Source organism: Photinus pyralis, unplaced genomic scaffold (genome assembly GCF_008802855.1).
Source record: "Photinus pyralis isolate 1611_PpyrPB1 unplaced genomic scaffold, Ppyr1.3 Ppyr1.4_LG7, whole genome shotgun sequence".
Lineage (NCBI taxonomy): Eukaryota > Metazoa > Arthropoda > Insecta > Coleoptera > Lampyridae > Photinus > Photinus pyralis.
This window is the reverse complement of record NW_022170738.1, coordinates 36,065,703-36,185,161: the sequence shown is the minus strand read 5'-3', so window position 1 is coordinate 36,185,161 and position 119,459 is coordinate 36,065,703. Positions and strand designations below refer to the sequence as shown.

Below are 119,459 nucleotides of genomic sequence, written 5' to 3'. Positions count from 1 at the left end.
CACAAATACAACCTCAAGGACAAAGAAACACCATAAATACAAGTAAGGCAACATGTACCACAAAGACAGGTCCACCCAATAAAGTTACACGTCCTAGCACAGTAAAAAAACACAAAACTCCATCCTCACCGAAGAACACCACGTTATCACAACCCACTCGTATTCAACCCAAACGCAAAGCCAAAGAAACACTTACACAATAAACTCCATTTAATAAAATTACAGGAATTATTATAATGATTTTTTTGTTTGTTTTGTTTTCCTCTTTCCTGATAGTGTTGGCTATTGTGCCCATCAATAGGTATGTTGGTAAGTATGAATTACATACTACCCCTAGATTTAAATGTACGTGTGTGATTTTTTTTTTTTTTTTTAGGACCCTACATAACCCCACCAGACAGACACAGACACTAATCGTTACTTGATTTTAATCCGTGCGATTAGTTAACCAGGCTAGACCTGAGCTCTCACAAGAAACACCGACCATAATAATAACTTTTTTTTAACGCATTCAATTTAAAAATTGTTTGGTTACGTCACATTCACAATAGGTACTAACATAAAAAAATCATGTCTGTGCATGTAGGGGCAGCCATGTACTCATCAATACTGTAAAAACAGTTCTTTAATAAAAATGTTTTGATTTGTATTTTAAACAAATTTAGTGGCAGAGATTTTAATTTGTTATTGACTTTGTTGTAAAGTGCAACATTCAATGAGTTTTTTGTTGATACGCATAGTCTACGTTTTACGGGTAAAAGTAACTTGCAGTGACGAGTGGCATAACCGTGATTGCTCGTGTCTGACACATTCTTGTTTGAATTTACTAATTTATGAATATGGATTAACGTTTGGTAAATATATATGCATGGTAGTGGCATAATTTTAAGTTTTTTAAATATATCCCTGCAAGGATCCCTAAAACCCCGGAAAGCGATGATCCTAATAGCTTTCTTTTGCATTCTGAAGACGCGCAAGGAATGAGGGGATCTGCCCCAGATAGTTATACCATAGCTAATTCTAGAATGTACAAACGCGAAGTAGCTTGATCGTAGGACATCATGATTTAAGGATTGTCTCAGTCTAATTAGCAAATACGTATTCGATGCTAGAACTGTGCAGAGTTGATCTACATGGGCCTCCCAAGATAATTCATTATCAAGTGTTATTCCCAGTAATTTTGCAGACGTTCTCCTAGCAATGGACTTGGTTGTGGTAAAATGTATATTTAGGGTTTTATCTGAATTATGTTTAAGTTTATTACATTCCAACCATTGCTGTAGTTGGGTGTTCACGTTGGCAATATAATCGGTTAGAGTATTTATGACAGGGGAACTGCACAAGATCGTTGTATCGTCTGCGAATTGAATGCATTTACCAATGCTGATTGCGTTAGGTAGATCATTCACGTATATCAAAAATAAGGTGGGCCCCAAGACCGATCCTTGCGGAACGCTAAGTGTTATTTCCTTTAGACTTGAAGATTTGTTATTAAAGCTAACACATTGAGAACGGCCTCTTAAGTACGAATCCAATAATTTCAATGGTATTCCCCGTATACCATAATGATTCAGTTTTTCTAGGAGTATTGAAGGTGTAACGCAGTCGAAGGCTTTCGTTAAGTCATATATAAGAGGGCACACGAATAATGACGATTTTCAAAAGCCTCGACTACGCCATCAACAACACTACTCACAGCTTGTGTGGTTGATAAACCTGCCCTGAAGCCAAACTGAGTTTCATTCAACACACGGTTTTTACTTAAGAACGTAACTAAACGATTTTTGATTAAAATTTCGATAACCTTCCCAAAAATTGGAACAATGGATATTCGGTATTGCTTCAGATTCTTCAGATTCTTCAGATTCTTCAGATTCTTCAGATTCTTCAGATTCTTCAGATTCTTCAGATTCTTCAGATTCTTCAGGTTCTTCAGATTCTTCAGATTCATCAGATTCTTCAGATTCTTTAGATTCATCAGATTCTCCGGATTCTTCGGATTCTTTGGATCCTTTGGGTTTTTAGGATCCTTCCGTGGGATTTTTCAAAGTTGATAGGTGGGATTCTTCAGATTTGTCAGATTTTTTAGATTCTTCAGATTCTTCAGATTCTTGAGATTCTTCAGATTCTTCAGATTCTTGAGATTCTTCAGATTCTTCAGATTCTTCAGATTCTTCAGATTCTTCAGATTCTTCAGATTCTTCAGATTCTTCAGATTCTTCACATTCTTCAGATTCTTCAGATTCTTCACATTCTTCAGATTCTTCAGATTCTTCAGATTCTTCAGATTCTTCAGATTCTTCAGAGATTCTTCAGATTCTTCAGATTCTTCGATTCTTCGGATTCTTCGGATTCTTCGAATTTCTTCGGATTCTTCGGACTCTTCGGATTCTCCGGATTCTTCAGATTCTTCAGGCTGTACCTTTCGTACCTATTTGTGGTTGTCACTCATCTGATTGTACTCACAGGAATACCTCTCAAGGCTGGTGCAAACCGTTTTCCTGGTGGTTGGGGTTGTGACTTGTTCTTTTTAAATGTCAAGCGTCTTTCATATTGAAGTACATTCCTCTTTATCATTAAGCCTTTTGGGGTTGTTGTTTGTGAAATCAGAGACAAGTACGGTGAATATGGTTTGTTTTAGGTTACGAATATTAATAATTAATGTTACTTAATAAATATTGTACTAAGAATATACAAACTACATTTAAAACACATCAAAGCCAAAGCTAAAGAGAAATACAAAGCGGTTTCCTACATAAAGTTATCTATTCCTGATCGTTCCTTCAAAGTCGAAATTACTTTTGCATTATCTCATTCAGTACGATATCTATCGTGGGATATTTAATATATCTTTGTAGTTTCATATTAAAGTCCCCTTTTGATCTCGTATTTACATACAATTTCTTTTAATACTTCTGCGTATTTTGTTCTTTCATTTTAAGCCTAAACAAGTTTGTGGCAAACTGGTGATAATATGAAAACTGTTTGATGTGGGAAATTGGGTGGAGTTGCAATATTAATGTTACTAGGAGAGGGGTGCGGTAATGTAACATTTAACATTATACGTACATAAATGTTTATTCCTCACACTAAAACCGACTAAAACTAATAAGCCATATGCGTGAGGGGCAGCATTTTAATCACTGTTTTACAAAAAGTAACACAGTTCCTACAAATCGTGGCTTTGAGTGTAAATTATATTTACTTAATTATGCCTATGTTTGTTCGGATGTTGTTTAATTGGAACAAGGTAACAGTACGTTTAAATTCAGAGCCCAACATTATGTGGCATGCGTGAACTCGTAAAGATGGAAGTAAAAATGTTGAAAAATCATATATTTTAATTAGAACGTTGCCCGTCTAAAATTACATTTTAAATTACAGGCGCGTCATATTCACATTTTGATTTTTGATGGAAATTAGAGAGCCACGTTTACACGCCTCAAGCTCCATTTAAAATCTCGTGCTGTAATTAATGAAAATTTCTGCAAAGGAAAATTAATTACCTTTAGGGAATCGCTAATTTAAAAGGAACTAAAGGACTCGTCTACAAAATTTCGAAAATACTTCAATATTGCTTTAGTTTTCATTAGAAAGCTTAAGCTTAATCTGTAACTAGAAAATGTCTTGTTTTGAGACAGCGTCGGTGGAAAGGAAGAGATGTTTGGTCAAAACTCTCGCGTAGCTAGGTCTCAAATTTGGTCCTTTTGTACTACGTCCCTTACTAGAGTCGTCAGACGTCACTTAAGCCATCCCACACGTGAGATGAAACTAAGGATGCTGGAAGGGGAGGCGACTCTAATGTTAGGAATACAGTAGGAAGTTTGCCTAGCGGTTCGGTGATATGGAAGTTCAGTTCTTTTGAGCAAATAACAGTACCTGTTGCTTCCATAATGTTTTGGATCCATCCGTGAAGCTGAATATGTCTCGTTAGGATATCACATCCTCATAAAGAAAGATGTGATCATTTACTTCAAGTATTTCGAGTGAAATGTACACTTACTTCGACTAGTGGAATATCTGTGCAGAACTAGCTTCCTTATTTATGGAGCGATTTTATAAATGATAAAATGTAGGCTCTTCTAACAAAATCGATTAAACACATTTCCGAAAGGTAGGATCGGACTTCAAATGCAACTATCTCAGAAACGGAATGTCGGAAGTGAGTACTCACAAAAAGAAAAGTGAAGGTCTAGACAAAACAAAAAAAAACATAACGCGGGACTGAGACTCGTCCAACCAACGGAATATTCGCTTTCGTTCTCATGTTATCGCACAGAAGGACGGACATACGTACACAACGAAACCAATAGTACGCTCAGCGCCCGGCTAAGCGCTATTGCTCATACTAATAAAGGTAGTTTTTTTCTTAAAAGGTGAAATAATACTTTGGAATAAATGGCAAATTCATTAACCTTTTTCGTAATTATCGTCGTCGTTCGATGTACGTGGGGATTTAAGTATAATTTGATTGATTCTGGTTAAATTTAAAAAAGGATTAGTCGTGAAACAATAAAAGTACTAAAAATAAAGGTGTGTTTTGATGTGGTTCGAACAAGGTTGTTCAAAACGAACAAACAAACAATAAATTGAGGAAGAGCAGTTGAAATTCGCTGAGCAAAGGAAAAAAAGTAACGCTCACGTACTCTCATTTAACCTGGTTTGGACTCTCTCCCTTTCGACCTATACATTGCGCGAATATTAGATTAGAATCATAAAAAAACCTATAGTAATTGAACGTAAATTTCGACACTACACTTTAACTTAGTTTGGGTCATTACGATTTCGCTCTGAGTAGAGAACCGAGAGCGGAGAATAGGATGAATAGTCAAGGGTTTCCGTTCCACCATTACCGCTAATTCCGTTGTTCCTTTTTAATCCAAAACCGTATTGCTTTCGGTACGGCTTTCACATTCAATATAATGCGAAATTAAATCAATTTTGCTTTGTAGCTTCATTTACGAAATCCCAGCCATCCAGATTAGTGGAGATAAGGAGTCAAGATGTAAATTATAATTAATTTGGAAGGAAATGTTCGTAGATAGTGCGTTAACCACAATTTTCACTTTAAATTGCTGGCGATTAAATTATGAGATACTTATAATTTCACTTTCAGAAACCGTTGGCAGACAATGTCGAAAGCTCGCTTAAAGCCATATTAAAGTTAGGTACCGGTTTACGATCTGTTTACGTGGAATGTGTTGCCATAAAATTGTGGGGTTAAATTCCTAGATAATCTGCAAATATGTATTGCAATTAATGTTAATGGAAAATGTAAACGAACATTTTTGAGTGCAAAAAATATGCTTAATGTTAATAACAATGTTTGCACTTTGATAGTAACAAGGGAGATATTGTGCATTGTAATGAGTCGAGCAAATATTGATCTGAACAGGGCGCAATAAAATTCTCTGTACGTATTAAAACAGTTTTTGAAAGAAAGTATATGCGAATCTTTAGACTTTCGGTTGAGTTCATGTTTATTATTTACTTGTTTAATTTATTTATTTATTTATTTATTATCCCTCTCTTGTTTTGGACTCGCAACAGACTTTCGCCCAATTACAGAGTGACCCACATAATGCTTTTTAGAGTTGCCTCGACTACTTGTCGAAGAACCCCCGTTACATTTGAAAAGATTTGATGGATGACTATTAATGGAATTTGAACACGCATTTTCCGCGCAGAAACGACAGCGCATTTTCTTTGCCTGGATTTTTGGGTATCCATCTTCATTTCCTTTTCTTCGTAATCCGCATCGAAGAACACGTGAAGTAAAGATAACGTTCAAAATTTTCGCCTTCCTTCCTCATATCCCTCAAAGTGTACTTCGATTCCCAAAGTCGTCGATCCAGCGACAGAGATACGTAAATGACCATTTCTTAGGAGGTCAATGACCGCTACCCCATCACCTTACGATTCGCCAGAGCCGAGTACAGTACTATCAAGAATGTAAATACTTCTCCTAGGCACCCTGTAAAACAACGTTGTTTCCGAAAATTAGGGTACGTGACGTGAGAAACTCACTTTCATCGTCAATGGTGCTGTTTGAAGGAGAGTAGTATGTATGGCGGCCCTTGGGCCTGAGAAGATGCTGGGAACCGTGAGAAAATATTTCGGCAATTGGGCCAGGGCAAATTTTGGCCGCTTGTTCGAGGTAGGTATTTCCGCCTGAGGAGCTAGTTAGGTGGCTCGGGTAAAATGTTGGCAGTTGGCCCGGGGTGGTCGGTGATATTTCGGCAGTTGGCTCGGGGTGCGCGAATTTGGAGTTGGTCCGGGGACGAGATCATATTTCGGCAGTTGGCTCGGGGTGTTTTTGTAGTTATTCCGAGGTGTTAAGTATAACACCGCTATTGAGCACTCTAATTTATTTATTTATTTATTATCTCTAGCTGTTGTTGTCTAATGTGAATCTTTGTACTGGGATACACAGATCTGTTATAAACAGTGGAAATAAAACCAGCTTCAAGATCTCGTTCTATTTTGACAACTTTACTATACAGGGTGTTACATATAAGTATGTAAAAAAATTGGGTGGCAGAGGGGATAAAAACAACAATTTTTTCCAAATAAATCGAGGGTCCAACGTGTTACGTTTGGGAGCCACCCCCACAAAAGTGGTGAAATTTGCATTTCTTTAATTTTTTCTCAGTTACCATAAGAGTTAGAAAGACTGGGGGCACGTCTTTGAGTAGGTCTTTTGGTATATGCCCTTTCTGATTTTGGAAATTTTTTTTCGCTACCTACGCACCCCTAAATGAGGGTGCGAAAAAAACTCTGATTTCGAGATTTCGACGAAATTTGGTATCTGGGGCGAATATGGGGGTTTTTGAACATGAAAATCACGAATATTAAATTAGTTTTTGAAAAAAAAATTCCACTGCAATTCTTGGAAACGTAGAGAATTCCACGAAATTCATTGCGTACATACTTGATCAGTTAAGGAACAAAATTGTCGAACAGTTTTTTAAAATCACGTTTCAAACACAAGTTATACTCATTTGAAGATTGGGCCTTCGGCTCACAAAGTGTCCCCGCCTACTAGTGAGTGATCTAATTTCACATGAAAATGTCGCAAATAAAAAAATAAGGATTTAAGTCGAAAATCGGAAAGGGCATACCCGAAAACTTATTCAAAGACGTGCCACCATTTTTCTATGCCTTATGGTATGATAAAGCGCATTTTTTTTAAACGAAATAACTTTTGTTTTGACATCACCATTGGATATATTTCTAGCAGACGTCTCAATCGCCCTTTGTGAGTACCCTCTTCCGACAATCCGTTCTTGAGGTATAACGGAATATACCCGATCACGATAAGAGGTCGAGGAGGAGGGCTATGGTTGGTAGAAATTAATTCCTTTCGTTAAGACCTTTCATTAGAGTACCATGAAGAATATAACTAGCACCCCGGGCCAACTGCCTAAATAAGACCCGTGCCAACTGCCCAAATTTCACTCGGGCCAACTGCTGAAACATTTTCTCAGACCTAAGTGACGCTATACCTACTAAGTGTGCTTACCAAAACAACGTCATTTTGAAATGGGTTAAAATATCGTGAAGTTGCACCCTCTCCTCCTCTTCCACCGCCACTCGCCTCCAAAAAAAACTTGATCTTGTTCTACCTTCGTTTCCAAAGGTCCGTCAAGAATCGAAATGTTTCTGAATGTGCGATAAAATGTTCTTCTGTTTCACTTCAGCTGCCGCAGGTTAATACTAATGGGTATTCGTAGTCTTGTATCTGATTTATTTAAAACAAATTTTTAGTTTTCCTATTAGTTCAACATATCTCCTTGTGTTATGTACCTCTACAGACGAAATACGTTGACGCAATAGCGACGAATTTGCGAACTGACTAACCCTAATGAGTCTTTAAAGCCTCTTTGTCATCTTGTATTAAACTAGTCCTCTTTGATTGAAATACATTACAAGAGAGCCGTCATTACTCGTCTTACTTCAGCTCGTTACCGTAACAAAGGCCCTTTAACGGAAATAACTCGAGACGAACACTTCGCATGTGGAATACAGGTTCCTTTGAACAGGAGAAAACTGATTTTCTGGATAATCTATTTTTATACAGACGAATGAGACCGTAACAAATACTTATTCAGCTGATGTGATTTTGCCAAACGCCAGACACAATAATACTTTATTTGATTTACATGGAATTAAAAAATTCCCAAAATATGTGCCCTAATCCCTCTTGTCAAGACAACGAAAATGTGACAGTTTTTAAAAACATTTAGAACAGATAGAATTATTGCTACCACTACAAAGCTTAATGTCAAATTTGCAACAAAAAGTCCACAGTGCTTTACTATGAAATTAGGAAAAACAATTTAATAAAACACTCACGAAGTTTTATAAACTGGGCAAAATTAGTTTATTTCAGGTTTGAAAAGATAATAAAATTGTCACATTTCAAGTGTGACTTTCTAAACTTAATAAATGTAATTTAACGCTAACTAAAGCTACGAGCTACCACAATTAGAACTCCATTATAGCAAACTAAACCATTTTGTGAACGTGATTATTTAAATTAATTTAATACTTTGTATGACAGAATTTGTAGAACAAAATAAAATTGTTGGGCACAACAAGATACATAAATTAAAATGTACAATCTGATTATTTTTTAAGAGAGTGGTTCTGCATGAAAAATAATAGTATGCTAAATAAAATTAGTTGCCGTTACAAAACGACAAGGTGTTTAACTTTAAGGAGAAAAAAAATTATAGTCATTATTTTTCCATCTCTATATTCTCCAATGATTGATGATTCAATTCTGACCTCAATTATTTTCTTCACTCTCAGCAAAATCCTCAAATTCCAAGCTAACCTTAACTAAATTTTAATCAACAATTAAAATTAACTTTGGAGAAGAATCCAAAAGGAATCAATTATCGTATGGTTGTTTATGTCTTGTTTCCAGAACAAACAACAAATACAATAGGTTAGTTTGGAGAACATTCAATAGATGGCGCACAGTTTGCGTGCGTGTTACAGTCACGATACACAAAATAAAGTTTTGTATTATATACGACGATGAAGGGAAACTACCCATCTAGTGGAAGATTCACTCAATGGTTAAAATATCACTTTATCGTCTTACATTATAAATAACTATTATTTTATAGTAATCATTGCAAACTTCTGACCATTCTGATTTTCAGCATTGTCATATGTTCTGAACGTCATTTTATATTGTGCTCCGCATCCTATTTGAAGTAAGAATCAGAGATGTCATTTGAATTCATCATCATCTGTTTCATTTTATCTACCCTTGCGGTTAAACTGATCACGGTTAGGAGGGACTTATCCTACTCATTCAAGCCCATTAAAAGGTCAATTTAATATATGATATAAAATGTATACTTTTATACCTTATGTGAAGTTTTTTTATAAATGTAGGAAACCTTTATTTGAAAGTGCAAAGAGGGTAAACAACAAAACGCAGGCAATTTAGTTTGTCTTTTGAACGTGTGTCCCGTATGCAGTTTCCGTCGATCTAAGAATTGTAAACTGATAAAGTAAATAAAATACATCTGTAGCTCATAACTTGAAGTCTAGGACATTTTGTATATGTAAATCTCAATAATCTAGATTTGAATAAACCCTTCAGCGTACTTCCATATACATTACTGATATTGTATTGTTGGCTATTGAATATTCTTCATTTATATACTGAGGTATAGCAGCACGTAGGGAAATCAATCATAGAAAATATTGTTTTTGTTCAATATTTTACTATTTTTCCAGGTATTTTTCCTTTATGGTCTCTAGTAACCATTGATACTCATACTTTCCCGTTTGACGGCAATGAAGTGCTTTGTATTACATAATTCTTTTACGAGGGAAATCTTTCCACCTAAAAATGAAAATAAAAAATCTGATAAACCGCCTTCGTGTTAGAACCTCTGCCTATTTTTTCCATTTTCAGATTCCTTACAGCGCAGCGGTTGTTCGTGCATAAAAGAAAAATGATAACTAATTTGTATTAATTGAATAGAAAATATGTTAATATGCGTGACCCAATTCCTTATCTAATCCCAAGAATGAAGATTGCAAGTGGGTTTGCTGTAACAAGTAAGTCCGAAGAGACCCAAATTCAATAAATAACGCCAGTAATCAAAATGGCAGTCTACTCATACGTGCGAAATTGCGTTTAATTTCTAAAAATACCCTCCCTAACGGAGATACGTATACCTGGAATACACAAACCTTCGAAGTGACACAAAACTAATGAATCGCCAGAAATAGTCAAGCTTTTACCTTAAACCGTTGAAATTCACCTCATAGAAACCTTTTTCAACACCCACGTAGTTACTTTATCTCAGCGTGCCGGAAGAGGAAGTAAAAATTAATTTACTTGGCTTACGCGTGCGCTTTCGGTACGCCATAGAAGCTCAAACCATTAAAGCAGTGACGTAAAATAAAAATAACCAATAAGCGAATGAGAAAATAAACTCTTACAACTAGCTATCCTAGACAACAATCCCTTAAACCCGATTGACCAAAAATTGTTGACCACCTAAACCGGTCCCAGTCACAAATTTTGCATGTGTTTTCGTCATTTTTCAAATGTGATTTCATTGTCTCTTGAACCGGTACTGCTTTGGTGATAACCCATTTGTAAAAAGCCAAATGAGGATCCTTGGGGTAAATGTAAAGGGTACATCATTTATTTCATATGCTATCGATTAAAGAAAGCCGGTTAAAAAGGGAGCTAGTCGAATTTTTCTGCAACTGTCAATACGACGTTAGAGGAATATATTGCCTAACCTGGACATAATTTGAATTACATTGGTTTCCTGCAAAATAATATTTGGTGATTGGTTTATACACCCAGCGAGGCGGGAACTGAGGAAATGCGAGTATTATTAAAAATGTTAATTACACAGTTGAATAATTTCGTAAAAAAATATTTTCATTTACAATGTAACCCCAATGCTATAAAAATATTGAATTCGTCGAGATATTTCTTAATTGTCGTCCTCCACTCATTTGTCACGATTCCAGCGTGGAATGATATAATAAATGAGGATTCCAGAAATGCTTCGTTCCATTTCTAGCGGAAGCTATTATTCTATTTTAAACACTTCGATCGAATATGCCTCATTGAAGTCAGTCGAACATCTTTGTAGGATGACACAATACAATAATCTATGATCTGCTGCAATTCAATTATAACTAGCCATGAATTTCCCACTCATGGTATTATTGCGAGTTTCATAGGTATTTATCTTGGAAGAACTCGGAAAAGTAGTTTCGCTGCAGTAAAGTGCACTCCCCCATAACTGAAGTAGGTGAATAATAGACGATCGAGACCTCCTTGTACTAAAGTGCTTCAATATCTAATTACAAATTTTTAAATTTACCGTTGATTACTTGAGAAATTCTCTCTTAGGACAAAGACAAATTGCTGCAATCTCTTAAGGAGAGAAAAACTTATTTAAAGTCGACATCAGTAATCTGCGAGATACAAGAACTTCCTGGGATTACTATTTACTCAAAGAATTACATTTCTAACAAGCACCCAGGCTGTATATTTCGAGATAGACAGTTTCTGTAAAATAAATTACACCCATCCCCTGTCAAAGAGGAACGCTAGACTTATTTATGTAATCAATTACTAATGCATTGTTGTTAAGCAAATTCCGCAACATACCTAATTCTACGCTATAATTGAAGGTTCAAATTGTTGTTTTGCCAATTTCAGTTTTCCTTTATACGCGTTTCGGTAATAATGGTTGTTACCTGCAAACTTTTGTACAGGTACCTCTATAATAAAGTTAAATATTGTTCTGTGGAACTTTCAAGACTACGTAAGGAGAATTGAGCACGTCAGAATGATTACAATAATAGAAATTTAAGGTTAACCCCCTTAATTACGCCTGTTAAGCTACTAACAACTTAGATTAGTTTTTAGACGGTAATTACGGTTGTTTACCGAAATATGAGGGAGTTGAACTAACTTCGCGCTATGCTAAAATTTACTCTTAATTGATTTACTTGAAACGGAAGTAAAGGAAATGGAACGGTTTGTATTAAATTCGACCTACACATGAAATGTTAGCGGAGAATGAGTGGGCGTTTTTTCCAGCGTATTTTGAATAATGTGACGTAAAGAGCAGGTTTGTATTTTCCATAATCATACATGCTTAAATGCTCGTCCAAAATTTCCATGTCTCTTATGATCCTCCTAGGACTTCCACTTTTCCGTCACTCTGTTTTCGAGATACTTTGGAAATATTGACCACCAGATAGGTACGCTTCATCCGGAAGTCCCATGTTTCGATTTTGAGTGCTCATTCGATGCTAGAGACTTGAGGTACCTAAATGAGGAGCAACAAACAATCTCATTACATATAGAGAATCCTTACTGTTGCGTAAAGGGGGGGGGGGGGTTACTAGATTTTAAGAGAGAGAAAATTTAATGAATGCGTCCAGAGCTGTCGTGGAGCTCAGTGCCAGTTTTTTAAGAGAGCGGAAAGTGAAGAAACAAAGATCGGGACTCCTGTCGAAGCGTTGGCGAAGATCATGGCAAGTAACTCGTATTGGGAATTCCCAGGGATGTTCCATTTGCGAGTGTGGAATAAAAGTTCAAGAATTGCAATCAATCATTTTGCGCACATCGTAGAAAACAACACAGTAAAGGAGGAGAAAAGTATGTACGATATTGGTACAAAGACCAATCTGAAAGTAAATCGTGCGTAATTTGACAGGATTTCCATGAGTGCGTTTTTAAATAACGATACAAAAGGTGCACTTTCTACTCTTTTAACTTTTAACTCAATTTCTACAGTAAAAGGCGCAAGGACTAATGCATGTAAGCAAGAAAAAAATTACCTCGCTCATTGAACAACGCACCGCCGTGCATTCTGTAGGAGGTTGTAACAGAGAGGAAGTGTCCTCGGAGGTGCTGCACCGATATGAGCTAGGGTTTAACCTCAACCAACGAATTACCATTTCCACGAATCCTAGATAGAGGATGATCCAATTGTCCAAGATAGAATTGCTCAAAGGGGGTGGTTTAAACTTTGTATAAATAAGGTAAAATGTATTTATTGCTATTCGTATTCAGTACGGACCGTTTTTATCTTTCAGGATTTTAACCGATTGAAATTTTGGCAGAACGCAGCCGTATTTGAGCGTATTTGTTTGAAAAACAATCAGTTTTACTCAAGGTTTTACCAGTTATTACGTTTTAGAAGAAAGTTCGTTGAATGCCACGAGTATTAAGAATTGGAAGTCGTCGTATTTAAAAAAATGAACGTTTAAGTCGGTTTAAGCGGAAGCGTATTTTCCAGTTTACGAAAAATTTAATCGGAGTGCTGTGGTGATCGAGCTTTTGTCGCTTAAGAGAAGTTATCCGTTAAAGGGAGTTTGCCCACCATCAAAGGGAGATTACTATAATTGTACTTACCACGTCGTTTAAATCGAAGTTTTAGTGCAATTGCAAAGAATTATCATCTCGGGTCTGTTTGTGCGTCTGTTTGTTTGAAAATAGCAGTTACGACGGATATTTTGGACTTCACTTCAAGGTAATTAAAATTTGTCTTAATTAATGGTCTATCGATCGTTTGTTTGCGTGGCAGGTGTTATTCTTACCCTGGGTGCCTGTTTTTGTTTCATCCTGATTGTTTTATGTGAAATAAATTTCATCTGTAAAAGGTTAAATTTGTCTGTACCCGGAATTACATTAGGATTCATTTTTGTTATCAATTTTGTTTTGTTAAACTATTTATATGACAGTTCAGATTTAATTTATTGGGCACTTCGTTTATTTTTATAAAAGGTTGATGTAATTATCTAGAGATAAGGATGAATTTTAATCGAAAAAAAATTGTTTGAATAATTTTTCGCGTTGCCACGCTCAGGTGATTAGATGAGAAATATCGATTTGTTTAAGGAGGACAGACGCGTTAAATACTGGCGTTGAAAGAGGGCGTTTTTCCAATTTCGAGGTCGAGTTGCTATCCTTTGAAGTTTAGAAGACGTGCGTTTCAAAGTTTAGCCTTTCGCCGTATTGTTGTTTGTCCAATTTAAGCTGTAATCAGAGTTCAGCCAAATTCGAAGTTTCGAAGAAAGCGCACGAAACAGTTTAGGGTAGCAGATTTCATTGAACTTGTCGTCATGTGTAAACGGAATTCAAATTTGAATAAAATCAACGTTTCTGCAACCTGTTTGGAAGAGAATTTTAAAAAGAGCAATCTTGTGCGTACGTTTTGGTTTAAGGGAGTTGTTTTCTTTCGCAATTCGTATTCTGTGTGCCTGGATTTTTTAAATTGGGAGTTGTAACCAAAAACTGTAATAAGATCACTAGTGGTAGTGTCTCAATTTATTAAAATTTCTCCAATGTTAGTTGTTGTTTGGAGGTTGAATAGTACTCCAGTGTCAATGAAAGAAAAATAGTACGTCCTGTAGTTATATCAATAGTAAGTTAGATAGAGCAGATTTATCTGAAAAGTATAGTACGAATGTAGAGAGTATAGACAATATCTATTGTAAAGTATACAGTGCGTTTCTCTTCCATTGGAACATAGGGAAATATGCAAAATCGTATGTTCAAGTTTAAGATAAACGCACTGTATGTGTGGATATGTAAAAATGTCCCAGCACAGATACTTTACGCACTATTTTCCCCAACACTTATAACCTTCAGGTTAGGTTAGATAAATAAGGAAATTTTTGTAGAAAAGGACATCCGATTTGAAACCAAAAATTAATTCAGCAACGATCTATAGAAAAAAGACGCATTGCTAGCAAAATTTAAGGGACAAAATAGAACGCAAAAAAACAAAAATACTTTATTTTCAATTTCCTAGCCTGCTAATTCCATCCGTTTGTTAGTCCTTTCGTCTGTTCTTCGTGTAATTTTGAGAACGGTAACAAACGGTATTAAGATATTACTACACGGAAGACCATTCAGTTTCCATTACCTAACATAAAAAACTTGTAAACTTCAGATAAGAAAATTGTTTTATATTTGGCAGGAATAACTTTGGCAAGGAAAAGCTTTTTAAATTTCTTTTTAGTAGAGATTGGTCTTTACATAGGGTCTCGCCAATTTCCTTTTCAAAATTACATTAAGCTTAAAGCCGCTCCCTTGGCTTCGTTGATACACAGCTCAAACGCTTAATAGATCTTATCATAAACTTATCACAGTAGTCGCAAGGGAAGGTTGCAATATAGCTTCCAATGACTGTCACATTTTATCCGAAACTCTCAATAAAAGACACGCTTTCAACAAAAATGTTGTAATGTCGGAAACCGTTACTATAAGACTTATAGGATATCGCCTTAGGATGGTACGAGACATAACCGTTTGCATAATACTGAAGGTCTTTTTATAACAAAAACAAATTGAAACGATACATTACTTCTTAATGAGAAATCAAAGCTTTTGCACGAATAAAATTAATGTTTCTTTCTCTTTTTTTGCTTGCTGTGCGGATGTAAACGCCAGAACCGAGGAACCGAATTACTTTTTACTCTGCGGCAATTTGTGCTTTCTTATTAGTATCCGTGCTTATAAGAGATGTCAACATAAATACAATTTTTTATTGCCCCTTAATTTTAAATGAAAATTTTTGATATAAATTGTGTCGCGAGGAAAGTTTGACAAGTTATATTTAAAAAACTTTATTTTGACCTAATTTTTTGTATTATTTTTCCCCAGCACCCTCAGTCTGGGATTATACGCAGACACAATTCTCTCTAATGCGCCAATAAATTCCAACCCAGAACGGATCGCTAGGTAAAATAATATTTTTCTTTTGTATGGTGATTAGTGGCACGTAATACGTAATTCTGGAGCACTTGACTTGTTATAGGCACTATACCTACGTTCGTCTGTTCAGTCCAAACCCCAACAATTATTGTTTGGTGTTTTCTACACAAAAATTAACTCGGTCATTTTGTTGCAGGTATGGTCCTCCTGAAGTTATCCGCAATTTGAATTTCAAATCGACGTTCGATGTAAGATAAACGGCTATATAAGGTACCTTAACAAATCAATACGTTGTGTCGTGGGAACGAACACAAATCCCTGAAAATGTAAAATTCATAAAGTGATCGCAAAACTAAACAACTTCCGAAAAAAAGCGCCCTTATAGTAGTTGCAGTGAAAAAACAGCGGATAAGATAAATTTCCACTTTTCAGTTTTGCTAGTAAAATCTCATATTCAAATTAGTGCTTAAGCTTCCGAACTGTAATAGGATTTTCAGTTAGCTGCTTAAAAGTTCTTAAATTTAAACTTTTTCAAATTTGTTTCGTGCTCGATTTTTCCTTAAGTTTCTTTCGAATTTTACAAATGAAGGCGGCATTACGACACTGCGTATTGTGTTCAATCCGAAATCGGATGATTGATTCTGCATGCGTACTTGTTTTCGCCGACTTATGAAAATTTAATTTGACGTGACGCTTCGTCAACCATTTTACTTATTCAAATCAATTACAAAGGGGATTCTATCGAATTTTAGATTAAAATCAGCACTTTATCTAATGCACCAATTTTTTTGCGAACATCCTATAAAGTATTCCATGTGTTCGTTCGTCCATTTCCAAAAGCATATACTAAACTGGATAGAAAATTTGTTACCTGATTTTTTAACTTTTCACGAGAAGATCCGTTCAGTCAAAGTAATCAAAAATTCATACTCATACAACGAGGGCAGCGTAAAGGTCAATTTTCTATAAGCTGTGAAAAAGAAGGGGAAGTCAGAGGTCTTTGCATAAATTTTCTTTTACATGAACGTGATCAATAGCTCCTTCTGTAGCGGAGAAAAGTACGCTGGTGCGCTCAATTAGTTTGTCCTTTACTCGATACGGTAATAATTTTTTTTCGCGACGGTAAATCAAAAGAATTAGCACAAAGTGAGAATTAGCACAAAAGAAGTACAAAATTTTGAAAATAGCAATGTTGGCCTACAAGTTGGACTCTGAAATAAATTATAATTATAAATGAATGTTATTAGCACAAAATGGGAAAAATTATGGGAAAATAAACTTTTGAAAATATCAATATCCAATTAGAAGCAAGTGCCACAAAATGCTGAGATGATCAAGGCTATGCTACAACATCACGTACTCTGTGTATTGGCTATTTCAGATAATCTAAAGGATTTTCTTGGCTCTTTTGTTTAAATTGTTTTTCGGTATATTCCGTTTTTATAAACATATACATGGTACTCTAACCGAATAGAAAAACAAAAGGAAACTTCATGCGGGGTTTTGAAGGCGCCAAAACTAAATACGAATTCAAGAAGGAAAAGGAATGTAACAGGTTGCTTGCTTTTTTTAATACAATAAAAAAATTTACAGTACCTTAAACACACATCACTACGGAATTGATTAGCGGATATCTATCGCATGCAGTGCACCTCTACAGTGGAAATATTCGTTTCCTGTCCACACATAGGAACTTTAACACACACTCAATTAAACAGAATGAAAAAATCTCTAATTGTGTTAAATCTTTAACTCATAATATAGGACGCTTGCTTATTGTGTCACATACTTACAAAATCATGATCTTATGCTGTTCCTAGCACCTACGTCGTAGGTACTTGTTTGCAGAATGTTTTGCCAATGCTTTTAATTCTTTGTACCTTACCATTTGTCAGTGATCAAACGTTTGAGCTGGACCCTGTCAAAGGACAACGTAGGCTTTTCGCTTTCAGGCACGAATGACATGAAAGAGAAGTGACAAAGTAAGCTGGTTTTTTTTACGAATTATTGTCACCAGCAGTGTGAAATACAAATGCGCACATGACGCGTATGTTGAAATACTGAGAAATTGAAAAGTTGGAAACTCCAAATTCCGTATAATAGAGACTTTGAAAGCACAGTTCTAAATTTGCGATTTATACTGTAATAAAACGAAAATCTTGGGGTAATTTTCCGGAATATACTTTGAAATTTGTTAGACCGGATCGAGCGTTCCATTTTATTGTTCCCCGAACTATCATTTGTAAAAAACTATCAATTAAATAGAGCAATTCCGCTTAATCGCACTGCGAATGATCGTATTTCCGTTACAATTCTAAAATTTTCATTCCCGCCTCGATTCCTTATACAAAATTGCAGCTTTCCAAGCTCCTTAATTTTGAATCAGCAATAATGAAGTAAGGTCTCCAGTTACACAGGAATACGTGTCGGGAATTTTCAGCGGGGCGGAATATCATTTTCAAGTTTAATTACGTCTAAGAACCGAACCTTACATTTAAATTAACTTTTCTTTACGATCGATAGGAAAAGTTATTATTACTGACATCTTACCAATGGATAAGGGTGAAAGGAAAAAATCCTTCCAACATTTCCGGAGCATGTGAGACAGAACTTAATTCCCTCCTCGCTCCTCTAATCCCTTCGACTATAGCTGACATGCTCCAATTCCGATATTGAGAAGATATTACTTGTGATTTATTTTTTTCTGCCAGTTCAGAAGTTGCCCAAAATAAAATAGTGGCGAGATGGGAAACAAGATTTTATTCTTCCGATTATAGCATTGCGCAAAGCTACAAGTATATTTAGTTGGGTTCATTTTAGTCGATAATTTTTTTAAGTTTCCAGATTGAAGTTTCAGATTTTTAATTAAATTTTTAATTACGCTTAAAGCGTTTTGAGACGTGCGCTTGATTTTTAGATTGTCGCTGATGCAGATTAAAAACAAAACCGAGTGTTTTAGAAATTTTGTTAATTATGGCCGTCACCTAAGGTCAATTTACCAGCAGGATTTAGTGGTCCTGTTAAGTCAACGTTTAGAGTAACTGGCAACCGTTGCTAACTATGGATACGTTATTGGCAATCTGTGTAGTTTAGGGTATTCTATACAATACCTGGGAAATGTATGCAATTCCGAGTCTGTTTAGGATATTCATAATGGTTGTTCATTTTTATAAAGTTGGGGGGGGGGGGGGGGGGGGGTACACAGTTTTTTCTTCTTTTAATTTTACACATTTCCTAGGAATCGTATATACTTAGTGCTATTTATTAAAAAGTAGACATACGGATTTACGTACTATTGACAATATGAACGTTTTCCCCCGTTGAATACATCATACACGAATGAGAACAAAATGCGGAAGCCAAAACGACAATATTCAAATTAATTAATATGATAATCAGATCCTTATTTGTTTTAAAAAGTTATTTTGGATGCATAAAATTAGGTGCCCTTCAAAAGGATGTTGTTAAGATGTTGAACTCTAAGGTTTTAAATCTAAATCCATCCAGTGAAAATTGCCGAAATTATATACAGAGTGACAATTTGAAAACTTACCAACCCCCATATCTTAGTAAATAAACGAGATATTTAAAAAAATCAAAATCCGTTTCGGTAATTCGGAGGGGGAATCACAATAACATAGTTGGCGACGCACCCCCCTCCAACCCCCTGCGCCCCAGCCACCCCAACTTTTAAATCTTAAATAGTGACCCCCCATGTGTGATACGTCGTTGGAAAGCTCTGAAAAAATGCTTTCCAACCATACCAAATAGCATTACATTTAGGTTAGTAATTATCGTGCAAATCAAAAAATAAACATGGAAAATCGTATTTAACTTGAACTTCCAAAGCCGACTCGACAGCAACTCATTTTTGATCGCCAGTTATAATCTATTCTCAAACTCTTGTCGAACCTTTTCAAATGTTGGTTTTGCAATATTTCGACATTCTTGAATTATTCTCTGTCTTAGTTCGTCTATGTTCGCCGGTTGCGTTTTAAATACGACAGATTTCAAATGTATCATATTAGTTTATTTTTTGATTTGCACGATAATTACTAACCTAAATGTAATGCTATTTGGTATGGTTGGAAAGCATTTTTTCAGAGCTTTCCAACGACGTATCACACATGGGGGGTCACTATTTAAGATTTAAAAGTTGGGGTGGCTGGGGCGCAGGGGGTTCGCCAACTATGTCATTGTGATTCCCCCTCCGAATTACCGAAACGGATTTTGATTTTTTTAAATATCTCGTTTATTTACTAAGATATGAGGGGTGGTAAGTTTTCAAATTGTCACCCTGTATGTAAATGTCGTGAATGGGAAATTGTTGATATCTTTTCGAGGGGTTTTCAAGATAAGGTTATGTTCATAGAATACCGTATTTGGCTGGTTTCTTTTTTTTTCTTTCGTTTATGTTTAGATTATACCATATGTTTTTATTTAATTACCTTTCTTTCGTTGACCTTTATCGCATACCGAAACCCATTTACCAATGGAATGCGTAAGTGTGAATTAATTGGATTTTAGTGTGATATTGGTATTGTAGTTTTTGGACGTAGAATAACGATTTTTGTCGATGTTATGATACTTGGAATAATGCTTAATAATTGATTGTAATGGAACTCTACTTAAATAGCATTTCCCCACCACCCGCAGTCACGCACAATCTACATCTTTTTGGACTCGAATTTGCGACATTTTCAATGAACTATATACGAAATCAGATCACTCACTAGTAGGCGGGGGACACTTTGTAACCCGAAGGCCCAATATTCAAATGAGTCTGCTTCTGCTTCTGCTTGAAAACTGATTTAAAAAATCTGTTCGACAATGTTGTTCCTTAACTCATCAAGTATGTACACAACGAATTTCGTGGAATTTGTTTCATTTTCGTTGTCCGGCCAAAATTGCAGTGGACTTTTTTTTCGAATGTTCAAAAATTAATTTCATATTCATTTTCAAAAGCCCTCAGATACCAAATTTCGTCGAAATCTTTTTTTTCGCATCCCCATTTAGGGATGCGCTCTTTCGTGGTAGAAATTTTTTGCAAAATCGGAAAGGGCATAACCGAAAACCTATTCAAAGACGTGCCACCAGTCTTTTGTGGGGGTCCCTCTCAAACGAAACATGTTGGACCCATGGTTTACTTGGAAAAATTGCTTGTTTTGATCCCCCCTTCACCCAAATTTTTTTTACACCCTGTATAAGATCCTACCAAAGAAATTCAAACATGACAATGTCAACAATTAAATCAAAGATAAAGCTGCTTATTGAGCACGGTTTTTACTGTCAATGATTTTGTTACTGCTTTTTAATGTTTCTTTGACTTTTGATGTTCTCTGCTCTATTTGAAGTCTGTTCTCTTTGACATGTACCTGTAAAATTGTTATTGGAACGCAATTACAGTTACAGTTACAAGTTACAAATACAATTACAGTTACAGTTACAAGTATAGTTACGGTTACCGTTACAGTTACAATTACAATTATTCTGGGCGGTTTTTCGAACGGTTAATCTATGTGTTTATAGGAAGCACACAAGCAAGATTGTTATTATCCGGACATTTTGTGATTAACAGGGTTTTTTGTTTTTTGAACTGCGAGTGTTTAAACCATTTTTTGAACATTACCAGTCTAACGGCACAGATCAATACCTATTGATAATCATTGGCAGCGTAAAATACTATACCGGCGCGTTTAATTGATTTGTCATCGACCACGTACGATGATATATCTATTATGACACGGAAATGCGGCTACTCATCGATTACGTTTTTAGCGTTTCTCTTTATGTGCATATCTGTACTTTTCTTTAGCGTAGATAAAAAAATTTATACGGTAGAATGAATTTACTCCTGGGGCTCATTATTTCCGTTTAAACAAAAATACCCGCCATCACAATTTGATTTTCTGATGCTCGAAGGACTGCAACTTTTACCCTTGGCAAAAACCGCACGAGATTTTGTGCATTGCTCAAAACGCAAGGCAAAAACTGTTAATCTGACCCAAACAAGGAATGCACGAGTGAACCAGAACCGAATTTGTTAGGCTGATAGGCACAAAAGCTTCCTCGGGGCCAAGTTCAATACGTTTGGGTATCATAGCCACCATGCCGCACCCGACCAGTAAATTGTAGTTTAAATAATTTAAACATTTCTTTAGGTTATGGGAAAACTACATTTTACGTCCTCTACTTTCATTTCTTCTGCGAATATTCGACTGGAACTTCGTTTTGGATTTTCGTAAACCTAAAATATTGAAGTCTGAAACAGCAAGAAAGAAAAGTTATTCCATAGGATTTCTATTATTAGTCCCGGCAAAGGATTAATTCATCACAGTGTACATTGCAATAATCCCCGAGGAAAACGTATCTGTGTTAATATTACTACACACACATGCAGAGCAGTATTTTCTAATTAGTTTTAGACACTTTCGGTAGATACTGCAAGTATCTTCCCAGTGGAAAGCTGCATTATACTTACTTCGACCCGTGGGAATGTAAGTACGTATACGCTACCACTTTACTGTCTAAATCCTAAACGGTTACAGCGATTACATCAAAGCAATCGTCACAGGTTGGTCATTCCTCCCAAGGAATCGTGTGCGCCTATAGGTATCTATTTAGCAACTGCAATAATTATACAACCCATTTTCCTTCTGAAAAGATGTTAACCGGAGAGCGTGCCCTCATTACTAAATGTTACGGAATTTTCATTTTGTTATGTCGCGTTATTCAGACAAACTTTCGTAAATAACGACCTTACATTAAAATTAGTATTGTTAGGAAAACAGCCATTAATATTAAGTCAGTGCATAGTTTTTACCCACTGTTTTTGGCCATTAGAAAGTAAATTATTCGTGCTGCTCTTTTCAAAGTTTTAAATTTAATCAGGTTCCGCGGATTAATCATTTGTGTTTTGTTGTCAACTTTTTTCGAAAACGGAAAAATCCCCCGAAACAATTCGTTGCTATCGCACATAAATCTTCATTGATGCGTCGTCAAGATATAATCATTCGCCATTTTATTAAAAGCCTCCATTCGCGATACAATGGATATATCGGTGAGTTACAATAATGGACATCATGCTGATAGTATATTAACGAATGCAGGCATTTGAAAATGCGTTCTGGTACAACGCTAGTGTTCTGTTCCGCTACTAATTGCGGTAATTATTTGAACACCAGCTGAGCAATTCATTAGTCGAACAAGTTTCTGCGGTTCCTGTCAAAATGTTATAATGGAGAATATCCGAAGTACAATTGCATATACTGCAAGCTGTTCCTCCAATGGAATTTCATATCTGTATATCTCTCTCTCACCTTCACATTGTTAATCTGAGGTATATCTTCATACTGCCTACAGTTTTATTATTCACAACGCTGCATTTACTCGCACATTAACTGCCTCCCAAATTCAAAAAGATATAAGGAAAACGGTATAATAAATATAAAATATAGTGATAGAGACAAACTATACGTATAAAGGTAACCACTAACCACTTAAATTGTGTTTGACATTTCAGTGTGTACTGTCACTTTTTGTCCGGCGTCTCGTTCTGAAGAAAAAGCGACACTTTAGTCCCTTACATGGAAGACAAAATACATTGATTTAGTCCACGGAGTACAAAAAAGCAATACTCGTTGTGTTTCAGCAATAAATGTTAAAATTTAAACCAATTCAAGTGTATTTATGATCACAATTGAGCAGCATAATCATCTCTTCCTAATTATTTTCTATTGACTTTAAACACACCAAACTACCAATGTCATATATAGAACCGAATATTCACAATATACATTTTACCTTAAGCAGCACCTTCATTCACAAAATTTCCCAAGAGCACAAATAAAAGTGTAAACTCTTATACCAAAGCATAGCATTCCAGCCCCAATATAGCGACCGGGATGAACGACAAATCAAAAACGAGATACCCGGCTGTCGCCACTGTTCTAAATTGAGTCACTATAGTTTAAACTGCTCAGAATGTATGCCTACAAGTAATCTCAGGTTCTTTAACCCATACGAGCTCAAGGGTAGTGATGTTTTCTACTTGATCTGGTGCATGGTCACATTCGTAATAATAAGCGACAACTCGTAATACTATAAAAGATGTGCAAAAAATTTTGATTGGAATTAACAAAACAATTGTGCACTATTAAGTAGGTTCCGTATCGACACTCGACAATATCCGTGACTTTTTTGTCATTTTTTGTTATTTGCGACATTTCCAATTAACTTCATGTGAAATTAGATCACTATTACTAGTAGGGACACTTTGTGACCCGAGAGCCCAATTTTCAAATGCGTATAATTTTGTTTAAAAAGTGATTTTAAAAAATTGTTCGACAATTTTGTTCTTTAACTCATCATAGGGCTACGATTTTGATGATTTTTCATCTTTTTTTCTGAAAGTCTGAGACATTGCTCTGTTATATATAAACGTGTTTCAGGATAAATTGAATCAAATGACAGCAACTTGTTGGTGCATTTTTTTGCCATTTTTGAGGAATGGGGCATTTTTTGCTAATTTTTACGATATTTTTAGGATTTTTCGATTTTTTGTGTATTTTACTTTGAATTTTTGCATTTTTCAGGAATAGCGCTAATTTTTTTTGATATTTTACGGTACCTATTTCTATCGGTGAGCTTATATTACTTGTTAATGTTTTCTTGGAACCTGCTTAAGTAATGCCCACTAAGCAATTAAATTTGTTTGGGATACGGTAACTGAGTCAGTAACTTACATACCTGCTTTCTACGACTGGCCAGCAGAGGGTGGAAATGAACCAATAATAACATTCCTGTGTTATCTTACCTAATTGCTTCTTAAAATAATTTTGCGGTCTTATTCAGTTTCATCAATAAATCTATTTGTTATTTTTTTAAATTTTTATGTCATTTTTGCGAGATTTTTAAGTCATATTTGCATTTTTTATTTTACATTTTCGCTGATTTTTAACGTCATTAAAATCCTAGCCCTACATCAAGTATGTGAGTTTCGTGGAATTCTCTCCATTTTCGTTGTTTGTTTCAAAAACTAATAATAATAATTTTATTTCATTCAAAGTACTCGTAAATTTCGAAAACTAATTTTAGATTGGTGATTTTCATGTTCAAAAACCCCCAGATACCAACTTTCGTTGAAAGCAGAATTGTTTTCGCATCCCTATTTAGGGGTGCGCCCTTTTGTGGTAGGAATTATGAAACAATTTTTACAAAATCGGAAAGGGCATACCTGAAAAAGTTTTCAAAGACGTGCCACCAGTCTTTCTAACTGTTATGGTTGCTGAGAAAAAATTAAAGAAGAAATGCAACTTTTCTTAGGGTGGCTCCCAAACGAAACACGTTTGATGCTCGGTTTATTTTAGCGTAGACGGTACAAACTTTTTCGCTGCATTTTGTGACAAAAGCATGAAACTCGGTACACGTGTTCATTAGTGCGACGAACTTCCCCCTTTGCTCGTGCACCAACGGTAGCTTAAATAATGAAAGCACAATTATTTCAAGTTCCTTTAATTGTCGAACAATAATATAATTGTACAATTCAATTTTTTCACACCGTAGACGGTCGGTCGGTCACTCGGGCGCCACCAAGACTTAATCTGCACCCCCTAAGTCTTGGGAAAGGGGCGGTCTTGTCGGACGGGGTGGAAAGCCTCCGGGTATCCTCTAGTGGAGAACGGAATACACCAGGGATCGGTAAGAGTTCACCACAAAATGGCGGCGGTCACTTCCGGCTTATCTAAAACAAAATATGGCCGACGGCCCGGACGGTAAATTTCCTAAAGGGAATAAAGCAATAAAGCACAATCAATTAGCGGTGTCCAGGGGAAAGAAAAGCGGAAAAGCAAGGAGAACAGAATATAATGAAGCTTAGCGGAACGGTGGAAAAAGGTTACGGTAGTGCAAAAAGGTAAACTCAAAACGGTAGTTAAACGGAAAGGACAACGGATTGACTTACGGTCGCTCAAACGGTCAAACGGTAAAGCAAAAGGGGTTCGGTGGATTCGGAATGATACGGTTTCGCAAATTAAAGAAATCAAAAGGCGTACTTACAACTCGAAAGTATGAAGCAGAAAAGATCCCTCCCAAATTGAGCGTTTTCCTTTTAAAGGAAACCAATTTTGGTAGAAGTGGAACAGGGAATTTCCAAAGCCGGGCGGTGCTCGTACCGAGCGCGGTAGAAAATAATTCGGTTTTTAATTAATTGCGGCTCCTGTGGTTACCTTAAAAATCTGGGACAACTTGTAAACAAATAGAAAAATTACAGCGCCTCTGTGGACACCTCTCTCGACGGTTTCTGACAAGGTTTACTACTGCCCATTAACATGGCAATAATTAACAGCGCTTACCTAATTAAGCGTAATCAAACCTAAGTACTCATCAATCCAATCTGCAACTAGCTCCCTTGGACTTTTTCTTCCCAAACGGCGCTATCGCTTTAACACTCTTATCACAACATGCAGGCATACGGACGGGACTGCAAAACTTGTAAACAACTAGATCTGAACTCGTTCCATCCTTGATTTTACTTATTATGGGAATCTAAAACATCTTATAAATAATTAACGGCGCTGAAACCAAAGAAAGTTAATTGTCCCTCATCTTCGCCAGGACAACATCCTTCGGTGGTTACAAAAATATCGCGGTCTCCTTGCGTAACGAAGCCCAAACCAATCGTTACTATACAGGGTGGTCTTTGTAAACGGCAAACTAAATGGAGAAATTCCGGGTGCTTCGTTACATTAGGTCCAAATAAAACTTTTGACCCGCAGCACCCACCGAAATTTTCGTGTGGGTTCAAAATTTGAACACTTTTGTTCAAAAGGGTGTTCAAGGTTTTAAACCTGTAAAAATTGACGAATTTCGGCATTCTAGGGGTCGTTTTTGAATGATTTAGGGTCGCTGGTGCCAATGGCGGCATTAAAAAAGTTGCATATCTGACCCTTAGGCCTCAAATTTGGATTATTTTCAAAATAATGGTTAAATTTGTATTTGATAGTTTTAACCCTGCGTGATGTTTCGGATGTCGATTCCAGCTAATTTGGACGTGCACTACACACTAGAAATGTTATATTGAAGTTAAAACATTTTCTCGTGTGTAAATAGGCCGTTAATCGTTCAATAATTTGTTTAAAATTTGGAAATTCCATACTTTAAGGATTTTGCCGTTCTTGGTGTCGTTTCCATATAATTTGTGGTTGCTGATGCTGATTTTGTATTCAGAAAACAGATGCGACTCATAGTTAGGCCCTTTTCAAACTATTTTACCTATTAAGAGGGAATGTCCGGCGCAGTCATACCCTTGTTGCCCCGGATTGCAACAACTATTGAATGACAAAGAAAGACGAAAGAGACGGGCATTTCATTAAAATTTGGAAGTGGGCATATTCTTTGACGGGGTATGCCGCTTATACTTCCATTATTTCCCTCCCGTCATCCTTGTTGGGAAATGTGTACTTCCAATCAGTCTTGAGCTCACTCCACGACAAGTAACATCTCGCAGCGAGCTAGTTTCGTCCGGCTCGTACCCCTTGAAACAAGAGTGTCGCCAGCTGATGGTCCAGAGAGGGGCAAGTTGACATATGAAGGATAAAAAAATTATTAATTGTAGGTATAGTGCAGAGCACATAAATTTTTACTTTTGTACTGTCTTACCTCTACAACCACAATAATTTTAATAAGGAATTATCGGTCAAAAAAACCAGGGCACTTTGGTTTTTGGACTGGTTGCTTTGCATTTTGCTACTTTTTTTAATCTCTAGACGGAGGCAACTGCCCTCCTCTGCCTCCTCTCTGGCGACGCCATTGGCTTGAAGTGAGGATATCGCAATGATACCGTGAAACGCGATCGATCGCGACGCAGGGCCTGGGGGTGCCCCGAAGTCGCCGAGGCAGCCCCCAAAGTACATCAGACGGCAGGCGGTACGATTAGGCCGCGAGTCATAAGCGTTTTAGGCCCTGCGCGTCGCTGTAGGAACTCTACGCGCATATTGAGAGACCGTTACCACCATGACCAGTCAGAAGCTGGTTCTGGCCGCCAGCCTTCGAGACCCTCTTCAGGTACATCAAAAGCACTGGTAGAAGACTGAACTTTTAGTAAAAGTTGATCAAATTTAGCCCCTTGGAACTTCGATGCACAGGCTTTGTGCCACTTTGCTTTGTTCTAAATAAAAGGAGCTTTAATCCCCTTCCCTTCGTTGAGTTGTTGCACCAGATAACCGGCGTCTAGCGTGTATGCATAACTGCTCCAAGTTCGTACCAAGAGATATATAGCTCGTGTTACGCTTCGCAAGCACTGCATTACTGGCAGAGCACACAAGTTTTTTGTTGAATTGCTCTGGCATAAACAACACACTTGCCAGTTCACCGTCAGTGCACCGCTCACCAGTGAGATTGGCGCCGCCAGAACCAGCTTCTGGCTGGTCAGGTCATGGTGGTAACGGTCTCTCAATATGCGCGCAGGGCCTAAAACACCTGTGACTAATCGTACCGCCCGCCGTCTGAGATACTTTGGGGGCTGCTTCGGCGACTTTTTTTAATGCCGCCATTGGTACGCGAGACCCTAAATAATTCAGAACAAAAGTGTTCAAATTTTGAACCCACACGAAAATTTCGGTGGGTGCTGCGGGCCAAAAGTTTTATTTGGACCTAATAAACATGTGTTCCGAGTTTCTTGCTTTTGTCACAAAGTGCAGCGTTTACCTCGATATTCAGTTGTACCGCCTACGCTATTTGGAAAAAGTGCTTGTTCTGACACCCTCCACCACCCAAATTTTTTTTATATACTTATATGTAACACCCTGTATACACAAACTACCCCAAAGAGTTGTCTACTTTTCCATTCAGAAGCAATAAGAGATATTTATTGATTTCCAAGGAACAGGGTAACTAGCCCTTAACAAATAATGTGGAAAATACAGAAAAGTGTAGTGATGTATAATGACAGTGTGGTCATAATGATTGATGTCGGCCATGTTTTTTTCAATTTATCATTGGTTTCACCGATTTTGTAGATTTTGCTATGGTTACAATAATATTTTCGGAAGTATTTTCAGCAAAGTGCCTGCGTCACCTTGGTTTCCAGGTTGATTTCTGCGAATCCGGTGCATTTGGAAGAAACATGCGCAGTCAATGAAATACATGATCTCTCTATGGCCACACTGTTAACATAAGGTCACTCTACAGAAAAGTACGTTCAGATGACCTCTAGCGGCAAAAGAAAGAACTTAGGTAAATGCAACTTATAACACTAACTATACCTAAACTAAACAGATTAACAAATGAAATGTATAGATGGCATAAAGGTTATTACTTAAATGGAATAAATTTAAGTGTTGACGCAGAATTTTTAAAAAAATGTTACACAGATGTATGAGGGAAATATTTTTCTATGTTGCAATGTTGCTGATGGACCCAGAGCCAGTAACCAGAGTTTGTCATTTCAAAAGTCATGAAATTTCATACAGTAGATCCCCTAGACCTACTGAATATCAAAAGTCACTTTCGGTTTGGCGCTCTCCTTTAATTAAAATCATCTTTTTTGTCAAATTTATGGCAGCTGCTATTTGTACAACTCATCAATGACGCAAATGGTCTTTAAAATCCTGTAAATATGTCAAGCATTAAAATTGGGACAGCTGCAACACGTGACGCAAATGATTAGAGATAATTTTTTTACAATCTGTAAACAAATTAAACGAGTGCCCAAATAATTCCACTTTCAAAAGCCTCCCTTTAAAGATGGCATGTGTTTACTCAATACTATAACTCAGATGTAAGACAAATTTCCGAATAAATTTGTTGGTCCTAAGACGTCCGATTACAACTTCTGTAAAGATTATCAATGAAGCAGTCCCCCAAATAAACGTTAGCACGGTGAATTATTCATCGAGTTGCTTTAGATTAAACCATTATAATGGAATAAACGTTAATAATATTTATATTTTCAAAAACCAATGCATTACAATTTCAAATATTTAGTCTGACAAATTTTACATTATGTACGATTTTGTATAAGTAGGCAACAAAAAATCGTTTAGCTTTTTCCCCTGCATTAACCGTTGCGTCTCAAATTAATAATTAATCATCCTATACTGTGATGATCTGCTGGCACGACAAGTTGCAGTTTCAGTAGGGGGTAAATTGAGTCTAATAAATATCCACTTTACCAGACCGCCCTGCAGTTAGTGTCTTCGTCGTTTTTGTCAATGACAATTTCGTACTTTTAACATTTGCAATCTCTGTCAAGGGATATCTACGTCGACGTTGGCAAATATGCCTAGTGTTATGCAATTTTAGAATAAAGTGAACATAAGGGTTGTTAAGATGTTAAATATGATGCGATCCCGTACTCGATTGATTAAAGGGAAAGGGTTTACGCATTCAAGACAACCTGCTGAGGTTCTTAGATATTAAATTTGTCCTAAAACATTACACCTTATCTAAGGAGCCTAAAACTACATTGAAGCTGCGCCCATTCCGTACCGCGTCCTAAGATTTATATTGTTGTCGTCACCGTCGTTATGGTGTCCTCGTCATTTGCTTCGTTGGAGCTAGTAGCTAGGATTATTAACAAATAAATGTGGACATTTAGAAACTTACTTATTACGTACGATATTTATCAATTTGATTATATTTATTTCGTCTGGAGGTTATCCAACTTGAAGTTACCATTTCCAAATATTTTCATATACATGGTGCCCCGATTTTAGTTAGATTTTAATGTAAGAATGCTAGAACGAATTTATTTCATATGTAATAATTTTAACGCCTTTGAAAAGGAGGGTGATATAGATATACTTTTGAACTCGTTGCTGAATTGGAAAATCTTATCTAAACTATCTAAAAGATTTTTGTGATCTATGTAGAATTTTTTTCGACATTTGAAAGGTGCAAAAAATTATTCAATGAAAAAATTACGTTATTAAAATTTACCATTAGTTTCACAACACCCTGAGACGACCAAATTTCAATCATTCTCATCCTTAGACAGCTGGGTAGTGTAAACCCAATTCCACGTTAAATAGGTCACAGTGATTAGTGTAGGTATATCACGCGTTTGGTTTTACTGAAGTCTGCCGGTAAGGTAGAAACATCTATACGTCCGTTTGCCACTGCAATCTCCAAAAATGGCGGGTCCAAGAAAATAAGAAATGTCATTGACGTTCTGCGTAGGTAATAGGGTAAACCCAGTAGCATAAAAATGAAAAGCTAACTCAAAACAAAGAACGATGGCAAAAGAAAGCTTATTTTGAGGGAAGCTAAACTATTAAGAAAAATTTGAGGCAAAGTAAAGTTCAAAAATCATACGCATTAAGAAAGGAATGCTCCGAATAACCCTAACCTACGCGTATTGTTGTATATAATAATTTAAATAAAAACACAAATCAAAAGTTATTAAAATGCAAATTCTTCAGAATATCAATCAGTAAGAAAATGGCGTTAGGGGGGCCTCTGGCGTTGGTTCCCGGCGATCATACCCCCCCTCCTGACAACCCTGTGACTTGTGAGTAACGTATCAGCAGAAACTCAAGATGCCTAGTTTTCTTATCAAGTACCAAATACGAATCAGCAGTCCTCTACTTATTTCGCATTTATTTTTATTTTAACTGGCCCCAGTCCGGCGACTGAGTTTTATCATTGAATAAAAACATAGTGTTTTTATTCAATGGTTTTATCAAGCCATTAAAACGTCCCATGACTTTTCCTGGATTCACCTTACAGAAATAAAGCGCGCTTAATTCACTTGAGAAACTTAATGAGAATAATGAATACTGAGAAAAAATGCAAAATTATACGTAATCACATAATGTCACATTTTGTTGATTTTGGTTTCCAGCGTCATCTTTCTCTTTTCGTCTCGCCGAAAGAAAGCTGGCGTCTGGATAATGAAATAAAATTAAGCATGGCTAATACGAGTAGGTATACCTGCTAAATTGGGACGTATTTACTTAACCTAATTAAAGTAATCCAAAGATTTTTCTCCATCAAAATCCTTTTTATTCTGAGCTTATTTATGCTTTTCCGTAAGCAATTACAATAATTAACCCTAACGTTTGTGCAGTTATTCCTACGTTATGCAGGATTCCTGGTGCAGATTTTTCATTGGTGAAGCAATGTTCAATTATTTTTATTAACGCTTTTACATCCCGCTCATACAAAACATAAACTAATTAAAGATACACAAAGAGAACTAAGATGTGGGTGACTATACCTACCAAAGGATGACACAAAGTACCTATTTACATAACTTTCTTATCCCAAATCAGCGTTACGTAATACGTATATATGTATTATTTAAACTCTTCAGACACTCTGTTGTCGAGGTATTGGCATTTCACGATTTGATCCTATTGACGGATACGTCGCGTCTTTTCCTCCACTTTCCCTTTATAAGTACGCTTTTCTGATACTTAATTTTCCAGATATATGTACGTATTTTAGGATTGAACTTCACCGACTGATCATCGCACTTGTACAATTTTCTCTTATTATTGCTTCTTCAATTGCTTGGGGTTGACCCTGTTTCATTTCTTCGCCGCCTCTAAAATTTTCCTCTTGACTTTCCAAGTTAGTAAACATGTCTTCGCTTTCTTTAGAATGCCTTTTTGAACCTGACTATGCATATTCAATCTACAAAACCCTACCTTGGTATCCTTTTAAATTCAAAAAATTCTTAGGAATATCAATTCTATCCTCCAGTAATTTTTGAAAAATTCTCAAACCCCACCTTTAAAACATTTACTCCGCCACTGGTAGCGATAACTTCAATCCTAAGTTCTGTGATCACTCGGTGGTGTATTTAAAATCTACTCAATCAACTCTCATACGCGAACCGCTTTGTACTTTTACTTTTGGAACACGACATCCTTACAGGTAGTTCATCTGAGCCCCAACGGGCTTCGTTACATTTGCAAGGGGTTGAAGAGCTCATTCGTATAAAATAAAATCGAACCTCTACCGCACTGGCAAAAATTGTAATATGACAATCAATTTGTATGGTTCTTACGGCTAGCTCAGTAATAAAATTACCCGCCACGCCATTTCTCCACTAGAAAATGTTACCACGCCAACCCTACGATTACGTCATATTCATATTGACATTATTGGACCCAGGATTGGACCACTCCCTCCCGCTGGAAAGTGTCGTTACTGTCTTTACCGACAACCTTCGACAAATTCGTTGAGATTCTTCAAAAGCCTGGCTCTCGCCATACTAAGACGTACGGTTCGTGGCGCTTTAGAACCTCCATACACTGGTCCTCATCTCGTGCATATCTGCTCAGAAAAAACGTTGCGGAGTGCGGATTCATGGAAAAGTAGTGACGTATAAATCGACCATATCTGCGCTTTCATCTAAAAGAATAGGTTTACTCACCCTCAAGGGGGGTGATCTGACGAACATGAAACGTAAAATAGCAACCGGACTGAGAAAGTACTATGGCATCAAAAACCAGACAGAAGTTTTAAGAATCATTTTGATGGATTAGCGGGTTTTATGTTATTGAAAACATGTTGTTTGGTTATTTTTAATACGTTTACCTATAATTTTGTCAAACAAATTTATCTCGCTCTCGACTTGCTTAAACTACACAAAATCTAAATTTACTGGGTTCGTAAACACACGAGACAAGAATTTAAAAAAAATTTCAATTTAATTGAGGCAAATGGATACAGGGGTAACTGATGAGCTTTCATTTCTATCTAATTCAAGTAAACGCATAGACGAACCATCCATAGCATAATCAGTTTTCTGGTGAACATAAAATATAAACGCAAACTAAAATTATACGAGGTAAACATGCTTTCAATTTTTAATTAAATCTTTGAAACACAGCGTACACAAAGAAAGAATATTATCTCAAAGAAGATCAAAACGGTGAAATGAGAAAAGAGCTAATTCTAAAATACACATACAAGATTGAAAGATGCGTGAGGTTCGGCCATAAAATACGATATAATGATCGGTATCAAGGAGATTGAAAAGTTGCTTGAAAACCAAATAAACTCTACTGTCTGCCGGAGCGTCACCGAACTTTGGAAGTTTATTGTGTATATAAATTATCTGGGCGAATTTAAAATGTTAATTATAGCACGGTAATTTGTTTGTTTGAATAAATAAAAAATTAATTCATTGAAACGAATTTGTATTCTACAACTTAAATACTTAGTTCTTTAGTTCAGGTAATAAATGACTAAACGTGGAAATGTTTTTAACAACATCGCGGCTAGTTGATTGAACTTGCTACTTTTGTGTCACACGCTTTTCCATTGTGTTTTTTTTGCGTAATTATTAGTGAGAAGAAATTTACAGTCGAAAGTGCTAGAAGTATTCACCCTCGCAAGAAACAAAGGTCCCGCCAAAAGGTACAAAGTGACTGTGGGTTCTATGAGGTGAGTTGAATACCAAATTTGACATTTCGATCTTTCCTGAAATGAGTTTCGATCATATTATTTGAAAAAATGTCAAGGCCACCATTAGGGCAATATTGATTTGAAATTTAAACGCCAGGCGCATGATGAATTTAAATGGCCCATTTAAGTAGTAATTACTGTAAATCCGAGTGTAAAACGTTTGATATGAGGACATTGTAACAAAAATTGGTTTGTACCCGCTACCCTTTATACCCATGAATCAAGCTGGATTGGGGAAACACTTTTATGCTCTCTAAAACCGATGTTCTTCATTTTTATGCTGCGCCCTAATCGGCAATGTAGCGGATCACTATATTTCTAATGCCCCATATATTTTTTATATCATCATAAAATAATAGAGAAATTGTACCGTCACATTCATAGTGGCAAAACTCCCTTTTGCGCCACCAAACTTGGTTATCCTTGAAGAAAATTTCAAAGTAAATTTTATCTTAATCAAAAGATTTTCCTTATAACAGTTTTGCAGAATCTTGATTTAAAAATAATGTTTACAGTGTTCGGCTTTAATTAAAAATTTTAGATGTGGACGAAGAGGAGATCAAGTAAAATATGATTACCGCCTCCTGCTTAATTTATAAATTTGTTTCGAAACGTTTAACGCCCTCCCTCGCGAATGACTAATATTAGTTAATATTAATCACGAAATCGGTCCTCTGTGAATCACAAGGCGCCGAATGGGGAGAGTAAAGTTGCGATTTACGCAGACGTAATTACAGAGTTTTAAAATTAGTTGGTCCTTGAGTTAGTGCTAAGGGAAGTAGACGTAACTGTTTCGTGCAGATACGAAATAACGGAAACAATATTTTTAAGGGCACGTTATTTGGAGTCTTATACCATGCGTAATAAATCAGTTGCCATGGCTGTCTGATCCCTACAGGATTTTAAGGCTCTGAACGGTCTTGAGCGCTGTGGGTTGGCCACGTTATAAAGCATTAGGGAATATAGATAGCTTCTCCGAACTCAGCCAGAAACTTCACATATCCAGATTGTTCTATTCAATTACGGTTTAACGACGTCAATTTATTACATTCTTTTGCATAATCCCAAAGAGCTCGTATTAATTACCTTTCCACCTTGTGAAGGGATTATTAGCGCGCGGGTTTATGCCGATCACACACCTTGATAGAGACTGACTAATCGTTAATTAATAAAAACAGTTTATTAAGAAATGCGATAGAGTTAGCTTCAGCGTTTTTAACTGCACTACATAAATTTCCGCTCCTGACATTTTCATTAATTTCCAAGTTTTGCGTTACTCTGATACCGAAAAGGTGAGTTTTGCTGTGGAGCTTAATCGAATTTTCGCGACTAATTTCATTTCTCCCTCCCTCTCCGTCGATCGAAAGGGAATATCGATGGAACGACGAGGATGGAGTTGAGAATGGCGTTTATTAATCAGAATCACGAACCTTCTTGTGGTAAAAATAAACTAGTACACCTTCTTACATTTCACGGTCATATAACTGAAAAGCGATCGTAAATTAGTTGCACCGTTGAGTGAAATTTAATGGTTGAACTAAGTACTTAGAATGAAGAATTATTTACTAATTTGGGTACTTTCTAATTTCTTTTATTTTTCTTTTCCATGATTTTTTGTTTATGTGCGTTTAGCTAGTCCCCATCAAGATCCTGTTATTGGAATGCGAAATCTAGGAATTTTGCTAGAAAAAGGCACATCATTGATGAATTTTATTTCTTGGTTTACTTTTGCTGTCAATTTTGTTCAATAATTTAGTAGGTTTTACTTGTTTTTGTGATTTAAGACGTAATAGTTAAAAAACGTGTAGGTAAAAAATGTTTACGTCTATATGAAAATTATTTGGCAGATAAGGGGACTCAACACTTAAAAAGGACGGAGCGCGATTCAATTAACTTAACGTACGTAACAGTCCGTTACCTTTAAATTTAAAATACGCATTTTTTTTCCGGTAGTCAGCCGGGGTTTCAAAATTTTAAGTTAGAAAAAGTGAACAGTAATAATTTCCGATTGTTGTCCAAAGTCAGTTTTTACGCAATTGGTTTCAAGACATAGAAGAGGTGGTTGACTGACACTTTCTCTTTCTTTTAATGGTAAGCGTCAGGGTACACTGTAAATCGGTCCATTTTCTTTCAGAATAATCTTCATTTTTGGATTCATTGACTTTATTTTCTTCGCTTTATAAGTCATTATCTTCTACTTCCTCTTCAATCTTTACGGGAATCCTTTCCCCAGTGTCGATCTTTACTGGTAAGCCAAGCGATAGTATTTTCGCTATCTCTGTCTTCCTGATGTTAAATCTCTAGGTTACTTCTTCTTGATCAACGAAACAATCTCCGTCGATTTTCACTTGAACTTGCTGAAACTTTCATTTTTCCAAAGCCTTAATTCAATAACCAAGTCAGTACTATCGAGTTGAGACTTACCAAATTTTTCGTAAACAGTTGTACAAATAATCGTGAAGGGATTGCATGTGTCAATTCCTGGTAAAAATTTAACATTTTCAATTTCTATCGTTTCGTAGATCGCAGTCCTGGTATCCTTTGGCGCTCTTACATTGTTGACTCTTGTTTACTTCTTAGAACAGTCGCCCGAACTCATTGTATGAAAAGCACTTCAGTCCTTTAGCCTTGTTTTCGCACTCTGTTGATCGATGGCCCAATTTATCGCAGTTGAAACATAGAATCGTGTTTGGCGCTCTTTCTTCGCCATTCTTGCTTTGATTTTTTTCAGTCGGTTTTCGTCTTTCGTGGTCTTTTGGATTTTCCCTCATAATTGTTTAATGAATAATTTCCTTGTTATTCTTGGCAATTATATTTCCTCAATTTTAGCGGTCGTTTTCAATCTGGTCTAATTGAACATCTTGTCCGGTCAGCAGGAAATAAGGTCGTTGTGAATCTGTTCTAAAATGAACATCTTGGCCCGCCAGCAGGAAAGGAAGGTATGTTCTAAATCTTGGGCCACCAGCAGTAAAGGAGGTCGTTGTGAATCTCTTCTAAAAAAGAACACAAAAAATGTGGTCAGGTTTTCTAGCAGCCGAAAAGGTATGCAAAATCGGATATTGACATGCCCTCGCATAAAGATGGTAACACGCTATCTCTTACACCCCAATCTAACCACTATAGTAACCCCGAAGAACGTCAAATCCAGTGGCCACTCAGAAGAAGGAAAGCCTACTGCTTTAAGTGAGGTAGCACCAAAAGCCCCAAAGTGAAGAAACCCCCCTCCCTGAAATTATATGACACAAAATCCCAAAGTTTGACCGCCTTGCCGGAAAAGTGAATAAGGGCCCCCACCATATACGAACGCATTGAAATGAAGAAGGTGCTCTGGATAGAATAGTATGAGAGAAAGTAATAAATCACATTTTAAAAAAAAAACCCTCATTCATGCTGATTCCAGGGGCCCAGTGCTCACCCAGCTTGCACGAAGAGGGCGCACCCACTCCTCTCCTCTCGTATGTCATCCTTACATCCGTTCATACAGACAAATATTTCTAGGAACGGAAACGGAAGAGAGAAGAGTAGAAAAAGACAAAAAATAGGAAAATGAAAAGAAAAAGGCAGCCTCTCTCAAACCTCCCCTGGGAAATTAAAAGGAAGATAAGTGGTTGAGGTCTTGAGGTTTGAGATCTTGAAGATGTCACAAGATTTTCTCTTAGAATCTTTTAACTAATAGGTACCCATTTTTACGGTCCTAAATATTTGCGAGCTAACTTCGCAGAATAATCTTTAATCGCATCAGACAATTCCAAATTTGTTACGACCTGATCAAGTAGATTATTTAGTAAATGTAAGTAATGAAGATTTTTATTTATTTAATTGCTTGTCGAACGTTTTCGTGCGTGGTATGTGTGCTCTGAATGTATTTCTTTCTTTCAGAATTGTTTTAGTTTCTTTATATTTTACGGAATAAGTTGTGTGTTTAATCAAACCCCATGTGCGAGCCAGATAGAGTTTTTGTGTCAGATTTTTCTATTCATGCTCAAGAATTGTGCCAGATGTTAATGAAAATTTGTGTAGCTAATTCTTTGCAGTTTTCGGAAGTTGACCAGGGCCACCGAGTCTCAAATTATTAATTTTGATATGACCTTTGATAATAATTATTTACTGTAAAGAATGTTTATGCGCACCATCAAGTGGGTCCAGGTCGATAACTGAAAACATTTTAAAACGTACGCAGAGAAAAAACGGTCATATCTGAAAAAACGTATTAATTATGAAAACGGTCAGTATATGAAAGTGTGTCCGACATCTGAAAAAGAAAACGTAGTTGACAGAATCCCCCTAATTCATCGGTACAATCAAAAATTCAACAACAATACAACCGAAGTTCACCACATACGCAGTCATGTATTACCCCGTAATAATCTAAAGAAAGAAAGGGATAAAATGATAGCTCCCACGTTTCTCATCCCGCCTACGCAAAATACAGAAAATTTGCAAACCACGCGAAAAATGTTTCAACTAAATTACAACTCTACCAGTGGCGACTTCTGTGGAAGATAAATAACAAATTCGCGTTATAAAGTTATATTGGGGGCGAACATTAAATTAAATTGTAAGGTAACTTTTATTTTCTATGGGTTCAGTTCTAATTTTCACTTTTACGTTTAATTTGAGATTCTAAGTATACCACGAAGCATTTGAAAACTTGCTACTTGTACCATCAGTGCAGTGCGACTTCTAAGTCTCTTGGTGGAATTTATGTTTACTTATTTTAATTTTGGGATTACAAATTTACTCTGGCAATATCCTCTTTGCTACCCACCTTTTTACTCGAATGCGGTTCAGCTTAATTATCAGTTCAGTATCAGATTCAAAATCGAAGTTCGGTGTGTTAAAAATTAAAACCCTTCTGTGTCTTCCGCAAATATAAATATTCCAGACATCAGGTCTGGATATATTTTTTTCGAAATTTTAAATTAGATCCCGACGTTCTCAATTCCTCTGTAATCCCATTTCCAGTTTCCTATAACCGCTTAATACTCATATATTCTTTCCCAACATGAAAAATCAATGTTGGGGTTTCCTGAATATTTCATGAAGGCATTTACGTAAACGCTTTACATCACTTTCACTCTTTACGCGAAAGTTTAGTAATAAGAAATGAACAGCGGAATTATTTAACGGTAATAATTTGTTACAGATGATGATGGATGTACCAGCCTCGAGGAATCGGTGAGTAAATAAGATATGAGATCTTACTCCTCGATTTTCTGTTAAAATGTTCGCAATTTTGCCTCTTCGTAATGAACTAAGGAACGTCCCATTTTTGTATTCTAAAAAGACTTATTCGACACGGTACCTACTGCTTTAAAAATATGTGAGAAGTAATAGATTCTTAAGGCTAAAGTGAAGACATGGTTTATTGAATATCGTATGAACTACAAATTTAAGATAATGAAAATGTGATCTCAATCTCAATGTCTTTATTGTAATTACTATCCGAATTTCCATTACATTATTAGTGAAGAGTTTCCTCTAATTATTTAAATCATCACTCTTGCACTTTTCACTTTTCACTTTTTCAGTGAAGGATCGCGAAATGTAAAAATGATTCCAGTTGCGTTAACGGCACATTTCTTATAAATTTGGCAGTGTCACCTAGGAACTGTGACATTGAACAATTTTAAAATTATCCGTGATGTCTAAATCGTTTTATAAATATAATAAATGGCTATTTTCGTACTTAATGTGCTTTTTTCTACTGATACTTATAAAGTTTATTACTTGTCCCGATTTGCACTGCACGCAATTGGTAACGAATTACACGATTACACCACATTTACTAAATGCATTTCACCCATTTTATAGGGAACTAATCCACCGTTATTATTTTCGGTCTTAAAATATTCCAACTCTGTCTATTATTAGTGTAGCGTAAAGGTAGTATTTTTCGAGAGGTTGTATACACACGAAAGTCTTTTTAAAAATACCAGTTTAATCTATTTTTGAAATAAAAAAACTGTTTGATCTGTGTTTTTTTAAAATAAATTATTTATTTTGAACTTTTCTGATGTTTATTTAATTTCAGAGGACTTTGTAGTTGCCTCTATTTTGTTTGTTAGCGGTATATTTTCTATTATTACAGTATCCATTTTAGTAAATAAAAGAGATAACATACTTAATCAAGCGGTAACGTTCAAATCCATCACTTTCATACGAAAATGGTTACATATTCCGCTATTTGTCAACTATGATCTGTATGCAATCAATTGCAATTATTGTAAGAAACTGCGTTGCGTAATATTGTTCACTCAAATTAGGTCTGTAAAGAAGTACATATTAGCATTTGTTTATTTGGGAAGGTTTAAAAAAACAGAAACTTCTCTTAAAGTACTGTATACGTCCGGCCACGACCGAAAATGTAAAGAAATGTTTTTTTTCTTTGTGAGGAGTTTAATAATACGAAGAACACAATTGCGGCTTGAATTTGTTGTGCAAATTTTGGAATATTTTGAAGTTAAAATATAAAGCTGAGAATGCTTATAATGGCTTCAAACAATTACTTCTGCACCGTCGTTTTAAACATCATGTTTTAAATTAATCTGACATTTAATGATATACTGTCACAATTTAATATGACAAGTATTTTGATTCTACAAGCAAGCAGATCTGGGTCAAGCGTTCTAAAAAACCGCTCGAGCGACGAGCGCTCTAATTGTCTCAAAAATGCTCGCGAGCATCGAGTTGTTTTTCAAAGCGAAACCGCTTGCGAGTTCCGAGCACTCCTAAAAGTGCTCGAGCGGTTTATCTCGAGCGGAAAAAAAAGTGCTCGGGAGCGAAAAAAACCGCTCGGGAACGGAAAAAACGCTCGCGAGCGGCGCTTAATCCTTCAGCGCTTGAGGGCGGTTAAAAGCGCTCACGAGCGAGAAAAAAGCTCAGAAACGGCAAAAGCGCTCGGGAGCGGAAAAAACCGCTCGCGAGCAGAAAAAACCGCTCATGACGTTGAGTTAAGTTGGCGCCGCGTAAAAAAAACTCGCCAAATAAACGACCAGATAGCTCATGGAAGTTACAATTTAAAAATGAAAAAAAGGTGTTATCCTTAAGGCGCATTTACCATGAATTAATTAGTACTTCCCGAAAGGTCATGTAACGGACGGAGGAAAATATAGCTGTGGCATAACTATTCTTACAAATAAGAAAGTTAATATTACGCAGTCTGCGCATGCGCACACCCGATGTTTAAAATATGCGATAAGTTTGCCTTTACTGGAAGAATTTTAGGTTAAAATTTCAAAAAATATCTCTACAAATAAGGAAGTCCATAGGGTGCAGTTTGCGTATGAACACATTCTTTACTAGAAGCTCTCTGTGGTTAAAATTTCAAAGAAATATCTCTATCTATAAGAAAGTTGACATTGGGCAGACTACGCATGCGCACACTAATCGTCAAGATTTTTCTTGATGAGGTACCAGACATATTAGCTACCGAATGCAAAGAGAACGAACTAAATATCTGTAGTAGTTAAGGCCTTGGATGGATGGACGGACGGACGGACGGAGAAAAGCGGCTATAATAGCGCCTTCCAGCATGAAAATGGGCTAAAAAAAAGACATGAAATACTTTGCAGCGATGGTTCCTGCTGGACATATACATATCTTCGACTTCGTAGAAACTTACCCAAAGTTGCGCGCCACACAGAATCTCTATTATCATATCTTCCTGTGTAAAACTGGGAAGTTACAAGGGAAAGTAATCATGCAAATTGACGGAAGAAATATTGGTTCATTATACTTAGTACCAGATAAAACCGATCCCAAACCAACGAACGTTCTTCAACGCTTCCCACAAATACAAAATATTATAAGTATAAAGAGTACCAATTAATTAATAATGGAGCCCTAAAAGACACATGTAATATCCCGACTAACGAATCTCCCACATACCTCAATTAAACATTAACTCGTAAGATAAGTGAAAATACAGATGGCGAAACACATGAGTGGACTCTATCTTCCTCATGCACCATCTTCAGTGCCGAACTGTATGCCATATGGCAAGCTCTGCTTTTCTGCCTTATGAGCAATACAGAGGAGAGCTTTGCTATTGTAAGTGATAGCCAGGGCGCATTAAATAGTATTAATTCTCGATTTCCTCGGGACCCACTAGTGCAAAGGATTCAGGCTGTTTACAGCAATGTTGTCGAGGTTGGGAAAAGCATATTTTGGATTTGGGTACCTGGTCATGTTGGTATACGTGGCAATGTGATGGCAGACGAAGCTGCTAAAAGAGCCACGGGAGTGAGACATGTGGACGTTCAGGTAGTGAGGCATCTGGACCTAAAAGCAGCTTTAAGAGCAGCATTAGTACACCCTAAACCATGGAGACCACCACTACTTCTCAGTAGGATTGAGCGAGTGAAAATCCACCGCTTAAGAATCGGTCATACGCAAATAACGCACGCCCATCTGTTACGCGGGGAGCCTCCTACGGTTTGTGTACGCTGCGGTAATCAAATGACTGTTGAACATATCCTAAGGGAGTGTCCGGTACTGGAGCCCATCAGGCAATCTTTTCATTTAATAGATGAAGTAGGAGAAATACTCAAACAGCCACAACATCTTAAAAATGTAATAAAATACCTAAGGTCTGCAAATATATTCGACATGTTATGATTTATACAGTATTTACAATAGGCTAATGACCAAGTAGTCGACGCCTTAAATAAACAAAAAAAAATACCGCAACAATTGGCCACAGTAAAATTAATGCCAAAATGGCTGTACTCGCTTGATAAGTGAAGTGAAAAGAAAATTCACACAAAATCTTCCTTCACCCAGAGAAAATTGCGCGAAAACGAAAGGTCCCGTAAGTGGCGCTCACTACATGACGCTTAAATTGTTACAGAAGTTGTCAAACAAAGTAATGCAGCGACCATAAACAAAACTGTTACAACACTCATATTTCTAATATCAACTCCCATTGTCTCTTGGAATTTCTCAGGTCGGCAAAAGGTTTCTTATCAAAGTGTATGCTCGTTTTAAATTAATATACGGCCAGTTGCACAAAAAAAAATCCAGGATTATTGTTTAATCCGGTATTAAGACATTTGATTGGCTTTATATTGCAGTAGGCTGGCTGCCTACTGCTACTGGCTGCATCAAATGTCAAAATTCTTGTTTAACTCAGATTTGTTAATTAATGTAGGATTTTGATGATAATTCGCTGTCCTGCAACCGGCCGATAGGAAATTAAAACCGGTTATTAATGACTTAACCGAGCTGAAATTCTAAAATAATAATTCTCCCTCGCCTTCTGAATGACAAAATGTTTCGGACGCAACAAACATAATTGAAATATCTTGACGGGAACGGTTGCAAACGGCGAGTTAATTACAGGTGTTTGTTTAGGGTAACGGTGGATCAAACACAACTCTAGAAATTAAATCAATTACTTTTACTTTCGATCTTCAGCTGCTACAACCATTTACTTTGGAAAACAATTTTTCCGGTTAGGAATTTTCTGGTCCAACTAGAGAGTGTTTCGTGAAAATGTGTTTGTTTAGTGTTTCTAAATATTAACCGTTTCATTAATACTTCCAAAGCGCACATCGTGGAAAGACAAAGTACCCAACCAACCTATACGGGACCCAAACATGCAGAATTCACACGTTTAGTTGGACTTTGATGTGCTCAACGTCTCCGAAAGGCCCCTTGTTTAGGTACCTACGCAAATTCTCTAAATTTGTATACATACATTCCAACTAAATGCTTTTGATGAGGGAATAATCCGGATAGGTATGCAAAGGGAAAAGCCGGCATTAACAGTGCCGAGATTTTTAAGAAAAGTGCCTGCGAAATCCCAGATCTAACAAGTAGACATTTAGAAGTGTAATCCCGGTCACTATTAAATTAGCAGTTGACTTTTTAATCCCGCTAATTAAATTTATTTTACAGTACAACCGCTCGTAATTGGACGCTTATACGGTTCCCGTGAGGATTAAATGTAAAGTGCCTCAAGTGGGATAAATATTAGTACGTTGCTGCATTATAAACCCTTTTCAGCCCGCTTGCGTTTTCATCGAGGGATTGTTTCAGCTATTATTACGAAATTAATTTACCTTTTAAATATGATCTTTTCCCTATAGCAATTCGCTCAATCTTGTACATTCTGTAGGGAATGTGGATGAATTGTTAAATAGCTGAGAGTGACAAAGTTCAACTACATCGTTGGTGTGGATGACAAGTTTTGGAGAACTGATCCCCTATTTTTAAAGACATAAAACTGGGAAACTTTAGGGTGACTATTGAGTGAGAATACAATTTTACTTTCTAAATCGGGACGTTAGTGCAATACGTGGACATTACGTCGCACTGATTAATTGCATTTTCACGATTTCGCGTGTAAAAAAAAGGGATGCCGAATTCAGATAACAAAAAAAAAACCGTTAACATTTGTCAGAAGCATTTTAAAACCGCGATGAAATTTCACTGTTAAAATTTGTCGACAATAATGTCCGCATAGAAACTACGAATTTTGCCAATAACGTACACATTTCACATTTTGAATTAAGCTGACAATGTGCTACTGTTAATTTAGCTGATGTCTCTCCCTTTTTGCGCAGAGTTTCGCATTTGGCGAGGTGATCAAATTGAAAATTTATGCTCATTACCTTCCCTAAGAGAAATAATTTAAAAAAAGGTGATGCAAACGTTTTCAGGACCCAGAAATTGCATTTTCGTTACCTAACACCTATGTTAATGATGAGGTAAATTCCAAATTTTGGGTGGGTGGTTTCGTGGCCATTTGCCATTACACATAGTAATATAGCAATAAGTGTACGAAACCCCGTTGCCATTCCCATAGCTTTCATAAGTGAACGAGGTTGAAGAAAAACGTGGTTTTTGTGAATATACAAATCGTAGTCCACTAAAATTAGTTACAAAAATATGATACGGCATTGGATTTCGAGAATTATTCATAAATTAAAAATAATGAAGTATTTTACATGGACCTTAAATTAATAGTCTGTCACTCGAATTTATATTTGTTTAATGTTAGTGGATCATTAATTTCAATCGTACTAAGAAAATTCAAATGTTGCTGGAATTTCACTGGAACGATTTTACAGTTTAAATTAGGTATTAAACGTTTAACAACTGTCTATCCTACACATGTTACACGTCATACTACGAAAAAGAACACAAACGATCTTACTTAGTTCCAGACAAACATCAAATCGCTTGTCTTGCAGCGAATTAAGAAAAAAATATTAGCAGTAATAACAGTGGAAACAGAAACAAAACAATTTGCATTAGCAAACAGAAGCTTAATTGATTAATTAGAGCAATACCACAAATGAAAACAAATGTTTGCTATACTTCCGGCTATATTGTTTCCAATTTGCCTGAGAGCGTTTATAAACGTAGGCATATTTAGATTGTATCATAACATTCGTTTTTCATCAAGACGATGGAGTTGGGGTGAAAACTGATATGCACCCTTAATTATTAGAGGCTTTCACAAACCGAATGTAAAATCTTAATAGCATCGCATCATATATCAGGAATATGTATGGGTGTATAACTGTATAGGGTTTTTAAGAATCTGTAAGAGTTTTAAGAGCCTTCAAAGGGGGCTAAGAGAATGTTTAAGATAGAGTTTCTCAAATAGGGATTTAGAAATTTAAGTCTTTGTCTTTTTTCGTATCTATTTCCAATCCTTTATTAATTTCAACTTCACTTCTAAATCACTTTTCAATTCATTTTAACTTTGTTTATAATCTGTGGTAGTGAACGACGAACATTTTTGTATAGAGAAATACAACACCCGCACGTTGAATTGATTTGTCCTCGACCGCGTATGGTTGTATTGTAATTTATGCGACGTAAATCCGCTTAATCCACGTTACAGCTTTTTATTTTCTATAACTGCAGTATAATCTCTTCTTCTTTGTAACAAACACGTTTAATTATGTTATATAATGTACATGTTTACAAGCGCTAATATCCGAAATAAAAACTTGATTATATGCCAAATTTGTTCTCATAGATTCGTAATTAATGCTTGAACGAATTTTATTGGCGCAACAGACGTTTTCCCCTTAGGTGTATTTTTACCGAATCTCTTGAAAATAGGTATACTTTTTCAGCTTCGAGGCCCAAAACCGAATGCTTTCAAAAATCTCCCCGGAATAATCTCTACCCACTATTTGTAAATTAATTTACGCCATTTTCAAAACGTGATCTAGTAATGAAGTGGAACACCTTTTTAAAAAACAAATTTGATTCGTTATGCCTCCCGATTTACACGTGAGTTAAAGTCGTAAATTACCATCATACGCTATTTCCACTTTGCAAACGTTCCAATTCCTATGAAGTTGTGATAAAATCATTATGAGTTTGCGTTCTAGAACTAAATAATTGAGTTAGGAATTTTCTACCTCTCATTCAAAAAAATTTTTTGCCAATTGCAATTAGATTTAATATTAGGTTTATGCATTATTGATATTGTTGTGTGAATTTTAAATTTTAATTTTTGAAATCCCTTATTCTGTAACATTTAAAATTCTTTTAGACTTCACTTCATTTTCCAAAGTCATTGCGCTGGATTTTCCCAACGGAAAAGGAAAGATTGAATGAATCAAATGTCTTGTAAACAACCTCTTCACCGACAAATTCCATTTGTTTAAATTTGTAAAGGACTATACCTTCAATATCCATTTGAAAGGAGCAAGTGAAAACGAAATTAACTAGAAATTCAATGGACACTTCATCATTTGGCTGTTTTAAGTTTCCTTTGTATTAAGTATCTACTGTATATGTCACAGTTTTCTTTATCTATTTACTAAGTGTTTATTTACGAAGCTTTGTTGTGTAAACTCCAAATTTATTAATTCCTTCCTACTCGTGTTTGTTATCATCTGAAGGGTTCACTGTAGGATTTCGCTTTTGAGGATAAAACCTTTGTTCAGTTTCCAATAAGGGTAAAATACTGTAGTTTCTTCAACAAACAAGTCATTCTCAAAGCGCGAGGGTTGTGAACCGCCCATGTTAATTTTACGCCAACGCGTGAGAGTACTACTTGATGAAATCTCATATACAGGTAGGTAAGTGGAGAACGAGATCAATCGGATTCAGTAACCAAGCATAAAGTACTTGCGTAATATGAACGGTATCAATCGCATTACTCAATATTAATATCATTTGTCGTCTAAACGGTTTGTAATTCTAGATCAGATACCTTTGGTTTTAATCTGTTCAATTTACATAACGGTTTCAATATCCGTAATACTATATCCCGGGAATAGCGAATATGCGTATATATGGAAATGAGTAACTTCTGAAAGGCGCATGGTAAATCTTCTATTTAGCGAAAATTGAAATTTACAACTTCTTTCCCGAAGATATATGTACAAAACCGCGCAGAGTAGAAGCAATACACATAAAATAAAAAGTGCGAGGTTGTTTACAAGTTACCCCAACAAATTTCAAAGCAATCCAATCAAATTCGCCATTGAAAAATATCTTTCGATTCCGAAACCGCAGATATTTAAACCAGAGCGGGCAATCTTTAGTTTCCATTGAGTGCTCACTTTGTTATTTAAATGTTTCGGCAACTGAATTATTCTTCAATTTCGTATTTTCCCAACGTTCTCGCTGTTATTTGATGCATGTGTATATACGTAAAACGAAAGGGCACTGAGAAGGGTTGTTGTTCAAAGGGCAGGTCAAAACATTATCTTTATAACCAGTATAACATTTCGCATTGTACTTTTTAAAACTCATGAGTAAAATTACTTACTGTGTTTCAAGAATTTAAGAATAATTGCAATTCAATATGTGAAAGTGCACTTCAAACGTGAAATCCCAATTTACAGTATTACGAATGCAATTACACCGGGAAACGATTCTCTATTATTAATTTACGAGTATTCTAAAACGTTAACAAATTAGTAATCGATTTGTGCCATTATATCTTTCAATATTTCATTCTAAACTAATTATAGTAATATTGCTGCATATCACATGAATACTTCATGTTTTAATTAAAACTACTCGCACATATTTAGTAATTATGTACATAATTAACATTTCATGTTACACAATTTTATTACTATTTAAAAAGCCAAATCAAATTCAAACAGTCAAGCTCTGTGCGTGTCTAATGGAAACGTTCTTGTGTTTCCTACGTTTATTTTAATATTCCAACGGTTTTATGCTTTTAAGGAGATTTATTAAAGCCAGGGCCGCGGAGTTTGTTTTAAGATTCGGCACTGGGAGGAAAGTCAAGTTCTTTTAAGTGTCGTTTTCCATTTTGATGACATGTTTGCTAGTTTATTTATTTATTTATATATTTATTTATTTATTTATTTACTTATTTATTTATTTATTTATTGTCCCTCTTGTTCGAGGTCCTCAACAGGTTTACGGTCAATTACAGAGTGACTAGCATAATGCCTTTTTTAGAGGTATCCCTGAAGAAGGTCTTAAGTTGTTCTATACTACTACTATTTACCTTACGAATTAGGAAAACTGCAGGAAAACCTAATTCGGAGTAGCCGGCAGAATGCTCGAAACTGCCACAGATGAAAAATTCAGGTTAACTGAGGTTCGAACACCAGATCTCCGGTTTTGTAGTCCAACCATAAGCCCAATGCTCTACCACTGAGTTATGAAGCCGAGTTGAGTTGGTCGGAAAATAGCGGCAAACCGAAAGGGTATGTAGAATTGAGTATTGTTGCAATACGAGTATGTTCCACCATTCTTATCCTTTAAAAACAAAGGTAATCTTCAAAGACTACTATCGGAGTAAAAAGTTTAGCGCTGGAGCGAAATTAGAAATTGTTATTAAATCTGAAAGGTGTCTCGGTATTAGGCCATTAATTCCTTCAGAAGAACTTCTAGGGAAACTGAAAAGAGCTTTCTTCATGGTTTTATAGGATGTTAAGCGGAAATCAACAAGAACGTTGTCAACAGGAACAGGAGGTTAATTTGCCTCACTATACATTGGTGGTGTAACGGACGGTTACAAATTATCGATGATTCACCGTATATTCTTCTTATTCTTTGTTTCTCGGCGCCGATGGCGGTGTGAAGTATTTCGGAACTTACCTTAATTATACTTCCAGCTAGCTCAGGGGTAAATAAATGGGTAAATATTTGGGAATAATTAAGTTATTTTTGATCTTTGCAGGTACTTGGTTAATTTCTACAGATAGTAATCAAAATTTGGGCAAAATATTACTACCGAAATTGATACTTTAATATGCCTGGAGAAATTAGGCAATTATCATAATTCGGGGTGTGTTTGAATTTCAGAACCTTTTATTTATGTTAGTAAAGATTATTATTGGTAATAATTACGATTGCAAAAGATTACATGCATTAGAATACATTTATTTTAATTAAACACACAAATAAAGCAAATAATTACAGTTACGTGAACTTAAAAAAAAACTAAACCTAAACTATCTAAACAATCCTAATTTTTGAAAATACTTCAGCCTTCAGTCTTCGGGTTAAATTCAAACTTTGTAAATAAATTGTCATTAATTCCCCCGCAAGGTTCCACAACGACTTAAATTGCACTAATAAAATTACGATCTCTCTCTCCCCGCTGCACATTTACACCTTTCTTCGGCCAAAGTACATTCCCTCTATTCTAAATTTAAATTTACAACAAATGATACGTTTACAAAACCTAATATACATTATATACAGTTAATTACAAAATGTTATTCCATCACGCCCAGGCCAAAAAACATTACGTGCACCTGCACAGTGGTGTTTAGATTCAAGTGCATTCCACGATTCGGGGCAATATCTAGCATAACTTTAGGGGAGCAGAGATCTCTAACAGCAGCTCTTACATCACCATCAGCAAGCTTCAGAGTTACTCGTTTACACAAGTTAACCTTATTTTCCTGCTCAGACGCAATTCCATCAAAGACACCTTTTTATATGAAAGTGGAAATAAGATTGGAGACAGGACTTCAAATAGGCGGCACCATTTTGTTGGAAGTGCAACAAATTTCGCTTCACTAGCGCTGCAAGGGACACATTCCTAGATTTCTTGTAGGGCGAGATACGAAGTACTCCCATAGGAAATAGGAATATCGCTTCTAGATGTGACGTTTTTTAACAGGTTGGATGGCTCCTCGGCGACCAAAGCATATTGAATCGGACTGAAGGGATATTGTTAGCAGCATCCCATCTCAAAAGTGTATTTAGATACGTGTGTGGAATATACCAGACTATACACGCAAATATAATATAACTAATATAAAAGGAGTCGACAACAATCAGATAACACAAAAAGAACAACAAACTTAAACAATACTGTAATTACGACGAAAAGTCGTACGATAAGTTGTACAACAAATCGTACTGTCTCTAGGGCGTTTAAGAGCAATGTCTACACTTTCTTCTACAAGAAGACAACCACCAAAACTGGCTGTCCTTCACGAAACTGCTCACGTTCGCTTCACTTTTTTTTAAACATTCTTCCCTCCTCCGCTCTTCTTTCTTTATCAAATTACTGCACTTCGTCGATAAATTCACACCTGTTTTCTTATCAGCGAACAAAACAACTACTTATCTTCAACATAATTACCTTTTACGCAGCGATAATGGACGCAAGACCGGAGATAAACTTTAAAATGACGCAGCACCTTTTATTACTTCCGTATGTCTTTAAGATTTTAACACTTAATATATTGAAAAGTAAAATAAACAAAATGCAACGTGATTATTTAAACAAAATTAACACCTAATAATTCTGATACGAAACTTCAATTTCGAATTCAAATCATATAATCGAAATTGTGTTCAATCTAGATTAGCGACCACATTTAACCCTCCAAAAATAGAAATTTAACTCATACAGGGTAACCCAGCATTACTATGTATGCTGATACCAATAAAAACGTCCGCATGACGTAATTTACACAATATACATGGAAATCCTAACAAAAAAATTAATGCCATTCGTTACTTTGTATTCTCTGTTTTCTTTTAAGATTAGATTCAAAATGAAAATAAAACACAATAATAAAACTAACAAAAGCTTAAAAAATATTCTTACAAAATCCAACCAAATTAAACACTCAGTTATTCAGTTTTTTATGTTACTTACAAGTTTTTCTGTTTTAATAATCCTAATTATCTGGTCGTACAAAGCTTACTTCACACGCAAGCGCTGACAGCTTCTGAGCTTTGCTTTCCGCTAACACAAAAAACTTGATAACAAACATTATCGTGATAAATGAATTAGCTGTGGCTGTTCAGACTGTACAAACTTTTAACTTTTAACAACCAGAGAACCTTAACAGAATTCCTCACGGTGCAAGTAACTGCTTGCTTTTTAACTTGATGGACTTATAAAAAAACGGAAAAACCGCTTTTAACTTCTCACACAACTTTAGTATGTTGCTTCGGCATAAAATTATTATAATCGCGCATCCCCACTTACGTCAAACTAATTTGCATATCGTTATACACATGCATACACCGTTATTAGTACCAGATGTCTATTTACGTTGAAATGAATTAACTTATACCTGACAAGACTAAAGACAATAAAATAAAAAATACTCAAAATTTGACCAGATGTTTCTTACTTAATCCATCTTATCTAAATTGAATAAACTACACAATTACAAACAAAGCTACGGAAATACAAATTCAAGTGAAATAAACCAGTTCTGTGCTTATTCGTAAATCCCCCCACATTTACTTTACCACATTAAAATATTTCCCATATACAGAGTGTTCAGTCATTATTTTTGGTGTTTAGGGTCTAGGTACGTCACGTTGTTTATACAACAATAGTTTGGTGACATTTTTTAAATACTCACTCGATGGGTTTTTAGTATTATTAAGCTTACGTCTCCTAAACTTTTCCAGTTAAATATATTGGTGTAAAATCCAGTTTAAATGCTTGAGGAACTCATCCTCTTGGAACTAATTAAACTTTGTTCGTGTGGTCGTTACTGGTGATTATATACAATAAACGCCCACTTCATACAGTAACACTTAAAGCACTTCAAACGTATCCTCATTATAAAAAATTAAAAATCTAAACTTTACATTCTGATAATATTTATAAATTGCAATTAACGTCTAAAGTTTGTTCAGTTCCAGAAATATAGCACCAATTTGCAAGAAAGTTTCCTGCTTAGTTTTGTGTAACGATGTTCAAACATTATTAACTTGAAGCACGTTCCTGTAGCCCGCGGTTGTAAATTTTTAAATTAGATATTAAAGTAGTTTATGCAATTTTCAGCGAATTAATGACTAAAAAAACGCTAAATTTTAGTTGAGGTGCTCCTGAACTAGTCGGGGTAGAAAATTGACTTTCCTATATAATCTCCGCGACCGACAAAAATACAAATGGATTAAGTGAATTAAGAAGTACTCGCATTAGGTTTAGAAATCCCTTATAAGGAGGATTATTGTAAAGTCTTCGTTAAACCCTGGAACCATCGTAATTGGAAATACCGCAAATTACATCCCCATTGAACCTGTCGGGATATTAGATGGTATTTGAATTCCAAATATTCTAATGAGAATCGTGTGTCATTATGCTCTAAAACATTAGCAATCTCAAAAGGCCGTTCCATTTACTGCTACTGTAAAACGAAGAACCATTTTAGGTAGGTAGCTGCAGAATAAAAAAATCCGAGACATGCGTTACGTGATCAGTTTAATGTGCTACCGGTGACAGCGATAGGCGTTTAGCAAAATCAAACTTTTAAGGACTCATTCGAAAGTAATGCGATTAACGTTAGGGAAGGAACATTATCTCTTTATTACTTCACAAACGGCGGAAGAGGATGAAAAATCGCGTACAGTCTCGAGCGCGGATCGTCGCAATATTAAAAATTAAGCACCGTGAGCGCGTGAAACTTCAAATTCAAATTAACACGGTCACGTTCTGACGTTGAAAATCTAAGTGGATGATAAAGCCGTCACATTTATCTCCACTGCATTTAATTTATGCGACTAAACTTCGTATTAGCTCCCTTCGAATTATTCCTTCTGATACTAAAACCTGGAGGTACCTACTAATACAAACTAAATGGGAGTTGGCAAACTTGTGTCGACGAATCTTTCTTTTTTGGACGAGAAAAGTTATCAGTTCTAATTTCCCTTATTTATTTATTTATGCACATAATTTTGCGCACCAATTTTGTACCAACTAATGAAACAATAACCAAATTAGCTTGTCTAAATCCAACTATAATGATTAAATGCAATACAAATCAACAGGGATATTATGGCTACGTTAAATAAACATCCGCTGCAAATTTTTAAAAATAAACCGGCCAATACTTTATACAATTCAAACAAAATTAAAATAACTTACAGATGTCGCTGGAATTGGTGTTCTTTGAAGGTTATAGACGGTACGGCACTCCCTTGAAAGAAGGCTTCTTCCCGGAAAAATTGAAAACTGGATCGCTTTTGGCGTTATGCGGTAGAAACCTTGGCACCCACTGGGGTAGAAAATTGCCTCCAGAAGTATGCACATTTTCTGGATAATGAAACCTGTATTTACCGCGACTGCATTGAGAACTTGTCTCAAATTCTCGAAGAAATTAGTCGAGTTATAAGTATTAGCGCACAGAAATAAAAATCCAGATTCCATATCCTGCACGCGCTAGTTTTTCTGTTAATTATTTGTGAATGATGTCGAACCATCTCTTGGCTGTAGGCACTCACGAACTAAACCCTTAGTGGGAAACGAACATTTATTTTCTCCTACAGCATCCATTGTGAAGAATAGTTCTGTTTTAGTTTGATCCTAGTTGGAGCTCGATTTTGAAAACTAGTAATATATCACAAAGTCGATTACTTTACCAAATGATATGAATACAGCGTCAAATTATTACGGACATGTCAGTTTAATTACATATAACACATATTTCCCATTAGTCCGCTTTTGTGACGAATTGATGTTTTAATTATGAAGCATGTGTAAAATGTTGTTAGCAAATTTACACATAAAAGCCAGCAAGCAACAGAAAAACTGATCAATCAAAAGTTTCAGTAATTAAAGTTTCACAAACCTTTACTGCTAAAAACGGGGGCTTTAACAACCTAACGCAATTAAATTTGGTACGAAACTCCGCAAGTAGACCACATATCGGATAATTTACTTTTTTTTTATTACGCTCCATTGTTAACGTTTTGTATGCTTTCGCACCAGAACATAAATTTCTTTTTCGAAGGGAAAAAAACCATACATTTGAAAATGCCTAATGTTACTGAGACGAACATTTTCATTATCTCGCAGATCCGACAAAGGCAACATGAAGTTCATGGATATCAATACCGAAGGATTATAATCAAAGTCCTATTTGAACGAAGAGTAATTATTCGTAAGTTGGGAGTGGATACGCTTTGGCGTAATTACGAAAGGCTTGCAGGAGGCCGAGGATATTGTAATAAATTACTTGGCAGCATTCATACAGTACGCGTTATTACATTTTTCCCAACGCAATCAAAGTTTCATCCCTGCCAGAGATCTCCGGGAGGTTTGCTTAAACTTTTATTCTATTAGAATTTAAATTACGCCGGCTGCGGCGATATTAGCAAGCAATCTAAACGCAAACTGTCAAATGCGTACACTATAGGTCTTGGAAGAAATTTAAAAATTCCTTTCACGCGCGTCTCACTGTGCATTTTAATTATGAAATGACATCCTGTCATGATGTACGGTTGCCGTATTAAATGAACATCATAAATTTCCATTTAAGCGCCGCTACTGCTAGTGGAATATTTTCAGTAAAATAATATGGTTGTAGTCAAGTGACCGTAAGTAATGGCCGCCCTTCGTATCATAAATTCGTAATGGTTTGAGGGAAGTAAATTACAAGATTAGGAAATTTTCCGCATTAGAGGAATTATTTACAGGTGAGAAGTTTAGCTGTTCAGTCGGTCAGTAATCCTGTCTGCTGGGTAGGCGGATACTGCTATCAACAAATTTACGTCTCTTCCCTGCAGAAAACGAGTGGATGGGAAATTAAACGGATTTAAGGAATCCAGTGTCGATTAATTATCTACGTTATTTAATCAAAAGTAAGCTGGATAAGATTCATAATTGAGCAGTTCTAGTTATAAACCTTTTACAATTAATAAAATATTAGATGTTTAACGTAAAAATGAAACGATGCTTGAACTATATGACAAAAATGATACCGCCTTCTGTTTCTATGAATGTGCAGCTACATGGTAGTTAAAATAAAAATTTAGTACTGCTGTGTCGTTTAAAATTGAGCAAACCATAGTGTAAAGAATAGAATATAGTGGGACTACTTTGTGGAAATACATTTTAGGAACGTGAAGGTTTAACTGAAGGCATTGATTTAATTTTTTTTAACACTACCAAAAATTTGTGGGCCACTTGTATTTTGACCACAACTAATGCACTTTTGTCATCTATGTCATCAATAGTTACCAATTAATCCCTTTATAGTCCGCCGAACACTCCCATAACTAGCTCAACCTAAATAAATGAACGCGAATTAAATTTATCATTATTAGCCTCAACTGAGTATTTACCTTTTCTAAAAGATAAGTTTTATTTGACGCATTTATACAGAATTTTAATCCGCCTTCTCGTGATAAGATTTTGGATATTTTTGGAATTTTGAATTTTGTTTGTGGAATGAGATACGTATTTGAGCAATCGTCAGAATTAAACGTGTGCCAGTGAACGTGAATGATAAGAAAATAAATAGGAGTGAAACGCTCGCGAATAATAACAGTAGGTACCTATCTAACCTGCACGTATTAAGTAAACGTAAGTGGACATTTCAAACGAATAGTAACATTTAGTTTCAGTGTGCTAACGAAGCCACTGATTTTGACTACTATATGGTCAAATGGGAACTAATTCTTAAATTTAAGCACCTTTTACATCTGAAAGTGAAACTTTTCACCTCGTATTTACTGTATTAATATATATAGCTACTGTGGTGAGTCATAGTGTACTTACACTGACTCACCTTCTGACAGACTCGGACAAGTGCTGATAGTGTTAGATCTTACGTTCTGTCTTCAATAAATTGAACTATGGTTTTTGTCATTTAGAAGGTTTATGCTCAAATCTTAAAATCGCGATTCATGGAATGCATTAGTAATCAATGTTTCCTAGTTCTAAACAAAATAATCTGAAAAAACTGATGTCAAATTGCTACTAAAATCGATAAAGGCCACAGCGAAGGGCAGACTCGTGGTCATCCAACATTATCTTTATCTAAAATTTATCTTTACCACATCATAAATTACAGATACATTCTCCCGTTTAAAATATACAATATACACCTCTGAATACTATGCAAAATTTTCATCCAACCTAAGAAACAGTATCACTGAAATTGACTGCAAAATCCCAATCAATGAACCAAATTATCCCAATCGATTCTTATCCCGGCCGATTCCTTTAGGAATATTTAAATTACTTCGAACAAGATTTCTTATGCAAGTTCCTAAAAATAACCGACCGCGACTTTATACAAATAAAAAAAATTGAATTAACTTACACTAATTAACGTAGATGATATGACTTTCAGGTATCATGTTATCTCTCCCTGGAAGCATACCGCTTAGTTGACTCCGCGCCCGCCATTAATTCAAAACAAAAATATCCCTGCGTACAACGAATCCGAGCAAACCGGCTTCAATTTCTCCAAAGTAATACTCGAGATTGTGCATAAGCAAAGGAGTAAAATGCCAATGTTCCGCTGTGTCGATACTAATTTTGCCCAATTTGTTAACGAGGTTTTTTGCTGCAGGTAAATGCACCGATCAATTGCCTGTAAATTCCCTGCCCTATGCCGTTGTCTACAAATTTGATTTATCGCATAAGGCGCCGCGCCGGCTCCGTCCAATGACCTAACTCAAATTTGTGAAACTTGTTTTTAACCAGCCGCCACTGTAACCTTCCGAAAAAACTTTGTTGTTAGTCACAATGAGTTTTAATACAATTTTATTTATTTACTGGCGGCGGTTTTTTATTTGGCGCGAAACTTACTGTAATTCGTTAATTGCACACATAAAAATAGCTGGTAAGTCGCAATTTGTTGGTTAAACTACTATTTCTTTATTACTGTGCGGATAGATTTCACTTAGTAATTGCACGTTCCGGTGAAATCGCACGTCAAATTTTCCCAGATACTCGAAGTAAACTCTCTCGTCAAAATAGTACACGCCTGCTTTTATAACCTCGCTAAGAATTCAATTACAACGCACTTAAAATGGTAAGCGATGGTTCGCCAAAAGCAACAGAATAAATCTTCAACTGTAGACAAATTCACGCACAAACAGTGTACCTAATCGCTCGCCAATTAGTCTTCGAATATAATTTTTAATGCTCCCAAATCGTACGTTTCTACTCGCAAACTCAAGCAATTTCGTTCTCTTCTCCTTCTTTCGTCATTTAAATCTCTTCCACTAAAAAAACCGAAAAGGTACTTATTTATGAACGCAAATGACCGCATTTTCGTCACAGGCTCGGCGGAACGATACTTGTAGGTCCTAAAAGTTCGTGGAAACAGTGCTCGTTTTCCGCAATACGTTTCTTGTTATCCTTTATCAACAGACATACTGTCGTTCACGTTCGCTATGAAGCGGTGTAAATTTTTCCATGCTGAAGAAAATACGAATTTATTCGAAAAAATACTTTTTTAAATATAAATCGATCATTCGTTACACCACTCAGCTAAACCCGACGGCAGTATCACCGACCCTTCATATTTTGGGGCATATTTTATTGACTTTGTATGTCATCCTTAGTCTCCTGAATATTGTGAGGCCGAATGTCGTGAAGTTATACGTACTTCTATCTCGTTGACTCAACCCCCCAATTTTTGGTCTACTGCGGGCTCAATAAGGATGAAGTAGGTTATTTTTTATATTTGAAATCGAAACTTCAGATTTTTTAATACGATATAACTTTACGAGGGCGTTTTTTGAAAGTTTTCAATGACGGAAATTGAATAGGTAGGTTTTCAAAAAAATTCTCTACGTAACTACCATATACAATAATATATTTAGTCCAGCGTTTCTACAGCTGTTTCATTCCATAAAAATAATTGTATGCTCTCCAGGAAACAATTCCACTGTACTTTTCAGGCCCTCATCAGCTGTGAAACCACTATTTGCGATAATTGCCGGGAACACGGCGAGGGATGTAGATCCTGCAATTGTCGTGCAACAGCGCAGTTTCGGTTTTAATTGAATTCTTCAAGCATTCAACCGTGCAACTATTTACTATTAATCCTGGCTTACTTTGCCATCAATGCAGTAACCAAAACGCCCTCACCGTTCCAAAAAATAGTCGACTTCAATTTTCCAGACGAAAGCTGGGTGCTTGCCTTTTATAGGGACAGGAAGCCCTTATAGATCCATTGAACCTGTTTTGTGGTCCAGTGATACACCCAAATTTCGTCACCTGTAATAACTGGGGTCCCAGGCAGAGAAAGCCGGAGCACCTTTCGCATCTTCTATAGACCTACTCTTTCGTATCGACCGCAGATTAACTTCGAGAGCCTTTTTAGTATCAGCGGTTGACTAGCATCAACCGCCTTATACTCTCAAAAGGGGAAGGGACATCTCTCGCATTTTCCTTAGACCGCCTCTTTGTTATCGACATCCCAACTTCTAACACTTTTTTTCGTATCAACGGGCGACTAAGTGCAATTAAGTTGTAGTAAAAAATGTTCAAAAGTACATTTATACTTTGTTAGTATTTTAAGCTCGGTTAAATATCCTCTTCAACAAAATTGTTTTAACCCATTCTTTACTTGAAAATAAAACACCTGGGCCAGTCTTTCACTTTTCACTTTAGTGAGCAACTTTACAATTGGGCGAAGCTGTAAGTTCACTCGCTCTTCGAAATAGAAAATACTGCCAAAACTGCCAAATGTTGCAATTTGTTTGTGTAAGCGTCATTATCCTAGCGAAGTAGATTAAAAGTAAGTTTAAAAGTAGTTTAAAAAAAAACCTTCCTATGTGTTGGCGAATAAGGAATTTTACATTACGGACGTTTTTTAATGAATGGCTGGATATCTATAACTCTTCAATTTGCTAATGTCTCTTTGCAGGATGTACATGGTTTGGTCGTTTTATAACAAACGGATGGAATAATGAACAAGAGCTTCCACTTGAAATTTTATTGTAATTGCAATAATTGCAACAACAATTTCTTGCAGAATGATTGATAGATCTAGCATCACTTCCAACAGCATGAGTTTGATATAGTACAGTAAAATAATAAATTGCTACTAATGAATACGGTAACTAGATCTAACACTAACGATGTACGCTCGAATAGCTCGCTGTGCAAATCAGCCAATCATTCATTCAGTAACTTAATTTATTTGTACGAAGTCTCGCTACCTTCCCTTTCTAGTAGGAATACAAAGGCTAAAGAGAATACCAGTCGGTTGTAACTTATTTTCTTTACATTACACTTCCATGTTAATACTTAACTGAATACCGTGTACGCGAATTAAATGTTATTATAGAACGCTGAGAAGCGTAAGCCATTCACTTTAAGTTCCATTTCGTGTAGGTCAAAGTTGAAGTGAAACTTAAATATTCAAGACGAGTATTCTATTTGTAGAGCGTAATAACATTCTGAATTGAAAGATTTGAATAGTATTACAGTCTGAGATTCGATAGCGTCCAGCGGTGTTTTTTATTTTATTGAAATGCAGGTGAGAGGTCTCTAAGTTGATTTACCATCACTACGTTTAAGCTTTGAATACGTTGAGGAAGGTGGGAGAAGGCGGGAAGATTACGTTCCTTTGGAAAAGTATACCCGAGCCTCACATTTACAGCCTTAGTCAAAAAGCAGAATGACACTGAAAACCCAACTTCAGAAATCTTAGTACCTAGGAACTTTGAGTAAAAACAAAGAGAGGGTGTGTTCAATATGGGTAAATAACGTTGAGTGGTTAGGGTTGATTATAAGAGACTTGCCTTCACATGTATCGGTTGAGGATTATGGCGTTGGAGTCAAAAATTCGTTCCGAACCCTCGGGGTGTATATCCAAAAAATCGCTACGAGTAACGGCGTATCCCTTACAATTAACACCGACTACTCAATCTTTACGCGAAGCTTGGCAGTACCTATGGAGTAGATTTTGAGTTTCATTTTCACCTTTATTTATAAAATTATATTATGATGTGGAATAATAGCTTGGAAATAGTCAATTATGATCACATTACATGGTATTATTAGATAAATCCAGTATTAACAACCCAATCGGATATAATTACAAATTACTGAAAATAACAAACCGTAAAACTAGACATCAGCTGAATATTTCCCGATGTAACTCATTACTCCATTGATATTCATTATGATGTTGGCATTTTCGGATTGATCTTTTGAAATACGAGAATTTCTCTCCATTATTATTCGGAATTGCTTCCTTTTAGAAGGCGCATCTCCTAATAATAAACATAACTAAACTAAATACCACAGTCACTCGAAATTCCTTTTACCAGTCTAAGCCGTTGTATGAGATAATTCCATTCATGCTTAACCGGGTATAGTAGATATTATGGATGAAATATATGGGCATAGGATCGCGAATAATGAAATAATTGTTTGATATGGGACACTTGTCGCGGCGCGATGGCGTCTTTATATGGAGGGATTCTGCAATTAGACTTTTCATATTTTACCCAAATTATTTTGTTATACAGAGAGAGACAGTCATAAATATTTTGTACACGAGTAGGTACAATGTGATCAATTAAGGCTGATTTCTAAACTAAATGAGGATTTTAAAAAACGATGAACTAATTTCTTGCTGCTTTAGACTTTTAGCACAAAAAGGGGACAAAGTTCTGTCGTACATTTACGAAGCGGAAATATCAAGAAGAACGCAGCGTTCGGATTCCACTTTTCTATTAAGTGGCTATGTTAATGCATACAATTCTTTAATTTAAATGTGTTAGTGTGTGATTACATCGAAAGCCGAATTGTAAGCCACCCTTTGAGGATGCTGTTAGCACTAAGTATCATAACTTACCTGCACATAAAGTTGGAGAAACAATAAAATTTGCGAATTAATGGGCACTTTGATAAACTAATTATTGGGGCACTACTCATGTCATACTCTTCGCTGATCTGCGGGATTATCTACAAGCCTTTATAACGGACCATCTGTCAACAGGAAAAATAAATTCTGTACGGTTTAATTTACTTCAAATTTAGAATTCTTCGAACGTAAACAATGGTTCCGAGTTTTCTGTCACTTATTCTGATTCTACTAAGCATTTCTACACTAGTTTCACCATCTCTACAGCTAAACCCGTCGGCGCGATACCGACCGCAACCCGACCGAACGCACTTCTTTTCGGGCCAGATCTTGTTGGCCCTCTTTTTATGTTTCCCGATAAATGTTTAAGCCGGGACCGAGCTTATGCTCACTCTTTTAGTTGACTGATGCCTTAAATTTCGTTCTAGTGCGGACGAACGCATAACTAGCAGTACTCGGCGCCGATTGACTACGAAAACTGGTATTAGGGGTTGAAATGACCTGCGATTTACAGAACCATAACATTGGAGGCTCAATCTCAATAGACTGACTAACAGAATAATAATATTATATTCATTATAATAGGCGTAGTTGCTCCTAGGTATTCTTCCTACAGAACCCGAAATTCAGTTCAATTATAAGAGGATTTAATTAATCGTTTCAACTCAGTTAATGTAATTTACTAGCAGCTTCCGTAATGAGCTAAATTAATTGCTTTTCCAATAAATAATAATTGACAGCATAGTTTTGCGCGGCTTAATTTTAATTAATAATTAAGTAAAATGCATAATTTCGACAAAGTTAAGTTTAATTGAGCATGTCCTCGTCCCACGCCTCTATATCCGGCATTTATTCACCTATTTCGATCCAATTAAACCACAAAGTTTCATAATAATGAACATAAAAGATATTAAGTTGCTTATTCAATTACTCAATATAAATGAAACGATAATTACCTTTGGAATATTCCTATTGTGGTTTCGAACTGAATATAAGTAACAAAATGCCTGACTACATTTCAATTTCGTCGATTCTGTACATTTTTAGTAACGGTCTTCGCATTGAACGACCATATTGCCCTCTTTTTTTACTAAGTAGTTACTCTACCAAAGAATTGTATTGACTTACCTCTCGAGTGCTTTCTTTACAAGTTAAACGTCCATTTCCTTCATTATTGCTTCGTTGAACTATAATGGATCGGGTTTATACAATTGGTCACTTAGTCATGTTTTGCTAATGTGACAAGTGGCGAAAATGTATAGCATCGTAACTGATAATTTTCGTCCGTTTACGAGGTGACCTATATTGATATTTATGAAAGGTCTCGCAACGCTCGTTTAGGTTAATTTAAATGTATCGCTACATTATATTAAAATTTGCATAGCGTTCTTACACCAATTTTAATTCATTACGGACAGATCAGTACCTTCTATCCTTTTCGGTCCTATTTCGACGTTGCATTAACCTCTATAGATTTCGCTGGGTTAAATCCTAGGATCATGTATCGCACGGGAAATTCTATAGATAACGTTGACATGTCTTAAGTAGGTACCAACCTCCAGCTTAATCAAGTGCTAACTGTGTGGTCTTCGAAGTGGTCTCAGCTTTTCGCCAGGTCGAAGCTTTACAAAAAAAAATGTCAGGGTTCACAAGTGTACTTATCGCTTGTCGCTGCGTTTAGATCATTCTGAGTCGCTTTGTGCGGTAGATTTCGGTCGGTAGGTCGACATAATCATTGGGCACCAATAGAAAAATCTGATGTGAAAACTCTATTGACGAACTTTGAGTTCAAATAAACACACGAAGCCAAAGATGTATTCCGCAAATCATGAAAAATAAAATTAAACAAGACCCTGAACGAAAGACAGTCCATTTTTTACACATACCCCGCACGCAAGCGTTCGATAGAAAATTAAATAAGAAATCTTAACTACTTGCAGTTTTGTTTGTAAACCAATAATCTGGACGTAAAAATTTAGCGATATTCAGGCATGGTCAGCACTGACAACAAAAAGCTTGCTGGAAGCTTCAGGAAACTTCCCTTATTTTGTAGTAAACTGAACTGAATGACTCTTGTGGAATTAGATTTTGAGGCTTTTCGGAAGGTATAACATTTTTAAAACCATGCAATGTGGTTGTACTGGTACTAACTAACTGTCTGAATACGGACAAACTGTTTTTAAAACTTTCCACAAACTTTTACTACTTCATTCGAACTTAAATCGTTTATTAAGGTTGCTTAACTGTCTTCAACGAAACGAAGCCCTAGATTTAGCGCAAACAAATTTACACGCTCTTTTTAGCTTCGAGAAAATTAAAGCTAGCAGCAGCCGAATTACATTTTCACATAAACAGGCTGACTGCCCGAAAAAAATCACGCTCGTAAACCGTCACGAAAGAAACTCGTGTTCTCATTGTCATCGGTATTTAAAGAAAAACCACTTCTACCATAAAATAATCCCTTTCTTCAAATAATTTTCCAATAAACCAACAATCACAATTTTACTGCAATAACGTCAGCTTTGACAGAATGCATCCCGCGTCACCACCTACGATGAAATGAAGGATTTCTATTTGTACGTAAATAATACATAAATTTACCATTTAATTTTTTGATATAAATTAAAAAACAATGTTTTCAATGGAATTGCAGGGCACAAGGGCCTCATTGTACAATTCGAGTTATTTGCTTCAGCAGCTATTTCGGTACAGCAGGACTGTGTTACCTCGTTCTGAAAACAAATAATTCGTTTCATGTAAAGTCAACCCCAAATGTAACGTGGTGGTTTCTTTATGTATTTCAACATTCATTTCCAACTAACCAGTTCATATCACACATCGCACCGGTTTTAACGTCGAAAATACGCGCTTCGTTTTGAAGGGAAGGTTGTAATATTATGAGATGAGTTGAATGCAATCCCTGGACTATTCAACTGTCAAAATTGGAGTATATTAAACCGACCGCGCGCAAGCATCTGCTTTGGCGTAAAATGTAATCGTGTATGCAAACAAAAATCTAAATATATATCTTGCAACAATAATATTTTAAAATATTTCGAATATTAATAAACTAAAGGTAGTTACAAAACCAAGTTCGTAGTTTTGGGTATTTTAAATTAATGTATTAACAGCTGAGAAGGCTAATAATAACTATTAATCCCTACGCGTTTTGAGATATTTAAAGTTATTTTGTGGTTGTAACTCAAAAAACGTATGATGCCAACGTATAAAAATTTTTATTTTCGTTATTGGAAGCCTTTCTATATCACCTAATAATGCTTTCAAACAAATCACTGAAATAATTATACATTGGAAAACTGTTACATTGCTTAAGTAGGTGGAATGAGAAAATCCATCATTTTCCTTGACAGTATAAGGAATTGGAAACAAGGAAATAACAGCTGGTTTGTATGCGTTTCTTACGTTTTAACAAAGAAAAAATACCAATTTTGGTTTTGAGCTATATTTATGACGAGGCATAGCTGCATCGATCGACCTAGAATCACTTTAAAATGTTATAAATTTTGCTAACCTCCATGTTGGGGACTTCTAAGGAAACCGCACAAGTTATGGCTTACCCTTATCTGCATCTCCGTAAATTACAGAGAGATAACGTGATAAACCCGAACTTTAATGGCTTTTATCATGTGAAAGAGTCGCTCAAGTTGGAGTTTTTCGAAAGTACGTTTTAACATGAACCTCGATTAATTTCGTTACTGAATGTTTATGAGAGGTTTCTGGTTGTCTTTGAGCCGTAGCTAAAGCACAGTGCAGTTTCTCGGGTCGTCGCTTGCAATTGAAAAGGTAAAGGTGAAGGATGTTCCGAACCTAAAATAAGATATTCTATTTGGAGAGACACCTTTACAAGGAGCAGACGATTCTGCATAATTTGTGGATATTTGTTTTAATAACACGCTTTACTCACCGCCCACTCGACACCAGCTGAAAACGGGCTTATTGTTAATTTAAACGTTTTGGCCGTATTTCTTGAAATAGAATTACAAATAGGTTAGTTAATTAAGACACAAATGCACTGGTTTATATTAAACATTCCTTTCAATTGCTTTAAAAATTCGTATTGTTCTTGGCGTTGTCTGCTTTTGGCATCAAATATACTGAAAAATTATGTCCAAAAATAAAGTATTGTAAAAATAAAAATAAAATCTAGCGATTTCCGGATGAGACTCGAAATACGGCTTCGTTATATATTGCGGTTAATATTCCCTTATTTATTTATTTATTTATTTAACGGAAATACGATTTTTACAAAGAAATACAAAACATATCATATAGCAAAATGTAATAACAAAACGAAGTGTGACTATAAACCAAATTTTATGCGTTCTAAAATGTATGATACTCACCTAATAAACTTACATTGCTTAAACAATTATTAAATTTACAAATAAAACCAGAAACTAATATTACAATGAGAATTTAACAAATTTTCCTAATTTGTGTCCAAAATTCGTCCTATTCAACGAACTGAAACATTTTGCACACGCGATGTCCTGACTGCTATTTCAAATGCGTAAACCGGAATTCACGTTGACAAGACGTAAATTTTCACTACAGGGTGGCTCGCTCTCATCTTCGGCATTATTTCAACCTACAGAAATACAACCCCCCTGCAGTTTGCACAACACTATCTAATGAATTTTTCATTCTGGAGCGGTATAACGTTTGGAAACGGTCTTCTTCATGAGTAATATGGAGGTGTAATTGTTGATTATGGCACTGAGTTAATTGTACAGTACTCGTAAAAGCATCAGAGATCCTCCTTACTAAAGAAATCCTCAGATTGTCGCCTCAAAACTTTGGAGATGCTTGAAATTATACCACTAAACCCTTTCCCATTGTTTGCCTACTATTATAGTATTTTACATTATTAGCCAGGTAAGTGAGTTTTTACTGGCGATAGGAGAAGTTGACTAGCGAGCCGTTAGGCGAGCTTGTTATCTCCTAGAGCCAGTAAAAACTATTACCTGGCGTATAATGTACAATATTTTATTTGTTACTCATTTGTAAACAATAGTAAACGTAAATAATTAGTTATTAAATTAATCTTGAAGAAATGTCTAAAATATCATGTTATCCATGTAACAGAGACTTCGCATTAATTCTGGCCAATGAAATTACTAGATTACTAACTTGTAAAATTTTTACAGGTCTGTTGTCAGTTTTACAGGTCTGCTGCCAGTTTTACAAGTCAGTAGCGTTTAAACATGACGTTTACCCGTTTGCGTTTTGTCTTGTTAATCAACGTTTACAACTGAGTAACAAATAAACGTATTTAAACTATAAAAAAACCTAAACAAAAGTATACATCTGCTCTTGTGACAGTACCTACTAATTAATTATTCATCTGTTGTTTTTATTTATTTATTTATTTATTTATTTATTTGTTTAGCCAGATACCATTTTGGCTATACGGTCTTTGTTCTTGTTTGAGTAACCAAAATCTGGACAATGTATAGTTTACAATTATTTGGTTAGATTGATACCAGTGGTAAAATCGATATGTATCTCTTCTCAAAAAGAACACCCGCACCTATACGATGCATAGTATGCGCAATGACAAAAATCAATCTATCTTTTTTAACACTAAATGCCAAAGGTACCGTACTCTTTAAATTATTATCACAAAAATGGAACATTTATTTGTTCAATCCATTTACAACGTATTTACATTATTGCGATTCTCGATATTTCAAAACCGCAGTTTATCACGAACATAAAAAATTGCGCCCCTTAAAAAGACTAACGCAAATTAAGTCATTTGGGATCAATCGATTATAAAATCATACAGAAGGGCCGCCGTATTGGGTTGTTAATAAATTGTAATTTTAAAGCGAAAACTGCTGCCAGTACACGTATATACATCACCGGAACTACCGACCATAAATTTCCAACGTCCCATGTCCAAAACACATACGTACCCTTTTATAAATTCGAGCCATGTATGATAAACATGGCTTTACAAACATCAGATATTTACTGCCGCGCTGCTTGCGTCGGTATTTTAAGCGTCGTTGATTCATTAACGTCTGTTTAGTCCATCTCATCCCTGTTTTCCTGACACTATAATGTAACTTTATTTATAAAATTAATTAACAGAACATACCGGGTTTGCAAGGTAATTAAATCTGCATCGCTCATATCAAATTATCGAATTTTGTTCGTGAGGGTGATGTTGTTTCGAAAGTATGCCATAGAAGTGGACCGAGGGTGGTACGACGGTTATATTAATCAAGTAATAAATGTCTGGTAAATATTTTGTTTCGTTTATTTGAGGGGAAATGTAAATATAATACCAGATAAATATCTACACTAAACTGAAATTGAATTCAGATTACTGACTGTGAGGAAAATTTGGCCAATATTACGTAATTATGCACTGCAGCGTACCTACCTACCGAAAAGTTTGTTTTGGTAATTAAAAGTACAGCAAAAGGTTTAATAAGGGGGTTAATTATTATGCCACGATAAAAAAACAATTCTTTTCTAAAATGGGAGATACTTCACGTTCGAACAACTTTAATATTTGGCTGCACTTATATTTCACTGGCACAGATATACACAGAGTGGGTGACACATTTAGGTATACAGTGACTTTATAGAGACAGGGCGACAATTTTTGATTGGTTGTTGAGATCGGCGGCCATGTTGCGTCAAGTATTAAGTATATAATATTATATTGTAGTGTATGCAGCTCAATGTCATATGTGTATTTTGTGTTTCCTACTTCTAATGTGAAGTTTCGATGCAACATGGCGGCTGGGCTGCTATTGGCGCCACTGTCTCTATATAGTCACGGTGTTTAGATATAAAGTCCCTAGATTACTAAAGTAACTCGATTCATTAGGCCAGTGTATTAAAATATCCTAATTCTACTTTAGGTTCAAAATTCACTAACAAAAAAATAACACTAATGGCATACACCGTAAATAAAAACTTGTACACAAATACATCCCTTAGAAATTGAAAAAAGGTTGAGCAATAACATCAAATAGCGTGACTTGATGTAAAATACCTACGCTACTTAATTACCGGCTCCGCAAATTTTCGAGGATTCATTACTCGCTCAGAAATTTTTCTTTTTAACGAAATCCATCCTATAGCTTTCATCTCGGTGTAATTATCCCGTAAAGCTCTTTGTAAAAAAATCTATTTTAGTAATTAAATTTGTACAGTTGGTACGATACGAACACGGGAAAATCTTTAGTCATACTCTCCCACGAAAATGAGAGAGCTGTCAATGTACTCAAAACGGAACAAGATAACATGTTCCAGATCGCACAAAAGATTAATATTTGAAACGGACTGTAGAAGGAAAATGTACTGCATTCTTGCAAGTTTAACAAAACTGGCTACATTGCCACACGGCCACATTTAGGTAATACGTGACCGCTTAGTTAGCAAGTGTCACCTCGAGCTTAGCAATTTGAAGTGACACATAGCTCTAGTCAATGATGCAGCGTCGCTCTAATAAAATTACGTAATGAAATATACTCTACTAAAAGCTCTACTTGGCTTCTAATGGAATCAAATTACTTACTCGTCAATACCATCGGAAATTATTTTAAAGAAATAATACCGCAACTCAACAATGTATCTAATTTCGCATAAAACCTTTGAATATATGCATAGCGAGAGGATTTTACACACGTATAGAGTCGAATGTAAGCGTATTTATGGATTATTAGTAACGCCGCACTGGTTCGATCTCGGTGTTGATAGCGGGAGTTTAAACTAAATGGAATAAAAGACAATAAACCCGTTATTAATTACTAGCGCGCAGTTCGCGAGTTACTATTGAAAAGCGTTCAAAAGCTAGAATTTAATTACGTAAGTGGACGGTATAATTAAAATGGGTATGGGGTTTTGGTGAAAAGTCTGGGCGAATAAAGAAAACCAACGTTTTTAAAACCGCATACAATTTCGTTGGTGCTCTATTGCCCCGCTAGTGAAGGGAAACTACGCTGCTTGTTCCTTGAAGGGTAATTACTGTAAGAGGCGGGATAGTGGGATAATTCCGTTTAAACCAATGGTACAAATTAAATTTTGAAATGTCTCGAGGGAATACAGCGACGTTTAAGGCAGAACTGGGACTAATCCTCAAATGAGTGATTGGCCACCGATTCGATTACCCACTTTGCACCAATAATGTTTGGAACTTTAGCGAATCATACAGAGGGGTCCATTTTGTCACTTGAATATTTCATATCGAACAAGTATCATTTTTAAACGTACCTACCTCTTGTTTAAAACTTCTTCATTGCTTCTAGTGTTACTTTGTTTTCTTTAGGAATACCATTGGTGCCACTTTGGCACCCATACGTAGGTATTCATAAAGAATTAAGTTGATATCACATCTAAGTATTACAAAATAACTTATTCTATCATAACAGGGTTCGGAGGTATGAGATGCCTTCTTACATGTTTTTTGGTACAAAGGTACCTAAGGCGATAAATGTTCAAATGACACCGAAAATCACAAAAATAAACATCCAGTATACCTTACTACTTAATGTAGCCGCATTTGCATCTGCAAAACAGTCAGTTGGGTAGTTATCGAGGCTTTTTGAAAAGGCAGTCAGTCTTGTTTAATTGTGAAGTTTACGTAAAGAAGTCAGTTGTAGTGCAATAAGTAAGTTAACCTTTAGGTCCTATAAAAGTGAATTTTCCCAGTATCAGTTAAAGGGAGTTCCTCCATCAAAAAGCCAACCCTACAAGGTGCGGCAGCATAACTTCCTTTTTTTAAAACAATAAAACCCATGGTATGAATCAGAAAGATTAATTCTTTTTTTTTGTGATGTAGGCGGACGCCTAATGTTTTGTTTTACATTCTTTTGAAAAACAAATCAAAGAGGTGACGTCTCCGATACTCCATATACTCAGTAAACCCATTTCTTGCGTTTGACTCTTGTCGGCATAGCAGCTTTTATGTTGGCAATTACTTCTTGGATTTTGGTTTTCAAATCTTGTAGCGTCTATGGGCGGTTCATGGGATTTCAAAAAACCTCATAAAAAAAATCAAAAGGAGCCAAATCGGGAGAGCGTGTCGGTTACTCCAAATCGCCTCTAATTGAGATCAGCTGCTCTAGGAAGCGTTGCCTCAAAACAGCCATTGATGCTCTCGAAGTGTATGCCGCTGAAGAATTCTCCTCACAGAATGATCGAACAGTCCAAGGGCAGCCCTAACTCTAATTTAAATCGCAAGGAGGGTTTTAACCCACAAATTAATAATTAAGGCATTCGCGTTGTAGTAATCGAGGCGACCAGACCAGGTCTACAAAAAAAAGACTAATTCGCGTTCTAGCACCCGAGGCGATCAGTTGGGTCTATAAAAGAAAAATATTAATTCGTTTTCTGGTCACATTAGCCAACCATAACCGCATCGTTTTACATTTTTGTAAACGAAACGAGTAAGTAATTGGAATCGGGATGTAATTTAGCTGGTTCTCAACAAACTGCTGGGGTTCTTATCCCACCCACATATAAATAATGGAGCAAACAAATAAACATATTGTATGGTATGAAAATAGAACAAGGCAACCTGCGGTATGATATAATTAGTAAATTAGAACAAATGTTGAACACGAAATGAACACGCATTCAAAGTTGGAATAGTAAAAAATCTAAGAGCCAATTCTTTTGTGGTTTTATTTGTTTTCACGAATGTCAACCACCCACGCCAAGGGCTCAATAATCTTTCTATTTGTCCTGTCTGGTTTTTTCTCAAAGGCGGATCATGAGTACGTTTGGGGTACGATAGGAATTGGTTCGTAGGTTATTTTGTACAATCAGGGTTTGTTGACACAGTAACCGAGTAAATTAACATTACATAAAGCGGGTAGTTGTACTTTGAATTACATGCACGTTTAATTACCCCTGTCGCATTGTTACACCAATTGTGCAAATAACACATACGACGAACATAATGGATGAGACATGCTACTTGCAATATAACATTCTGTGTACCCTGATTTATCTACATGGATTCCCTAGAAATTTTAAAGCTACACGTTTAGATATGCTCCCTATGTACTTTCCTTGCTTATCTTTGCCCAGTTGAAGTTAGATGCTCATGCTGTGTAAGCTTTGCGTGCATGTGTTCGGAATTAATGCTGTACGTAATCATCAATTGCTGTGGCTTTGTTGTAATACAATTGCGCATTTACAGTTTCGGTGAACTAATTTAAGTAATTGTTCTTAAATTAATCCCTGTCCGGGTAATTTTTTTTTTTCAAAATGCAGTTAATGTCCCATTTCAGGCGTTACATGGAATTTTATTTTATTTAGTAGTTCGTTCTGGGTAATTCCGACTCTTCGTTGCATTTAGCAAAAGTGGGCGCCAATCAATTTCAAACTTAACTCTCCTTGCATGAAATTGAGAAGATACGAGGGGATTAACAAGAGTATGGACAGTTCAAATACCAAAATAAATGCTGGTTTATTATTATTAGATAATAAAATTAACACTGTCTCCCTAATGGGATAGCGTACACTAAAAATATTCAAAGTTTTCAAAATTAGAAGTTACATTACACATACAGAACTTAACAACTTGAATTGACAATTTGAAACTTTCAGTTTAACAAAGCTCTAATCAAGAATGATCGATCCTACTGGCTATTTGACTTCAGAACAAGTCTCCACAAAGAAATTAAATTCGGGAAACAATTCGCACGCGTATGCCAAATACAAGCAAGCATAAAAAGCAGCGCTTACCTTAATTTAAATTGATTTCATCCAGAGATGTGAGCTCAGGTCCCGGATCACTCGAAATTACGCACAATTGAAGCTCCGACTATCTACGTGGTTTGGTAATTTTTTACAAAATCTCTCAAAAAAATTGGCTGCACGGTTGAAGACCCGTAGCCCAAAACCGAATAATTCAGAAATTTCCCCGGAATAACCCTTACCAATTATTCTTTAAATAATTAACGCCCTTTTGAAGATGACGTCTAGTAATTAAGTGAGCCAGAATCGCAATTTGCAGATTCTTCGTATTCTTCACGTTCACTTCTCGGATTCTTTACATTACCTGTTCGCTACCAGATGTTTCCATTTTTTTTATTGATTCATCATTCATCATTTGCTTCATCCTTTTAGCATTTTTTTTAAGTTCCTTGGGATTTACCTAAACACAGCGTAAGATACATAAAATTCGGTAGATTCTTAATTTACTTCTGATGCTGCACCTTCTGTGAATTTTTCCTTTGTTTAAAAGTTTCTTTGAATTTCTCCTATCTTTCATATTGTACAGAATATATTTGTGGATTTTTGCATGCTTCGTGTCCTTCACACTTTCCCGATTGTGCGATTATTATAGTTTTAAGGAACAGGAGCAATACTGGAATTGCGTGGAAATCAAAGCCTCGGTGTATTAAGTAATTGAATTGAAAGAGAAATATAAAACACAGTTTAACCAATTTCATTTTTATGACTGCATCAAAACTAATGTACAATTAATTTTGAGATTTTAATTACTCAAACTTACGGTCTTCGCAACATTCAATTAAGGAGAAACGTAAAATCTTTCTTTTACTGCGCTTCAGACTGAAGCTGAAAATCTAAAATATATTCTTCTGGCCAACGTTTAATTGCTTCCCGGAGCTGTGTAATTTTATGTTTAAAATTATTCGTCCTTTCCATTTAGCTAAGAAATAATAATAGCCTATGTTAACCAGCCATTTGAAATTTTGACACCGTGTTTACTCATAATAGGAGTATTAAGGGTTGAAAATATTTAAAGCGCCTAATAAAATTAAATCTGATCCTGTCATCCTGTGTGGTTGAACCCTTTGTCAAACTGATTTAGCTTGTCGCGCGTCATAAATTTCGAACAAGACTTCAGTGGGTTACGCTGCCGTGCTATAAGTTAAAATTAATAGGTACCTACGTAATGGAAGTAATGCAAAAATGTACGGTTCATGAAAGCGCAATTTCAGCGATCCGGGTAAAAGATCAATTTAATAAAATTCTTCAAAATGACACATATAAAACGAACGGGTGCACGAGATGTTAGTTTTATATTTTGCATACGTTTGAGTTTGACATTTGAGTCGGTGGCTGCATTTTAGCAACTGCGTTTCTAGGTCAGGAGGTTACACGTATGCTTAATTTGTACTCTTAGAGAAACTGAAATAGAATAAGATCTAACACGGAAAAGTGTGATGGGGTCGCCACACAGAAAAATGATGCATGTGCGGTAGTGCACATCCATTTGTTAACTATTTATTTACTATATCCACGTAGGAACAGCAGTGCATTTTCTTAAAAGATCTAATTTGGTTCTCTATTTGAAGGAGTTGACTTGGTAATTCTTAACTATTTCCGTCAAGGGTTTATTATAGTTGTGCTAACAACTAACATTTTACAAACCTCATATGGGTAACAACGCGCTTGGTTTATCCCAAGATATCTTTGATAGAATTGCAACTGAAGATGAGACCTGGATACATCACTGGAATCCTTCGGTGAAATAAGGGTTCATGCAAGTTCACCCAAAACAAGAGGGAAAGGTATGGCCACAATTTTCTGGGACTCTGATCAGATTCTCTTAATTGCATATATGCCAAGAGGATCACAACATTAGAGGATGTCTACAAAAACACAAAAACATGAAAGTGGATATACCCGAAACGAACGTCAGAATATTCTTCAAAAACTGAAAAAACACCTTTTATCGAAATACCACTTGGAAAATGATGCTGAGCCGTATATTGAATTACTTCAGTAACTTTTGTTCGCGTTTTCGTGGTCAATCGGTCCTGAGTACTCCCACTTACCCGGGCCTTCGTAGTAGACTAAAATTTAAAGGCTCAATCGATGAAAAATAACTGGGTTAACACACCACATTCGACCTCACACTTACCGGGAATCACAAAATGACATACAAAGATTATAAAATGTGACCAATCAGATGGAAGGTCGCTGGTATCATAGCGAGCGGTTTGGGACATCGGGTTTAGCTATGTAAGTAGGTGGGCTTTGGTACGCCCCTTGTCGAGTCGAGTTGAGCTAGGAAAAATCATTTTTTTACTAATGCATTCCCTGACTCACGAACTTGAAAAATATCTTTGAACATAAAAATTTACAAATGACAAAAGCCCTCAATTTATTGGAAACCTATTTCTTATTGGTATAAAATGCCATTGGGCCATTCTGTGCTACTTCAAAAAGAACTGGTAGATGAAGAGCACTAAAATTGTAACTTAAAATTCTACCAGGCATAACGTTACACTATCATCTAGGAAGTCTGAGACTGGGAGAAGGTGAGTGACATATTAATCAATGATTTACCCTATGAATCACCACAGTACTATTAGCAAAGCTGAAAATGCCTTACAGAAACACAATCAAGTACAACGCGTAAGGATGAAAAATATTATCTCACACTCATTTAAACAATTTCATTGGGCCAGGGGGGGGGGGGGGAGTCACTACATCATCCCAGTGCTCAAAAAATAAAATTTTCAGTAGGAGAATTTTTTGCCACTCAGTTCGCATTCGGAAACCAGACCTTCAATTCGTCCTTGAACTCGTAAAACGCTGTCTCTTTTCATTCTGGAGTTAGATGAGGAACAGGCGGACAAACGGACAAACCATCACGTAAGAGAATTTTTTCTTTCGAAAGATTTACCTAAACATTCATACACCGAGGTAATCTTAATTTGCAACTTCTTGCCTTCAGAAACGGAACCCCGTTCTACCTACATTTGAGTTCTTATAATGACACAATTTCATTCTTTCATTTTTTTTACTAATTCGAATAGAAAACCACCCCTCTTTTACTACTTGGGTTACTGAATTCCTGAACTCTGAATTTATAAACGAATTGGATATGTGTTCTGGAGTTAGTTCGCTGCTTTCGAAAACAATAACATTATTAGAGATAAAGGGATGTTTTTTTAACTTGTAAGAGCAGATGCGAAAAAACGCCCAAAAATAAAATCAATATTTTATATTTATTTGATATTTGTGCCCCACTTTAAAGCCTCACTTTCGGGCGGCGGTTTTCAATAGCCCCTCTTTTTTCTCAGGTTCATGGTGTGGTCGATGTGTTCTTCTTGTAAACCTCGTCTTCTCTCTCTTCGTGTAAAGTACGTTTGAACCTACCTTCCGCACTCTACTTCCCAGGCTAGTTCAAATAACAAAGGATTACGAATAGGAAAGGGTTCAATTAATTTTTAATCACTAAAAATTTCATTAATTACCAGAAGTACGTAACCAATAATTGGAGAAAGACTAACCATAACTTATTGGTTGAATATATAGAAATTACAATTCTCGAGTATATTTGGAGATATTACCTACGGAACTACAATGTTGGCGTGTCTGAAATAAACCTTTGTACTAATTTTGAAAGAAGTTATAAATATCATGAACATTATAAGAAATTATCACAAACTGAATACATTAGGATTAAACAATGAAATCAAAATCAATTCTTAGAGTTACTCTAAAAGGAACAAAAAGAAACTAATTCCTAACTAAACTCAAAAATATTCCTGCTAGCCAGATAAATAAACCTATCTTAGTAACAATGTAACGACTAATTCTAAATAAACAAATTCAAATTTTATAATGCGCTCGAGAATCAGTTTATTCACTGATAATCCGAAATATACGCAAGAAATAAGGACAACAGTCTGCACCTTATCGTGCTAGAATGTCGCACACGTTGATAATAAATGGCTCGTTATTCACAAGTTCAAAAGATTACATAATCAAATCCGGGTTCGCGGAAATCTTTACCATATTCGTTCGTACGGTATCACTTAACAAAACCAACAGTCTCTACTAAGAAACGCCATGCGGGATTTGGCATAGACACCTGCAGTAATTATGGATCACCCTGTGTGCATTTCAATTTTATTTTAACGTTAAATGTGGATTTTGTTTTAGATTAAGCGCAATGTCTATTAATTTCGAAATCGAGTTTCTTTGTAGCAGAATAATTAGTTGTTTAAGTTTGTTGAAATAAATAATTGCCTTGTATTTTGTTTATGTAATTGTAAATCTGAAGTAAGTGTTGGAGTTTCTCTCCGGTCGTCGCGATAGGAGTTGTTATCGCTGCGCACGCTAATTAAATTTCAAGATAAGGACGAGCTATCGCCGCTAAGAAAGCGCAGGTGCGGTATGATGTTCCTAAGACGCGTAGTATTTTCTAATTCATGAAGAGGCCTTCGTTTAACCATAGCTCTTTTTGGTGGCGAAAGTTTGAAATGTAGCTTTTTGTTTTGCGTTTTGCTATACAGGGTGATTCCTATAGTACCTGCCACCGTTTGGGAGCGTATAGGGGGTGCCTAGGGGAGTATTTTGATATAGGACACTTGGGGTCGGAAATCTAAAATAAAGGCGCCAGAACCAAATTTATCTTCTGGAATTTCACGCCTGTATGTAGGCAACCCAACCGACCGACGTTTCGCGCGGAGCGATGCAGAGCGAGTTAGCGCGAGGAAGCGACATGGGAGGGAAGGAGGGAAAATGACAGTCAAAAGCAATAACGTTTACAAGTGTTCAACGTGGCCACCGTTGTTCTCAATGCACTTCCTACATCTAGCCAACTATTATTATACTATTGCCATAGTGTTTATTCACTTGATACGCGTCGTTGCAGACGAGATTTCGTGGGTTTAAACAAAATTCTGATCAAGTGTCAGCCACACATTGCCGCCTGAGATCGCTCCGTGTGCACCGCCGGCCGGTTGGGTTGCCTACCTACAGGCGCGAAATTCCAGAAGGTAAATTTGGCTCTGGCTCCCTTATTTTAGATTTCCGACCCCAAGTGTCCTATATCAAAATTCTCCCCTACGCACCACCTACACGCTCCCAAACGGTGGCAGGTACTATAGGAATCACCCTGTATATTGGAGTTGTTTGTTTGGTGGTATTTTGGTAAGAACAGTGAGCCTTGATCTTGATAAGTTGTGTAGGAGAAATTTAAATGTTGTAGAATAAGGTTTGAAGTCGGTGTTATAAAAGTGTGTAGTCGAGTTTGAGTTAATAAAACGTTGGTTTGTTCACGCATATCCAGAGGTACAGGGTGGGGGAGAACAAGTGCCCACATTGTAAATGGACGTCATACTTTTAATTTTCTAGTTGTCGGGATGAAAATCACGACTTGTAGATAAAGAAAGTTTAGTTCCTCGTCACTTTCTCAAAGATTGAAATCTTTCTGCAATTTCACGGTGTATGGCTCCTTTTAAATGCTTAATAGGTCGGGCGAATGGCGGGGCCATGAAACGTCACCATATCATTCAATGTTTCACAGAGGGAATCCATTGAAACCTCACGAACCATTGTTGACAAAAATGTTTAATCCACCTACGTGGAGCTATGTTAAAATGCCCAGAAGGTGTGCCGCGTGACCACTCATTATTACTGAAGAAAGCTTCCACAGCGAAAAAAAGATGTTGGGCACTCCTTCCCAAAAAATTCAACATATTGCCTGACATAATGTGACATTACTATCTTCCTCCCCCTACTTGCCACAGGCCTTACTCTTTTAAAGATGGCCACTAGGTGTCTGCCACCCTAAGGTTCGAGGTGTGTTGTGCCGCGCATACGGAGATTCGTTCTAAGTAGCTGTGTAAGTAAAATTGCCCACCACTGAAAAGCTACATTTACAAATGGAATTACAAGAAACACAGTCCATTAAAATCAAGGGTCCAGTGAAGGTAAAAAAGCACAGTTTGTGAAGCACCGTTAGTTTGGGGTTTGTATTGATTGTTATTGTGCGTCTGATAAGAAAAATCGCAATTGATCGGAGGATTCTTGACACTTTAAGGTAATTAAGATTTTATTCAATTTGTCTATCGATCGCCTGTTTGCGTGATACATGTTTCTTGGCCGTTAGCGTCTGTTTTTCTTTCAGCCTGATTGTTTTATGTCGAAGAAATTTGTTTCATCTGTAAATGGTTGGTTTAATTATATATCGAGCCCGAATTACGACCCAGATTCCTATTTTGTACCCAGAATTACATCAGGTGTTAATTAAAAATTTGTTAATTAATTCTTTGGAATTTTGGAGGCGGTTAAGGCTGCTGAATTTCAACATCCAGAGATTCGTCGTGGCGGGGACTGAATGTGCCCTAGCTAGAGAGGTATTTTCTGGGTGGGTTAGTGACCATTTTCCGTTGCACGTAGCACTATAGATATTCACTCTGGTTGTCGTACGATATTTGTTACTTTATATTAAAAATCAGTTAACATTGTTACTAATCAGTTTAAAAGTTTAAAAGGTTAAATAAAAATGAGAGGCTCGACCGGATTCTTCTTTTTTCAAGTGACTGACAATTAAAACGGCTTAAAAGATTTGCATGATTGGTGCCTCTAGTAGGATATACTCCATCACTTTTAAATGCTAAGTATTTTAGTAGTTTACGTTGCACAGATTCAATGTTAGCTATCTGATAAACGTACAGCGGATACCATATAGGAGAACAGTATTCAAGTTTCGTTTGTACAAGAGAGAAAAACAATTATACAAATCAAACAATCATACAAAGTTAACCATTTTTACTCTACTCTACTCTCGACTCTACTCTATAGTTGTCCTCAAATTCCCACATTATCTCCCCAAGCGCCCATGAAATTCCCATTGAGTTTTCAAAAACATAGATTTTTCCCCTCATAATTATTTGAAGTTACTCTTTAAAAATATACAAAATTTATAATACGTTTCACTTTTTTACACTGGCGAAAATAGTTCTTGACTTGACTATGAATATGAATTACAATTTAAAGAAAAATAGTGTGGCTGTCGAATCATACGTAATCCATTAGTTCGATTCATTGGACTTTAGTTCCTCCAATGATTTTTTAGAAACCAAATAAGAGACTAACTCGTTCCGATGAAACTTTTACGTGGATAAAAGTGGACTCGACAAAATCACCCCCGCTTTTTATTTTGACTCTTCAATCATTAATTACTAAATAATCTTTTTTTTTGTACATAAGCACCATACTGCAATATGTGGATCCCTAAATAAACTCTTACATCAGCCATTCAGCAGAATTTTACTCGAAACAAGCGCGACATTAAAAAGTCAATAAAGGGTTACTAAATATAAAAATAGAAAGAGCTATTTCCATTCACACTCGACTCGTAGACAAAAACACAGTTCTAGTAAAACCCTATTTACCAAGATTGATGTATAACCTTTCACCCGTTAATAACACACAGCACAACACACAAATCATGTGCTCTTGGCGAGGCACGTCCGATGATAGTGCATCACACAATCCGCTATTTATTTTCGAGCTTAAAGCATCCTTGACCTATGAGAAATTCTTGTTAGGGATACAGGATCGGCGTTCCCTCCTATTAAAAGAACTATTTGATTTATTTATAAACTTTTAAACTTATGGCAGCAAACTTATATCTGACTATGTTTTTATTTATTATCATTTCAGCTTTACATCGTAAAAGAATGTTACAATAAAATAGACGAGTTATTGTTGGCAGTATCTAATAAAATTCGTTTAAATTTTCGTGCACGAAGTTTTATTTTCGTAAATCGGTTACCTCCTTTGCCATTTTTATTACGAGCATGCAGTCCCCATTTCACTCAATATTTATAAACGCAAGTATTTTTATTGACTTAGCCGGTGTTAATGCACTAAAAGTGTTTACGACGCTTCATTTCGGGATTTTAAGAATGAATGGCGTTACTTACGTCTTATTATTAGACTGCACAATTCGCTACATTAGGTTTGATTTCGACTTCCAAGTTCGGACACGCTTAATGCCAACATAACTTTTCTCCGGGACTAGTCGGATAAAAAGTCAATTGAACTTTTTTCTGACGTTTCATTTATTTTTTCAGTCTGTTCGCGCATTTGCCAATTTTTTTTTAATGGAAGCTGACTTTTCTAAATTAAGCTACTCCTATTGTTATAAAATTCTTTTACTTTTGGAACACAGCAATCTTCAGCTCGATTAAGAACACAGGAAGTCTTTAAAGCTGTAAACAACCCAAGTCCATTTCAGAATCAATGAATTACCCGGTAGTAATGACTAAATAAATGTCAAAGTGTTGCCAATTACAATGAAATCTTCAACCTTATATTCACACGTGGAACCTTGTTTTCTTAACTTTTTTTTAGATTAACATAGATTACCTTTAAACTAACATGTTTTTTTTTACTTACAAATAAATGATTGCTATTATTTAACGGACACAGTTTAATACATAACATGAGTTATTTATATTACTACGGTGATTGTCGCATCTTCTTGAAAGTCCATAATATGTATTCTATTCGGCCTCTTTTGTCTTGCTATCTCTACATAATATGAAAACTAAAATAGACGCCAAACGTAAAACTAGTGTACGATTGGTAAATTGGTATAAACTGTGGTTCTAATAATAATTCATGGTCAAATTAAGCGAAATGCAGATGGATTTTAGTAACCAGTAAGTTGGATTCCGTATTAGGTTTTCTGAATTCAACAAATGGTTCTTTTGGATGATCGACTTGTTCAAAGAACCTAATCTTGTTTGACTATTGGAGTTTAGTAGAATAAAATGTGAACGCGCCTCTATTCTTGTATATGCTATAAGCAGTTAGTATATAGATACAATGGTTTTATTTTAAGAATTCGTACTCTGAACGGGTATTTGGACATGACCAACTTGTACGGCTTTCTCTTAAGGTTGGATTATAAATCACTGACAGTGAAAACGGTTTATTACAGTTGGTGATTCAGTCAAGTTCATACCTCAAAGGCATTAGTAAGCATGTCAATTGTGCTTAATAATTAATTAGGATATTTTAATTAGTACTAACTCTATTCCAACACTTTACGGGATATAGCAGTATTACACACAGATGTTAAGCTTTGTTGGAATATTTTCTCAAGTTTTAAGCTCTATGGCTCAATACAACCTAAACTATTCACGACGGAAGCTTTTACATGGCGCTATCAATAACTATATAAAACCCTAGCGCATAGCTACGTCCTTTGAATGTAATTAGAACTACTAGATCGTTTATTTTCCGTTACACAGCTCGCTTATAATACTCGAGAGTGCGATAAGTATATTTTAGTTAAATTTCCTCTAAAATCTACGGTGTAAATGAAATTAAATCATGAAACCTACTGGTGGTATATTAGTAAAGCTTGCGAAACTCTCAAAGCTTGGATTCAATTCATATTTGCGTAGTAATTTAGGTAAGCGTATAACGCTAACATATACTTTCCGGGTTTCTAATCTGTTCTCCATGTAAATATATTTACAAATCCTATCTAAACAAGGTTGGGTGTAGGTTGCGTATATCGCGCACTTACGGTAGGTGCAGACTATTTGATTATTCGCAGCAAGGTTTAATTACCACTTTTATATTTTTTATGGTTTTGGCACGATGAGTACACAAACAATGCTGTTGCAACGTACCCTTTGTTAGATCCCAGTGGGGGATATTGATATTATACATTCTTTTTTTGTATAATAATGTACTTTGGGAGAGATGTAATACTTAACCAATAGGGTTGTTGGCATGTTTCTCAAGCTTATTGGCGTAAATTCCCGTGTAGATTTACAGCTCATCACCGACACTTCCTAAAAAAAGATTCGAAGTTTTACTTGGCACGTACACGGGATGAAAAGAAAGATGTTTGTAAAAAGTTTTCGTGACCGAGAATATTTCATTTATTTTCTTGCATTATGGACCTTTATACGAATTTTCCAACTTAACTACTTGTCAAAGCTATTGATAACTACATGATGAAGTCTATAACAATTTCGAATTTCGTAAGAACTCTGGGTTTTTACGAAAAAGAATGCCAATTTGGAGATACGAATACACGATGCCTATCTTTCCAATTAGTTTTAGTAACTTGGTCACATTTTGTAAGGGCTTGTTCCTTGCTTCGACATGCAACATCTTTGGAATTGCTGTGAATGTTGGTTCTACCACTGGTGCAATAAAATTAGATTAACATCGTAAAGATGAACCAGATTATTTCCTATACGATTTTTTCGCGGCTACTAATTGTCGCCCCTCTTCTACTGATACTGGAACGTTATATTATATTCGTCACGTAGAAAACTCTCACGGTATTCGTTTACCTTCAATGAGTGTATCCAAAAAGAATAACAATAAATTTTTAAATACCTTAATGTCAACGTCCCACTCCTCGTCCTGGAAAATGGAATGATGTGATTACTCATCGTAATACGTAATATAATACTAATATAATAATATATAATAATATCCTACTCCCTCAAGTATCTAGTGACCGGTTTCGTAAATTGATAAAAAAAATTCGCATCCGAGTTCTTAATATTACTTTTTACCCCTTTCTGATAAGTATCGTCGCGAGAGCTCAAGTGGAAATGAAATGGCGGAATGGTTAGCTTACCCCATAAGATCTCTAGACTGCCTAGGTCAATACCGAACTCGCCTTCGGCCTAGGCCGAGTGGAGGTTTGGGTTACCCCCATATGACCCCTACTCTGCCTATGTTTGCTACTCCTGCTTTTAAAACTACCACTTGTGCGTGGAAATTTAATAACAGGCTTATTTTATAGGTGAACGAGCCAAAGGCATGCAAAAGTGAGTTTTACGACTATTGCCGAGCGAACCGAAGGCAGAGCTTACCCCATAAGACCTGTACACTGCTTAGGTTTGTGAACTGCTTTTAAAACTACCACTTTTGCGTGGACGTTTAATTATAGCAGGCCTATTTTATTGCCGTCAAAGGCATGCAAAAGTGACAGATTTAACCCTGGTGTCGAGCGAGCCGTAGGCAAATTCGGTACAAACCTAAGCAGAGTAGAGGTTTGACCTACACCATCACACATCTACTGTGCCTTATGTAATATGTATGTCCTTCGACAGAAAAATTCGCCTCGGAATATTTGTTAAGTGAAATTCGCCCTCTAAGATTTTTTCACAAAATATTAACCCCCCAGAACATTAACTTTCGAGAAAATTCAAATTTGAGTAATTTTCGTCGTTAAATTCGTTCACTCCCAGTTCCTAAAAACCTCGTCCTACAGAAATTCGCCTCTAATTGTCAAGAAAATTCGCTCTCAAATAATATTCGCCCCCTTGAGTTAATGTAATGCGGCGTTTTTCTGTTAAATGTTTAAACTGGGTTCGGAAGAGTAGCCTCAGATCGCATTGCCATAGCACCTAATGAAAAAAGGTGACCCCCTCCCTCTACTAGAGATATATACAAGAGGCATCAACGTTGTCGTAGAGAGAATCGTTGAGAAAGCCACCAATGTATCTATAGGCTTAGAAGAGGGTCACGTGTGGTACAATCGGTTACGACTAAAACCATCGAAATGTAACGGTTTTTGTATCCATTACAATACAAGTTTCGCTACCATAAATTTGCGTATGGCAAATACAATGCTGAATATCGCCTCTACTTCACTCATTTCAAAAGTAAAATATCGACATAGGCGTGGACATAGGTCTTTAACCTTACTTTAAAGAGGAGGAGGATATTTAACTAATCTTTATTTTGAGAGGCGAAAATTACCCATGACCTTCATTAACGTATTACAGTCATAATAGAAATTCGCTGTCCACATACAACCCGAACCGATTCACCTATTTAACCAAAAAATTCACATACGATTTGCAACGGCACCTATCTTTTAAGTCCCTAAGTATGCAGGTTCACTCTTCCCTTTCTTTTTTTTAGAATAAAATATCGGCACGTTTAATTGATTTGTCCTCGACCGCGTGCGGTTATAAGTTATGCGACGGTGATGCGTTTCCATTTTTTATTCTTTATAGATGCACTATAATCCCTTTTTTAGTGCTAGTTCCAAAACAAACACGCTTAATTAAGTAACCTAGATGTGTCCGTTCATTTTACTGTAAATGCACGGAACGTGAGTTTTAAATTTCAATTAAAAAAAATGCTCATGCCCGAAAGACCGATGCAACTCTGGCATTGCCCGCGCGAGATTTTTCCGCTGCTCGAACCGAAATGCAAAAACTATTAATCTGAGTCCCACAGGGGATGCGCGAGTAATGCATAACTTAATCAAACCAGATCCGAATGGTGTAGAACAACCCCTACCTATTCTAACTTAATTAACGCTTTTAGTAGGATTGCTTCTAGTAGTTAAGTAAGCCATTTGTTGTTAAGATCCATTTAGATCCATCATAGCCCCCGATATGCATTCTATTTGGGCGGATTCTTAAAAAACCCACGCTCTGGTTCCCACTAATTTGCATTAATACCATTTAAGCGAGTGCCCCGTCATTCTATATCAGCTGTATTTGCAAAAGAAATCCTACTGAGCTAAGATTAGCTGTTTTATTATCTACGGCTCACCGGAGCCGACGATTTCCTAAAGCTATTAAGCACCCTATAGAATTTAAATACGCAGAACAAGAATATTATTTCTCACTACAAGTACACAAATCTATTGCGACTATGACTCAAAACCGAACCTATCAGAAAAAATGTTTGTCGAAATACACACTGCCTGCCCTGGTAAATCTGATCCCAATGGTGTAGAACAACCCCTACCTATTCTTACTTAACGCCTTTTTTAGGATGGCTTCTAGTAGTTAAGTAAGCCATTTGTTGTTAAGATCCATTTAGATTCATCATAGCCCCCGATTGCTAGAGCTAAGATTAGTTCTTTTATTATCTACGACCCACCGGAGCCGACGATATCCTAAAGCTATTAAGCACCCTATAGAATTTAAATACGCAAAACAAGAATATTATTGGTCACTACGAGTACACAAATCTAAATTTACTCATCGTTACGCATTAGCTGTATTTGTCCCTGGAATATATCGGCGCTGATAATTTGCAATTGGGAAGGACCAAATTAAGCTGCGCCACATTTTCTTGTAACAAGTAATCCGAACCTTCCGGCACTAATTTACTTTATACGATACTAACGGACGGAGGCATGTCACCCAAAAGGTCTTCAAGAAATTGAAAATTCCTAGTCTGTAACGATTTCATCATTGCGACTAGTGATTGCGGTCGAGCAAGGCGAACAACCAGTAACGGAGATGGGGCATTATCATAAATCATGCGAAATTTACTTCGATGCCGGTCGGTGGTCAGGGGTAGTGGTAAGCAACCAATAGCGCAATCTACTTTATCTTAGGACTACATTTTTTCTGGAGGTGGGTGTTAACAAAACGGGTCCGCCTGTCACATCATGTCCGCAAGTCAATGAGGAGTCGCCGGTTAAGTTGCATCAACGGTTCAAAATGTGAAGATTAAATCATGTTCCCACTTATAGGATATTTGGACTGACGGATTAGAAGATGAAATATCCCCCAGAAATACGTCCGAACAACAGAGGACTAAATTATCAAATCAAATCTTCCTATACTGTAGCGAGCCCCCCTCTCCCCCCACCCTCAGTTTCCTTGAGTAATCTATAACCTACAGGATCGTGGTGTCAAGTTCGATCGTAAAGTGTTATGCCCCACCAAATACCCCCCAGCAAAGTAAGACAAAGAAGAAATCTTCAGAAAAAGGTTTCCTAATCTTCGGTTCTTGTGTGTAGCTGTCACAGGGAAACTCGAGGCTAGGCTCCCTGATCTAGTTGCCCCATTGTATCTTGTTTTTAGCCTAGAATATAGGTACCTTAGGTATACGTACTTACCGAACAAATGAAAAAGTGGAATACCTATATGCCCTCTAGTGATTTTACTCATTTGACTGCTTCACTCTTTATGAAATCCATAAAACGAACGTTAAAAGCTTTTCTTCCACTCACAATAAGACATTATTGACTTAAGAGCGGTTGCGGTTGTGGTTACTCAGATAAAATCGCACACGAGGTCTCCGGTTTGTAAACATCAATCTAATCCGTCGTGGATGGAGTGGTTGACCGTTTGATTATTTTAACGTTATGGTTTAACTTGTTTGTATCGGCAAAAAATTGTAGAATTTCAGACCCTAATCTCAGATGCCATCATTAATCACTTAATTGCAATAATTTAGCAGGTCTTCTACAAACCTTTCTCATTAAGTTGAAGTTTTTGACATCACCATTATCATATTTATTGTCTGCAGCATGTTTGCGCATAGCGGAGGGCAATTTGATTCGGCCACGTCTTGGTGTCTGAAGCCAAGGATTTCCCGAGCATTTTTAGGGAACAAATATTTTCAATTTGTATAGTTATAGGTATGCATTTAATGATACCTTAAAATAGTGGTGATGATATTCTGCGACTAAAACATGTTTTCCGCTGGACATTCCCATCGTCCTCATCATTTATCGGAATATATAAAGCTAAGTTTGGCAAATCACTTACGGCACCTCAAAAACGTATTCATGGGCCAAAACAAAATAAACACCTCCAACAAAAATAGATAATACTATGCATTTTCCGTACAGTGATGCGGAACAGTTTTTCTTGAACGTTCTGGCGCATTTTCCAACAACAAATTAATCAAAACTAATTCTAGGCAGTTTCGATATTTCCTTCTGATGAACTGTCTCAGCTGATTATTTATTTATAGGTGCAGCTCGACAATTTTTACGCAAGTTTGTTGCCGTTACATTCTAACAAAAATAATATTCAACACTTGGCAAGTGAAATGGAAATCGAGTTACACGAATAAATTATTTGTTGTATCAATCCACATCAAGTGTCCCATTTGTTGGGGGAAGTAGGAGAAATTTTGGCGAAGTTTGTGTCGCGCGATTCAGTTTTGAGCCTCTCCGTGTTTGTGCGTGCGAATTTTCCTGATTTTATTTGCGGAAATTCGTGCGAGGTATGTCGTAATCGCGAAAATGTCGCGTTTATGCATCGGTAAAATTGAAGCGAATTACGTGGTGGTGGGACGGTCTTCCTATGATTTATCTTTAAATCGGCCCTTAGAGACGTTAATTGCGCCAATTATTTAGTGAAATAGACAGAATAATTTCGTTTCCTTTTTAACACTTGCGATTAGAGTGATTGTACTGTTTTTACAAGTTCAATGTAATTGCGGTTTTGCGGTATTAAACAATGCGTGGGTTGGTAGTTGTTAACTACATATGATGTCTAATGGAACTTGTGTTAAATAATTTCAGTGTACCAAGTGCTGTTTGTGTTGTTTGCCGTGTTAATTAACTTAAACTTGATACGGCTCTTCAATTACGTTAAAAGTTGGAAAAATGGCGGGGAGTGTTTTACAAGGTAATTATCTGCTCATCAATTGCATCTTCCGACATACAACCTTCATGCAACATTAGGCCCCGTAACTGCTTAATAACCTCAAGGAGGTAGGCGCCCAATGGAACCTTTTATTACAAATATCTTGTGCCAAAGTACTTATTTTAGTTTGCTTAACGACAAACTATATCAATTTTTACTGACAACTGAGAACATTTTCCAACTTTTCCTTCAAATTTCCATTCTCCTGCATACACGACCGAAGTCCCCAAGGTAACATCTGTTTTGTATTTTCACATTCAGCAGCAGAAATTTGGATAAAAATGTTAACATAACGTTTGTCATTTATTTGTGCAACCTTAAGTATTTTAAAAACGTTCCTTAATATAACTCAAGGCGAATTTTCTAAATTTATTTATCTGATTTGGGAAAGCATTGGGTTACTACTGCCCATATCTTAATCTGAAATAGGTATGTTAATTATTTTTATTTTTAGGCGGTTACTGCAGTAATTTCAATTTTAACAAATGTACACAAAAATACGATTGTACGGACAGTTTCTTGCGTACGAATCAGATCAAGAAAGCGTTGAGAACTGTCTATTTGGGGTTTTTGTAATACCTCTCGAAAAGGTACAAGTGTGTCTTAAAAAAAGATATTTTTGACTTCGGCAATTCGTTCAAGGAAGTTTTCCATCACTTACTTTCATAATTCCAACGTATTGCGCTCCCAGTAATTCGTGCCCGGATAGTTTGCACCGTGGGATTTCGTTTTTGGATAATTTACGCCGGGAGAATTTGCACCCTCATAATTAGCATACGGAGAATTCGCATTAACGTAACTCGCAAAAGGATTTAGAAGCGATTTATGTGTATCTTTGCTTGATTTTTCAACATTGGAAATGTTTATGCTTTCGCGACGTTTTCGTATAGGGGTACAAGGTTATGAGTTTCGTTCAAGCTGCAAAAAGACAACGATGTCGCATCAAGTGACGATTGTACCGTACTCGACCGTGATCGGTAGGTGAAGGAAACGTTGCGAATACTGTCGATATGGTACTTACTTAATAGTGCTCAAATGTTTTGTTAATTCCAATTTAAAATTCTCGCACATCTCCTTTGATAGTATTACGAGCATGTTACGAGTGTTACGACGCTTGATAATATTATATATATATATACAAAACGAACGTTCACGCGAAATAAATGATCATGAAAATTGCGATAATCGCGACTATGAAAGCTAGATTTATTACATATGGTGTTATACGGGTACCATTCCAATGTCTCAGATAGTGCATTGATTGCGAAATTTGTGAATTATTTAAAAGTTTTAGAACCTTCTTCGGAATTACCTTTATACAGTGTGTATCTCGGTGTGTATAATGTACCTATAATTGGCACGGGAATAATTTGCACCAGGATTCTTACTCGGGTAATTCGAACCGGAATAATTTTGAAAGGGTAGTTTTCACCAAGGCATTTTGCTTCTTGGACGTTTCGGACAGTGATCATTTTCTATCTATATCTATAGTTCTGATGTTATTCTGATACAATATACCTAAGTACAACTACAAGCTTAATAAAAGTTTAACGGAAAAGAGACGCAATGGAAGATTGAGAAAGTCATTTCTGCGCCGAAAATTGCGTGGTTAAATTCGATCAATAGATTGAGCTATCTATCAAGTCGCTTCAAATCAAGTAGTAAACCGTAAACAATAATAATACTTCGTAACGGAGGTAATAAATCGACAGAAAGTTACTTGGTACATCATTTTTCAACAAATAGCAGTTCTTGGCATATTCAATTTTATTTATAATGTCCTAAGTTATCGATTTTTTTTAATTACTGAAATTCAATTCAAGAATATAATATTACGTTAATACCGTTTTAAAAGAATAATTACTAAACGTGAAAAGCATGTGGTCAAAACTGCAATTGCCATTATTGCTTTGGCTCCACGTTGCGCCGCACGTCAGGCACCAAATAAATAATGCTGTGTGCAATAGTCTACCAAGAAAAGTCTAATTAATATTTAACCAAATTAATAATTTGGAAAACTCGTGGCCTCGATCAACTTCAGAAAATTCCAAAGAATTTACTTTGCAAATTTTCCACCTGATATAAATCTTGGATACGAAAAGAAAAATCTGACACGAACAATCTATCCGGTTGGCACAATGGGTTCGAATGATCGATTGACAATGACAAAAATTTATTCCAAAACACATGAAATGAGAAGTATACAAAGCGTTTAAATTTAATTCTTTATTGTATTGACGTTTGTAGTTCGGTTCTGACGAATTAAATAAACGTAAACGAAATTTGCCTTGAAAAAGAGGAATTGTTGACTAATTTGGTAGTTTATTCTTAACGTGTTCCTGACGGAAAATCTCCATGTATTGTTATTAATTGCCTGAACACTACATTTAATTCCTCCAGTTCTTCTCATTTTGCAAATGGTAATTGTGTGAAAAAGAAGAAATTAATTCTTATTTAAACATATACAGGGTGATTCCTATAGTACCTGCCACCGTTTGGGAGCGTATAGGGCGTGCCTAGGGGAGTATTTTGATATAGGACACTTGGGGTCGGAAATCTAAAATAAGGGCGCCAGAACCAAATTTATCTTCTGGAATTTCACGCCTGTATATAGGCAACCCAACCGACCGACGTTTCGCGCGGAGCGATGCAGAGCGAGTTAGCGCGAGGAAGCGACATGGGAGGGAAGGAGGGAAAACGACAGTCAAAAGCAATAACGTTTACAAGTGTTCAACGTGGCCACCGTTGTTCTCAATGCACTTCCTACATCTAGCCAACTATTATTATACTATTGCCATAGTGTTTATTCACTTGATACGCGTCGTTGCAGACGGGATTTCGTGGGTTTAAACAAAATTCTGATCAAGTGTCAGCCACACATCGCCGCCTGAGATCGCTCCGTGTGCACCGCCGGCCGGTTGGGTTGCCTACCTACAGGCGCGAAATTCCAGAAGGTAAATTTGGCTCTGGCGCCCTTATTTTAGATTTCCGACCCCAAGTGTCCTATATCAAAATACTCCCCTACGCACCACCTACACGCTCCCAAACGGTGGCAGGTACTATAGGAATCACCCTGTATAGACGATTTGTGCGTTTACCTAAATGTCATTTTGAATTGAACCCTGTGTAACTAACAACAATGGCCAACCCGATTATAAATTACGATAAAAAGTCCATAATAATCAATAAAAAACTAGAGGCATTTAATTTCAAACGGTTTAAAAATACGCGGGTATCGTTTTCCCGTGGTGAAAGCTGGCGCTGGTTTTCTTAGAGGAAAGGGAAATTCTCCTTTGGTATTGAAACTTGCCTTGTGGTTTTTTGGTCAAAATAATTCGTAATTATTTCACGCCAGCGCAGCGCCTGGTTTAGGTATGAATAATATTATAAGTATCCTAGTTAAATTGTCACCAATTTTAGTTTTGTAACTCGTGTGCCAAATAAAGCCGACTGTTCCTGCCGTCTTCATTCCAAAAACCCAACCCACCAAGCTACCCGTGCAAAGATCATATTATGCACAATTAAAACAGTTAACTTTTCTCAAAAATTACCAGATTTAAAACCTATGTTATATCAAAGACTATTCAGGAGGTTGTCTTTGGTTATATTATAGTCACTTCTAAAATGTAAAATATGCAGTAGATAAATTATGTTTTTGAAATTCCGACTTCAGCTCGAAAATTCGGTCTGAAATGTTGATTTATTCCATCATTTATTACTTAAATCTTAAATTCCATCTTAAACTAATAACAAAAAGGTTCCAAAAGCAAGTTGGAACTTTCGGAATGTAAAAAAAAGACGATAGTTCACATACTTCCCCATAAGAACAATTTTTTTAATTTTACTGCCGTTCCAATTAGTTAATTATTTCATAATGAGGGTCATTACTTTTGCAAATTTTGTTTTCCGTCGAGCTTCCTGTTTGTTCAAATACATCGAAAAATTTTGTGTACAAACGAAAAGTTTGATGTTTAATTTGTAAATTGGTTTCAAAGCATTCGTGTTTAAATCGCCGAAATATATGAGGCATTACATCAGTACGTCTTCTTTTATACTCGCATTGAACTTTGTGTTCAGCTAAATAAAAGGATTCTCTTTGCTGCGCAAAGGACTTTGTTCTTTCCCAACGACGCGGCGGCGGCATCGCATTATTTAGCTTTGGTTATATGGAGAGGTTTCAGTTACTACTTGAAAGCTACTACAAAACAAATTGGATTCGTTAAAATCCGTCGAAGTTAAGTAGCAAGAATGCAACATCAGCTCGCTCAGAAAATTACCCTTTCGAACAGAGCTCGAGGAAGTAGCGAAAGAACGCCGATTTATTATGCAAAACATTAATTTCCGTATTAAAAATTAATGCGGTTTTAGTGCAATCTGTAGATATTTTTCGACACGTTCATGCAAATGTAGGCGTAGTACTAACGATAGCGTTATCTGACGAATTTTAACGCACTTCCTTGTTTCAGATCGTGACTAAAGCCCGGAAGATCCCAACGGCAGTGGAAGCGCAAAAATGAAATTTACACCAATTCATCTAATCGGCCTTAAAGCGAACGCCCGGATTACCTAATTAAATAAACGTCAAAGTGATTAACGACAATGTATGATAACATCACCACAACTCCCGCTACGAATTCGACAACTGACGAACAATGGCACAACGTGGTAACAAAGGTGACCATCTCCACAATAATGATTTTTATTATTGTGGCAGCCATACTCGGCAATCTTCTGGTTATCGTATCGGTAATGAGGAACCGCAAGTTGAGAATTATAACGAACTATTTCGTAGTTTCTTTAGCTTTGGCCGATATGCTAGTAGCGATGGTGGCCATGACTTTTAATTATAGTGTGCAGATATCAGGAAAGTGGCTTTTTGGGCGATTTATGTGTGACTTTTGGAATTCGATGGATGTCTACTTTTCGACGGTTTCCATACTACATCTATCGTGTATTAGTGTCGACCGGTACTTTGCAATAGTGAAACCGTTAAAGTACCTCATGTACATGACCAAGAAGGTCGTGGCAATAATGTTGGTGGTTATATGGACGGGTCCCGTTGTACTCTTACTACCTATTTACATGGGTTGGTATACCACAAAAGAACATTTGGAGGAGATGGAGAAAAACAGAGAACTTCAGGAATGCTCTTGGATTGCAAACAAGCCATATGGCATTATAAGTAGCTCTGTTTCGTTTTGGATTCCATGTGCGATAATGATCTGCATGTACTTAGCTATATTTAGGGAGGCCAATCGACAGGAAAAGGCCCTTTTTACTAGACAAGGTAACGCCATGTTGCTGCATCAAAACAACACCAACGGAGATATGCTCTCTAATTCCGGCGGATCATCGAAGAATCTGACTATGCACGAGGTAAACCAGGGCTTACATCACACGCCAACTAAGGATCGCAATATAATGAAAATGAAACGTGAGCACAAAGCTGCTAGGACTTTGGGTATAATTATGGGTGTTTTCATTTTGTGTTGGCTTCCATTTTTCGTATGGTACGTTACCACGACGTTATGCAAGAGCTGCTACAATCCAGAGGTATTGGTAACGACAGTATTTTGGATTGGTTATTTTAATTCCACTTTGAATCCCGTCATTTACGCCTACTTTAATAAGGAGTTCAGAGAGGCATTCAAGAACACGCTTGAGTGCATATTTTGTAGCTGTCGGCGACGCTCTTCCGATTTAGATGGTTTAGATGTAAGAAGACCTTCGATACGGTACGATGACAGGACAAGGAGCGTTTACTCCGAGACTTACCTAAAAAATATCGACAGGCGTAGCTCCGAGTACGGGTCAAGTCTCTGAGTAAACGTACCTAGTAGTGGACTAACGACTACTAGTTTTTAAGTCCACTACTAGCCTTGTTCTTTTCGTTAATGGTGCTAATCTCTAGGGGTTACGTTAATAATTGAGTTCATTGTATGAGCGAAAGTGTAGCGTGATGTGATTTAAAGTGATATAATTTTTATATTAGACTTAGGTAGAGCCTATAGCTTAAAGTTTGCAATTTTTTACGTGTATATAATCACTTATAACGCACCTAAAGCAAAACATTTTTATGTTTATACTATTAATTAGAGTACTTTCTGGCGTAATCGTACCAGATTAATAGAAAACAGCGAAAGATACCTAATAAGTATAAAATTGCTGCCTAAAGCAACCGAAATTATTTAGGGGATTAAACTTTCGGAGCGTAGAGAACTTATTGAGAATTTATTGAATGTCATAATTTTACAGCAGAGGCAGATTAAGACGATTAAAAACCAAGTAATTTATTTCTGGACCGTCTTCTATATTCGAAATTCGTGCTGATTCAATTAAATTTTCTACCTTCTTCGCTAATTGTAATATACCTATACCCCCGAAGTAATTTGAATATTTTTTTAATGAATCTTCGGCTTTTTCCTTTCAAAGAACTTGGTTGACAGAAATTGATATTATTGTGATGTTAAGTTTTATTATTCTAGTCATCTTAGAATTTAGAATCCCTAAATTGTATTATTAATTTATTTTAATAAGAATGAGACAGATCAATACTTTTATTACATGACACCTCATGACACTTTTAACGTAGTGTAAAGCCCCTAGTAGTACTAGTGTCCAGTATTGGAGGAACGCTGTGCAATGCTAGCCAAAGTTTGCAAAGAAGACGGCTTTTTTATATTTCAGGGTCGCATTTATAGGAACCAGGGAGTGCCTGTTTCCTCTAAATACAGGAATACAGGAAAATGACACACTGGGTAGAGTGTGACTGGAGTCTTCCTTTACTAAGTTTTCCCGATAATCACGAGTCTACTTTTGCAGAAAATTATGCCAAAGTTTTAAGCAATAATTAGTTTAATTAATATCCTGTGATAGCAGTTTGTAGATGTATACCCTGCTGAAAAATTCTGTCATTCGATTATTGCGTTACTGTAGAAGGACGAATTTGACTTTAGTTGTGTTTCTTTCAGTAGTGATGTTTGGTTCAATCTAGTACAAGTGTATTGTAGCAAAAGCGATCTTTTTGAATTTAAAGTGAAGCCTACTTAACATGTAGTCGAGAAATCTTGAATAAACGAATATATCCAAATAACGTTGCTGTAACTCGATGTTCGATGTTTTCAAGTCCTAATGTACTTACTCTCTACTGTAAAAAAATTTAATTGATATAGTTCTTACAAAATTCCATAAAAGTATAGTAGCGATATACAATCATTACTTAGCAAAATGTGCAATTAAGAAAAATGTGAATTTAGATATTGGGACGTAAAATAATCATCTATTTTACAAACTTTTTTGTGTACTTTTGACCAATGAATTTTGTAAAGCATTTCTTATAAGTGGGATCATAATATTATTAAACAAAACAATACAGGACTAATACATCGAAATAGCATAACCTGACGATTACTTTGCGCATTTAAACCAATCACACCATACGAAGGAGATTTTTTCATGTATACGTCTTCCTTTCAATGTCCAAGTGTTCGATAATTATTCAGAAAGTCAAAATCGCGTAGACGCAGATCTATACATTGATGTTTATAAATGTTTTATGTGAGAAGACGTGTTAGGTTACAACACTGTTACTTAGCAAAACACAATGAACTGAAAGTTTTTTTTTATATAAGCTTAAGTAATTCTTTATTTTTATTTTTGTATCATGTTAAGAACCACTTATTGGTTTATAGACTGTATACACTAGCATCGCTTACAATTGATTACTTTATACTGCGTTTGAAATTATCTACGTAAATCCATTAAACTCAACGTAATATTCTACGGTAAATTCCATTTAGTACTTACGTCGATATTTTCAAAGCATTAGAAGTAGGCAAAGAATATCTACCGCGATGTAGTTTAGGTCATTCATTCAAATTTTTGTAACATTACTGCTTTTGTTAGTGTAAATACTACGTAATTGATCACATACGTTGCTAATATTTATTATTATCATTAAACAACATTTTATAAGCGATAATAAATTACTTATACGTGTACATTGTAAGAAATAAGCTTTGTTTTTGTATATTATTGTAATTTACTGACAATTTGTTTTCTTTTTGAAAAAAGGAAAGAACTAATTAAACAGTATGATTTACTTTTAAATGTTTCATTTTCTTTTCGTCTAACTTCTGATTTAAATTAAGGAGGGCGAAGGAGCTACATTTTAGTCAATATAAAGGATTTTACGGTTCCGGGGTTAAATAAAACCCGTAAAGGCTAAATTGCTACAGTTATGGCGGATCCTTCGAAAACTCAATTCTATTAATAAAATGACAATAAAATCTTATTTGCTTCCGGGTGGCGAGACCGAATCAATATGATTTTTCATTAAATTGCGATAAAACGTTATGAAAGGAGATTGAGTGGGCCCTTATTCATAAGCGACTAACTCTTACGGATTTCGGCTTACGATAACTGCTCATTTGATAAAAGAACAGGGCACTATTTTAAAAAGGATTGAAGTAAATTACTTTGTCAGCCAAAATCGGTAGATTGCACTTTCGCTTTAGAATGACTTAATTTCAAGGGCCAACTTTGCATAATTATTTAGTCCAGTCACTTGCAGAACATCAGAACAAATTGAATGTAAACATATGTTTAAAACTAGCACTCCGTTGCCACCCCCCCCCCCCCATTTCGTGCCGTTGGTGACGGTTTTTTGCGCATCCAAAATTAGTGGAAATCAAGGTGATTCACATCCGAGAAGTGTATTTCAAAGCTTCTTCCATACGTCCGACGCCTCAATTTGTTTAATATAAAATACGGTTGAGGAAGAGAGATGTCTTTTCACTATTTCAAAAAATGCACTGTAGAAAATCGAAAATTGTCGAAAAAAAATTGTTGGCGGTCAATAGTGATCTACATTTTAAAACTGAAGGAACGCCAAGTAATGAATGGCTCGAAAAATGCACGACCCTAATAATCACTAAGTGTGCCTGTATTTCACTTCGTGGCTGGAGGATGGGCGAACCTAGTGCTTTCAAGTTTTTGAAACATCCCGTATGTATATATCTATGTATCGCATGGGTGGCACTCCTTAGGTCACATCAACAGCGGTATGTGTGACCTAATGACAGGCGTAGAACCGGGACCGCCAGCTTTAAGTGCCCTCCGAAGCATGGTAGTCAGGTGCTGTTCTGTACTACCAAAAACTGGCACGTTGTGGGATTCGAACTCACGGCCTGTGAGGTTCGAGTTCGAGTCTTAAACCGTTACGCCAAACTGACTATTAATATCCCCTGATTTTCGTCAATATGCAAGAACCCCAATATCTGACTTCCGATATCGCCACAGTTTTCTCTATCTCCTTTCGTTTTTCCGTAACGGACTTCCATAGTCAGACGAAAAACGCGGTATTTAACGTTGCCTCCCCAAATGAACTTATCTACAAAAAAAGTTGACAGAAACGGTCCCTGCGGCCTGAACATCATGGAAGTGGTCTCAGTAACAGATAAAAATTGCAGTTTTCAAGTTTCAACTTCTATCCCTAACCCTCAAATCTTGGTAAGATTGAAATTGGTATAAACAAGGTTACAATTTCAAACTGAATAACTAGAAAAATCAAACTTATCAAGTGTTCCAGTACTGTACCTCAAGTTTTTAAAACTTCACGACTGAAACTTGAAGAAAAAACTAAAATTTTCAAATGTAAAATAGCTAAAAGCTAACAAAAGTAACATAGGGCAGTTACGCAGAGATCAGTTAAATCCTTACGGCGTGTTCTCGTTGTGGCTTTATTTTTTTATCCATTGGGTGCATCCTTTCTGTGCGAAATGTCCTACTGAGAGACCAACTCCAAGCGTTTTCATACAAATAATATAATAAAGACGTTTATTCCCTGGATTTTGGATTATAAGGACACTTAAATTAAAAAGCGGACACCGTGTGATACTTTGGTTTAAATGGCATGTTAAAATGATATTCTAATAGGTTTCTTTGGAACAGTAAGAGTGGTAACAGTGATCGCTTTAACTGCAAGCGAGTAGATAAAGTTAATCAAATGATTGTGCATTGTAGGAAATCTGCCATTCGTGTCAAAATGGGACGTGGAACACGAAATAAAATGAAGAACAGAAAACAATATTTTTTTCCTGGAAACGACGTGAGAACTTAAGCTTGCTATTTTTGTCTAAATTAAATTCTGAATTTTCAGAAGCTTTATAATGATTTATATGGTTTATGCCTTAATGTTTAATGACATTAAATGTGAACTTCGTCTTTTTCAGGTCGTACGGTAATCTGATTTCTTACCCTTAAACAATAATTTTGTTCACGAACAGCTTCTTTAGTCTTGTTTGTGATCAGACACTAGCTCATTTGTCATCGGTTCTATTTTATCCCTTGCACTATTGTATCAGATTTTTAAATAATATAATAATAGATAATAATGAAGCGCACGTGAATGTTATCTATACTCACTTTCAGAAAGCTTTGGGTACTAATCATATTATCGAATAGATATTTTGAATTTAGTTGAGCAACAAAGTCGTTGTAGAAAAAAATTTTGTTATCGAGGATATCATTCAAGTAACAAATACAAACTTTATGAAAATAGGCCAAATCTGTTTGTGCATTTTAAACTAAAGTTGAGCTTTTGCACTGGAAATTTAACTGCCACATTTGCATCATACCTGATACCGTTTGTTGAGAACGGTCAGCTTATGGTGTCCGGAATGTTTGGGGGCGTTTTTATACAAAAAGAAACTAATGTTGAAGAGGTTAAAGAAATTATTTGTGTATTTCCCAACAGTATTACTGCCTACGCTTTACCGCCGACTGTAAGGTAATTTTATTGCCCGTATAACAGACTTACAAGTGCCACTATCTACCACTCTCATTGTTCTATAATTTATAGATTTTAAATAACAATTTAATCTAAAATCAATTCGGTTTAGTGCTTGAAGGAGAAAAGTAATTCCGAACTTTGCAAGATTAAGGTCATCCCAAGTCCAAATATTATAATCAAACTTTCGCCGGAGCAGAATTCAAGTTATAACATTACGCTTCCAATTCATTTTCGTTCCCACAATAGAACAAAAACGTAATTTCCATTGCATGGAAGAATCCCAAACAGCTATATTTTCAAAAGTTATCAAACTCCAACGTAACTTTATTGTCTAACCATAAAATTCGGTTCTCTTGCTTTTAAACCAGCGCATAATCCATTGAGAGGGGAATAATGAAGAGAATTTGTACAAGTATATAGAGGTGGGGTGAGAAAGGATTGAAAAAAAAACCAAATGCTGGCCAAAATTACGAGTATATCCAGCAGGTAGGTGTTTCTTTTCACCATTCATTTCGGGGTTTTCGAGATTAAATAATTCACGTAGTACTCGTTAGATGTTCGACTTATCAATGCTGCCTCTTGCAGATTATATGTATACAAAAAAACCAATTTAATTTCGTAACTTTTTTCGGATTTCCTTTATAATACCTTTCCTTAGATACTTTATGAAAGATTGTGCGACCCACATTTAATGCTCTGGTTGTAAATTCACTTGATTTTTAGCCAGTCTGTTCATTCACGACTTTTGGATTGACATGCCAATTGACTTGTATGTGACAGACATCTTGTTTTCTTATAATCTGTGCCGGCTCCATGCAAATACAGCTTTGAATAAACAAACAAATTTCATTCGAAGCCTGCTACAATTCACGTTTGCCGAATGTAAAATTTAATGACCGAAATCCTATTAAAAATATAATTGAAGTACTTTAATTAGAAACGGATGTCACATTGTTTACACGGCAACCGTAGATGATTAAATTCCGCATTACGTATTTAGACAGTGAAGGGGTCAACCCCAAATCTATACTACGCCGTGAAGTTTAGGTACTAGTTTTGTTAAGCCTAATGTACCTAGCTTCTCGTCTAAGCTTTTGAAAGGTGGTTTTTAGGTGGAAATTCCAGAATTGTAGATGGATAATTTCAAATTTATGTCCCTGGTATAGTAGATCGACTTTATCTTTGTACAAAAACTAATTTCATTGTAGTGATTTTTGTCTTTGGTGCCACGGTACCAAGAAACGACATTTTTTCAGATATAAACCGCATCACTTTAACTTCTAATTATTTTTCGGGAGAAAAGCATCCCATATAATACGAATTGTCCATGTTACATCTTGTTCCATTTTACGTACGTACGTCCATGGGACAAATATGTGCGTCTGATGTACGTACAGTCATGATCACAAACCATAACTCTATAACGTAACAAAGTACGTACATGGGACGCAGGTAATTTCGGTCAACTGATAATTTTTCATGTGATCATAACATGCGCACGCACTTTTCTCTTTCAAGTCCCAAGACCGGCTTTCCTTACTTTAGTTTTCTAATTTCTGGAGCTGGACGGTACGCGTGATCATTAGTATAAAAGTGGTAATAATATAACATTTTGTGCACTAAACATCAATTTGAAGGCAAGTACAACGATCTCGTTGTATTTTATCCTTTATTTATTATGTGATATCATTGAAGTTCATTATTTTGAAGATACAAGTATATACATAAATTGTGCTTTGTGGTAGCCGGTGACCATTTCATCGCAATCGTTTGAATTTGAAATTCAATTCATTTTACAATGTAATGGAGAAATTCAGAAAGCAAAGGCATATCCACCCGCGCACGGTGATTATTTATTACGTATACAGTCATGCTGTTGTTCAATAGAAATTTGACTGAACCGCACGGCTACTTCCCAAATAACACAAGTACGTAAATTGCAAATACATAGTACGTACAGCCCTGGATTTACGGACATGCACTTCACGTAAACTTACGGTTCGTGTACGCACATTTCACGTACATGGTATGTTATTTTTGCACCACTTACTAGGTTCGTACTTTGCCGTGCATACTATGTAGGGCAGAGTACGTACCTAGCATGTACAAAGCAGTGCAAACTGTAAGTGTACGTGGTATGTAAGTGCGTAAATCCAGCATTGTACGTACTATGTATTTGCAATGTGCGTACATGTGTTTTTTGAGATATTACTAGAAGTTTGCCTGGAGTCTTAAATCCATTTTCCCAAAACTGGTTGTTCTGAAAAGGATTTTGTATGAAAACTTCATAGTCTAATCTAGTCTACTCTGTCTAGCCTAGTCTAGTCTAATCTAGTCTAATAAAGAAATCAGAATGGGGTGGTCTTTAATTCTCGGTTGTTCCTGCAGTTTTCCTAATCCTTAAGGTGAAACCGGAGTAGTATAGGACAACTTAAGACCTTCTGCAGAAGTACCTAAAAAAGCAATATGCGGGCGACCCTATAAAATTGAGCGCATGCCTGTTGTGGGTTCAGAACCCGAGAGGGCTAATAATTAAATAAATAAATTAATTAATTAATTAATTTTTACTTGGCATTCACCACAAGGTTAACATTACCCGGGGTGGTACAAAAAGTCCACTGCAGGGCCCAGTGTATCTTTGGAGCGGTCACTTTCCACATTGTTTAAAGGGAGAGGCATTTTTCCTAGGAGAGAAAGGATCAATTATTGTAACCTGAACGTCAGTTACTGTGTGTTGCTGTGAATACTTTGTATTGTAGCACAGGGTTTTTGGTCATTTTGTTTCAGTAAATGGGAATTTTATCTGCATTTAATTTCAGTGTTACCGTTCCTTTGGTTGGACTGAAATTTTGTTTAGCATTGAGAAGGAGTTGTATACGTCCACCGGAGTAGATACCAATAGTTTATTATGTGGTTAAGGTAAAATATCTCGATATGTACTTATTAGAGTTCCGTCGAACCAGAACATGAAAATGAATTTTAGATCTTAGAAGGAAATAAGAGGCCAAACATCCGCAAGGTAAGAGGTATAAAAAAACATTTTTATTACTGCGCTAGCCGTTGGCAAATGAAAAAATTGAATGGTATATTGGGACTTTCGGCAGTGCCGTAGAGATTCAAATCAACAATTAAGTAGACGGAGTATACAAATGTACAATAAATTAATGGGGTAACATAAGGAAGAACTTTACCCGAAATTAGTCTAAAGGAAGTAGTAATTGCAACTGCAACTAAAAAATGGAAAATGAATTTTAAACCAAATTGTGTAGCAAAGGACGAAAATGAATGAATAATGGTAGATCAGAACATGAAAAAAGAATAGGTTTGGAAGGAAATGAAATGGAACTTAAAGAAAAAAAATGTACGAGAAGAAACCAAACGAAAATTACAATGTAGCACTTGGTGAGTGGTGACAAAAGAGAAGTTTTTATCGTTTAAGTTAAAAGCTTCTCTCTTGCCTCAAATTTACGCTTATCGCTAAACCGCGTGTCTTTATATCTTCTATAGACTCATTGCAAGTATGGTCGTTCCTTTTAATTAAAGTAATTAATACAAAATGTTGTCGCATAAGTAAAAAACAAAAGCGAACGCGTTTGGGTTCGGGCCTATGTCATTGGCCGTCATAATCGAGAAGCGTCTCGTGACGGATAAGATGAATACTTGAAGCGTAAAGTCATACAGCGTGATAAGAGACTTCATAAAGCTAAATTAGCATTTCCACTGACAGGCAAGGTGTTAAATATTGTACCTGCCGGTTGAGGGTGACCGCCTTCTTGAATTTTTTAAAATGACAACGTAAGTCATGGCCCTCAAAATTAGGGTAATGAAGAAATTTCATTCACAAACATTGTAACAGTATTTCTGTACAGCTTATAAACTTTTATTTTTACGTGATTCAAGTGTCCAGTCTAAATGTAATCATGACTCCCAAGTATGAATGATGTAACTGAATGGGAATGCATTTAAAGGAGAATTGTTTATTTCAAGTTATTGTAGCTGAGTATGCATTTCAAAGATAGCTGCTATGACGCAGAAAGAAAATTAAATATAAGTAAATATCTCGACGTAAATAGAATTGCATTCATCGTATGTAAATAGATAAATTAGGGTACAAAACTGCATAGAAATAACGAGTATTAACGCAAAGGTCAAAGTCCGAGTCATTGTAAATAATTAATTGAGAGCTAGTAGAGCGATTCAAATCCGTCTATTCTCTACCGCTGCCAAAGTGTCAAAAGCTTAAGTCACGGGCGTTCAAACTATTTATACATGTGTGAGTTTGCGCGATAAAGCGAATTGAGGTCAGTGGATACTAAGTGAGACAGTATAAATACGGGGATTTCAAGCACCAGAAGGAGTTCGCGTCCGGTCTTCTAAGTGATCGATTCGTTTTCTAAGACCCGCCGAGTAACCAGTCCCGCAGAAGCCCAGCAGAGCCCGCAGAGCCGTCCCTGTTCCAAACAGCCGCGCGGAGCCGAGTCGGAGACCAACCGGTCTAAAGCTGCTGCGAGAAAGGTGAAATCAATTTATTTTTTTATTTCCGCTCTCGTAACCCATCCCTAGATTAGCCGCCTGTACCACCCATTACACACTCGGGGTGTTTCTGCACCCCGGTCATTATCTATTACCACTCAGAATCTTGCCATGGTTCGCCCTGGCTGTTCTGCACCCCGTCCCTCGGGACCTAAACAACCCGCTCCTCGTCCACCCAATCCCCCACAACAAAAACAACCTAAAACGAAAACCCAACTACTCAAACCTCCGCAGCACAAACCTTCTCAATTACCCCTCCCTCGAACTCCTCCGCCAACCCAGCTACCTCCCAACCCCGCATCTTACTCCACGACACTCCGCAAAGCCCCTACACCACCACCACCACCAGCACAATACACAGAATACACAGATCAGCAACTACACCCCGCCACACACAATCCTCCCACTCCACCACTTACTCAATCCGCCAAACGAACGCGTACCATTTCCACCTCCTCTTCCGGTTCCGCCATGTCCCACCACTCGATAACCCAAACCACAACCTATCGCTATTGCATTCGCAATATTCTCACCGCCATCACCTCCCAAAAACAACTGTACAACTCCATCCTCACCTTCAACCTCCCGCTTACGAACCTAAAATTCAACCACAACCAGTCAGCCCTTATAGAAACTAAACTCCCTGTTGCTTTCGACCTCTCCAAAAAACTCCAACACCTATTCGGCGATCCCAACGTATCCTTCACCCAACTATCCGGTCCAAAACCCCAAACCCACACCCCTAAACCACCATCTTTCTCCTGCGTCATCCGTAATGTCGACCGAGACATCACGGAATCCGAAATCCTGCAAGCCATCAATCTCCCCAGAATTACCCGCGCTCTGCGCATCATCTCCCGAGCGACCAACCTCCCCACCACCTTTGTACGGATCATTACAACCAGCAAATCCACCCTAGAACACCTCCTCCAACACGGTATCTGCATGTTCAGCAGACACTATCCCTGCGAACCGTCCCACATTCCAGACCCTACTCCTAAGTACTGCTCCCTATGCACCAAAATCGGCCACCTCTCCTCCGAATGCACTACCCGCGTCCAAATCTGTCCCTCCTGTGGTGAAAACCACAAACCCAACATGTGCAAACCCGACACCCAACCCAAATGCAATAACTGTTCCGGACCCCACCCCACCTATTCCTTTGAATGTACCAAACGCAAAGAAATCCCCAGCACTCCCGCCGAAGCAGCTCCACCCAAACCCGCCGACACCCAGTCCGTCTCCTCCGAATCCTCCGCACTACCAGAAACCGCCTACTACCTACGCCAAACCGACTTCCTACGAACCATAGCCCTTACCTTCATCCATCTTTTCCCCGACCGCCGTTCGGAGGTCATCCAAGCAATCGACCAAGCGTCCCAACCATTCCTTAACCGAAGAACCTGGGCATCCTTCTCCGGAAACGTGGTAGCGTTTTCCACTCCCTACATAGTTATTTCTTAATTCCGCAATCATGGATTTCGTCGTCGGTACCGTTAACTCCTGTGGCTTACGCCGCAAACGCCCCCTCATAAAAAACCTCCTGCACTCTGACCAAATTCAGATCCTCTCAATAACTGAAACCAAACTAACTTCCAACGCCGTCCTCTCTTTCAGAGACTACAAAACATTTCAAAAAAACAGTTCCCTCAGGGGAGCACGCGGAACGGCCCTGCTTATCAGGGACCGCTTTCCCTCCACTCCATTAACACTTCCGCCCCACCTTCAACACCTAGAATGTGTTGCCGCCACCGTCCACTTCCCCAACATCAATATCAGCTTCTTCAGTTTTTACAATCCACCCAATGACCCCCTCCCGGATGACCTATTTCGGTATATCTCCACACTCCGCCACACCGTGTTGCTGGGGGATCTTAACTCCCGAAACACCCTCTTCGGCGATTCCACCTGCAACCCCAACGGCATTATTCTCGCCAACCACCTAATAACCCTTCCTATCTGTCGTGTTAACAACACCACCCCAACCTTTGTCTCGCACAACGGAACTTCTATTGTCGACCATATCATTTTCACCGAACCCCTCTTCCGCTACATCGACGCCAACTGCTTCCTAGGCACCACAATCACCTCCGATCATCTTCCTTTGCTTGTCCGCACGAACTTCAGCCCGCCCCCTGCTCTTCCGCCCACGGTGATCTATAAAAAAGACTTTTCCAGAGCCAACTGGAAAGTTTTTGCCCAACACATCACCGAAAACATTCAGCCACACCCTTCTCTCGAAACACCACAAGACGTCGACTCGGCAGTCGACACACTTACCACCACCATTTCCGATGCAGTCTCCATCGCCGTCCCTACGAAACCCCATCATCTCTATCGCCAGAAGCTCCCTGATAGGATACTTAATCTCATTAGGGAGAAGAGGCGAGTGTTCCGTCAATACCTACGATCCCGTGACGCCGCGCTCAAGACACAATACAACAGACTGAACTCCCTAATAAGACGAGAAACGACACGACTAACTGAAGAGAACTGGGTCAGGGTGACTTCCGCTCTGGACTACAGAGACGGACGTCGATACTGGCACCAGTTCAACGTACTGACCGGCAACAGAAAAATCCAACGAACCCACCTAACAGACCAAGGAGGCAACATAGTATCCACAGACAAAGACAAGGCAGATTTATTTGCCAGACACCTACAAGAAGCCTTTCAATCACCCGACCTTCCCAACTACGATCTCGAGTTTAAGCTGGCGGTTGAACAGCGGTTAGCTTATTTTCGGGATCAAGACGTCCCTCAACAACCTCCTGACGATCCCCTCCTTCAGCCAATACCCCCCCCAAACAATTGTCGACACTATCAAAAGTGGATGCAATTCAGCACCCGGACCGGACAACATAAACAGACTGATACTACGCCACCTTCCTCCCTCCGCAATCACATTGCTATCCACCATCTACAACCGCTGCATCCAACTCCCATACTTTCCAGCACCCTGGAAATCCTCATCCATAGTCATGATCCCAAAACCACAAGCAGATACCACCAGAGCATCCTCTTACCGACCCATATCTCTCTTAAACTGCATCGGAAAAACCCTCGAACAAATTATGGCCCAACGATTAAGACACCATCTGGAGACTAGCAATCTCCTACCTCCCGCACAGTTTGGTTTCAGACCCCTTAGATGCACCCAAGATCCTCTCCTTAAACTGCAATCAGAGATTGTCAGATCCTTCAACAACGGCAACTGCACTCTCGCAATTTTCCTAGATATCAAACAAGCCTTCGACTCTGTCTGGCACGCCGGACTAATCCACAAGCTCCGCTCCCTGAATATCCACGATAAAATGACCAAATTCCTGCTATCATACCTTTCCAATCGAACTGCCAGAGTAAAAGTTGCCAGTGAACTATCCGATCCATTCACACCCCTCGCAGGGGTTCCCCAAGGCTCACCTCTCGCTCCCCTTCTTTACATCATATATACTAACGACACACCACAACCAGGCAACGCCAAAACCAGTTGTACACTATTCGCAGATGACACTGCCTTTTGGACAACAGACCGCACCAGCACAAGAGCCACACGCACACTGAACGACACTCCCACACGACATGGGCCAATCGCTGGAGAATCCAGTTAAATCCCGAGAAAACACAAACAATACTCTTCAGACACCCCGACTACAGTAAAAACCCACGACAACAACACGAAGACGTTCACCTATACCTGAACAACACACCGCTACAGCTCACAAACCGAATCAAGTACTTGGGAGTTCATCTCACAAGTACGTTGAATTGGAACCACGACCTAACGCTCACACTAGACAAAGTTAGGAAACGCATACAACTACTGAGCGCCCTTCGGGGTCGCATCAACGGATGTGACCCCAGAACGCTCCAACACACTTACAAAACGTACATCAGACCACTCATCGATTACCGAGCCCCCCTGTACTGCACCCTCTCCTCTAGTCAACGACACCAAATCGCCGCCTGCGAACGCAATATCTTACGGAAAATACACAGACTCGATCCACGCCACCCTTCCGACCTTACCATCGAACACGCAAACATACAACCTATCACACACAGACTCGCATCCCTACAAACAAGATTTGCACAGCGCAGGGTCCACGGCGACACCCAGCCCACCAAAGATATCCTAAAGATCCCTTGCAATAAATCCGCCACAGGATGTCCCCTTCCCCGAAAACCCAAAAGGAAATTCAAATTCCCTCCCGTACTCCTAACCCAACTACTCGAAGACCTACCCCAGGAATTCGAAGAGCTCATTGACAACGCCCCTTACACCATCCGGTAACGCAAACCATACTAAAAAAACCAAAAAGAAACATTTACTGCCTTCTCTTTTTTTCTTTTTCAGATGACACACGTACCGGAATCCAACACCAACAACACCACCCTCACCAATCCTACACCGAACGAGAACCGACCGCGAACTCTACCACCCCCTCGAGAACGACGACGCGCAATGCACCAAGGACACGAGCCGATACCTGCACAATATAGAATAGATAAATCGCACGCATTGTAAATACATTTCATACATCACGTACTAACCAAGGGCTGAAGAGGACACAAGTCCTGAGCAGTCCGCCATTCATCTAATACTAACAATTAATGTATCATATACCTATAAGATGTAAATAAACGTATTTTGATTGATTGATTGCACCAGAAGAGAGTTGCCCGTCGCCGTTTTCCGGAGCAACATCTATGTCAGTCGCGCCCGTAAATTATAAGCGCGAAGATTAATAAAGCGTTAAGGCGACTTTTATAAGAAAAGCAAGCAAAAGAACCGAGTGAAATAATCTCCATCGAGCCAGCGTAGGAGACGAAAACGTTTCTTCCCAGCGCGCCGAAGAAAATTGGAAATTTACGAAATTACAGAAGACAAGGATTCCGTTGTCGGTACGTGCGCAATCCAGCTGGAGAGTACCAAACTGCGATCAAGATAAACCAGCCTGCCTGTGATTGGTCCAGCTCAAAAGCGAATAGCAACCTGCAGTGGGCGGTCTGAATTCATTCGACTTCCACATCGATCGTGCGACAAGTGATCTCCAAGTCCTGGTGCACTTATGAACTCGAGGTATTTGTAGACAATAATTCGTTGTAGTTCGCCTCGTTGTCGATTAATTATTTCGTTGTAGTTTGCCTCGTTGTCGATTTATTATGTCGTTGTAGGCTTATTATTATTACAATTCACATAATAAATACATATTTTCCTTTATATACAGTGACTTTTTGTGTATGAATGAGTTAACTTTATTTTCACAGGAGTGTGTACCGCCTCACCCCCATTTCTTTTAATATGTGTTACTTACAGATAAAAGGCGATTTCTAAGACAAAAAGAACCCAACAGGTATTAATAAAGATTATTGATTTTTATTCATTTATCCTTTCCCCTCTCCTTGAGGCCAGAAGAATTATCGACTGAAGCTAGCCGGCGCCCAACAACCCGTAATGTTTATAGGAAGAACCACCCCCAAATAAAGGATTTTAAGAAGAGACGGTAAAGAGAGTTTGAAAGTAACCAGCCGGTTACAACATGCATAACAGTAATGCCTCATTGAAGTCCGTAAATCAATATTGGAAACTGTTTCAGCATGAGCGCCTTGTTCCATTACTTTATAGCAACCTCGTATACTTACTGTTAATGGCCTTTGCCTAATAAAATAATTTGGATCTGCAATAGAATACTGACATTATCGTTAAAGTCGTCGGCTCCTAATTTGATGGGTCACAATATTAATAAACATCTCGTGATTAATATATAACGTTAGGAATTATAAATTATTGTAGTTTCCACCATTTCAGTGTAAAATTTAATCAAATTTGAGTAGGATCGAGCACCAATCCTAATCACTGACATATCCGAATTCAATCTCTCAGGTCCCTAATAGCAGGATTTTATCCCTTATATTTCGCCGACATGCCAATTCCAGTTATCATGCGAAGTATAATATTCAAATTTCAGAGAAAAGTTACTTGCAAACCAGTCGGCGCAATTATTGGCATTTATACTATTTTGTTTATTGGTTTCTGAGGCAAATCACTTTTTGTCATTATAAACGAGAAAGTGAAAATTTAGAATAATCCTTTTATTTCCTTAGAAAAACAGTCCCACGTTGACCATTTTCGTATTGGAATAAACGGAAGATGAATACCCAGCTTTGCGCTCGAGATTCTTAATATTATTCAGCGTACAGTAACGCCTTACAGCAACAAGAGAAATTTAAAAATCGAACGAATATCTGAGTTCCTCTTATGGCAGAAGAGAAATGGTTGAAAGCGTACCTACAAAGGAAATAAAAAGGAGCCATAAAAAGGTTTAATTTTTACTGTTTCCGGCAATAGATCTCGCTATCTCTCGGTTTCATGAATTAAGCTTTGTAATTGTGAATTATGACCCTAGCAGAAGCTGCTATCAATACGCTCACTGATTTATTATTAGGTTAATTATTCCTTTGGTAGTAACATTTTCAGCTTCAAACCGTGCGGCAAAAATTAGGATAATTGGCGGAATAAATCCCGTGCATCTCGCTATTAATTTCCACCATTAAAAGCTATTAGTTTCGCTCCTATACATGAAGCTGCGTGCTCATTTCCCAAAGGTAGGTACTCGTTCCAGTAATGCAATAGAAATGTTTGGATAAAAAGCTAAGATGAATATGAATTACAAAAAAAAGGTTACAATTGCAAAAGTTAATCTGCTTCTTATTGTCTCGTCTATTTGGGCCTTTTGTTCTGTGTAACAATGGGTAGACAAACTTTGGAACGTTCGCTTAGATTCTCAACGATAATCCTTTAGATACTACAGAACTGTTCTTTTCTAAAAGTCAACTGTGTAAGCAAGCATAAAGAAAGCTATTTATATGTCTGAAGCTTTCCTAGTCTCAAATAAATTACGAGGTCGCAAAGTCGAGAGGACGTTCTCCAAAATCAACGGATTTCCTGCAGTTTGTTTCAGATATGAGTCCACCTCTAGTAAAAACCTGATTGTCGTATATACAGTGACATTTATTACAAAGTAGACATAGAGATTTGCGTGTATTGTTTTTCCCTATGTCTCCCTTTAAATGACAAAATCTCTTAATTAATTAATTTGAATATTGTTTCTTTGGTTTCCGTATATTTATATTGGTTCTTGTGCCATTTATTCTCATGAAAAATAAGTTGATATTTTCAATCGGTATAGTGTCGGTAACAGTAACAGTAACAGCGAAAGGAGCGTAAGAGATTTATTTTCTGTGAATCCAAAGCAACAATATTCAAATGAATTCATATGGCATTTATTAAGGATCCTCAGGTCCTTTATAATTTTATATTGTCGTCCGTCCGTCCGTGTGCGCTCTAACTCTAAAAGTGTTCGATTGTGTTGAAATTTGGTATACAGGTACTTTGGACATTAAGGACGGACGTTATTGATTTTCAGGAAGCTGGTTCAACAGGAACAAAAGTTATAGGACTTGGAGTGAATCGGGAACAGGAAAAACTGCGGGCTCAATATAATAGAAATCAACATATTTCATTCCCTATGTCATGTATCGAGTTCAGACTTTCGCTACATTATTCCCTATGACTCTTAGATGTGTAACAATTCTAGATAACTCTTCTCTGTGGTATAGGTCGAAAGTTTTAGAGCAAAATGTATCCAAAATAATACTTTATACATGAATTTCGAGTTTTAAATGGTTTCAAACGCATTATCTTGATGCTGAAAGGGTACATCAAGTGCACATTTGATAACTGCATGTGTGTAATTCAAAGATGTGAAATTATTTTTCTGAGGTCACATCGATTTTGATCAAAACATGTCAAAATCGTTATTTATGCACCAAGAACGTTGGGAAAAAGATCAAGAGCATTATCTCAATGACCAAAACATGAATTTGATCTATTTTTGGCGACCACATGGATTTTGATCTAAACATGTCAAAATCGTTATTTATTCACCAAGATCGTTGGGAAAAAGACCAAGAGCATTATCTCAATGCCCAAGACATGAATTTGATGTATTTTGTAAGATTAAAATAAATTATCGTTAAAAGTGATTGTTATACTGAGGATCCTTCGATATTTCGTTGTATCGGTTTATTTGTTTTAAGAAGTTACTTTAGATGCATAAAATTAGGCGGCCTTCAGAAGGGACTTTGTTATTAAAAAGCAGACATAGAGAAAACGATACACGTAAATCCCTATGTCTACTTCTTAATAAATATCACTATATAATGTGACTCAATAAACATTAATGGCAGTTACATTTTGGTATGTCCTTTCTGATTGTATAAACATTTTTATGTCTTACTAACCTATCATAGCACATTTTATATCTGTGATACGCGGGCATAAAGTACCACTTTATTCCCTAGGGCATTAAGTATCACCATAGTAACTTATTTATACTTAATGACAAAACGAACAAATATTTGCTGGTCATTGAAAATTAGAAACGTCAATTATTAATTGTCATTACCTACTAAATCACAAGATTGGCCTTATTTCGTATAGTTTCTGGAACTTCTTGCTCATTCACGATGAATTGAATTATTTAAAATTACGTTTGGATGGTTTTAATCACATTAACAAATTCGAACCACGCATACTCGATCAAACATAATGAATTATTTTGTAAACGAATTTTGACGAAGAAAACTATTTGTAAAACATAAAATTGTGTATGTACCTACCACGGGCATATACTGATGTTTATACTCTCGGGCGACTAAAAAGCTCTCGGGCCATAGGCCCTCGAGCTTTTTAACTCGTCGCCCTCGAGAATATAAACATCACTATTATGCCCTTAATACATAAATAACTATTACAGAAGGGGTGTACACCTACGTCTAACCGAGAGTTAAATTTTACTCGAAATCGTATGGCAGGAGTCATTATCGACATTCTCAATGTGACAGGTGCGGCGAGAAAAGTGACAAGGGTGACCGGTAAAGTGACAGGCGGCAGCAAGAGTAGTCTGGTACAGTTTTACTCCCACTGGCATGCAAACTAAAACATAAAGTAGGCATGAAAATGAAGGTTTCATGACGATTTTTGGTAAAGGGATTTATTGCCCATTGTGATATTTCTGTGAAGTTTCCTTTCGTGCAGTGTTACTGATACGCTTCATTGAACACGCATTTGCGGATATATTTACAAGCTTTTAAGCCCGTTGGTTATGTATTTTATGACTGCGCAACATCGAAAATTTCTTTTAGACTTTTTCATTTTCCCACTTTCCCAATAGAAGTCATTAAAAAAATATTTTTAAACTGTTCAACTTATGCTTATGCACCACCAACAACTTGAATGTAGATAAATTCCTTTGCACTTGCTATAAACGTTTGGGGTCCCATTATGGCCCTTACATCTCCTTTACGAATGTAACTATATGTCAGTTTCTGATCCGTATTGTATGCTGGAAACTCAATTGTACATACATATAAAGAGAAACGTGAAGCAACATAGTTGAAACGCCGGATCGAATGTGGGATTTTAATTATAATAAGGTGGATGAAAGTAATTTTATGTTCCTCACTTGACTATTACTTTGGTCAATAGCTGGAAACATCGTCCGAAGCTCATGTTTTCAAGTTATTTATAGTTTATTGATACTTAATTGAAACGTTGGTGTACAGTGAGCGATTAACACATAGTTACATTGCATTTATTTTGATCGATCTTTCCATATTTTCTACAACAGAGCATTGGATTAGACGAGATCGCAGCCCGGCATACGATAATGGTACTGTGTAGGAACCTACATCATAACGAATGCTAAAGTAATTAGGTATTACATAATGCCTTCGCTAATGAAAATGTACAGATAACAATCTTCCCTTTTACGGACATGGGAATGTAATAAGTACGTCGTAAACTTGCAGGTTACCCCACTAGCAAAACTTTTTACGAACGTGTTAATGCCTCGATGGTGAAAAGATTTCTAGGAAATTAACAATTTAAGTACAGATATAATTTTGTACGAATTCTGAAAGATCTACATCGTTATAAAGTTAAATTTGTTTTCATTTGAATCGATATTAAGTTTGACGCTAAAGTGTTTTATTAACGCTCAAGATATTCGCGTTAACCTGTATTCGTCTCAATATTTAAAGTAGAACTGAAATTTTCTCAAAGTACGCCAGTGATTAAGGTCGTTTATAGAGCAAACACAAAAGCGCATATTTATTCTAAGTTAATAGAGAACCTAACCGAAGACTTTAATTAAAAGTTTCTTTATTAACTTTTCATAATGCTTAACGAGATACAAATACACACCATTCTTTACTTTTCAGATCAAGACGTTACGCTCATGCCGCAACGAAACGGGAGAAAATAATGAAACCTTCCATAATCGTTTTGTTATCTAAATTCTTCTTGCGAGCTTTTTTGAGGTTAATGAGTGTGGTTTTCCGATGTGATCTAGAGCAAGTGCGCCAGATACGTATTTGGGTCACTGCCAAATTGTCAGGAGAAATTTTTGTTATATAGTTGGCAGGTTTCTTAACTCCATTAAAAATAACAGAAAATAAACCCTTTTGAATTTAAACGCTTGCTTGTTTGTTCGCGAATCGAAACGCTTTATGAGATTTGCGAGATGGGAATTGCCCCGAGCTTACATTCTTTTCAAAATAAGCAGAAAACTGTTATAAATTACGATGGAGGAGGTGAAGCAGACTGGTGTTACCAAACATTCCCAAAGGGCCAGTAACGCTTTAGTAGGGGCAAAATGCGGATATCCGCGATAAGATTGGGAAATTACTAGTACGCCATCATCTATTTTATGAAAAGCGTGCCAATGTCAAACGGCGATGTAGGAAATGAATCACGTCTTGACTTAGCGAAATTTCACGTGTTTCGTAAACAGTTTTAAAGGCCCTTTAACTGACGAAAGACGCCTCGTAGCACTTACGGTTCGATAAAAATCTAATGACAAAGTGTAAGGGAAATTTATTTATAACACTCCATGGAGAGATGTTCATGTCACTGTACCCAAATTGAATTCTTTCTGAGAGCTTTTAAGTTAATGTCTTCCAACAGGTGATCCAAGACTAATTGAAAGACAACATTTTTTTAGTATACATGTAAATTTACCTCGAAATTTACTCACTATTAATATGTCGCATCCTAACGTCCATTAAGACTAATTGGTACTTTGATGAGTCAGAGGGTAAGGTTAAGTGATTATTATACTACTCGCATTCCCACAGACTTTCTGGATGATAGTGATAGGATCCTAGATCTTATGTTGCGTCTTGTAGTACTTTTAAGTTACAATTTAGTGCCTCGGTAATTAGGAAGCATATGTCTGTTCCAGAATAGTCCACTGGTATTTTATGGTTTTTCATGGAAGAATTAAAAGGTTATTTTTCATAGCTCATCATTTTATCAAACTAATCTGCCCCATATCGAAAGATAGGCTCGTGGTCTTTTCAAAATTGTTGGTTCCTACCACAGAATGGAGCCTCCGGCTTTCATGAATAATTACAAACCGAGTCTTTCTTATTGTTACCAACTAACTGCCTTTCATGCCTTAATCTAAGTATAAGATACATATTACGCGTTCGCATAAAAGCTGATTGAGGGTAATACAACCGAATGTTACCCGTTTTTAAATTATCGTGGTAGCAAAACACCGTGTCAGGTTTCTTGTTTCAGACATTCAGTTTTTGTTTGATTAAACGAACGTAGACAATGGTTCCGAGGGTTCTCACACTTATTTAGGTTGGATGCCTACTAGGCATGTTCTACACTACTTGCACCACCTCTACAGCTAAACCCGACAGCCCACAACGTCACCGACGGGCCATCTTTTGTGCCAGATTTTACTGATTTTGTATGCCATTTTACCGCCATCTTATGTTAGTAAGTGTGAATTCGTATGTGTAGAGGTATGCCCACTTCCTTTTCGTCGACTGAACCCTTAACCTTCGTTAAACTACGAACACACGGATAAGTGGCAGTACTCAAGGTCAATTGGCTACAGAAACGCGAACTGATATTAAAGGTGGAAATGACCTGCTCTGAATTTAAGTTCAATTCTGGCCTCACTTCCCACTGCAGTAAACTTTTTACAACTACCCCAAACCAGCACACTTTTCTTGGAAGTATTCCAATTTATGTTACTATGTGCAAGGGCAAAGGGCCACGAAAACCATCCACAATCTCTTGTCCAGCTAGCGCAATGTTAACTCGGGTTTTCATCAAACCTTTCTAGGGAACGTCCAGCTTCCGCAACGACGAAAAGCTCGATATTGACGTAGATTTTATCAACTTTAGGAATCAGCAAAGCAAACTTAACTGCCTTCTAAAGTTCGGAGAATTAATTAACACATTTGTAATTAACACTTGATGTAATTCTATATAAAATAGAAACAGTTAACCTGAAAACTTTTCTTTCAGTCGTAATGTGGGCTCGATTAAACACAATACTAATCATTTAGAGATTAAACAAACTTATTCGACGTAAATCAATCAAATATAAGCTAAAAGAAAAATAGGCGCTGAGAGCCCTAAAAACAATTCCACGCAAAAAGCGATCGATAGAACAATACGATCGATAGAAAATACATACAAGATCGTCAAATTCGAACTTTCCGTTACTTCTTTTCGACGGGTTGGATTTTTACTCGCGCCTTTAATTATGGCGGCGCAACATTTTCGATGGTAAGCGATCCTCTAAAAATTGGTTTACACCCCCCTCCTGGTGGTGCGCGGTACTCGAAAAAAAGAAAAAAGAAGTTCAAAAATAGGACGAAATACGACGTTATGGAATCGCATCGGGGATGGTAGGTAAGTTTTTAGGAAATCGCCGATGTCTTTCCTCTGACGTTATTTTCGCACCTTCGCACCCCTCCACGAACCCCCCTGTACACGATACTTTTTTGTCGTTTTGGAATTGTTCCGAAACTCCGAGTGTTAAAACGATGCCGTTTTTTACCTTTTTTATTCGGACCCTCCGACTCCACACCCCCCCCCCCCCTTCACCGGCACATAAATGACACTTCTCATACTTTGTGTACATGCGCTAGGAGCGGCGGCGCACCCACCGAAGCTGAGCGAGGTCTTCTTTGTGTTTTAATGTGGCGAAATCGAGCACCTTGTTAACGGTCCTACACAAGGGTGAGACTAGGTGGCATTTACATTCGGGTTTATGTTAGCCTCCTCTTCCTCCTCTATTTACTATTATATGGCACTTTTTTCATATTTTGTAGTGGTCGGATTTGCGATGCGATGCGATTTTTTACATTGGTTCTCTATCTATATCAATTGGTCAAGTTTTAGAATCGAATTGCCTATAAATGCATGCGCCAAAGTGAAAAATGATAAATAATTGGTGTAAAATTGAGACAGAGTCCAATATAGATTACACCCCATACCTGAAAACATAAATAAAAAATCTTTGGCGGAATTTGTGCGAAATATGTATACTCACTCTAGCGGAGTCTTAAGAAGTAGCATTTATTAAGAACCTATGCCACGAGATTGACTAAAAAGGGACTATCAATACATTAGCCATTTTTTGAGTCGAATCGCACCGAAAATTCCAACGACACTTAAGAAACAGTCTCTTAACAATCAAGAAAAAGAAATTACACAAATGTTGCTTTTTGATGGTGGAACATTTTTCTTTAACGGGTACTGGAAAAGGTTTCATCTAAACGATAACCACACGATATATACAACCGTCTGATTAAACTTCGAAACTTAATATACGCTTCTGGGAAGGCTAAGAGCCCTGCAATAATACGCTTAAATGCGGAAAAACTGTACCGACGTTGATTAGTAAAACAATAAGCGACTACGTAAAAAACGTAAAAAAAAACTAAACAAGCAAAAATTGACGTCCGTCTCTTATATGTAAAACAATGTCCCTTTATTTTAGAAATCCCCCTTCACTTTTTTATCAAACGAATGCGTCGTCTTGGAATACTGGGCACCTGTGTTAAACACTTCCGCGGTAATACGTCCTTATCTTGAAACTGATTAGCTTACGTCAAGATAACAATTTTTTTTAGTCTATGATCGGGTGTCTTTTTGCAAACCCTACGCAATTATTTCCAGATGTTTAAATATAATAAAATTGAACAAAAAAATAGAGAATAAGGTGATAATGTGCCCAACAGACTCACAACGACCTCCTTTCTTGCTGACAGGCCAATATGTTCATTTAGAACAGATTTAAAGCGAATTTAAAAAGTAAAGAAATATAATGTTTAAAAATAACAAGGAAATGCACACAAAAAACTGGTCTGAAAATTTAGATCAATTAAGCGGGCTTCTAATGAAACAACTCACAACTGGTTCGGATGCAATTGACCGAAACTCATTTAATTAGCTATTGCTAATCACACAAGCTTAATTTTCCAGATTAAAATTATTGAAATTCGGTAGCCCATTAAGGGCCCGTTGTTACCTGGAGTTTCGGATCAATCGCAACATATCTGCGATAATGAAATAAACTGCAGCTTCAATGCTCGTTTTAAATTAACATAAAAGACTTGAAAATACTTGTAATTCTGCGTCTAATAATTACTTCGCGGAGCTGAAATTCTAAATATTAATTTCATCAATCCTTCCGCAGGACGAGGCTTGTCGGATGCTCCAGAAATAATTTAGATACCTCTACGGGAACAATTATAAAACTGATTAATTATATACGGCAGCTAATTTCCGTACCTGCCGTTACACTGTTTTACAATTTAAAATAAATAAATAGTTGCGGAACAACACTTTTCGTAGCGAAGCGCTCCTAGATACCGGGAGTTCAATAACGCTGGCAGCGGTCATCTATGTACGGTGTGTTCATAAATTCCCGTATCAAAACTGAGTGCTTCGTTACACTACAGGTAAGTTCGTGTAGGTGGAAACGGTTGTTCACTTCATATGATTCTTAATAACATAGTTTCATACGTGTATACAATATTATATATTGCTGTGTGACTGCTGGCCCAGTATGACCCACACTAAACATACAAAATACCAACATTTCACGCAGAAAAGTCATAAAACCTCGATTTACAAATAAAAGTTAATTGCATTGCTTGCTCAGACCTCACAAGGCTCTAAATATGCTGGGTACGTAAACACATGTGAAAAACTTTAAAAGCAATTACAAGGACCTAATTGAGCTCCATCTTTCCCAAATACTACCTAAATTGGATCTAGCTGAAAGAGATTTATTGTTAAGATGCGAGCGACATCCAGGATAGGACCGTGTCAATGTTGAACAAAAAGCCCATTCCCGTAAGGGGCTTTAACTTAATTAAATTTTAAGTTAATTATTTTTTATTTTACATAAATTAGCCCTAAAAATTTTAAAAGTAAGAGTGGTTAGTATAACAATACGGCATCCCTTACAATGTGACACCCATCTCAGGGAAAAAAAGAAAGGGTGGTGCATTAGCCGCGAGGAAAAATTATTTCCACATGCGAAAACATAAACAATAAACATGTTCAGTGTGGATAAATGACCCGATGTGTTTTACGAAAGATTACAATATATCATTCTACTTCTTCAATTAGATTTCTTTGGGAAATCCAATCAACTCGTGTACTCAAAGTTGAGAGAATATTGGCATAGGAACTTCGATCGAACGATAAATTTACATTAACAACCCGAGATTCCAAAGTCTGCATGCAAAATGGGCACTTACAATACGTATACTCATAGTATCGATTTTCATATGGTGATATTCTTTTTTTAGCTTAACGTAATGTTGCTTTTGCGCTGGATTAGACTCCTCGTAATTGTCATTGGCGGAAGTATGCGCATCTGTCAAATTCTCAAACCTAAATGCGTCGGTAAATTGAAATTTAAAATATATTCCACATCGACTGTATCCAAATGAAAATCTGGCGACCCCACTTCACTCGGAATTAATTTATCCGCTATTCGTTTTTATAGTGGAATTCAGCATGTAGTGCGGAGATAAAGGTATACAATTTGTGCGCATTTAAAATCCATGACAAAAAATTGTCGAGTTTGCAATTAACGGATAACGAGATGATGTATTTTTTAATTGGGTTCGGTTCCCCTCTTCTGTTAGTTTTTTAAATAATGGCCTCCGCGAATTCCCGATGAACAATAATTTGGAGAGATATTTAATACTTAACCTCAGTACAACACACAAATTTCCAAATTAAACGTTCGTTTCGGAAGCATATAAAAACCCTAACGACTGTTTAAATTTGCAAATTGTTTCCACTAATGAACTTTATGAACGGCAAATGTACTTGCCAGTTGCAGATGAGCCCGAAAAGCGTTGTTTGTGGGAAACTGATGCATTCATCATATAGCGGATACGACACAATAGTGCTAATCGGTTTGTATTCACGGTGATATTCATGTTTCAAGTGAGTTCATACTTGCATTGATCTCAGTAATTTATGTCGGTGTAGCTTCTAGTTCCCAATTTCTCACAGATTTTTAGATTCAGTAGCGCAGCATATTCGACGGCGGTCTTTCAAGCGTCTAAGGAAAGTATACAGAGTTTCGGTTTTTTGATTCATTAATTTCCTAAGACTTATAGAAGATTTGCCTTAAAAATGTGTATTAGCCATCATATAGATGCGCCAATCACTACGGTTCGAAAAAACGGCCACTGAACTACGCAAAAAAATCCGTGCGTTTCCTATGAGATTGTAATCCGAGATCACCTCCTTCCAGTAAGAGTCAGAAAATTCATGGGGGCCCCAATTTCACAACGTTGAAGTGCTCAAAGGGGAGATTTAGGTGGCAGGTAAATAAGGTAAACCGAATTTGTGTATTTCTATTTCAATACGGACGGAAAATTTTGAAAGTTTAAACTTGAAAGAATTT

At 36.7% G+C, this 119,459-nt stretch overlaps 3 protein-coding genes across 4 annotated transcripts; all 3 read left to right on the top strand.

Annotated features, from left to right (window-relative positions):
- The first annotated feature begins 15,949 nt into the window (after positions 1 to 15,949).
- LOC116175578 (octopamine receptor beta-2R) lies at positions 15,950 to 94,841 on the top strand. 2 transcript variants are annotated; one of them, XM_031493759.1, is made up of 3 exons: positions 15,950 to 16,003; positions 39,297 to 39,328; positions 91,787 to 94,841. In XM_031493759.1, exon 3 carries the CDS (start codon positions 91,920 to 91,922, stop codon positions 93,141 to 93,143), a length of 1,224 nt encoding a protein of 407 aa, XP_031349619.1. In that variant the 5' UTR covers positions 15,950 to 16,003; positions 39,297 to 39,328; positions 91,787 to 91,919; the 3' UTR covers positions 93,144 to 94,841. The 2 variants fall into 2 exon arrangements, with proteins under 2 accessions (XP_031349619.1, XP_031349620.1); XM_031493760.1 differs by lacking the exons at positions 15,950 to 16,003; positions 39,297 to 39,328 and adding an exon at positions 86,870 to 87,302.
- A 7,444-nt stretch (positions 94,842 to 102,285) lies between these two features.
- On the top strand, positions 102,286 to 104,109 carry LOC116176219 (myb-like protein U). The gene has a single exon (XM_031494699.1). The coding sequence runs from the start codon at positions 102,757 to 102,759 to the stop codon at positions 104,107 to 104,109; it is 1,353 nt and encodes a 450-aa protein (XP_031350559.1). The 5' UTR covers positions 102,286 to 102,756.
- A 10-nt stretch (positions 104,110 to 104,119) lies between these two features.
- On the top strand, positions 104,120 to 106,784 carry LOC116176218. The gene is made up of 3 exons (XM_031494698.1): positions 104,120 to 105,375; positions 106,288 to 106,499; positions 106,591 to 106,784. Exons 1-3 carry the CDS (start codon positions 104,120 to 104,122, stop codon positions 106,782 to 106,784), a joined length of 1,662 nt encoding a protein of 553 aa, XP_031350558.1.
- The last annotated feature ends 12,675 nt before the right edge of the window (positions 106,785 to 119,459 follow it).

Bases quoted from the DNA above. Each gene is read 5' to 3' on its own strand.
- LOC116175578 (XM_031493759.1), top strand. From the start codon at position 91,920: ATGTATGATAACATCACCACAACTCCCGCTACGAATTCGACAACTGAC.
- LOC116176218 (XM_031494698.1), top strand. From the start codon at position 104,120: ATGGATTTCGTCGTCGGTACCGTTAACTCCTGTGGCTTACGCCGCAAA. The intron at 105,376-106,287 runs GTTAGCTTATTT...AATACTCTTCAG, and splicing joins AAGCTGGCGGTTGAACAGCG to ACACCCCGACTACAGTAAAA. The intron at 106,500-106,590 runs GTGACCCCAGAA...CCTCTCCTCTAG, and splicing joins TCGGGGTCGCATCAACGGAT to TCAACGACACCAAATCGCCG.
- LOC116176219 (XM_031494699.1), top strand. From the start codon at position 102,757: ATGGTTCGCCCTGGCTGTTCTGCACCCCGTCCCTCGGGACCTAAACAA.